Here is a 144,179-nt window from a genome sequence, read left to right as displayed (position 1 = left end):
GAGAAGTGAATGGACAGTTGGGAGAATTCAATTTATTGTCCACTTCATGTTCAAAAATATCACTCAATTCAAGGCGTTTCTCATTAAACCGGGGTTTTGTGGATTCAAACGAGATGACCCGGGATTCATCTCGTTTCCTTTCTGGTTTCCCAAATGCTTGTTGGGACAGTTTGGTGTAACTACACCCTTGTTTCCACATTTATAGCAAAAAATATTCCTCACTTCGTCTGGACAATATATATAAGAATGTCCATATGAGGAACAATTCCAACACTGGATCCTAGTATAATCTGGTCGTGACGAACGTTTGGAAAATTGGACAGCCTCTATTTGAGGATCACTGTACTCCTCATCAACCGGTTCACCCTCTTCCACCGTCAATTCATTTACATGCCTACTGAAAGTGTGCATGGGGTAGTGCTTGCCGTCACGTAATATCACCTCAGCCCTACGGGCCATATCTCGCAATTCATCAAGAGTACCCGGTTGGGAATTGAATAACATGAATTTAAGATCAGTATTCACGTTCCGTTTAATAATATCTATCAAAGAACTATCCGGTATCGGATTTGAAAGCCGGTAGTTCATTTCGATAACACTAGAGTGAAAATCATCGTAAGTCTCCTTGGAGTGTTGCTTACGAGATGAAATTCTGATCATAACGTCATGATCACTTTCAAGACTTCCAAACTCTTTCGTCAACGCATGCCTAAGCATTGAAAAACTGGCACTTCTATTCCGTCTAATAAACTGCCAAAAGAACTTTTCTGCCTTACCACTGAGAAGGACCTGAAAGTTCGACATTAAATGTTCCTCTGAACATCTCGTACGTTGCTGTAGTGTCTCAACCTTGAAAAGAAAATCTGACACCGGAGTTGTGCCATCGTATAAAATTTTCCATTCCTGCAAACGTACAAGATTTTCGCCAAGACCGGAAAAAGATTGACCAGATTGTCTGTTACCGGTGAAAACATGACTGTTCGATCCGCCATGAATAGAACCCCTAAGCTGGCTTAGTTCACGGCGGAATTCATCATGAGTATTCCGAAGTGACTCCTGAAACATTCTCACTAATTCATTAAAATCACTTCGATCATTTCCCTGTCGTGAGTTTTGATAATTCGGCGGAGTAGCCCCAATTTCCCCCGCAGCTTGTAAATCCCCTCCATCTTTATCAAACTGTTCGTCTAAATTATTATTCTGAGCCTGATGCTCATTAATTTGTGAGGCATCATGTCCGTGAGAACTACTATTTTTATCCAAAGCCGAATCCCGTGGAACGAACGGGGGCACGTTTACATTAAGCCTCTCCGCGGATTGTCTATATTGTACGTGAGAACTAACAGGTGGACTGTGGACCACTCTTGGGGGCGGTGGGAATGCATACTCCTCGGCAAAATTGAACGAAAGATTGTTGGCCGAAGAATTGTCCCGATTTTTGGACTTGTCTTTCTTTGACGTAGATCTGGTGTTCATTTTCACATAAATTGACATATAGTCCAATGTTAAGTATTTAATTATATATTCAATTATCTCTATGCCAAGGTTTAATTAATAAAGGTCATACAATTTCACAGGGAATGCCGTATAATTCAGTAATAAAATTAGGTAAACGAGCTACTAAGAATGATGTCTAGAATCTCGCACGACAGCAATAATTCGGATCTCTCATTCGGATGACAGATTTCCTATTTGTTCTGTTTTCCATATCAATCGCAACATTGGTATTTAATAAAATACACAAAACAATGGACAAATTGAATTTAGAAAAGAATATATCTCAATTAAAATATTATTACAACACAAATTCAGTAATGTCGGTGTTCCAAATTTGGGACTAATAGATTTCAATCAAGACTGTATAGAATTTTTTTTTTGTTTACTCCAAATTCTCAAGCGCATCTAATGGAAAAATAAATTCTTCTCATATAGGACTTCTTGAGTAATGTCATTATTAGCTGGTATCGTTCGTCAAATTATTATTCTACACGTAAGGAAATTTCTTGTCATTAATTATGAGTAGTTAAAATTCATTTGATTTAAAGGTTAAAATTTAAAGGACACGTATAAGTAGACGAATCTACAAGATAACAAAAAAAAAATACGTTTGTTGGCCTTTATTTCGTTGGGCGCCATCTATGTTACACGTTCTTTTGCAAACAACCTCCCCAAAAGTACACGGGCATGTATAAAGGTGGTACGACCAGCTCAGACGGTCAATTGGTGTTCTGTACCCCGTGAGGATACGTGCAATCATAGCAAAATTACATGCCATTTCGTCGAGAGCAAAAACCTTCATTACAAATAAATCCAGAGTTACTGAGGGTATGATATTATCCCTTGGGGTGCAATTGTTCCCTACCCTACCTATATATAGTACGCCTATGGCAATCGTAACACCCTTAGTTTTCTCGAATTGCCCCTTTTTATGAATTTAGCACCGTTTACTTCATTTTATCAAAAAATTACATGCATTCCCTTTATTTGGAATATTTAGAAATTCATTACAAAATATTTAAACAAAATAATTTTGGTATGTATGTGAAAAGATAATAGTCGTTTTTCATACCGTCTACTAAATATTTTAATAAAAAAAAATAATGTACAAATATTGATGGCAAATTACAAATAAAAATTAAGTTTAAATTTTATTGGTCAAAGGGTCAAGTTATGAGTAAAGTTTTGTGTCAGTTTGGGAAGAAGATAATTAGTTACCTGTTAATGATGTTTATTCTAGGGTAGTTGTTGATAAATTTCATTGATGATAAATTCCATATTCATTGAATTAGTCGCATGACATAAAAATATATGGGTAAACTCGAGATGAATGGCCATCCAGCGCGAAGAATGATGATGATTGCAATAGGCTGTAATTCAATGAATAAAAACAACACAATTCATACAATTATAGGCAGTGAGCTGTTTATCCCTCCTTGCCTCCTCTACTATTATTTTCTTCCCCTCTTGTATGATGTACTTACAGTCTGTCGATTAAGTTGTATAAGCATAAAAGAACAAACAAACAAAAATAATAATACTCTCGGAGGAGTAAACCAGCATAGACAGCAACAATGTATCGAGAAGAGTTTTTTCCTTTTTTTCTACCACCACGTCCCCTGCGTTGCCCTCGCACTGCGCTTGGGACAATAACTCTCTGCTTCTCTTGATCCAATGTTAAAAATTGAACACCGCTATAGTAATTCATTAATGATCATTAAGCACGTGGAATTTATGAATGACTTGGATTTACGCGTACCCAGTTGGAAATCTATATTATGGTAATAATCATAAAACACTTCATCAAAATTATGGTTTCTCATAATTAAGTGCATGAAATTTTTACCTGTATTATAAACAAGAAGGCTTGGAATTCAGGTGAAGATTTATGAAATATAAAGTAGCTCTGAAAATAGCCTCATTCCACTAGGCCGCTAATATTTATACTAGCACTTATATCGTAATTTGCTACAATTCAAATATATCTTAAAATTCTTGTTTCAACATTCGTAGGCAAATTCCACGATTCTAACCTTTTCCAAGTCTGCTCCACATAAAAATTTCCCATATAAAGAGTTCGTAGGAATAACACTCTAATTGTTATATTAATTAAAACGTTGTATAGACGCGTGTAGGCTCAATTAAATAGCACACCGTACACAGATTAAATTATTTTAATTTTACACACAATGTGAGATGTTATCGAATTGACTTCAACGAAATTTAATCTTCACGATCTTAATACGCTTGGGTTTCTATGATACCCACAGGAAAACGCGGTAGTTCAATGTCTCTCAATTCCTTCATTAAGCGAACACAAGAGCGAGAATATAACGACATTGCCATTCATTACATTATATGTGTCAGCTGATGAGGATAGCATGGTCATATCAAAAATAAATGGACTGTTAAAACGCTGAACAGAAATCAGAATTCAAATCTTGGAAAGAAATTGTTACAGCTGTATATGTGGAAGACAGCAATTCGTGGGTTCAATCCCATATGGGTAAAATGTGGGTGATAGGGGTATTTATGTGAATATTTGACGGTTCATTCATATTTTGTTATTATTATTATTTATTATTTGTTATTAAATTAAAAATTTTGTTTCCTTTTCACAATACCACAAAAATAATAACTTTTCCGGTTTTTATATATATTTTTTTTTCAGACCTTTTAGCGCATGGTCATTTGTTGTTGCACATTCCATTTGTTTAAACCCTTTCAATGACCGCTCCATCATAGGATGGTGAATAAATACACATTCTCTTGTTCTCTATTCACTCTTCCTCTCTAGCGCTCAAAAATATTCATTTTTAATCAAAAAGGTTATTGAATTAATTAAATGTTTATGTAAACGGAAAATTTTTTCAATCACGTTTATAATTGGAGATTGCTTCCGAATTGATAACAAATTAATTGAAACAATTAATTTTTATTAAATATTTAGTTTAATCAATAAACATATTAATTGAAATCGTTTCCATTCAATCCAGTGTTTAATTGAAAAATTTCATTGATATTTTTCAGACAGTGATTGAAATCAAAAATTTTTTTTTTGATTTCAATCACGAAAATTGCGGATTCAATCATTTTTTTAATTGAAATATCTTCAATCACGAAAATGATAGTATCAATCACCCATTTTGATTGAAAACAAACACGATTTTTAATTAAAAATTTAATTGACTTTTGTCACGGAATCAATTAATTGTGTGATTGAATCAATTAAAAACGTGATTGATTTTTAACATAAAATTCAATCACAGTTTTAATTGAATCAATTAAAATTTTAATTAATTTCGCGACAAAAATCAATCAATTATTTGATTCATTCAATTAAATAATTAATTGAAATTGGCTATAAATTTCGATCAAAAAATTTATATATTGCGACCCCAAAATCGTAGTTTGTTTCCTTTTGAAATAAAAGAAAATATGTGTTTCTTATAAAACATATTTAATATATTATTATTTTTGAATTATGCAATAGACAGATAAATTTGGTTCTTGTCATTTGTGTTTTGTTCTAACATAACTTACAAATACAACTACTATCAATAACAACTATAGGGTGAAAAAATAAATTATATAAATCATTATCTTCCTTATAATAATAACCATGTTAGCATGTTCCTTCTAATATGTAGATGCGCCTAGATTTCCAATAAATCAGCAGCCTGTAAGCTAAATTAGTTTTTCTGAAAGTAAACAGAATAATTCAAATTTCATTTTTTCAATTAAAAGTTAATTTTGTTAAACATTACCTGCATAGAATATCAAGTTCAATTCTTAGTTCCAGGTTGCAGATTTATAATCTTCTTTTGCAGTTGTAGTCTTTTAGCATAAAAAGGTGTATTAAGGAGCTCGGTAATTTAATTTTAGTAACAATTCCTTTCCAAAATTTCCACACATTAAAATCGTCTATTAAAATCTGAACCAATCAAAGACAAAAATAATGGGAAAGCAATGCAATATATGGTATTATATTGATGATACTTTGCAAATTCTGGAAATAGAAAAAAATATAAATGGAAAATAGATATTTTTATTATTTTCGGATATTTTTCATATTTTTAAATCCAAAAGAAAGAACTTTTTTACCATTACATAATTCAGCTCATTAGTTTATATACCAGATATACTGCTCTCTACTTGGGTTCAAACTGAAAAAGGCAGGTAAAACAAAAATGCAAATTAATGCCAACGCTACTTCGCAACTTCAAGGTGAATCTTCCACCAAACCCATACCGCTCTTGGTTTTAAGAAAACTAGGAGTGAAAAAAAATTATAATTTTAAAAGATCAATACGGTACCCACTTTTTTATTGCAAACATATTATTATATATTTGATAAAATGATGGAGTTGATGGGATTGATTGGTCAATTTCACGAAATAAAATTGGTCACTAAAAGAAATATATAAAAAATATATTATTTTAGTCCGTTTAATGTAAACAGGCTTCAATGAAAAACGGTATTCACATTTCACAATTTCTTACCTTCAATAAACGTAGATTGTTTTCCATTTTTTACAATGCCACAAAACACAAACACAGGTAATTTCAAATGCGTTCTGTCATATATTTTTTTCAAACCTTTACCACGTGGCCGTTTGTTGTTGCACACCTTATTTATTTCAACCCTTTGCTATGATTTGTTGTTGCGTTCAAAATATTTATGCACACATTTTTAATGCAGCAGACAGAATGTCGCCAATCATGTTTTTCAATTTACGCGAAAAACAAAAACCCAACCGTTCGTATCGAGTTACTTCCACAGAATGATCTCTCTTTCCATTGCTCTCTTTTCGCTCTTTCCATTGCTCAAAATTATTCAGTTTCAATCACAAAGGTGATTGGATCAATCACATGTGTAATTGGAAACGGAAAAAATTTCAATCACGTTTGTAATTGAAAATTATTTCCGAATTGATTAAGAAATTGATTGAATCAATTAATATTTTAATTGGAAACGTAACAAATATCAATAATTTTTTAATTGGTTTTTATTCGGATTTGATTAAATAATTAATTGAATCAATTAACATATTAATTGAATCCGTTTCCAAATTCAATTAAGTGTTTAATTGAAAAAATGTTGGTGATAATTTTTTGTGTGTAGATCTTATTATCGTGCCCATTGACCAATCTATCTTCTTCTTCAAACCTGTTTTTTAAAGAATTACTTGTTTTTCAGAGCAGCAGCATAAGAACATCTCTGTCTTTTGAATTATAAGGAATTTTCATCTCTTTTTAACTGCTTTCTCCAAAAAAAAAAAACACCAACATTTCCTCCCAAATGATTCTACCATCGGACATATTGAATCATTTTTAGACTTCTTATAGTTAATTGGTAATTTTCCATGTGCTTACATTTCAATCATAGGTATTTAATATTGTGGATTCATTTGCATTAAATAAATACGTACGGATATCCCACTGTGTAAATGTTGGTTGGCTGGCCACAAACATATGAATGCGGTTGCTGGAACCTGTGTTAATTTGAGTCCAATTTACTTGACATATAATGACTATAATTTTATTAATGGAATTTCGTGTTGTCGGTAATTGAATTTAGTTTCATAAACGGTGCAGCTCCATCTTCGCGATATGACCACTCAGTCACTCGATGTGACCATGGAGACACTCGAAATGGAAGTTTAACATGCTTGAGACACATGTGATACCCATTCATTCGGTTGGCGTGAATGGAAAGTGTTGCCACTAATGATCATTCATTTTGAACTTGGATATTATTATGGCAGCCATAAACGAGAAAACATTATTTTTGTGGTGATGAAGTTTATTACCCTTGTTCAATCAAATTATGATTGGATCCCATCAATAGTAATTCAAAGACGCTAAATATTGAAGTTCAAAATTCATAAAATTGCCATTGTCTCCATATCTCCATAATAAAAAATCCGGGAATGTAAAATCATTCGCTTCGAGAACAACATATTTCAATATCAACAGATATTCTACACAGTGGCATAAAGGAAGTAAATTACATACGAGGTAAGTTGGCTGTAGAATATTTCGTTGATCACATAAATATCAGGAGACTAAATTACTACAAAGATACCATAATTTTGGATTCTGACCCCAGATGGGTCTAGTGTCTAATTTTCTAGAAATATACCTATACATACATCGTCAATAATAATTATTTTCGTATTTGACGACTAATTGCCATAGAAACATTGTATATTCCCCTTTCGGTTTTGCATCATATTCAAATCGGATAAGTACGAGTATACGTTTTTTGAAGCTTGGACATAAACGGAGCAAAATTCCAACAACTCAAATCTGGCGCCAATATGTCATTTTGGCGTAATCTTAACAAGTAAAACTAAATGGCAAACAAAACAAACAGCAAACATTTCCATACCACTCAACACCGAGCAATATTGATGCGCCTCTATTCGCATATTCACTCCGAGGTCCAATGCATAAAATAAGACTTCATTAATTTACCAAAAGGACAGCATGGTCACGGGGACAATACCAACTCTCTAGTATATTCATTCTGAAATGGAAGAGCAAATGTTCCCTCAAATGTATATTCGTTATCAGTGGCAGACAACCCAGCAGAGGTATAAAATATAAAAATTAACAACATGATGGCAAGGGGCAGCACATAATTTTTCACCACGTCGTATGATTGTGGAGCAGTGCACCACCTCCGATCGGTGAGTGTGGCTGTTATAATGCCCACACTTTTGTGTTAACATAAACATTTATGAGAAATTTGTTTCGTTGGATGTTGTTTTATTTGTTGTTGGTTTAGACCGAGTGAACATTCAATTGACAAAAGACTTGGAAACAAACTTGCCGTATCAGTAAACCATACCATGTGGCTGCTGACTGTTGAGGTGATGTTGCTGCCGTTTTGAAAACATGCATTACTGTATCCAGCAATGGACATAGAATATGGAATGTTTATGTCCCTACTGTCTCGTCTGCTGCTGATTACGATGACCAAACTGAAGAACCTCAAAAAGTGAATATTATACTAAACACATGATTTCACATTCATTTATGTGCTCATGGAAAAAATACGTAGATTGCAAATATTTTCGAATGCACTAAACAAAATTATTTATAAATCAGTGGTTTTGAATGAAGAAATTCGAATGATTTTGCCATAAAATAAAGAAAGCATCTCTTGTGAAAATGAAAACAAATAAAAAAATAATTGTTACTATCTTTGAGAATGTTTTCTTCTATTTCTTAGGCTGTAGTTAGTATTGAACTTATTTTTGTGGTCATTTAAATGTATGCTTAAGTTTAGCTCAAAAAATGTTGGACACATACTACGACACGATTTTCAATTAAAAAATTAATTGACTTTTGTCACGGAATTAATTAATTGTGTGTTTGAATCAATTAAAAACGTGATTGATTTTTAACATAAAATTCAATCACAGTTTTAATTGAATTAATTAAAATTTTAATTAATTTTGCGACAAAAATAAAATCAACTATTTGATTCATTCAATTAAATAATTAATTGAAATTGGCTATAAATTTCAATCAAAAAATTTATATATTGCGCCCCCAAAACGTAATTAGTTTTATTTGAAATAAAAGAAAATGTGTGTTTCTTATAAAACATATTTATTAATATATTATTATTTTTGAATTATGCAATAGACAAATAAATTTGGTTCTTGTCATTTGTGTTTTATTCTAACATAACTTACACATACAATTACTATCAATAACAACTATAGGGTGAAAAAATAAACTATATACATCATTATCTTCCTTATAATAATAACCATGTCAGCATGTTCCTTCTAATATGTAGATGCACCTAGATTTCCAATAAATCAGCAGCCTGTAAGCTAAATTAGTTTTTCTGAAAGTAAACAGAACAATTCGAATTTAATTTTGTTCAATTAAAATTTAATTTTGTTAAACATTACCTGCATAGAATATCGAGTTCAATTCTTAGTTCCAGGTTGCAGACTTATAATCTTATTTTGCAGTTGTAGTGTTTTAGCATAAAAAGGTGTATTAAGGAGCTCGGTAATTTAATTTTAGTAACAATTAGAGGTCTGCACAATTCCATTAGTAAATGCAGAGTACACGTGTACTTGCTAAATGAGTACATCTATTTGAGAGAGTCGCAAAACAATTGGTACACATTTTAATGAACACCAAAAGTCACGAGTAACTTCTTGTTGCTACTCTGATGTCTTCACTACCAACAAACACATATTCCTCTTTCTCTCTTATTGAAGTGTACTCAGAGTGATCACGTCGAGTATGTTGCTAGAACAAAACTTCATAGAGTACTCCATGCAGTGTTGCCAATTTGGTGCTTTTAGCACCAAATTTAGTGCTTTTTGATTTCTAAAAAGCACCAAATTGCCTTTTTGGTGCCTTTTCAAAAAAGCACCAACTTGGTGCTTTCTGGCATTTTCATTTAGTGCTTTTGGTGCTTTTTTATTTTGAACAGTATTAAGTTTAATTGATACAAAAATTTTGATTAGACTTTCAAGAGCCGAAGAAACTCAAATTTATTGTCAAATATAGAATTTGATTGTTATGACGTTGGTATTGATTATTTTTTAATTAATATTGTTATTTAGGGTATTCTGTAGGAAAGTCCAGCGATGAGTGCCGAATTTTTGAATTTGGTAAAGATGTCATTAAAAACCTTTGTATTAAATTCACAAAAGCACGCACAACTGAAATAAGCACACAGAAGAAAAAGTGTCTCGTAAATTTAAGAAGATTTTTACAATAATTTATTACAAGAATTTTCCGGAATTTTAGTTCATTTTTCGTATCTTCAACGAAAATTAACTACTCGAAAGGAAATTTTACAAATTCTAAGTAGCAATCGTTTAGTTCATGGCCTACAAAATACGATGGAAATTTCCTTAAAAAATTTCTTAACTGGTAGTTAAAAATTCGTTTGTCATGCTATAAAACTACTTGTGAAATGTAAAGTATTTTCTAAATAATAAGTGCAATTTACTATAAGATTTTTTTGTATGAGAAAATATTTTTTTACGAAATATGAACTTGAAAGTGGATAGGAATTTCTTACTGACAATTCCTATAGTTAATAATTGTTGGTAAAAAATTACCCAATGAAATATTTTTAGTTCACATGTAATTAAATTTATAGACATTTTCGTCAAAAATGGTAGATAACATTTCATGAAAATTTTGCAAATTTTAAGTTAAACGTTTCATCGTTCATAAACTGGTGTGCCTTTACGAATATTATTCTTAGAGTAAATTGTCAGCAGATGCTATGAACTAATGCATAGTACAGAGATCTTTATCGGCATAGTGGAATGTGATTAATGTAAAGATGATGTTACTTGAGTTTTGTTGTGTATACATGAGCGTGGGGTTGTTTTTATTTTTGTCCATTTAGTGGTTTGTGTGTGTGTGTGTTTGTTATTCGCGGATGGTTTATTTGGCTGGATGAGGTGTTTTTTTTCAATAAAGGCACATGTGTTTTTGTTGTTGTAGGAATGTTTTGGCTTTGCTTGGTTTTGTTTGGCATGCTTCAGTTGTATAGTTGGCGTTGGCGTGGGCTGTTGCATCTTTTTAGCTGGTATGCAACAAGGGAATATAAAGACATGGAATATTTTGGATTTTTGAGACATATATTGGTGTTTGTTAATTAAACCTTTTAAATGAAAGTTATTAATATTTTATCAGTAGTTTAGAAAAAAGTTATTAAGAATATTTAGGAAAATATGTTGAAAGTGTATTGAAATTTTTATTATTCTATGTAAAAAAATAATATTCAATTCCAGATGAATTTGGAAAATTTTTGTTATATCTCAGCGTATAGTTTATTCATAAATTGGTAAGTATTTTTTTAATATGACTTTCTTTTAAAAAGAATATTTTTTATGTATATTATTATTTGTTAATTAATTTTTTTGGAAACCAGTTTAATGTTTTTCTTTGTTGTAAAAACAATAAATTTCAGAGCAACTCCAGATGGATTCGAACAAATTTAAAAAATAGAGAATTGGTAAGTTTTCTTTTAAAAATTGTCTTTTTTTCGACTAGAATATTTACGTTTTTATGACCTTTTTATCATCAAAATTACAGGTTTTTAATACCTTATTTTAGTATTCCTTTAATCAAATTTTTTGGAAACCAATGTAATATTTTTAATGTAAAAACAAATATTTAATTTCAGAATAACCCCTTGAAAATTTGGACAAATTTTTAGTACTCATTTGCCTGTAATTTAATAGTGAATTGGTAAGGATTCTTTAACTTTCTTTTAACCCTGGACAGTCATCCTTATTTTTTGTACATTAACGTCATCCTTCGTCATGTTGACTACGGCTGATTTCAAGACGCTATAATTTTCATCGTGAGCGAAAAAGTGAACCAAACTTGAATTTATTTTCTTATTCAATTTGGTTTTAAGTAGTATAAAACAAAAATTCGTAAAACGGTCGAATTAGTATAACTTAAATTTACCATTTCCCAATAGACTAAAATGCATTTTAAATCGAAAATGAAATTACGTGTCGTCATTTTCACGAATGATGACTGTCTAGGGATATCAAGAATATTTGGTTTTTTATGCATTTTATTATTTTTTTTGTCATTAAATTTTTTGAAAACCTATTTAATAATGTTATTTAATGTAAAAAATAAATATTTAATTTCAGAGTAACCCAAATAAATTTGGACAACTTTTTATATTTCCCCTCAGCGTACAATTTAATAGAGAATTGGTAAGTTTTATATTAAATCTTTGGCTTTCTTTCAACTAGAATATTTATTTTATTATATTCTTCACATCGATAACAACACAGTTTTATGAGTTTATTTAGAATACTTCATTATTTCTCTAATTGTTTCAGGTACAAATTTTATGAGATACGTTTTCCAAAGAAAAGTTGAATTCCTTACACCATTTGATAAAATGCCTTAAAATATGGTAAGTTACAAGCTAAAATGAAGAATTAAAAATTATATCTCATTACATGGTGCTAATTTTTAACAATTTTCATTATTGTTTCCATTTTTTTCCAGCAATATATGTGAAAAAATTACTCACGATGAATAAAAAAAGGATAAGTCAAAATGTCCAAACAGCGGGTTCAAATGAACTACTCTCTTTCTACGTGGTCATCATTTTTATTCACAAACAACATTGTATTATGATCTTTCATCATAAGTTTTTATAATAAAGTACTTTTGATTAAAGAAAGTTTAATTTTAGTGTATGAAAATTTTCATAATAGGAAAACGGTTTGTTGTTCCTTTAATTATTTAATTTCTCTGTATTGTGGAATGATTGATTTAAAAATAGTTTAGTCGTCGACATTTTAAAGAGACTGTTAACCAATTTTTATTATCAGGTTTCCCACAAAATAAGCAAGTAAACCAAAATAATACTGACTTTTTAACTTGGTAGGGGTATATAAATCTTATGGTGTTGTAAAAATGAACTAAAATACAATGTTATAGATGAACTAAAATTTAAGAGAATTATAAACTAGACAAGTTGAAAAAAATCTTAAGGGCTAAATCATGGTCAATATTACTACAGTTTAGTTCATTTTGCAATGGAATAGGGTTCACTGTTTTTTCAGTGCAGTAGACTCCTTCCATATATTAATATTTTGAAAGTTGAAAAACATCACTGATCAAAATGAATTGGACGAAAGCATTAAAACTGATCAAAATGTATACTTGAATAGCGGTTCATAATGGTGAGTACTAAGTTCGTGTTTTGTCGCTAAAGTGAAAACTATATCAGTAAAAAAGACATAAAATTATGCATATTTGTTGCAAATTTTATTATAACTTGATGGGGAATAGCCAAAACCAAATTTTCACAAAGTTTGTATTCCTTAAAATTAATTATTAAAGAAGTTGTAATTGTGAAAAAATGACTATTTTAGCAGCTAAACTCGATCTTAATACCCACCTTAACTTCTTAAAATTCAATTCACAAAAGTTCTATAAAACATCTTTGGAAGCTTTTTTTTTTTTTTTTTTTTTAGTACACCCAGAAAAAAGTGACCCATTCTTTAAGTTAAAATGAACTCATTGTGAAGAAAGTTGAACTTCGTATAGCGCCAAAGACATTTTTATTTGTTTGAACGATGTGATTTTCGTAGAAATTAGGTATAATGCATTCCATATATTAGTTAACATTTTCCTATATTTATGTACCACAATACTACAGAATGAAAAAATTTAGCTGATTTGAATTCATATATGGAATGATTTTATTGAAATTTTTTCATTCATTTGGACAAATCTTACATATTTGTGGTAAAACTTTTACTTCATAATTAGAACTGCTTACCTTCGTTTTTAAATACAATTTTATTTATTTATATAAGCAATTTCATCTTCAATAAAAGACATGATTTATTAATATATTGAATATATTTATTAAGAATCAACAGCATCGACTGTCCTTGAAATATTAGTTTATTATTCAACTATTTCCAATTTCCATGTGATATTATCAACTGTAAAACGCACTTTTTCTTCTCCTTGTACTTTTCACTTTTAATAAGTTGCTGCCTAATGATTTCAATACCTACAAATATAAAAAATCATAAACCATTTTTGTTACAAAAGGTTAGCGTCACTGAATATTACCTGATAATTGAAGATTCCAAAATGAAGACAAATGAAAGGGTTGTTATTCTGCTGGTGTTTTCTTTCTTTATACACCATGACGAACATTGATAGATTTATTTTCAAAAAACGAACATTTTTCTCACTAATTTAAAATAACAAATATTTTATATATTTTATTTGTTATTTATTATATTATTTTACCATATTATTTTTTAACAATCTCTCTGTATACCACAACAACGCGATTCCAACTAAAAAAACAACCCACGCGCAATCATATCGATACACCCACGCGCAAACACATCGATTACGATGACAGGTATCGATTACAGGTAACAATAGAAATATAGGAAAATTTCCTATATTCTAACAAGTGTGTTTCCTTAAGTTTTGAAAGGATTGCATACTTCTTAGTACGAATGAACTAAAATATTTTTCTATGCCAAGTGTTGTTCGTATGTATGAAAAACTTTCTATTATAAAGGAAGTCGCAATTATCATTTTATAAGAAATTTTACTAATTTTGAGGAAACTTGGTTTTAGTTCGGATTTTGTTTATTTTTACGAATGCTTTGTTATCGGTGAATAAAATTTTCTTGTTCAGTAGTAAATTCTTATACCCAGCGAAGAAAACAGTATGAGTAAAATTCCATGTCTTATTCTAGTTAATGAACTATTCCTAACTGCTTACAGTTTAGGAGTTTTTTACTGAAACGAGTAAATTTTATTATTTCTCACAAAAATTTACATTAATGGTAATAAAATGGATAAACCATATTGGTGAAAATTTTTTCCTTTAGTTTCGAAGGCACTTTTTTCTGGGTGTAGAGCATTTAATTTTCGATTTTGTGGTGGAAGGTGGTATGTTAGAATTTATAATATATTTTTGGTGCTTTTTGGCCTTGGGGAGTTGGCAACACTGACTCCATGTACCACGTGCAGTTTCAGAAATACAAGAAAACAGTTACTCTCCATAATACATGTTTTCGGATTGATATAAAGAACGGCAAACGTTAAGGTAAGTGTGTGACATACATAAATATATGAAATATGTGACATACATACATATCTATGATTAATAATAATGGAAAGTTTTGCTTCGCACATAACTGAGAAATACTTGTGGTACCACGTGAAGTGAAGAGAATCCATGTTGTACTTTCTCTCAAGTACTTACATTTTTATTGTTCCTTTTTTTCGGAACATATATTGTTTCGGATAAGTACTTGGTGGTATTTGACAAGCAAGTGTTGTCTTCACTTCACTACTTGCGCTCTGAGAGAAAGACAGTGTATGCAGAGATGGTCTGTATCAAACTTTTTTAGGTTTGCGACTGTCGCAAAGTTGTAAACGTCACATACGCGTCGTAAATGTAGAAAAAGTAACAAAAGTCGCAAACTGAAAATACTTTAGTCGCGTCGGCTAGGCAACGAATTCGATGATATCCAAGACGATGGTAGGTGCGAAGAAGTTTCAATTCTTAGGAATGTTCACAATTTTCGGTTTTATTCCCCACATTTTCCCTATTGCCTTTTGCACGAGTACAGGGTAACCGTGGATTTTCTCGTCCTTTCTTAGCTTTAAGTTCAGTCTCCTGTCCAATAAAACCCCAAGGTATTTTGCACACTCACCAACGGGAATTTCGATACCACCTAAGAAAATAGGCTTGGCCATGGGAAAACTTTCACAAATTTCTGCAGAAACTCACAGCGAATGCTTTCAAACTAAATTAAAAAATGTTCAGGATTTCTTCTATTCAAAATTTGGTTTTCTACAGTAGGTTTACGACTTTTGCGACATACGTATTATACCGTCGCAAATGTATGTCGCAAAAGTCACAGTTTGTGACAGGTCAACCCTGAGTGTATGTACTATATTCGACAGCGAATTGCATACATGTAGTGAAAAGTTATTTGATGCAGACCTCTAGTAACAATTCCTTTGCAAAATTTCCACACATTCAAATCGTGTATTAAAATTTGAACCAATCAAAGACAAAAATAATTGAAAAGCAATGTAATATTTGGTATTATATTGATGATACTTTGCAAATTCTGGAAATAGAAAAAAATATAAATGGAAAATACACATTTTTATTATTTTCAGATATTTTTCATATTTTTAAATCCAAAAGAAATAACTTTTTTACCATTACATAATTCAGCTCATTAGTTTATATATCAGATATACTGCTCTCTACTTGGGTTCAAACTGAAAAAGGCATGTAACACAAAAAGGCAATTGAATCCCAACGCTACTTCGCAACTTCAAGGTGAATCTTCCAACAAACCCATACCGCTCTTGGTTTTAAGAAATCTAGAAGTGAAAAAAATTTATAATTTTAAAAGATCAATACGGTACCCACCTTTTGATTGCAAACACATTCTTATATATTTGATAAAATAATGGGATTAATGGTCAATTTCACGATACAAAATTGGTCACTAAAAGAAATGAAAAAAAAATATATATATTATTTTAGTCCGTTTAATGTAAACAGGCTTCAATGGGAAACGGTATTCACATTTCATAATTTGTTACCTTCAATTTTTACAATACCACAAAACACAAATATCAAATAAATAATATCAAATGCGTTCTCTTATATATTTTTTACAACTTTACCACGTGGCCATTTGTTGTTGCACATTTTATTTATTTCAACCCTTTGCTATGATTTGTTGTTGCGTTCAAAATATTTATGCATACGTTTTGAATGCAGCAGACAGAATGTCGCCAATCATGTTTTTCCATTTTTCGCGAAAAACAAAAACCCAACCGTTCGTTACGAGTTACTTCCACAGACTGAACTCTCCATCATACATTGTTGAATAGAAACCCATTCTCTTGTTCTCTTTACAGTCTTTCCATTGATCAAAATTATTCAATTTCAATCACAAAGGTGATTGGATCAATCACATGTGTAATTGGAAACGGAAAAATTTTCAATCACGTTTGTAATTGAAAATTATTTCCGAATTGATTAACAAACTGATTGAATCAATTAATATTTTAATTGGAAACGTAACAAATATCAATCATTTTTTTAATTGGTTTTTATTCGGATTTAATTAAATTATTAATTGAATCACTTAACATATTAATTGAATGCGTTTCCAAATTCAATTAAGTGTTTAATTGAAAAAATTTTGGTGATAATTTTTTGTGTGTAGACTGCTTATTTACGTCTGAGAGACGTATAAGTTTTTTAGTTTTTCGCTCACGTTGACCTCTCCCGAACTGAATGATAAGAAATCTGAGTGGCAAGTTGTGAGGGAACATAGCTTCTCAGATCATCGCTACATCAGTTTCAGATTGGCTGTTCGTACTTCAAAGACCATATTTCCGCCAAATGTTAGGAAAGCTGATTGGAATAGGTATAGGAAATCGTTCAATTTGATGATACCGGAAATGCCAGAGACAAATATGAGCACTGTGCAAGATATCGAACACGCAGTGGAGCGGATTACTAAGGCCTTCAACATGTCACTGAAAGCTGCTTGCCCTAGAGGAAAGCCAAGGAGAAAAAATTGGCCGCCATGGTGGACTACGGAGTTAAGTAATATGAGGAAATCATGCAGGAAGCTCTTTAACAAAGCAAAGTCCACAAGAGCTCCGGAGGATTGGGACACTTACAAGATGAATCTGAGAGCATATAAACGAGAACTGAGAAGGTCTCAACAAAACTCTTGGGATGATTACTGTAGCAGTATTGAGAATACGTCAGATGCTTCCAGACTACGGAAGGTACTAGCATCCACTAACACCGCTCCAGGTTTCATTACAACATCGGAGGGAAATTGGACAACGTCTAGTGAGGAGACGTTGGAGGTACTTTCGGACACACACTTCCCTGGAAATCAGACGGTTGAACCATGTTCTGGCGGTGTAACAGAGGCTCAACGCTCATTTCCTATCGTGGAAATTGTGTCGGAATCTAGAATAAAATGGGCTTTAAATAGCTTTGGACCATTAAAATCCCCCGGACCTGATGGAATTACTCCGGCGGAATTACAAGCAGTGGCTGAAAGAATTATCCCCTGGTTGACGGTGATATATAAACGATGTGTAAACTTAGCATATATTCCAGAAAAGTGGAGAGAAACAAAAGTCGTCTTCATACCTAAAGCGGGAAAAGCTTCTCACTCGAGTGCGAAGGATTTCCGACCAATCAGCTTATCCTCATTCCTACTTAAGACCCTGGAGAGGATGATAGACATGTATCTTAGAACTAGCGTGCATTCAAGTTTGCTCTCGAAACGACAGCATGCATACTCGAAGGGCAGGTCTACTGAGACCGCATTGCATGAACTAGTCAGCTTTATTGAAAGCTCACTAACTGTCAAAGAATACACAATCGTGGCGTTTCTAGATATCGAAGGGGCGTTCAATAATGTCCATCCGAGCTCGATATTAAATGGCACTCCCCAAGGAGGAGTTCTAATACCTCTTCTTTGGAATGTTGCTATAAACAATAAGTGGTGGCATACGCAAATGATGTGGCGCTATCCGTCAGGGGAAAATTCCCATCCACAATCAGAGATATTATACAGAGAGCTCTTAGGATGACTGAGAAATTGGCGAAAGATAATGGTCTTGCGGTAAATCCATCAAAGACAGAACAAGTCATGCACTGCAATGATCGCAAAACTCCCACGGTTAGGCCCATTTCTTTAGGGGTATTGAAATGCCCTTTGGTGAGTGTGCAAAATACCTTGGCGGTATTTTGGACAGGAAGCTATATTTTAGGCTTAATATTGAAGAAAGGGCGAGAAAAGCCACGATAGCTTTGTTTTCGTGCAAAAAGGCAATTGCACGGGCGAAAAAGACTGTTTTTCATATGTTTGGGTGTTAAAATTATATGTTTGGAACTCAAATTTTTAAACACAATATTTTTAAGTGCAAGCATATAATGTTCATAAACTAGCATAACATGTTTGGGACATATATGTTAATATGTTAGAACATATTATGTTTGGGACATAAAATGTTTTTAAATATAATATGCTTGGATGCAAACATATAATAATTTAGATATAGACTATAAACATATATGTGTTTATATAGAGAGAGAGACATAAAGTAAAATAATGAAAGTAACCAATTGGCGCCTTAAAAATACTCGTATATATACACAAAGAAAATTTCATTAAAGATTGGAAAAATACTATGTGTGAATATAAAGAACCCAGCAAAAAAATTTGGAAGTTCTTCCAAAGGCACAACTTTAAAAGCCCTTCCAGATGATGCACTCCCAATGATGTTCTTTATTTTAATTACCCAGGAAGTTCTTTTAATCCAATATTTTATAACTTGGTTTTTTCATGGGTGATTTAATGGGTGATTTTAATTTTTTTTTTGTTTCAAATAGGTTAAGAACTGAGTAAGAATTCATAAAATGGTACAAATTATTTAAATTTTGTCGACAAAAATGCAAAATCCAATCTGAAAAAAATTTGAATTTCTGAAAATATTTGAGGTCAAACGTTTCCGACAAGCGTTAGAATCCATTAAAAATTTTAAAAGATTATAAAAATTATTTATTTTTATAATCACAGATTTTTTTAATTTACATCCAAAACTTTGAATTTGGATCACACCCAACGAAGTGATGCAAATTCAGTGCAACGGCTGTTGAAATGGAGAACTTCTGTCCTATGACAAGCCCATGCTAAATTTACGCTTCTGCGTCAATTTTGCTCCACTTCCGGATTCAAAAAGAACATTTTCATTGCTTTTTTGACGACGCTTTTTTTGCTGGGAAGTATCAATTTACAAAATAAGGATGCTTTTATGACACAATTCGTCTTTAAAATAGAGTGTTGAAAAACATGTCCTATTTTTTAACGATTTTTGCTTTGTAGTCAAGATGCAAAAATGCAACAAATTTAAAGACAATTTCATTAATTTTAAAGAATTTGTCTGAATTATTAAAGTCAAGTTGACCTTAGTCCAAAAATGTTTTCTTTCATGCTATGATACCCATTTTCAAGTCAAATCACTTAATTATAAGAACAACACGACTTCATTGAAAAGTTTATATTAGAGAAATGCGTCTTCTAAGCTAAGCAAAATTTGTATTCTTATTTTAGGGACATGAACTCTTTGGCCTCACGACAATATTTTTTTTTTTAGTGTACTCTTTTTAGAGTTATGACAGTAAAATGAAAACAGGGGGAAAATGTGACAAATTAAACAGTAAGATCTATAAAAACAAAGATTAGGTCCTCTTTATTAATGAGTAGTCCAAGAGGAGTTGATGGATTCTTTCGAAAATAAAAGCGGGCATTGAGTTCGAGTTTTGCCGCTAAAATTATTTCTCATTTTAGTGGCAAAACTCGAATTGGTAAAACCAAAATAACATTATAACTTTTTTCGGTAAATAGTTTTATAACATGGTGGGGATCCAAAGCAACAATTGAATAAGTTTATTTTCTTTAAAATAAATTATTAAAGAAAAGTAAAAGGGTAAACATGGTCATTTTAACGCGATAATGTCAACTTTATACCGGCCTTAAGAATTAAATTAAGTACAAAATTATTCGTTAATAAAAATTCATATTGATTTGTATTTCCAAATAATGGTGCTACATGCTAGCAAACAATTGTGCACACCAAAATAAATTTATGTGCTGGTTGTAAAATTACTGTTTAGAATTTAAATATAATGTGCTTTTGAATGGTTATCGTTAACCTTAGGATTCGATGGAAAAATATTTATATATATACTCGACTTCACGTTCTTCTTTTGTAAGAGTTTTTGAATTTCAAACATGTATACAAAAACCTTTTTTTGTTACAAAATTTTTATTTTTGCAATAAAAAAATAATATATGATTTGAACTCAGTCCATTTCGTTTATATCAAGAACTTTTTTTTCGGACTTTAAGTCTTTTATAAGACACACTTTACAGTTTCATAGTAAACAAGTAAGTGAAGTAGAAAGTCGGGCGGGGCCGACTATATCATACCCTAAACCACCCTAACTGAATTAGTAATCATAAGCATTTGTGGGGTAACATTGATATAGGCATGGGAGATAAAACGCAGTTGCATATTTAAGAAAATTAAGGGGTACATGTTTATGGGTGCTTTGTGTCAATCTGACTATAGCTCAAAGTCAATGTTGCCAGGGAAAATTTTCGGTTTACCCTACAAGGACAAAAAAAGTTCCCTACTTTCCCATACATTCCCGAACAATTTTCCCTACTATATTTTGCGTTAAATTTAAAAAATTTTACAAAACTTTTGTTGGTTCTAAGTACTTTATTATCTTAAAACATGAATACGCAACGTATATAACTTAGAATATATATTTGTATTACCACCACGGTTGCCACAGTTGGTAGAATTCTACCCAAATTAGTAATCTTTTTTGTTAAATCTCTAAAAAAAAAAAATAAAATTTTGGAAAAAGTTTCTATAAACAAAGTTTCGTGAGAAATTTTTCTATAGAAATAAAATTTTGACAATAAATTGTATAGAAATAAAATTTTGAGAAAAACTTCCACAGAAATAAAATTTTGAGAAAATTTTGTTAAATCTCTACAAAAATAAAATTTTGGAAAAAGTTTCTATAAACAAATTTTTGTGAGAAATTTTTCTACAGAAATAAAATTTTGAGAAAAAATTCCACAGAAATAAAATTTTGAGAAAATTTTTTATAGAAATAATATTTTGAAAAAAAATTCTATAGAAGTACAATTTTGACAAAATTCTCTACAGGAATAAAGTTTACCACACATTGTTAAAGATCGAGCCTTGCCGGCTTCTACTTTCCTCCTCTAGAGCCACCAAAATGTAAAAATTATTACAAATTGTGTTGAGTGAAAATGTCCCACATTATGGCCCTACGTCCCTACAAGACGCTAAATATTAGAAAAACCATACATATAGGGAATTTCCCCTACTTCTAGCAACACTGGCTGTGTTGATATTGCGCCTACGGAGTTAGTATGCCACAAATATTGAGCCCATTATTAAAAAAGAGAAAATCGTTAAATTAGTATGGGTTATAAAGACAAATTTATAAAAATCGAGCAATATTCTTATGTAAGACCTAAAAGTACGTATAAGTACGATCGGCTAGTACATCAAAATTTGAAATTTGAGTAACATTGGTTAATAAATAAGAGTACTATGGCCAAATTTGGGAAAATCGAGCGATGCATATATATGGAAGCTATATCTAAATCTCAACCAATTTGCATAATATTTTGCGGGTTTGATTAATACCACAAAAGGTTATCTTGTGCAAGATTTGAGTAAGATCAGTTAAGATCGGTTAATAAATAAGGGCTCTATGGCCAAATTTGGGAAAATCGGGCTATACATATATTTATATGGGAGCTATATCTAAATCTGAACCGGTTTCGATGATTTTTTGCACATATAGTTAGTGCTATAGAAGATTATATTTAGCCACTCTTGAGTAAGATCGGTTGATAAATAAAGGTTTTGTGGCCAAATTTGGGAAAATCGGGCTATACATATATATGGAAGCTATATCTAAATCTGAACCGATTTCGATGATTTTTTGCACATATAGTTAATGCTTTAGAAGATTATATTTAGCCAAATTTGAGTAAGATCGGTTGATAAATAAAGGTTTTGTGGCCAAATTTGGGAAAATCGGGCGATACATTTTTATGAGAGCTATATCTAAATCTGAACCGATTTGGATGAAATTATGCAGACTTGAAGGGCGATGGAAAAGATTACCTTTTGCCAAATTTGGTGACGATCCGTTTGAAAAAAGCGCAACGTGACCCCATTTGTCGAAATCGGGTGATACATATATATGGGAGCTATATCTAAATTTGATCCGATTTCTTCCAAATTCAATAGCGTTCGTCCTTGTGCCCAAAAAACTGCCTGTACCAAATTTCATCAAAATCGGTTAATAATTGCGACCGGAATCCTGTGAACAACAAATACATGGACAGACGGACGGACACCAAGCGCTAGATCGACTCAGGAGGTGATTCTGAGTCGATCGGTATATATTTTATGGGGTCTAAAATCAATATTTCTCGTAGGCACATTTTTTGGCCGATCAAACTTATTATACCCTGACCACTATGTGGTTTAGGGTATAAAAAAACGAATGGAGTAAGAGGAAGTACGCTCAAAATAAAACCAGCCAACTGCACTCAAATTGATTATTTGACATTGCCAAAGGAAAAGAGAGATGTTTGTACAAAGATTTATTTCGGCAAAAACCGACTATCATAAACCTTTTTTCGGAAGGTTCAAGTGTGGTTCACTTTGGATTTAGTGAACTACCAGAATTTATTCTGATAATTGGTTGATAGTTTTGCTGCAAGTAGAGGATGTTGATGCGAAATGTAGTAATCCCGAAACGTGCGTCAATCCAAGGTTAGGTTAGGTTAGGTTAAAGTGGCAGCCCGATTAAATTTCAGGCTCACTTAGACTTTTCAGTCCATTGTGATACAACATTTAACTAAAAGTACCTATTACATATGGGCACTTCTAGTCTTAACCAGTGAACCTTCTCTATTATTTACTTTTGTGGAACCAACCAGATTGCTCCAAAGCCATTAGCAAACTGCTTAAGTTAACGTTTTCCAGGTCAGCCAGTAATCTAAAGCTATATGCTCCTAAAATTCGCTTACGCCTTACACAAAAAGCAGGACACTCACACAAGAGGTGTTTAATTGATTCCTTTTCCTCCACATCATGACAGCTTATACAATAGTCATTATACTTCGCACCAATAGCTTTTTCAAAATCGCCTGTCAGGCAGCGACCCGTTATAGCAGATATCAGGAGTGCTATTTGACGCCTTGAGAATACTAGCATATCTAGTGTGCGGTTTAAGTTTAAATGGGGCCATATTTGCTTGGTGTCGTTACAACCCTTGCAATTCTCCCATCGAATATTGGCCATCATAACAGCCTTCTCACGCAGTAAGAGCTTGCAGGTGGCCAGAGGCATACCAACAGATTCTAGTTCCCCTGGAATATGTAAGGTAGTTCCTAGCCTTGCTAACAAATCTGCTTCGCAGTTCTCCGGTATGGTCCTATGGCCAGGCACCCATATTAGGTGAATATTGTACTGCTCAGCCATCTCGTTGAGAGATTTGCGGCAGTCTATGGCCGTTTTCGAGTTAAGGAACACAGATCCAAGTATTTTATTGCAGGTTGACTGTCTGAGTATATATTAATGCCAATATTTGTTGGAACATTACTTCTCAGCCAATTCACCACCTCTCTTATTGCCAATATTTAAGCCTGAAAAACATTACAGTGATTAGGTAATCTTTTCGCTATTCGAATTTCCAGACCTTTAGAATATACTCCGAACCCCACATGTCCATTCAATTTGGAGCCATCAGTATAGAAGTCTATATATCTTTTATTCCCCGGGCTATGTGTACACCACGCCTCACTGTTGGGAATTAGAGTTTCAAACTTTTTGTCCAAAAGTGGTTTTGCCAGGGTGTAATCCACTACGTTAGGCACATCTGGCATTACGTTGAGGACTGAACTATGACCGTATATTTTTTCCGACCACAGCGATAGCTCGAGCAACCGCACAGCCGTTGTTGCACCTGACTGTTTGGCCAAAATGTCTAAAGGCAATAGATGTAGCATGCCATTAAGGGAGTATGTTCCTGTCTTACTAAATGCGCCTGAGATACATAAGCTCGCCATACGCTGAACTTTATCTAAACAAGTCAGTTTCTGAAGTGCCGGCCACCAGACTACAACACCATACAGCATTATAGGTCTAACTACTGCCGTGTATAGCCAATGCACAATTTTTGGCCTTAGTCCCCACTTTTTCCCTATTGCCTTTTTGCACGAGTACAAAGCTACCGTGGCTTTTCTCGCCCTCTCTTCAATATTAAGCCTAAAATTCAGCTTCCTGTCCAAAATAACGCCAAGGTATTTTGCACACTCACCAAAGGGAATTTCACTACCCCCTAAGGAAATGGGCCTAACCGTGGGAGTTTTGCGATCTTTGCAGTACATGACTAGTTCTGTCTTTGCTGGATATATACACCAAGACCATTATCTTTCGCCCATTTCTCAGTCATCCGGAGAGCTCTCTGTATAATATCTCTGATTGTGGATGGGAATTTTCCCCTGACTGCTAGCGCCACATCATCTGCGTATGCCACCACTTTTATCCTTTCTTTTTCTAGGGAAACCAGAAGGTTGTTTATAGCAACATTCCAAAGAAGAGGTGATAGAACTCCTCCTTGGGGAGTGCCTCTGTTCACATACCTTTGTATGTTTGCCTGCCCTACACAGATAAAAATAAGTTTGAGAACCAATAACTTTTGTTGGAAAACCAATAACAAAATTTGTTAATTTTCCTGCAACAAACTAATATGTATTTTTAATAACCATTATTACAATAGAGTTGTTAGCAATCGTTACCATCAGAAGGTAACAAACAATTTGTGTTCTCAATAACATAATTTGTAAGTAATTTGTTGAGTACAAAATATTAGTTGTTGAACGTTACGTTTAATCCTCAACAAATATTTTTGAATTTGTACGAAAAAATTTGTATGTGGTTTGTTGGAGTCTATCAATGACCTGTAACAAATTTATTGACCGAATTATGCTATGAATTGCACCAAATTTGCAAAATTGCCGGAACAATTTTGGATATATTTTGTTAAGTACACACAGAGAAGAAATATGACCAAAATGTTATTTTTGGACGGGGAACATGTAACATTTTTGCGTCGAAAATGCTATACTCACTTTTGTAAATGTATGACGATTTTAAATTTGAGAAGTCCAGCATTTTGACAACTTCATGCCCAGTGCCATATATTCTAGTTAATTAGAATTGTAATAACTCCAATCCCGATATTAATATGTGTTTATCAATTATCTTACACAACAAACAAATTTAAGAAACTACCAAACTTAAAAATATACATTTTTCACAGACATTTATAAATGCTTTTCTGTATTTTCTGATGAGTGAGTGAGCTCTTTGCTTGCTATCATACACGTTCATGTACTCATACTCATTTTGTTCTAACGGTATTCTTCGCATACTTCTTTTAGCTTTCGTACATATTCTCAGCGATGTGCGCGTAACCAGTCTTGTATTTTTGTTTTTGTTTTCATATCGAAGCAGTCAACTATTTTCGCAACAAAACAATTTGTTGAAAATTCAGAATATTTCTATTATTTCCTCTGTCAAGCATCTACAAACACATTTCAACAACAAATGCCTCATATTCAATAGACAAATTTGTTGAGCATCAGCAGATTTTACATACAAATAAAGTTGTTAATATTTATTTGCAGTTATTTTTTTGTGTGTAGTGTGGCTTAAATACGTCTCTTTATTAGAAGTTCGTCTAACAGCCTAAGTATATCTGGATCAACATTCAGAGTTGTCAGTCCATTTAATATCGAGCTCGGATGGACATTATTGAACGCCCCTTCGATGTCTAGAAACGCCACGATTGTGTATTCTTTGGCAGATAGTGAGCTTTCAATAAAGCTGACTAGTTCATGCAATGCGGTCTCAGTAGACCTGCCCTTCGAGTATGCATGCTGTCGTTTCGAGAGCAAACTTGAATCCACGCTAGTTCTAAGGTACATGTCTATCATCCTCTCCAGGGTCTTAAGTAGGAATGAGGATAAGCTGATTGGTCGGAAATCCTTCGCACTCGAGTGAGAAGCTTTTCCCACTTTAGGTATGAAGACGACTTTTGTTTCTCTCCATATATGCTAAGTTTACACATCGTTTATATATCACCGTCAACCAGGGGATTATTCTTTCAGCCACTGCTTGTAATTCCGCCGGAGTAATTCCATCAGGTCCGGGGGATTTTAATGGTCCAAAGCTATTTAAAGCCCATTTTATTCTAGATTCCGACACAATTTCCACGATAGGAAATGAGCGCTGAGCCTCTGTTACACCGCCAGAACATGGTTCAACCGTCTGATTTCCAGGGAAGTGTGTGTCCAAAAGTACCTACAACGTCTCCTCACTGGACGTTGTCCAATTTCCCTCCGATGTTGTAATGAAACCTGGAGCGGTGGTAGTGGATGCTACACACAAAAAAAAATTTTTTGATTTCAATCACGAAAATCGCGGATTCAATCATTTTTTTAATTGAAATGTCTTCAATCACGAAAATGATAGTATCAATCACCCATTTTGATTGAAAACCAACACGATTTTTAATTAAAAATTTAATTGACTTTTGTCACGGAATCAATTAATTGTGTGATTGAATCAATTCAATCACAGTTTTAATTGAATCAATTAAAATTTTAATTAATTTCGCGACAAAAATCAATCAAGTATTTGATTCATTCAATTAAATAATTAATTGAAATTGGCTATAAATTTCGATCAAAAAATTTATATATTGCGAACCCAAAATCGTATTTAGTTTTTTCTTTTGAAATAAAAGAAAATATGTGTTTCTTATAAAACATATTTAATATTTTATTATTTTTTGAATTATGCAATAGACAAATAAATTTGGTTCTTGTCATTTGTGTTTTGTTCTAACATAACTTACAAATACAACTACTATCAATAACAACTATAGGGTGAAAAAATAAATTATATAAATCATTATCTTCCTTATAATAATAACCATGTTAGCATGTTCCTTCTAATATGTAGATGCGCCTAGATTTCCAATAATTCAGCAGCCTGTAAGCTAAATTAGTTTTTCTGAAAGTAAACAGAATAATTCGAATTTAATTTTGTTCAATTAAAAGTTAATTTTGTTAAACATTGCCTGCATAGAATATCAAGTTCAATTCTTCGTTCCAGGTTGCAGATTTATAATCTTCTTTTGCAGTTGTAGTCTTTTAGCATAAAAAGGTGTATTAAGGAGCTCGGTAATTTAATTTTAGTAACAATTCCTTTCCAAAATTTCCACACATTAAAATCGTCTATTAAAATTTGAACCAATCAAAGACAAAAATAATTGGAAAGCAATGTAATATTTGGTATTATATTGATGATACTTTGCAAATTCTGGAAATAGAAAAAAATATAAATGGAAAATACATATTTTTATTATTATCGGATATTTTTCATATTTTTACATCCAAAAGAAAGGACTTTTCTACCATTACATAATTCAGCTCATTAGTTTATATACCAGATATACTGCTTTACTTGGGTTCAAACTGAAAAAGGTAGGTAAAACAAAAATGCAATTTAATGCCAACGCCACTTCGCAACTTCAAGGTGAATCTTCCAACAAACCCATACCGCTCTTGGTTTTAAGAAAACTAGGAGTGAAAAAAATTATAATTTTAAAAGATCAATACGGTACCCACTTTTTTATTGCAAACATATTCTTATATATTTGATAAAATGATGGAGTTGATGGGATTGATTGGTCAATTTCACGAAATAAAATTGGTCACTAAAAGAAATGAATAAAAAATATATTATTTTAGTCCGTTTAATGTAAACAGGCTTCAATGAAAAACGGTATTCACATTTCACAATTTCTTACCTTTAATAAACGTAGATTGTTTTCCATTTTTACAATACCACAAAACACAGGTAATTTCAAATGCGTTCTGTCATATATTTTTTTCAAACCTTTACCACGTGTCCGTTTGTTGTTGCACACTTTATTTATTTCAACCCTTTGCTATGATTTGTTGTTGCGTTCAAAATATTTATGCACACATTTTGAATGCAATTTACGCGAAAAACAAAAACCCAACCGTTCGTTACGAGTTACTTCCACAGACTGATCTCTTCATCATACATTGTTGAATAGATACCCATTCTCTTGTTCTCTTTTCGCTCTTTCCATTGCTCAAAATTATTCAGTTTCAATCACAAAGGTGATTGGATCAATCACATATGTAATTGGAAACGGAAAAAAATTCAATCACGTTTGTAATTGAAAATTATTTCCGAATTGATTAACAAATTGATTGAATCAATTAATATTTTAATTGGAAACGTAACAAATATCAATCATTTTTTAATTGGATTTTATTCGGATTTGATTAAATAATTAATTGAATCAATTAACATATTAATTGAATCCGTTTCCAAATTCAATTAAGTGTTTAATTGAAAAAAATTTGGTGATAAGTTTTTGTGTGTAGTACCTTCCGTAGTCTGGAAGCCTCTGACGTATTCTCAATACTGCTACACTAATCATCCCAAGAGTTTTGTTGAGACCTTCTCAGTTCTCGTTTATATGCTCTCAGATTCATCTTGTAAGTGTCCCAATCCTCCGGAGCTCTTGTGGACTTTGCTTTGTTAAAGAGCTTCCTGCATGATTTCCTCATATTACTTAACTCCGTAGTCCACCATGGCGGCCAATTTTTTCCCCTTGGCTTTCCTCTAGGGCAAGCAGCTTTCAGTGACATGTTGAGGGCCTTAGTAATCCGCTCCACTGCGTGTTCGATATCTTGCACAGTGCTCATATTTGTCTCTGGCATTTCCGGTATCATCAAATTGAACGATTCCCTATACCTATTCCAATCAGCTTTCCTAACATTTGGCGGAAATATGGTCTTTGAAGTACGAACAGCCAATCTGAAACTGATGTAGCGATGATCTGAGATGCTATGTTCCCTCAAAACTTGCCACTCAGATATCTTATCATTCAGTTCCGGAGAGGTCAACGTGACGTCCAAAACCTCTTGCCTGTTTCTGGTGACGAAGGTTGGTGCATCATCCTTATTGCAAACTACCAGGTTAGTACGCAAAATAAACTCTATTAGCGACTCTCCCCTTGCATTAGTATCACTACTTCCCCAAATACTATGATGTGCATTTGCATCGCATCCCATAATGAGTTTTGTCTTTGTTTTTAGTGACTCCTCAACTAAGGTCTTTACGGTACAGGGTGGCATCTCCCTATCATGTCCCATGTAGACCGAAGATACCCAATATTTGCATTTGGATATCTCTAGACTGGCTACAACAATATCTGCATTGCTCAATGTAGGAAGCAGAAACAAGTTTTTCACTGCTGACTCTACCGGAGGCTTGTCCGTTTCGGAATCCTTTGGCTGATCGCTTTTGTATACCTTCATATGGATATCATGAAAGCCATAACTTACACGTCCTTGGGTCTGGGCTAGATGTGGCAGCGACTCTATGTTTAATATAAACACCGCATGTCGTCTTGGTCCATCCACCTCATCCACCTCATCCAAACGACCAACCTTCCAATCGGCGGTTGGAAGATCTGGGTTACATTCTTCTAGTCTCTCTAGTATTGACTCAGGATCAGGAGGGTTTGCCGGTATCCATGCATGTGCTCTAGGTTTAGCCGGTATGTCTTTTTTATCGATGCGGCTCCTTCCCAAACTTCACCAATTAGCATCAATGCAGCTTTAAAGCAATCCATAGACCTCTGGTCCGCAAAAGCTATTAACTTATATCGTCCTTGATACCATCCAGCATCTTGCCGTCGAGGACTTGGTCCGGGAAACTTTTTTCGCACCTCTGAGTAGACACCAGACATCGCATTCTCAATTTCCCCCCATTTTTGCCTTGGAATCATACCTTCCAATGCTTTTTTTATTAATAATAGCCATCACAAGGCTGTCTTTTGCAACTGAGGCAAACGACCTTTGATCCCGTTTAGAGGATGGCGCTCATCCGGTGATCGTTCCCTTTTTCCAGCTTCAAGAATTCCTTGAGCCCATTTGAAGGAATCGCTTTGCTTAGCCGACAACGTGTTGGGTCGACTGATCCTAATTTCTTTAGGATAAACAAAGCATTTCTTCGTCCCTTGAATCTCTTCCGAGAGGGATTGCCTCCTTTTGATGTCGTCACCTTAGGTTAGGTTAGGTTAGGTTATGTGGCAGCCCGATGTATCAAGCTCACTTAGACTATTCAGTCCATTGTGATACCACAGTGGTGAACTTCTCTCTTACCACTGAGTGCTGCCCGATTCCATGTTAAGCTCAATGACAAGGGACCTCCTTTTTATAGCCGAGTCCGAACGGCGTTCCACATTCCAGTGAAACCACTTAGAAAAGCTTTGAAACCCTCAGAAATGTCACCAGCATTACTGAGGTGGGATAATCCACCGCTGAAAAACTTTTTGGTGTTCGGTCGTAGCAGGAATCGAACCCACGACCTTGTGTATGCAAGGCGGGCATGCTAACCATTGCACCACGGTGGCTCCCTCGCCTTAGAAAAGGTTCGACTTGCCAAAGTGTCACCGCCAGTCGACCCGTCTACAGGTCGACTAATTGGGCTTGACTCTTGGTCGCTGCCGAAATTTATAACTTCAACTTTATAACATCCAAACATCTTGCAATCAAAAGGGCTTTGCCCAAATAAATTTGACAAACATTCTTTTCCTCTTTTGTAGTTTAGTCAATGCATGGTTTTAAGCTGAAATCAAACAAAACAATAATGGTTTAATTTTTACGCTAAACAATGTTCTTCGAATCGACATCGTATGTCGCAAGTATAGGGTTTTGTTCTTAACAAAATACTTTATGCTAAATGAGTACTTTGGTTTTCTAAAATTTCAGTCCAGAGACAAGTATATTTTCTTATTAGAAACAACTTCAGATTTTCTTTATATCAAGTAAAAATTATTCTCGTAATGTAGGTCGTTACTGTGAAGTGGAGGTGTGCACATGAGTAATATTTTACGCACGATATTGTTTGGTAGGACTCACACTCACGCACACTCAAGAAAATAAAATTTGTACTCACGCACGAAAATGTCATGACTCACCGAAAATACCGTGACTCACGAATAATTTTATGTCGTTATTCGTTACTCACGCACACTCACGAAAAAATCATTTTCGTGACTCACGCACGACATTTGGTTTGTTAATTACGCACACCCACACCGTTTCGTGACTCAACAATTTCGTGTTTCTTGCACACCTCTACTGTGAAGTTTTCCTCATGCGGGAGTGTTATGTATATTGGCTTAATAAGTGTATGATAACCCACCTATGTTACGATAAAGTCGAATTCAGATAGATCAAATCTAATTATAGGAAGCATGTCTGACTCTGTATAAAACCTACTGAAAATTGATCAACCCACACAAACAATTCTTTTAAGAGCATCCCAGGATCCTCCATCAATTTTTGCGAACCTGTGTTAGTTAACTTTTTCAGAAGATTTGGAAATTTAGAGAATTTTAAATTTTTTGGTACACACAAACAATTGTCACCAAAAAATTTTCAATTAAACTCTTAATTGAATTTGAAACACATTCAATTAATATGTTAATTGATTTCATTAATTATTTATCAAATCCCAAATAAAACCATTTTACAAAATTATTGATATTTGTTACGTTTCCAATTAAAATATTAATTTATTCAATTAATTTTTTAATCATTTCGGAAATAATTTTCAATTTTCCGTTCCCAATTAAACATGTGATTGGTTCAATCACCTTTGTGACTGAAATTGAATTGTTTTGAGTGATGGAGAAAAAGAGAATGTGTATTATTCGACAACAGGGATCAGTCTGTGGAAGTAACTCGTAACGAATGGTTGGGTTTTTGTTTCCACGTAAATACCCAGCAAAAAAGCGTCGCCAAAAAAGTAGTGAAAATGTTTTTTTTTTTGATCCGGAAGTGGTGCACAATTGACGCAGAAGCGATGAATTGAACATGGGCTTCTCATAGGATGGATGTCCACCATTTCAACATCCGTTGCACTGAATATGCATCAGTTCTTTAGGGGTGATCCGAATCCAGTGTTTTGGATATGAATTGAAAAATTTTGTGATATTTCGATAAATAAATAACTTTTTTATGCATTATAAAGCTTGACCTCAAATATTTTCAAAATTCACAATTTTTCTAGAATGGGATTACGGTTTTTTCAACAAAATTTAAATAATTTGTACCATTTTATAGAGGTGTGTACGTGAGTAATATGTTGCTCACTCACACTCACGCATGATGTTTTTGGTAGGACTCACGCTCACGAAAAAAGAATTTGTACTCACGCACGAAAATCATTTAAATGTCGTGACTCACCGAAAATATCGTGACTCACGAAAAATCTCGTGACTCACGAATAATTTTATGAGTAATTTACCTATAGAACCCGACTGAAAACATGAGTATGATTAAAATCGAGAGCGTTATAAAACTCTTAACACCTAGGATGTCACTAAGATTAGTATAAATGAATTCAACTCCTAAGAATTTTATGTTCGTAAGCGGGATTATTTTCGTGATCGTGTTTTTCCGAATTTCGTTACTCACCCACGCTCACGAAGATATTATTTTCATGAATCACGCTCACGCACGACATTGGTTTGGTTAATCACGCACACTCACGCCGTTGTCCTCAGCGTGACTCACGCGTGAGTCACGACAATTTCGTGTCACGTGCACACCTCTACCATTTTATTAACACTTTGTCGGTTTTTAAACTATTTGAAACAAAAAGAGTTAAAATTACCCTTTAAACATATGGAAAAAGCGAGATATAAAAAATTGAATTAAAATATCTTCCTGAGTAGTTAAAATAAAGAAAATCTTTGTGAGGATATTTTTGGAAGTTTTAGAAACAATAACAAGTCATACAAAAGGATTGAAATAAATAAAGTGTGCAACAACAAATGGCCATGCGGTAAAGGAGTGAAAAACTATATGACAGAATGCATTTGGAATTACCTGCGTTTGTGTTTTGCGGTATTGTAAAAATGGAACACAATCAACATTTATTGAAGGCAAGCAATTGTGAAATGTGAATACAGTTTTCCAAAAAAATTTTTTTTGATTTCAATCACGAAAATCGCAGATTCAATCATTTTTTTAATTGAAATGTCTTCAATCACGAAAATGATAGTATCAATCACCCATTTTTTTTTTGATAGTATCAATCACCCATTTTGATTGAAAACCAACACGATTTTTAATTAAAAATTTAATTGACTTTTGTCACGGAATCAATTAATTGTGTGATTGAATCAATTAAAAACGTGATTGATTTTTAACATAAAATTCAATCACAGTTTAATTGAATCAATTAAAATTTTAATTAATTTCGCGACAAAAATCATTCAACTATTTGATTCATTCAATTAAATAATGAGTTGAAATTGGCTATAAATTTCGATCAAAAAATTTATATATTGCGACACCAAAATCGTAGTTTGTTTTCTTTTGAAATAAAAGAAAATATGTGTTTCTTATAAAACATATTTAATATTTTATTATTTTTGAATTATGCAATAGACAGATAAATTTGGTTCTTGTCATTTCTGTTTGGTTCTAACATAACTTAAAAATACAACTACTATCAATAACAACTATAGGGTAAAAAATAAACTATATAAATCATTATCTTCCTTATAACAATAACCATGTTAGCATGTTCCTTCTAATATGTAGATGCGCCTAGATTTCCAATAAATCAGCAGCCTGTAAGCTAAGTTAGTTTTTCTGAAAGTAAACAGAATAATTCAAATTTCATTTTTTCAATTAAAAGTTAATTTTGTTAAACATTACCTGTATAGAATATCAAGTTCAATTCTTAGTTCCAGGTTGCAGATTTATAATCTTCTTTTGCAGTTGTAGTCTTTTAGCATAAAAAGGTGTATTAAGGAGCTCGGTAATTTAATTTTAGTAACAATTCCTTTCCAAAATTTCCACACATTAAAATCGTCTATTAAAATCTGAACCAATCAAAGACAAAAATAATGGGAAAGCAATGCAATATATGGTATTATATTGATGATATTTTGCAAATTCTGGAAATAGAAAAAAATATAAATGGAAAATAGATATTTTTATTATTTTCGGATATTTTTCATATTTTTAAATCCAAAAGAAAGAACTTTTTTACCATTACATAATTCAGCTCATTAGTTTATATACCAGATATACTGCTCTCTACTTGGGTTCAAACTGAAAAAGACAGGTAAACAAAAATGCAATTTAATGCCTACGCTACTTCGCAACTTCAAGGTGAATCTTCCACCAAACCCATACCGCTCTTGGTTTGAAGAAAACTAGGAGTGAAAAAAAAATTATAATTTTAAAAGATCAATACGGTACCCACTTTTTTATTGCAATCATATTATTATATATTTGATCAAATGATGGAGTTGATGGGATTGATTGGTCAATTTCACGAAATAAAATTGGTCACTAAAAGAAATGAATAAAAAATATATTATTTTAGTCCGTTTAATGTAAACAGGCTTCAATGAAAAATTCACATTTCACAATTTCTTACCTTCAATAAACGTAGATTGTTTTCCATTTTTTACAATGCCACAAAACACAAACACAGGTACTTTCAAATGCGTTCTGTCATATATTTTTTTCAAACCTTTACCACGTGGCCGTTTGTTGTTGCACACCTTATTTATTTCAACCCTTTGCTATGATTTGTTGTTGCGTTCAAAACAGTGCTGCCGCTAGTGAAAAATTGAGTGAAGTAGATTTTGGAAAAAAGTGGAGTAGATTGAATAAAATTGAAGTAGCATACATTTTTGAAAGCAAAACAATAGAATTCATTTTATTATACCCTCCACCATAGGATGGGATGGATATTAACTTTGTCATTCCGTTTGTAACACATCGAAATATTGCTCTAAGACCCCATAAAGTATATATATTCTGGGTCGTGGTGAAATTCTGAGTCGATCTAAGCATGTCCGTCCGTCTGTTAAAATCACGCTAACTTCCCAACGAAACAAGCTATCGACTTGAAACTTGGCACAAGTAGTTGTTATTGATGTAGGTCTGATGGTATTGCAAACGGGCCATATCGGTCCACTTTTACGTATAGCCCCCATATAAACGGATCCCCAAATTTCGCTTGCGGGGACTCTAAGAGAAGCAAATTTCATCCGATCCAGCTGAAATTTGGTACATGGCTTCAGCATATGATCTCTAATAACCATGCAAAAATTGGTCCACATCGGTCCATAATTATATATAGCCCCCATATAAACTGATCCCCCGATTTGGCTTGCGGAGCCTCTAAGAGAACCAAAATTCATCCGATCCGGCTGAAATTTGGTACATGGTGTAAGTATATGGTCTCTAACAACTGTGCAAAAATTGGTCCACATCGGTTAATAATTCAATGATTAAAACCGCTATGTTCATCGTAATTAAAGGAATAGGAAAAACAATTAGATAATATGGGGAAAATTTTTAAAATTTTAAGCAGAACAAAAAGTGAAGCAGATTTTTGGAAGAAGGAGTGACGAAGTAAATTTTGTGAAAATGAAGCAAAATACTTCGATTGAAGTAGTAGCGGCAGCACTGGTTCAAAATATTTATGCACACATTTTTAATGCAGCAGACAGAATGTCGCCAATCATGTTTTTCAATTTACGCGAAAAACAAAAACCCAACCGTTCGTATCGAGTTACTTCCACAGACTGATCTCTCCATCATACATTGTTGAATAAAAACCCATTCTCTTGTTCTCTTTTCGCTCTTTCCATTGCTCAAAATTATTCAGTTTCAATCACAAAGGTGATTGGATCAATCACATGTGTAATTGGAAACGGAAAAAATTTCAATCACGTTTGTAATTGACAATTATTTCCGAATTGATTAAGAAATTGATTGAATCAATTAATATTTTAATTGGAAACGTAACAAATATCAATAATTTTTTAATTGGTTTTTATTCGGATTTGATTAAATAATTAATTGAATCAATTAACATATTAATTGAATCCGTTTCCAAATTCAATTAAGTGTTTAATTGAAAAAATGTTGGTGATAATTTTTGTGTGTATTTATATTAAACGGTCAAAAATAATACATTTTTTATAGATGCGTTGGAAGATTTACTTCCAAGTTGCGTAGAAGCGTTGGTAAACTAAGTTCTATTTTTGTTTTTCTCAGTTGCACCCAAAATATGAAAATCGCAATAAATGCGTATAATCAAAATACACATTTTCCATTTATATATTTTTATACCCTGCGCCATTTTTACTGGTGACCGTCGAATGGAACGGACGTGTGTTTTAATAGCGGATAAACTCATCGTAATAAGTACCTACTACGAATTTCAAGTGTGGTGGGATATTAGGCCACCATGCAGAGAAATTCAAAGACATCCACTGGGTTGCTAAGTTCAAGGACCAGTGGACGGGTATCGACTGGAGTTATAAATTTGGGCAATGACCAAGAGTTTGGCCCAATTAGTCGACAGGTGGCGACAATTTGACAAGTCGAACCTTTTCCAAGGTAATGGCATCAAACGCAGAAATGCTTTGTTTATCCTAAAGAAACTAGGATCAGTCGACCCAAGAACGTTGTCGGCTAAACAAAGCGATTCCTTAAAATGGGCTCAAGGAATTTTTGAGGCTGGAAACAGGGAACGATCACCGGATGAGCTGCCATCCTCCAAAAGGGATCAACGATCGTTTGCCTCAGTTTCTAAAGACAGCCTTGTGATGGCTATCATAAATAAAGGAGCATTGGACGGTATGGTTCCAAAGCAAAAATGGGGGGAAATTAAGAATGCTTTGTCTGACGTCTACTCACAGGTGCTGGAAAAGTTTCCCGGCCCTGATCCTCGGCACCAAGAGGCTGGTTGGTATCAAGGACGATTTAAGCTAGTCGCATTTGAGGACCAGAGGTCTATAGAATGTTTTAAAGCTGCTCTGATACTAATTGGTGAAGTTTGGGAAGGAGCTGCTCTAGAGTTAGTCGAGAAGAAAGACATACCGGCTAGACCTAGAGCACATGCGTGGATACCTGCAAACTCTTCTGACCCTGAATCTATTTTAAATAGACTGAAACGATGCAATCCAGATCTTCCAACAGCTGATTGGAAGGTTGGCCGTTTGGATGAAGTGGATGGACCAAGACGGCATGCAGTGTTTATATTGAACACTCAGTCTTTGCCACATCTAGCAAAGTCCCAGGGCCGTGTATGTTATGGCTTTCATTATATCCAAATGAAGGTATATAAAAACGATCAGCTAAAGGATTCAGAAATGGACAATCCTCTGTCTGAATCAGAAGTAAGCGGATCCTCTTGCGAAGTCGAGGGAGATACCAAAGTTGAAGACATGGATAGACACCGTATGCGAGAGGAGGTTTCTATTGCCTCAGAACTCACCAAAGTTGAACCTATGGTTATTGCGAGAGTCACCGAGATCTCTGAAGAGAACATTCTTGATGACTCGATTGAAGCGGCTGATGTGACGGTTGTTGAAAATCTCTACGGATCCTCCAGATAAATCTTCATCATTGTAAGGCTGCATGTGCTGCCTTAAAAGTTCTCCTGATGAAAGGGGACATAGATATAGTTCTTATTCAAGAACCATATGTTTATAGAAACAAAATATGTGAATTAAGTACTCCGGGGTTCAAACTATTGCAGTATCCTGCAATGATGTAATTGCTAAAAACGAGCTCAACTTGTTTCTGCTTCCTTCAATGTGCAATACAGACACTGTCGTTGCCAGTTTAGAAATAGCCAAATGCAAATATTGGGTATCTTCGGTCTACATGGGACATGACAGGGAGATGCCTCCAAATGCCTTTAAGACCTTAGTGGAGGAGTCACTGAAAACAAAGACGAAACTCATTAATGGATGCGATGCGAATGCACATCATAGTATATGGGGAAGTAGTGATACTAATGCAAGGGGAGAGTCGCTAATAGAGTTTATTTTGCGTACTAATCTGGTAGTCTGCAACAAGGGAGATGTCCCACCTTTGTCACTAAAAACAGGCAAGAGGTTTTGGACATCACCTTGGCCTCGCAAGAACTGAATGAAATGATATCTGAGTGGCAGGTTTTAAGTGAACACAGCTTCTCAGATCATCGCTACATCAGTTTCAAATTTGATATTCATATCACCAAGACCATATTTCCGCCAAATGTTAGGAAAGCTGACTGGAATAGGTATAGGGAATCGTTCAATATGATGATACCGGAAATAACAGAGACAAATATGAGAAATTTGCAAAAGATATGGATGTATCAACTTATCATATATCCCAGGAAAGTGGAGGGAAACAAAAGTCGTTTTCATACCTAAAGCGGGAAAAGCCTCTCACTCGAGGGCGAAGGATTTCCGACCAATCTGCTTATCCTCATTCCTACTTAAGACTCTGGAGAGGATGATAGATATCTACCTTAGAACTAGCATCGATTCAAGTTTGTTCTCGAAACGACAGCATGCATACTCGAAGGGCAGGTCTACTGAGACCGCATTACATGAACTAGTCAACTTTAGTGAAAGCTCACTATCTGTCAAAGAATACACAATCGTGGCGTTTCTACACATCGAAGGGGCGTTCAATAATGTCCATCCGAGCTCGATATTAAATGGACTGACAACTCTGAATGTTGATCCATGTATACTCAGGCTGTTAGACGAACTGCTAATGAAGAGACGTATTTCAGCCACACTAGGACAAGCAAACATACAAAGGTATGTGAACAGAGGCACTCCCCAAGGAGGAGTTCTATCACCTCTTCTTTGGAATGTTGCTATAAATAGCCTTCTGGTTACTCTAGAAAAAGAAAGGATAAAAGTGGTAGCATACGCAGATGATGTGGCTCTGACAGTCAGGGGAAAATTCCCATCCACAATCAGAGATATTTTTCAGAGGGCCCTCCGGATGACTGAGAAATGGGCGAAAGACAATGGTCTTGGGGTAAATCCTGCAAAGACAGAATTAGTCATGTACTGCAAAGATCGCAAAACTCCCACGGTTAGGCCTATCACCTTAGGGGGTATTGAAATTCCCTTTGGTGATTGTGCAAAATACCTTGGCGTTATTTTGGACAGGAAGCTGAACTTTGAGCTTAATATTGAAGAAAGGGCGAGAAAGACAACTGTAGCTTTGTACTCGTGCAAAAAGGCAATAGGAAAAAAGTGGGGACTAAAACCATAAATTGTGCATTGGCTATACACGGCAGTGGTTAGACCTATAATGCTATATGGTGTTGTAGTCTGGTGGCCGGCATTTCAGAAACCGGCTTGTTTAGATAAAGTTCAGCGTATGGCGTGTTTGTGTATTTCAGGCGCATTCAGCAAGACAGGAACAAATTCCCTTAATGTCATGCTGCATCTATTGCCTTTAGACATTTTGGCCAAACAGTCAGCTGCAACAACAGCTGTGCGGTTGCGCGAGCTATCGCTGTGGTCGGAAAAAGGTTACGGTCACAGTTCGGTCCTCAAAATAATGCCAAATGTGCCTAACGTAGTGGATTACACTTTGGCGAGTCCACTTTTCGACAAAAAGTTTGAGACTCTAATCCCCAACAGTGAGGCGTGGTGCACACAGACCCCGGGGAATAAAGAATATATAGATTTCTACACTGATGGCTCCAAATTGGATGGACAAGTGGGGTTCGGAGTATATTCTAATGATCTGGAACTTCGAATAGCGAAAAGATTACCTAATCACTGTAGTGTTTTTCAGGCTGAAATATTAGCAATAAGAGAGGTGGCGTATTGGCTGAGAAGTAATGTTCCAAAAAATGTGGGCATTAATATATACGCAGACAGTCAACCTGCAATAAAATCCTTGGATTCTGTGTTCCTCAACTCGAAAACGGCCATCGACTGCCGCAAATCTCTCAATGAGATGGCTGAGCAGTACAATATTCACCTAATATGGGTGCCTGACCATAGGAACATACCGGGGAACTGCGAAGCGGATGAGTTGGCAAGGCTAGGGACTACCTTACATATTCCAGGGGAACTAGAATTTGTTGGCATGGCCCTAGCTACCTGTAAGCTCATGCTGCGTGAGAAGGCTGTTATGATGGCAAATGTTCGATGGGAGAATTGCAAGGGTTGTAACGACACCAAGCAAATGTGGCCCCATTTCAACTTAAACCGCACACTAGATATGCTAATGTTCTCGAGACGTCAGATATCATTCCTGATATCTGCTATAACGGGTCGCTGCTTGATAGGCGATTTTGCAAAAACTATTGGCGCGAAGTATAATGACTATTGTATGAGCTGTCATGATGCGGAGGAAAAAGAATCAATCAAACACCTCTTGTGTGAGTGTCCTGCATTTTGTGTAAAGCGCAAGCAACTTTTTTGAGCATATACCTTCAGATTACTGGCGGATCTGCAAAACGTTAACTTAAGAAGTCTGGTATTGTTTTTGGAACAATCTGGTTGGTTCAACAAAGAAATATAATCAAGAAGGTTCAGCGGTTAAAACTAGAAGTGCCCATATGTAATAGGTACTTTTAGTTAATGTGGTATCACAATGGACTGAATAGTCTAAGTGAGCCTGAATCTTAATCGGGCTGCCACTTTAACCTAACCTATCCTAACCATATCCAAATGAAGGTGTATAAAAACGATCAGCTAAAGGATTCAGAAATGGACAAGCCTCTGTCTGAATCAGAAGTAAGCGGATCCTCTTGCGAAGTCGAGGGAGATACCAAAGTTGAAGACATGGATAGATACCGTATGCGTGAGGAGGCTTCTACTGCCTCAGAACTCACCAAAGTTGAACCTATGGTTATTGCGAGAGTCACCGAGATATCTGAAGAGGATGACTCGATTGAAGCGGCGGATGTGACAGTTGTTGAAAATCTCGATGGTCCTACGGATCCTCCAGATAAATCTTCATCATTGTAAGGCTGCATGTGCTGCCTTAAAAGTTCTCCTGATGAAAGGGGACATAGATATAGTTCTTATTCAAGAACCATATGTTTATAGAAACAAAATATGTGACTTAAGTACTCCGGGGTTCAAACTATTGCAGTATACTGGTAATGATGTAAATCGAGCCTGTATAATTGCTAAAAACGAACTGAACTTGTTTCTGCTTCCTTTAATGTGCCAGTTTAGAAATAGCCAAATGCAAATATTGGGTATCTTCGGTATACATGGGACATGACAGGGAGATGCCTCCATGTGCCGTTAAAACCTGAAAACAAAGACGAAACTCATTATGGGATGCGATGCGAATGCGCATCATAGTATATGGGGAAGTAGTGATACTAATGCAAGAGGAGAGTCGCTAATAGAGTTTATTTTGCGTACTAATCTGGTAGTCTGCAACAAGGGAGATGTCCCACCTTTGTCACTAAAAACAAGCAAGAGGTTTTGGACATCACCTTGGCCTCGCAACAACTGAATGAAATGATATCTGAGTGGCAGGTTTTAAGTGAACACAGCTTCTCAGATCATTGCTACATCAGTTTCAAATTTGATGTTCATATCACCAAGACCATATTTCCGCCAAATGTTAGGAAAGTTTACTGGAATAGGTATAGGGAATCGTTCAATATGATGATACCGGAAATAACAGAGACAAATATGAGAAATGTGCAAGATATCGAACACGCAGTGGGGCGGATTACTAAGGCCTTCAACATCTCACTGAAAGCTGCATGCCCTAGATGGAAGCCAAGGGGGAAAAATCGACCACCATGGTGGTCTACGGAATTAAGTAATATGAGGAAATCCTGCAGGAAGCTCTTTAACAAGGCAAAGTCCACCAGAGCCCCTGAGGACTGGGACGCTTACAAGAAGAATCTGAGAGGATACAAGCGAGAACTGAGAAAGACTCAGCATAACTCTTGGAATGATTACTGTAGCAGTATTGAGAATACATCCGAGGCTTCCAGACTACGGAAGGTTCTAGCATCCACCAACTCCGCTCCAGGTTTCATTAAAACATCGGAGGGCAATTGGACAACGTCCAGTGAGGAGACGCTGGAGGTACTATTGGACACACATTTTCCTGGAAATCAGACGGTTGAACCATGTACTGGCGGTGCCATAGTTGCTCAGCGGTCGTTTCCTGTCGAGGAAATTGTATCGGAAACTAGAATAAGATGGGCGCTAAATAGCTTTGAACCATTCAAATCCCCCGGACCTGATGGAATTACTCCGGCGGAGTTACAAGCAGTAACTGACAAAATTATCCCCTGGTTGTCGGCGATATATAAAGGATGTATCAACTTATCATATATCCCAGGAAAGTGGAGGGAAACAAAAGTCGTTTTCATACCTAAAGCGGGAAAAGCCTCTCACTCGAGGGCGAAGGATTTCCGACCAATCAGCTTATCCTCATTCCTACTTAAGACTCTGGAGAGGATGATAGATACTCGAAGGGCAGGTCTACTGAGACCGCACAACATGAACTAGTCAGCTTTATTGAAAGCTCACTATCTGTCAAAGAATACACAATCGTGGCGTTTCTAGACATCGAAGGGGCGTTCAATAATGTCTATCCGAGCTCGATATTAAATGGACTGACAACTCTGAATGTTGATCCATGTATACCCAGGCTGTTAGACGAACTGCTAATGAAGAGACGTATTTCAGCCACACTAGGACAAACAAACATACAAAGGTATGTCAACAGAGGCACTCCCCAAGGAGGAGTTCTATCACCTCTTCTTTGGAATGTTGCTATAAATAACCTTCTGGTTACTCTAGAAAAAGAAAGGATAAAAGTGGTGGCATACGCAGATGATGTGGCTCTTGCAGTCAGGGGAAAATTCCCATCCACAATCAGAGATATTATTCAGAGGGCCCTCCGGATGACTGAGAAATGGGCGAAAGACATTGGTCTTGGGGTAAATCCTGCAAAGACAGAATTAGTCATGTACTGCAAAGATCGCAAAACTCCCACGGTTAGGCCTATTACCTTAGGGGGTATTGAAATTTCCTTTGGTGAGTGTGCAAAATACCTTGGCGTTATTTTGGACAGGAAGCTGAACTTTAAGCTTAATATTGAAGAAAGGGCGAGAAAAGCAAGCAGCTTTGTACTCGTGCAAAATTGCAATAGGAAAAAAGTGGGGACTAAAACCAAGTGCAACAAACGAATATCGACCAATCTCGGTGTTACCGTTCTTATCTAAAGCATTCGAACGTATAACTCACAACCAAATATCTGAATACTTAAGGCAGAATTCTTTATTATCTGCATATCAATCTGCATTCAGACCCAAACACAGCTGTATTACTGCACTTTTGGACGTAACTGAAAACATTAGAAAGAGTATAGATAACGGCCTACTAACCCTTTTAGTTTTATTAGACCACTAAAAGGCCTTTGATTGCGTCAATAATGATATACTTTGTCTCAAGCTAGAGCGATATTTCAATTTCTCAAACTCAGCTGTACGATTAATTTCAAATTATTTAAAACATCGCATTCAATCTGTGTATTTAAAAAACATGTCATACAGCCCTAAGAACCTCGTTGCTGGAGTGCCACAAGGATCAATTCTCGGTCCGCTGTTATTCAGCATTTACATAAATGACTTGCCAAATGTTCTTGAACATTCCAAAATACACATTTACGCGGACGATGTTCAAATTTATTTAAGTTGCCCCAAAACCAATCTCTCTGATGGCGTATCCAAATTGAATAAAGATTTAGAGAATATACATTCATGGGCAACTGCAAATAGTCTTCAAATAAATCCAAAAAAAATCGAATTTCATACTAGTAAATGGGCGAACACAATGCATAGAATGTGAATACATGGTAAAGATTGGTGGAGTGAAAATTGAACAGAAGGAGAAAGTGAAAAATCTTGGAATAATCTTCAATAAGTCTTTCAGCTGGAATGATCAAATAATTTCTGCCACTGGAAAAACGTTCGAACGTTTGCTACGAACATTATACCAAACCCAGCACTACACACCTCTTCATACTCGTATGCTCCTGGCAAAGACGTATCTAATCCCTATATTGCTATATGGCAGTAAACTTTTTACAAAAACGGATATAAGAAGCAAAAATCGTTTAGAGGCAGCTCATAAATCTATCCTGCGATATGCCTTCGGTTTAAAACGATACGATAGCTGTTCGCTGTTTAGTAGAGGCTTATTCGGGGTTGAATTTATGGACTACATGAAAATTAAGGCACTTACATAGATGCACAAAATTATTTACACAAAAAATCCACCGTACCTCCACAGTAAATTAAACTTTGGCAGATCTAACAGACGTATACTCGTTATACCTTCCCGCCATCAACTTCTGATCTCTGAATGACAATTTTTCACAAATACAACCCGTCTTTGGAACTCCCTTTTTTCAATCCCTATTTTCAATCATTTACAAAATTAGTTAATTATTGCTGCATTACTATTGTTTTATTATATATATAATAAAATAATTATACTATTGTTTTAATTTTTTTTTTTGTTTGTACTTTTGTATTTCTACTTTTATTTTTAAATTTATTGTTAATCTATTTGTGATTTTTATTTAATGTACTTAATGTTTATTATACTCTTGTCTGTTCTACTACCAATTTGTGGACAATTGCTATAGAAACTTGTCTAATCACATACATTTTTAATTTCATTTCATTTCATTTTATTGAGTACCTACACAACAAGATTAAAATCTTATAATTACAGTGCAGGATTATAAATGTTAAAACATCTCCGATTTATAATAAGTATATACAATAATTAAATTTAAAGATAAAAAGAAAATAAATTAAAATAAATAAAAAATTGTGTTAATAATAATAGAAAAAAATATATATATATATATAGAAATTACTTTTAATATTCAATTGCATTGTATTATTGATGATTGAAATTGTGATACTATATTATATCTACAATTATTATTTATGATAATAACAATTATTATTTATTAATGATAAATATTCTAATTTTGAAATAAATTTTGAATACTCTTCTTAAAAGATGATGCGTCGGGTGGTAGAGTGTTCCAGAGACGTATTGTGCCAATAAAGAACTGCCATTCGGATAGAAGACTTTTCCTTATAAACCTAATTTTATCATAGAGATAGCTGGGTTTCCGTTTGTAAATCAATTTATGTAGAAATACTAACGACTTGACATTAAGCAGGGTATTATAACTAAAGCCAAAGAGGGAGTTTGTAACATACAAAACATGATCGGTCCTGCGTATCCCATACACATAACGAACTATACTATTGAATGCCACGTTAAGTCTATTTTTGTTCACGGAGTCACAATTCGCGAAGAGTTCAGATCCGTAAATTAAACCCGTTAACAAAAGACTTTTCGCCAGAATTGTGTTAAATAAGTAGGTGAAAAGAGGGAGCAGTATTCATATAAACCTGGGGTCCATTCCATCCAGGCCAATAGCATTCGACATAACCATAAAAAACTCTCTATGACCTCATCTTGGGTAACGCACCTGAACTCGAAATCGTTCCTCTCAGATAAGTTTCCTCCTATACCGTCATCCGTGTCATAGAAGGATGCGTCCGTCGGAGGGGCAGGGATATTAGTAAACATCTCGTTCAAGTCATTTGGATCACCTTGATAACCGCCCGATGACCTATGACTTCCCAACGCCAATATCATGTATAATTCTCCATTTTTCCCTGGAACCTACAGCAGAATTGAAACGCATAGAGTAATATTCAGTCTTCGTCGCATTGATATTTCTGTTCGCTATTCTCCGTGCCGATCGATACTCCTCTAGAAGATGTGGTAATCTAAAGCGCTTCCATCGTGAGTATGCAATATCCCTTTCCCTAATAGCAGTCTTAATCGTGTCGTTAAACCATGGTTTAGTACCTGATTTCACTTTGATCCTCTTAATACACACAAAAATTTTTTTTTTTTATTTCAATCACGAAAATCGCGGATTCAATCATTTTTTTAATTGAAATGTCTTCAATCACGAAAATGATAGTATTATTCACCCATTTTGATTGAAAACCAACACGATTTTCAATTAAAAATTTAATTGACTTTTGTCACGGAATCAATTAATTGTGTGATTGAATCAATTAAAAACGTGATTGATTTTTAACATAAAATTCAATCACAGTTTTAATTGAATCAATTAAAATTTTAATTAATTTCGCGACAAAAATCAATCAACTATTTGATTCATTCAATTAAATAATTAATTGAAATTGGCTATAAATTTCAATCAAAAAATTTATATATTGCGACCCCAAAATCGTATTTAGTTTTATTTGAAATAAAAGAAAATATGTGTTTCTTATAAAACATATTTAATATATTATTATTTTTTGAATTATGCAATAGACAAGTTGATTTGGTTCTTGTCATTTGTGTTTTGTTCATAACATAACTTACAAATACAATTATTATCAATAACAACTATAGGGTGAAAAAATAAATTATATAAATCATTATCTTCCTTATAATAATAACCATGTCAGCATGTTCCTTCTAATATGTAGAAGCGCCTAGATTTCTAATAAATCAGCAGCCTGTAAGCTAAATTAGGTTTTCTGAAAGTAAACAGAATAATTCGAATTTAATTTTGTTCAATTAAAAGTTAATTTTGTTAAACATCACCTGCATAGAATATCAAGTTCAATTCTTAGTTCCAGGTTGCAGATTTATAATCTTCTTTTGCAGTTGTAGTCTTTTAGCATAAAAAGGTGTATTAAGGAGCTCAGTAATTTAATTTTAGTAACAATTCCTTTCCAAAATATCCACACATTGAAATCGTCTATTAAAATTTGAACCAATCAAAGACAAAAATAATGGGAAAGCAATGTTATATTTGATATTATATTGATGATACTTTGCAAATTCTGGAAATAGAAAAAAATATAAATGGAAAATACATATTTTTATTATTTTCGTATATTTTTCATATTTTTAAATCCAAAAGAAAGAACTTTTTTAACCATTACATAATTTAGCTCATTAGTTTATATACCAGATATACTGCTTTACTTGGGTTCAAACTGAAAAAGGTAGGTAAAACAAAAATGCAATTTAATGCCAACGCCACTTCGCAACTTCAAGGTGAATCTTCCAACAAACCCATACCGCTCTTGGTTTTAAGAAAACTAGGAGTGAAAAAAATTATAATTTTAAAAGATCAATACGGTACCCACTTTTTTATTGCAAACATATTCTTATATATTTGATAAAATGATGGAGTTGATGGGATTGATTGGTCAATTTCACGAAATAAAATTGGTCACTAAAAGAAATGAATAAAAAATATATTATTTTAGTCCGTTTAATGTAAACAGGCTTCAATGGAAAACGGTATTCACATTTCACAATTTCTTACCTTTAATAAACGTAGATTATTTCCATTTTTACAATACCACAAAACACAAACACAGGTAATTTCAAATGCGTTCTCTCATATATTTTTTTCAAACCTTTACCACGTGGCCGTTTGTTGTTGCACACTTTATTTATTTCAACCCTTTGCTATGATTTGTTGTTGCGTTCAAAATATTTATGCACACATTTTGAATGCAGCAGACAGAATGTCGCCAGTCATGCTTTTCAATTTACGCGAAAAACAAAAACCCAACCGTTCGTTACGAGTTACTTCCACAGACTGATCTCTCCATCATACATTGTTGAATAAAAACCCATTCTCTTGTTCTCTTTTCGCTCTTTCCATTGCTCAAAATTATTCAGTTTCAATCACAAAGGTGATTGGATCAATCACATGTGTAATTGGAAACGGAAAAAATTTCAATCACGTTTGTAATTAAAAATTATTTCCGAATTGATTGAATCAATTAATATTTTAATTGGAAACGTAACAAATATTATTAATTTTTTTAATTGGTTTTTATTCAGATTTGATTATATAATTAATTGAATCAATTAACATATTAATTGATTCCGTTTCCAAATTCAATTAAGTGTTTAATTGAAAAAATTTGGTGATAATTTTTTGTGTGTATACAATACTTCCAAAGAGAGTTTGCAAATAATGATTCCCTTCGCCACTTATGTGATGATTTTAATAGGTATTATCACATCTGAAGAATTCTGGTGTATGGGTCCCAGAATTCAGGGTGTTTAAAGATGATGTCCCAAAGAAATAAAACACTTTCAAATGTTTCCTTGCGAAGAACAATTTAAAGCTTCTTGCTTTATTGAGTACTATATTAGAACTAAATTAAATATGGCGGTTACCAACGCTGCAAGCGTTAAATACTTTTCTTCAAGAAATACATATATATGACATTTATGATGTGTAAATGCACAGAAAAAAATTTCACAAAAATTTTTCCCATTAAAATCTTAATTGAGTTTTAAAAAATATTAAATTAAAAATTAAATTGATTCAACAAATTTTTTAATTGAAACAAAAATCAATCACACAAATTAATAGTATCAATTAATTTTTTAATTGGATCAATTAATTTTTTAATTGAGTGGCAGTGCAGCAAGAAGCAACATACCGTTCTTGAAGTCGTTAGCTCCCCTTGTGCGTCGAAAAGATGACCTCTCTTTGGAAGTATTGTATACACACAAAAACTTATCACCAAATTTTTTCAATTAAACACTTAATTGAATTTGGAAACGGATTCAATTAATATGTTAATTGATTCAATTAATTATTTAATCAAATCCGAATAAAAACCAATTAAAAAATTATTGATATTTGTTACGTTTCCAATTAAAATATTAATTGATTCAATCAATTTCTTAATCAATTCGGAAATAATTTTCAATTACTAACGTGATTGAAATTTTTTCCGTTTCCAATTACACATGTGATTGATCCAATCACCTTTGTGATTGAAACTGAATAATTTTGAGCAATGGAAAGAGCGAAAAGAGAACAAGAGAATGGGTTTTTATTCAACAATGTATGATGGAGAGATCAGTCTGTGGAAGTAACTCGTAACGAACGGTTGGGTTTTTGTTTTTCGCGTAAATTGAAAAGCATGACTGGCGACATTCTGTCTGCTGCATTCAAAATGTGTGCATAAATATTTTGAACGCAACAACAAATCATAGCAAAGGGTTGAAATAAATAAAGTGTGCAACAACAAACGGCCACGTGGTAAAGGTTTGAAAAAAATATATGAGAGAACGCATTTGAAATTACCTGTGTTTGTGTTTTGTGGTATTGTAAAAATGGAAAACAATCTACGTTTATTAAAGGTAAGAAATTGTGAAATGTGAATACCGTTTTCCATTGAAGCCTGTTTACATTAAACGGACTAAAATAATATATTTTTTATTCATTTCTTTTAGTGACCAATTTTATTTCGTGAAATTGACCAATCAATCCCATCAACTCCATCATTTTATCAAATATATAAGAATATGTTTGCAATAAAAAAGTGGGTACCGTATTGATCTTTTAAAATTATAATTTTTTTCACTCCTAGTTTTCTTAAAACCAAGAGCGGTATGGGTTTGTTGGAAGATTCACCTTGAAGTTGCGAAGTGGCGTTGGCATTAAATTGCATTTTTGTTTTACCTACCTTTTTCAGTTTGAACCCAAGTAAAGCAGTATATCTGGTATATAAACTAATGAGCTAAATTATGTAATGGTTAAAAAAGTTCTTTCTTTTGGATTTAAAAATATGAAAAATATACGAAAATAATAAAAATATGTATTTTCCATTTATATTTTTTTCTATTTCCAGAATTTGCAAAGTATCATCAATATAATATCAAATATAACATTGCTTTCCCATTATTTTTGTCTTTGATTGGTTCAAATTTTAATAGACGATTTCAATGTGTGGATATTTTGGAAAGGAATTGTTACTAAAATTAAATTACTGAGCTCCTTAATACACCTTTTTATGCTAAAAGACTACAACTGCAAAAGAAGATTATAAATCTGCAACCTGGAACTAAGAATTGAACTTGATATTCTATGCAGGTGATGTTTAACAAAATTAACTTTTAATTGAACAAAATTAAATTCGAATTATTCTGTTTACTTTCAGAAAACCTAATTTAGCTTACAGGCTGCTGATTTATTAGAAATCTAGGCGCTTCTACATATTAGAAGGAACATGCTGACATGGTTATTATTATAAGGAAGATAATGATTTATATAATTTATTTTTTCACCCTATAGTTGTTATTGATAATAATTGTATTTGTAAGTTATGTTATGAACAAAACACAAATGACAAGAACCAAATCAACTTGTCTATTGCATAATTCAAAAAATAATAATATATTAAATATGTTTTATAAGAAACACATATTTTCTTTTATTTCAAATAAAACTAAATACGATTTTGGGGTCGCAATATATAAATTTTTTGATTGAAATTTATAGCCAATTTCAATTAATTATTTAATTGAATGAATCAAATAGTTGATTGATTTTTGTCGCGAAATTAATTAAAATTTTAATTGATTCAATTAAAACTGTGATTGAATTTTATGTTAAAAATCAATCACGTTTTTAATTGATTCAATCACACAATTAATTGATTCCGTGACAAAAGTCAATTAAATTTTTAATTGAAAATCGTGTTGGTTTTCAATCAAAATGGGTGAATAATACTATCATTTTCGTGATTGAAGACATTTCAATTAAAAAAATGATTGAATCCGCGATTTTCGTGATTGAAATAAAAAAAAAAATTTTTTGTGTGTATTAAGAGGATCAAAGTGAAATCAGGTACTAAACCATGGTTTAACGACACGATTAAGACTGCTATTAGGGAAAGGGATATTGCATACTCACGATGGAAGCGCTTTAGATTACCACATCTTCTAGAGGAGTATCGATCGGCACGGAGAATAGCGAACAGAAATATCAATGCGACGAAGACTGAATATTACTCTATGCGTTTCAATTCTGCTGTAGGTTCCAGGGAAAAATGGAGAATTATACATGATATTGGCGTTGGGAAGTCATAGGTCATCGGGCGGTTATCAAGGTGATCCAAATGACTTGAACGAGATGTTTACTAATATCCCTGCCCCTCCGACGGACGCATCCTTCTATGACACGGATGACGGTATAGGAGGAAACTTATCTGAGAGGAACGATTTCGAGTTCAGGTGCGTTACCCAAGATGAGGTCATAGAGAGTTTTTTATGGTTATGTCGAATGCTATTGGCCTGGATGGAATGGACCCCAGGTTTATATGAATACTGCTCCCTCTTTTCACCTACTTATTTAACACAATTCTGGCGAAAAGTCTTTTGTTAACGGGTTTAATTTACGGATCTGAACTCTTCGCGAATTGTGACTCCGTGAACAAAAATAGACTTAACGTGGCATTCAATAGTATAGTTCGTTATGTGTATGGGATACGCAGGACCGATCATGTTTTGTATGTTACAAACTCCCTCTTTGGCTTTAGTTATAATACCCTGCTTAATGTCAAGTCGTTAGTATTTCTACATAAATTGATTTACAAACGGAAACCCAGCTATCTCTATGATAAAATTAGGTTTATAAGGAAAAGTCTTCTATCCGAATGGCAGTTCTTTATTGGCACAATACGTCTCTGGAACACTCTACCACCCGACGCATCATCTTTTAAGAAGAGTATTCAAAATTTATTTCAAAATTAGAATATTTATCATTAATAAATAATAATTGTTATTATCATAAATAATAATTGTAGATATAATATAGTATCACAATTTCAATCATCAATAATACAATGCAATTGAATATTAAAAGTAATTTCTATATATATATATATATATTTTTTTCTATTATTATTAACACAATTTTTTATTTATTTTAATTTATTTTCTTTTTATCTTTAAATTTAATTATTGTATATACTTATTATAAATCGGAGATGTTTTAACATTTATAATCCTGCACTGTAATTATAAGATTTTAATCTTGTTGTGTAGGTACTCAATAAAATGAAATGAAATGAAATTAAAAATGTATGTGATTAGACAAGTTTCTATAGCAATTGTCCACAAATTGGTAGTAGAACAGACAAGAGTATAATAAACATTAAGTACATTAAATAAAAATCACAAATAGATTAACAATAAATTTAAAAATAAAAGTAGAAATACAAAAGTACAAACAAAAAAAAAAATTAAAACAATAGTATAATTATTTTATTATATATATAATAAAACAATAGTAATGCAGCAATAATTAACTAATTTTGTAAATGATTGAAAATAGGGATTGAAAAAAGGGAGTTCCAAAGACGGGTTGTATTTGTGAAAAATTGTCATTCAGAGATCAGAAGTTGATGGCGGGAAGGTATAACGAGTATACGTCTGTTAGATCTGCCAAAGTTTAATTTACTGTGGAGGTACGGTGGATTTTTTGTGTAAATAATTTTGTGCATCTATGTAAGTGCCTTAATTTTCATGTAGTCCATAAATTCAACCCCGAATAAGCCTCTACTAAACAGCGAACAGCTATCGTATCGTTTTAAACCGAAGGCATATCGCAGGATAGATTTATGAGCTGCCTCTAAACGATTTTTGCTTCTTATATCCGTTTTTGTAAAAAGTTTACTGCCATATAGCAATATAGGGATTAGATACGTCTTTGCCAGGAGCATACGAGTATGAAGAGGTGTGTAGTGCTGGGTTTGGTATAATGTTCGTAGCAAACGTTCGAACGTTTTTCCAGTGGCAGAAATTATTTGATCATTCCAGCTGAAAGACTTATTGAAGATTATTCCAAGATTTTTCACTTTCTCCTTCTGTTCAATTTTCACTCCACCAATCTTTACCATGTATTCACATTCTATGCATTGTGTTCGCCCATTTACTAGTATGAAATTCGATTTTTTTTGGATTTATTTGAAGACTATTTGCAGTTGCCCATGAATGTATATTCTCTAAATCTTTATTCAATTTGGATACGCCATCAGAGAGATTGGTTTTGGGGCAACTTAAATAAATTTGAACATCGTCCGCGTAAATGTGTATTTTGGAATGTTCAAGAACATTTGGCAAGTCATTTATGTAAATGCTGAATAACAGCGGACCGAGAATTGATCCTTGTGGCACTCCAGCAACGAGGTTCTTAGGGCTGTATGACATGTTTTTTAAATACACAGATTGAATGCGATGTTTTAAATAATTTGAAATTAATCGTACAGCTGAGTTTGAGAAATTGAAATATCGCTCTAGCTTGAGACAAAGTATATCATTATTGACGCAATCAAAGGCCTTTTAGTGGTCTAATAAAACTAAAAGGGTTAGTAGGCCGTTATCTATACTCTTTCTAATGTTTTCAGTTACGTCCAAAAGTGCAGTAATACAGCTGTGTTTGGGTCTGAATGCAGATTGATATGCAGATAATAAAGAATTCTGCCTTAAGTATTCAGATATTTGGTTGTGAGTTATACGTTCGAATGCTTTAGATAAGAACGGTAACACCGAGATTGGTCGATATTCGTTTGTTGCATTTGGTTTTTGTATCGGTATCATTTTGGCGTGCTTCCATCCCATTGGATATTGGCCTGTGGTTATAATTGTGTTAGTTTTTTTTTTCGAACGGTCCCATCGCCCACTTTCCCGCCCCTTCCGACCGTGAGGGCCCCGTCCCCATGACGTAGAGACAGCGTACTCACCATGATCCGGACCATGGCGGGGTGGAGGCAGAGGGATTTGACCAGCTACAGAGAAGGACTCATCAGCCGGGTATATTAAAACACAAGATCAAATATTAGGTTATTCAATAAAACTAATGTATTAGTTATCCAAATATGCTAAAATTCTAGACTTCATCATATCAATACTAAGGTTAGTGTCAACTAGATGATAGATTGAATTAAAAATAATGCACATCCTACGAATAGGCTCCACAGAAGCATAATTCGAACGTTGAAAATCAATGTAAAAAAACTGGTAATTCTTAGATGCCCTAAAAGGAACCTTTATCCTAATCCTATATATCAATTCCTCACTAACTAACCTATACATCATCATGGAGCTCAACATCGTCCGTCGGCTCCTAAGAGTAGGCAAATTAATCAGACTCAATCTAGAAGTGTATGAAGGAAGAACAAAGTCACTGTTCCAATGAAGCCTCTTTGTAACATAAGGGTCCGAAAACTCCTTCGCCCAACGCTTTATGAACCCTAGATCCCCATACGCCTTACTCACCATCAAATCAATATGACCATTAAAATTAAGCCTACGATCCATAACAATGCCAAGATCAACAAAAGAATAGATGTGTTATATAAGCGGAAATCTTTTGTAAAATAGTTTTTAAGAATCTTGCACAGAAAAAAATATCACCAAAATATTTCCAATTAAAAAGTTAATTGAAGTTGAAAATTTTTTCAATTAATAAATTAATTGATACAATTAACTTTTTAATCATGATAGAAACATTAAGTTAATTAAGTCAATGATTGAAATTTTTTAAATTTTTAATTAAAAAATTAATTGATACAATTAACTTTTTAATCAAATTCAGAAGACTAATTCCCTTTCACTACACAGAAAAAAATATCACCAAAATATTTCCAATTAAAAAGTTAATTGAAGTTGAAAATTTTTTCAATTAATAAATTAATTGATACAATTAACTTTTTAATCATGATAGAAAAATAAGTTAATTAAGTCAATGATTGAACATTTTAAAATTTTTAATCAAAAAATTAATTGATACAATTTATAAAGAGTGTAAAAAGGATAGGTCCAAGATGACTACCTTGAGGAACTCCAGATATTACATCAAATTGATTAGAAAGAACATTCCCAAACCTTACTCTCTGAACACGCCCTGTTATATAAGAACTGATCCACTTTAACAAGGAAGTAGAGAAGCCAAGTTGTTGTAGTTTTCGTAAGAGAAGCTTATGATTAACTTTGTCAAACGCCTTGCTAAAATTTGTGTATATTACATCAGTTTGTTTACCCATCCTAGTGTCGTTAATTCTAAAATATTCGTAATAGTTGACCTTGACTTTCGGAATCCATGTTGGCATTCATTTAATGCCGAGGAAACCTGATGCGATATAAATTCAGTTATCATCTTTTCCAGCAACTTAGGAACAGCACTTAGCTTCGCAATACCTCTGTAGTTAGACACAATAAATCTATTTCCAGACTTAAAGAATGGAGTAACATATGATTCCTTCCAACATTGTGGAACGTAACCCGATGATATAGAAATATTAAAAATTTTCGTTAGAGGTACTTTAAGAGAATCAGCACAATGTTTCAATATGTTTGGTGGTACCCCGTCAGGGCCAGGTTTATACGATTTTTGTTGTTGTTTAGGCTAGTGTTTTATTCAAATTAATTAACTATTGGTATGAACAAACGTCATTAATTATTACTGACATAGCAGTGGGACGTTTTAATATCTTTAATTATGGATTTTTATTAAGTTTTTTTTTTTTATTTTTTTTTTATAGCATTTCTTGTTTTGCAGCAACAACATGCGAACTATAACTCCGTACATGGAACAAGAGCCATTGTTTATGTTATTAGGTGCACATACATACACACATCCATATTTGTTTCTAGCAAATCATCTTCAGTCCAATAAATATTAATTGGTACAATGGATTGTGCACAGTTTTATTGCAAAACCAAGGAAACCACCATAAATCGATCACAATCAGTGATAGATTTTTCAGTGTGTTTTAGCAGCAGTATTAATCCAATGCAGCATCTCAATGATTAAAATGTTAAGAGCCATTGTTTATGTTATTAGGTGCACATACATACACACATCCATATTTGTTTCTAGCAAATCATCTTCAGTCCAATAAATATTAATTGGTACAATGGATTGTGCACAGTTTTATTGCAAAACCAAGGAAACCACCATAAATCGATCACAATCAGTGATAGATTTTTCAGTGTGTTTTAGCAGCAGTATTAATCCAATGCAGCATCAGTTCAGCTTCCGAAAATTAGCGAAACACGTCCATAATTTATCAAGGTGGTTACTTTATTCATAATTAGCTAAAATGTATAAATATATGTGCAAAAATTGTTTCATTTCTCACTTGGAAATAACGGTACTTAACTTTTTACTTTTTAACGTTGTTTATCACCCTCTATGCTATAATTATCATTAGCGATTTTGTCGCTAGACACTAATTCGAAGTACCGTTATATGAAAATTGTAATGAAAGTTAGAAGTTCAATAGCAAATAGTTATATGTGCATTGTACATCATTTACATTTTTTCAGTGCACAGGCTCATTACAGTTTCGTTGTGAATAATAAATATGGATTGTGGGTGAGTTACATTTATGTTCTTTCATGTATTCAGAAGAAATTTAGTGCAAATTTTTAATCTTTAGTTAAAAATGCCTCGAAGAAGTGAACTTTCAGAGGAAGACGCAGAAAAATTATCGGAATGGACCTAGCTGGTAAAAACAATTGGAGAAATTGCATCGGCGATAAATCGACACCGCAATACGATTAGCAATTAAAAAAAAAAATCCCACAAATGCGCAGTGGACGCATTCCAACCGTTGACCAAAGGACAAAGCGACATATTCGTCAACTTGCTGCCAATAAAAATATGATCTTCAGAGAAATAAAAAGAGAATTGGGTCTGAATGTGACTAGACAATGAATACAGCAAATTATCAAGTACGATATAAGACTAAAATACGGAAATAAAATTCCTAAACCGCGGTTAACACAACACCATAAAAATGCTCGTATTTCTTTTGCTGAAAAATACAAGTTTTGGGACGAAGAGTTCCAAACGGTTATATTTAGCGACGAAAAGAAATTCAATTTGAATGGTCCTGATGACCAACACAAATATTGGCGACTTTCTCGGTACCCTCGTCAAACTTGCTATAAACGCATCCACGGGGGTGGATCTCTTATGGTATGGTCAGCTTTTGGAGCACGAGGAAAATCTAAAATATGTTTTTTTTTTCCCTGAAATGAACGCAGAGATATATCTCGATTTATTGGAGAACAACTTACTCCTAGACCTCGCTTTGCGTCGCAGATACGTTCAAAAAAAAAAAAAAAATAACACGACGCAAACTGAAATGACGCAAAGCGAATTATGAGTTTCTATGGCAAACCATGCAAAGATTGGAGACAGATAACAACGCAACTTCGAAAATCTAATGACGCAAAGTGAAAACTAGTACTAATTCATCAGCGACGCAACTTCGAAATAACGAAAAGCAAGGTCTAGGTGTAATAGATTTTGCAGATGAGTCATATGGTGAAGTTTGGACTTTCCAACAACACGCAAAAAATAATTCTTTCCTCCCAAACGAAATTTTAGACAAACAAAGTTCGTTTCTCATTTGCTTTTCGCTGTAAGGAAGTGTATTTGGAAGAAAAGTATATACTTTTTGTGATAAACGTTTATTCTTTTCCAGGATGTAAAAACAATTTCATAAAGACTAGCTCAAAAAAAAAAAAAAAAAAAAAACATTATTTTCTTGCTAATTGCATTGTCCCTCACATCTTTCTCACATCCACGAGGATTTTTAGTTCGTAACACCTTTTCCTGTAATACCAACAATGTAGAAGAAATTATACGATTTTATAAATTTTTAAAATTTTTTTACCTTTCGCCTGGACGGAGAATCGAACCGCGGACCATGCACATTGTAAGCCAACACACTAACCACTGAGCTATGTACCTGTTATGGTCATCAATAGATAAATATCCATATAAGTTATATTTATATAGCATAGCTTGCGGCGCCCACGAACCGAATAAACAAAGTTTATTTAACAGAAACAAACATTTAGTTTGGCACCGTGGAGCAGTGGTAGCTACGTCCGACTCTCACGCCAAGGGTCGTGGGTTCGATCCCTGCTTCGGCCAAAGTTCTTTTTTTTTTTTTGCTTTTGTTTTTTTTTACATATATTCCAGATATATTCGGAAGATTCCGAAAAAATATTCAACATTACATTGTACTATATTAAATACTATATTAATTAAACTGTAAAATGTGTCTTATTAAAGACCTAAAGTCAGAAAAGAACAGTGTTTGATATAAACGAAATGGACTGTGTTGTTATTTCAAAAATAACTTTTTTTATTGAAAAAATAAAAGATTTGTAACAAACGAATTTTTTTGGTGATAAAAGTTTAAAATTTTCGAAGCAATTCAAAAAACTCTAACAAAAGAAAAACGTTTTCGGTACACGTTTTCCAAACGTTTTTTTTCTTTGCGTGAAGATAATGCACCCATCTATGTTGCATGCCTCACAAAAAACTTTTTTAAGTCTCGTGATATACCTTTACTGGACTGGCCAGCGCTACGCCCCGATCTAAATCCTATAGAAGATCTCTGGGGCATATTATCCGCTAAGGTATTTGCGATGTCCAAGTAATATACAACACCCAAAGAACTGAAGTCTGCAATTAAAAACTTGGTATGTTCTATGCCTCACCGAATACAGCAAGTTCTAATAAACAAGGGCAAGACTATATCGTATTAGTTAATCAATCGATCTTAATTTTATTTTGACATATATAAATATTTTCTATGACTAAAAGTTTAAGTATGGATTTTCTATAAAAGCAAACGTTAAGTAAAGATTTAATCTATGTATTTTAGTAACGTACAAAAGTGTAAATAAAATAAGAAAAATGTTTTCAATAAAAGTTCTTTATAAGACTATAACATAAATTTACACGTTGCATATATAATTTTTTACAGGGGTTAAGGACATGACAACATGTATTTTTAAGAAAGGGGCCAAATAAAGTTATTTTTCTGTTAATCTTCTTTACATCATACACTCAAAACAAAGTGAAGCCTATATTACACTAAAATCAATTTAATTCTATTTTAGTTTTAACAAAGTTTCCATGACTCTAATAATTTTTGCGGATTAAATTACCTAAAACAGAGGAAAACATCCGCGTTTTAATAGAGAGTAATTTACTAAAATTAATCTATTTTTTTCTAAAATTAACTAAAATGTTCTTTTCTGGTAGGCGCGCAAAACTATGCTCTCTAAATATAACTGCTTGAATGCATGTCTTATTTGTGCTTTGAATGGTCCGCTGATCGATTCTCGGTCCAAGCATAAGGTAAAATTTAAAAAGAAGGCAAAAATATAAAGAGATTAAGACCTTAGTTGTCATAGCTATTTAACTTTTTAACTTAACAATGAAATAAATAAAAATCAAAAAATTATAAAATCGAATAATTTCTTCTACATTATTTCTATTTTTTGGCAGAGCAAAAATAAAAAGATCTTTTTAGTTTGAACAATGATGAACAAGTATTTTATTGACATACACTGGTAGAAACAAGCCGGTATGTGGCCATTACCGTTTGGTATTAATAAATTGATTCACGTTACCTTTTAATTTTGATACCACCTTGTATCAAATCATTTACATCCGGTATTATTGTGGTATTAACCATCACATCGTCGTAACATATGATATGTAGACGTTGCGACCAATTGTAATTGGACGCAAAATTTACACGTTGCATATATAATTTTTTTACAGGGGTATATAAAATCTTCAATAATTTAAGGACATGACAATATGTATTTTTAAGAAAGGGGCCAAATAAAGTTATTTTTCTGTTAATGTTCTTTACATCATACACTCAAAACAAAGTGAAGCCTATATTACACTAAAATCAATTTAATTCTATTTTAGTTTTAACAAAGTTTCCATGACTCTAATAATTTTTGCGGATTAAATTACCTAAAACAGAGGAAAACATCCGCGTTTTAATAGAGAGTAATTTACTAAAATTAATCTATTTTTTTCTAAAATTAACTAAAATGTTCTTTTCTGGTAGGCGCGCAAAACTATGCTCTCTAAATATAACTGCTTGAATGCATGTCTTATTTGTGCTTTGAATGGTCCGCTGATCGATTCTCGGTCCAAGCATAAGGTAAAATTTAAAAAGAAGGCAAAAATATAAAGAGATTAAGACCTTAGTTGTCATAGCTATTTAACTTTTTAACTTAACAATGAAATAAATAAAAATCAAAAAATTATAAAATCGAATAATTTCTTCTACATTATTTCTATTTTTTGGCAGAGCAAAAATAAAAAGATCTTTTTAGTTTGAACAATGATGAACAAGTATTTTATTGACATACACTGGTAGAAACAAGCCGGTATGTGGCCATTACCGTTTGGTATTAATAAATTGATTCACGTTACCTTTTAATTTTGATACCACCTTGTATCAAATCATTTACATCCGGTATTATTGTGGTATTAACCATCACATCGTCGTAACATATGATATGTAGACGTTGCGACCAATTGTAATTGGTCGCCTTCGTAGTTTAGCTTTTTTCATGTGGCTTGTACACCCAGAAAAAAGTGACCACTTCTTTAAGTTAAAATTAACTCATTGTGAAGAAAGTTGAACTTCGTATAGCGCCAAAGACATTTTTATTTGTTTGAACGATGTGATTTTCGTAGAAATTAGGTAGAATGCATTCCATATATTATTTAACATTTTCCTATATTTATGTACCACTATACTACAGAATGAAAAAATTTAACTGAATTGAATTCATATATGGAATGATTTTATTGAACTTTTTCATTCATTTGGATAAATCTTACATATTTATTTGTGGTAAACCTTTTACTTCAAAATTAGAACTGCTTACCTTCGTTTTTAAATACAGTTTTATTTATTTATATAGGCGTTTTCTGCAATAACAGACATTTTTATTAATATATTAAATATATTTATTAAGAATTAACAGCATCGACTGGCCTTGAAATATTAGTTTATTATTCCACTATTTCCAATTTCCATGTAAAATTACCAACTGTAAAACGTAATGATTTTCTTATTCTTGTTCCTTTCACTTTTAATAAGATGCTGCGTAACGATTTTGTCCTCCTTTTACAATATCAATACTTACAAATATAAAAAATCATAAACCAATTTTTTCACAAAAGGTTAGCGTCTCTGTATGAATGTTACCTGATAATTGAAAATTCCAAAATGAAGACGAATGAAGGGGTTGTTATTCTGTTGCAGTTTTCTTTCTTTATACACCACCACGAACATTGATAGACTTATTGTTTGATATTTATGTTCAATAATTTTCTCACTAATTTAAAATTTAATTTAATATTATTTTACTATATTATTTTTTTAACAATCCTCCGTATACCATAACAACGCGATTCCAGCTAAAAAACAACCACGCGCAAAAATATCGATTACATCGGTGACAGGTATATAAAAGAAATATAGGAACATTTCCTATATTCTAACAAGTGTGTTTCCTTAAGTTTTCAAAGGATTGAATACTTCTTAGTACGAATGAACTAAAATATTTTTCTATGCCAAGTGTTATTCGTATGTATGATAAGCTTTCTATAATAAAGGAAGTCTGTGTTATGGGTTTATAAGAAATTTTACTAAATTTGAGGAAACTTGGTTTTAGTTCGGTTTTTGTTTAGTTTTACGAATGCTTTGTTATCAGTGAATAAAATGTTCTTGTTCAGTAGTAAATTCTTATACCCAGCGAAGAAAACAGTATTAGTAAAATTCCATGCCTTATTCTAGTTAATGAACTATTCCTAACCGGGATGGAAAATAAAATTTTTACGAAAGTATTAAAAAGGTATTTTTTTGGGCGAAAAAATACTTTTCACTAAATTTCAACAAAAATTCCATTGGAAGATTATTGTCAAGAGCTCCCTTGGACTGAATTTTAAAAAAATAAAATTTTGTTTGTCACTCCTCAATTTTAAATATTTTTGTAGTTTTATATCCGCTTACAAAGACTACTGTAGTATTGTAATCACGGTTGCCACAGTTAATAGAATTCTACTGTTTGGTAGATTAGTAGAAATCACGTTACTTCATAAATTTTCTGTGAATACGAGTATATAAATAAAAAAATCTATTGAAATAAAATTTTGACGAAATTTTCTATAGAAATAACATTTTGCCAAAATTTTCCATAGAAATAACATTTTGACGAAATATTCTATGGAAATAAAATTTTGACAATTTTTTTCTAAAGAAATAAACTTTTGACAAAATTTTCTATAGAAATAACATTTTGACAAAATATTCTATGGATATAAAATTTTGACAAATTTTTCTTTAGAAATAATTTTCTATAGATATAACATTTTTACCAAATTTTCCATAAAAATAAAATTTTGACCAAATTTCCCATAAAAATCAAATTTTGACCAAATTTCTCATAAAAATAAAATTTTGACAAAATTTTCTATAAAAATAAAATTTTTACAAAATTTTCGTCAGAAATAAAATTTTGATTAAATTTTCGTCAGAAATAAAATTTTGAAAATATTTTTTATAAAAATAAAATTTGAAAAAATTTCCTATAGAAATAAAATTTTGATAAAAATTTCTATACAAATAAAATTTTTCTGAAGAAATAAATTTTTGCAAAATAATATTTTTTGGTAGTTTTTGGTAAGATTTGCTCCCAATGTTGGTAGAATTTTTTTTCTCAAGTTTCGACCGTGACTGTAATGGTTCGCATTATTTTTTTTCAACTAAAACATTCTTTAAATTCAATAAAATCGTATTTTTGACTATGGCTTTTACAAAATCGAGATTTTGTTACCGCATGAACTTGTCTGTTTTGCCAAATTTGTAAAAGACTATTAGCAAATTTTGTTAAAGACTTTCACAAAATATTAAAATATTTTGTCAAAACTATTGTACCATAAATCTGATATCGGCTAAAAAATTTCTACACAAAAGGTACTAAATCATTCGCGGGGGCATTTTCCATCCCTGATTCCTAACTGCTTTCAGTTTAGGATTTTCTTACTGAAACAAGTAAATTTTATTATTTCACACAAAAATTTAACTTAATGGAAATAAAATGGCTAAACTAAATTGATAAACATTTTTCCTTTAGTTTCGAAGGGACTTTTTTGTGGGTGTAAATAACAATAGTTTGGGATAAGATGACGAAAAAATGAATTCTGTTAATAATTGCTGGAGAGGATGATAGTGGCCTTTCTAGACATCGAAGGGCATTTCTAGACATCGAAGGGACATTCAACAAAGTCCATCCGAGCTCGATATTAAATGGATTAACAACTCTGAATGTTGACCAAGGAGTACTTAGGCTGTTAGGTTAGTTTAGGTATAGTGGCAACCCGATATTACAGCCTCACTTAGGCTATTCAGTCCAATGTGATATCACAGTGGTGAACTTCTCTCTTATCACTGAGTGCTGCCCGATTCTACGTTAAGCTCAATGACGAGCAGTGTTGCCGTTGTGCGACTTTAGTCGCATTTTGCAACCTTTCTGACGTTATGCGACTTTTGTAAAATATGCAAAATGTGCGCATGCGACTAAAGTCGCACAAAAGGGAAGAGCTTCAATTTGAAGCAATTTTTTTATAAATGGGAATTCATCACCGCTCGCCTTAACTCTTTCCGGTCCGGTGGTATGAATTAGAGGAATTAGAGGAGAACTATCGATAGTCGGCGCCATCGATAGTCGACGATAGTAATTTCACAACCATCGATAGTTGACGATAGTACTATCGATATTCGACGATAGTATCGTCCACAATAATATACATATTTGGTTCATATTTAAAATTTGTTTAATATTTTAATATGAATATTTTACGATATTAATGTTATTTGATCCAAAAGGTTTGGTTTAAAAATAAAATAATGTTAACATTTTTCGCCTCTCGAAAACAATTTGTCCCGCTTTGTTGCAGGGATGTTAGTGTCGTACAAAACGGCTCTTTTAAAGTAAGAGGCTACTGAATGTATTGACGATCTAAAACTTCTGCTTGTCAGTGCAATATTGGCAGTATCAGCCGAAATAGCTGGAATCAGGGGCTAGAATTTCCAAGCCAGAATGGTATCTTTTTAGATGGTCGTGAAAATTCGATGTGTTTCTGCTCGTTTTATCTCCTTTCCGCAATTAAGGCACTTTTAAAATTGTTTGTCCTCTGACCTTTTAAAATATTTCCAATCTTGAAAGATTTTTTTCTTTTTTTCTCTCGGTAGCCAAATCTTTCTCTGAGTCTGTGCTGTTGTAATCACATGCCTGACATGGTCGACTCACTGACTGTCATGGAGCTCCGAAGTTTAGCTGAAATTCAACACATAGTCAAAACTCAGAACTACTTTAAGAGTAAATATTACACCTCTTTGGAGAAAGCGATCCATTCCTTTTAATGCTGCAGCAGACGTCACAAAAAAGGAAAATATTTGGTGATGTGAAAGCCAAACTATCGACTAACTATCGATAGTACTATCGAAAATGCCTGGCTGCTATCGATAGTAGCTCGATAGTGCCCAACAATCGATAGTGCCGATAGTGCTATCGATAGTTCTCCACCTCTAGTATGAATACTATACCACTCATCTAATTAATTTTCCTACATTCTGTGTGCAATTGTATATTCTAAATATCACTTTTATATGTAGATTTAAGCTAATTATTTCAAGAAAAAAATATACCAAATGTTCGAAAGCGCTAGATATATATATATTTTGAACTAAACTTGAGTACCATCTGTCAAGTGTTGACAGTGTTTTCCATTATTTAGCAAATTTCTGCTAAACACGTGCGTTAGACTTTATACTTGTATATTTTTGATCAATAAGATAGTAAATAACGTGCTTGAAAATAGTAACATCAAAAATAAATAAAAAAATTTGAAGTAGTGAGGGTTAAAGTTGATGGTATAAAAATAATACCACTGCGCATTATATACATGGCTAAAAACAATACTAAAAACTCAAAGACAGTGATATATATAGAAAATTTTTGCAAAATTTTATTTATATAGAAAATTTTGTCAAAATTATATTTTCTTTAAAATTCAGTCTCTTGACAATAATATTCAAGTGAAATTTTTGTTGAAATTTAGTAACAAGTACCTTTCCGATAAAAAATACCTTTTTTGTACTTTCTTAAAAATTGTATTTTCCATCCCTGAGTAACTGGCAAAGTGACCAAAATTTTTAAAATATGCACGTTTGAAAATATCTCTTTATTGCTTCCATTGCTAAATTAGGCAGGTTCTTTTCGCAGGGTTTGCTCCATTTCATTTACACACGTGTGTAAAAATATTCATTCATTTCGGGGGGGTTTGATTCCCCTCATCCCCCCCCCCCTGAATACGGCCTTGTACGTGATAGTCCGATATTAGGTCGGAGTGGAGCGAAGGTTCGTTATTTTTTCTTAAATTGAAAGTAGAGGGTTGTCCGTAAATGGGAACTTGGTACATAATTGTATGATGTTTCACAGGCTTCTGCCAGACTTCTTCTTAGTAAAGAACTTAAATTTACATGAAATTGGCAACGTAGAGGGTGCATCATTTTAGCAAATGTTAATGTGGTAAAATTTTTTACTACTTTTGCTTTTTCCGATTTATTGGATGGGAAACAGTAATACTTTGTATGTTATTATAATATAGTGCTTAATATTCAGATATGTTGAGGAGAAGGATACCTTTCCTTGACAAACCACACTTAAAATTCACAAGAAATATAAAAGATTGTCCAACTACTTAAATACAGAACATTATTTAAAAAATTTGGAGGAAAGGATACACCCTCTCGCCGACATTTTGTTAAAACGAACCGTTTTACATATGCATATCCGCCGTATTTGTACCTATAAACGAAAAAGCAAGTAGTCCGATTTGTTTGAAAGAATTCAAATCTTTTCGAATTTGTTTTCAGCACGAAGGATATGGTTGACTAAGTTAACGCAAAATGTTCCTACAAATACGCTTCGGAAGGCGCATCGAAGCGGGCCGGGTTACGCTATTTCCTATATATTGGAAACAATCGAGGATGAAGTTGTTGTGGAAGAGATTCTATCAGACGCAAAGTCAATTGTCGATGATGTTGAGGACCACGATGATCAGAACCAAATCCAGGAACTTTTTGATAACATCCTTGTAGTCGACAATGAAGATAAACGCTTTGATGAAGGTGAAAACTAGGGATGTAGTGGAGTTTTAAATTCGGGTGAACAATTTGATACCGACGACGATATGCCCATATCTAATTTATTTAGCAGCCTCGTAGAAGTCACCCCACCAAATTGGAGTAAGCAAAATTCAATGGAGATACCAATTGCATTTACTGGCATGAAACGAGGACCTACACGCAAAGAAAAAAAAACGTTTGGAAAACGTGTACCGAAAACGTTTTTCTTTTGTTAGAGTTTTTTGAATTGCTTCGAAAATTTTAAACTTTTATCACCAACAAAATTCGTTTGTTACAAAATTTTTATTTTTTCAATAAAAAAGTTATTTTTGAAACAACAACACAGTCCATTTCGTTTATATCAAACACCTTTCTTTTCTGACTTTAGTTCTTTAATAAGACACATTTTACAGTTCACAATTTAATATAGTACAATGTAATGTTGAACATTTTTTCGGAATCTTCCGAACATATCTGGAATATATGTAAAAAAAACTGGTCGAAGCAGGGATCGAACCCACGACCCTTGGCATGCAAGTCGGACGTAGCAACCACTGCTCCACGGTGCCAAACTAAATGTTTGTTTCTGTTAAATAAACTTTGTTTATTCGGGTCGTGAGCGCCGCAATTGATGACCATAACAGGTACATAGCTCAGTGGTTAGTGTGTTGGCTTACAATGTGCATGGTCCGCGGTTCGATTCTCCGTCCAGACGAAAGGTAAAAAAAAAATTATAAAATCGTATAGTTTCATCTACATTGTTGGTATTACAGGAAAAGGTGTTAAAAACTAAAAAAAAAACTCGTGGATGTGACAAAGATGTGAGGGAAAATGCAATTAGCAAGAAAACAATGTTTTTTGAGTTAGTCTTTATGAAATTGTTTTTACATCCTGGAAAAGAATAAACGTTTATCACAAAAAGTATATACTTTTCTTCCAAATACACTTCCTTACAGCGAAAAGCAAATGAGAAACGAACTTTGTTTGTCTAAAATTTCGTTTGGGAGGAAAGAATTATTTTTTTGCGTGCACAGAAGTTGTGGAAAACGAGGCATCCTTGATAATTTTAATATTTTTAGTAAAATTATAACAAAAGAAATTATTGAACATACGAGTATTGTATTTCAAATGAACCTGTATGTTCAACAATGTGGCAAACGCTACACTGCAACAAATTCCTTACACACGGATGAAAAAGACTGTTTTTCATATGTTTGGCTATAAACATTATATGTTTGGAACACACATTTTTAAACACAATATTTTTGAGTGCAAGCATATACTGTTCATAAACTAGCATAACATGTTTGGGACATATATGTTAATATGTTAGAACATATTATGTTTGGGACATAAAATGTTTGTAAATATAATATGCTTGGATGCAAACATATATTAATTTAGAAATAGCCTATAAACATATATGTGTTTAGTAGCTTGGAGCGCTATTTAACAGGGAGCGATATTGAATTAAGTTGGTGGTTGTTGCTTGTTATTACAAAATTAACATTTTATTTTTCCTTGGGCGATTGATCAGCTACTTCTTTGATCCTTACAAACTGTGTGGTCCGCTGTTCGAATCCCCGTCCGGCAAAAGGTAAAATTAAAATAAAAAAAATCATAAAATTGAATAATTTCTTCTACAATGTTTGTATTACAGAAAAAGGTGCTAAGAACTAAAAATTCTCGTGGAAGTGAGAAAGATGTCGGGGAATATACAATTGGGCAGAAACAAAATTTTGAGCATTCAGGTCGAAAACCTATGTTGTTAGCACCTATATTACCTGTTTATTTTCATAATTCATTATGATTGTAAATATATAAATAAATAAAAAAAATTTTGAGCACAATATTGTTTGGGAGAATTTTTTTAAGCATATAATATTTTTGGGTGCAAAATGCTTCCAAACATATTATATGGTCACATAATAACATATTGTTTTTTGGAAGACAACATTATTGAATTTGGATGCAAAAATACAAAATGTTTGGAACTTAGACTACCCAAACATATATTGTTTAGACCAATATGCTTTCAAACATATTATATATTGGTAGAGATCAAACATATAAATGTTTGGGCAATACCCAAAAATGTATATGCTTGAAGCAAAATATGTTTGGGAGTATATGTTACAGAAACGATTTTTTGTAAGGGTGCAAATACTAGCTTTTATAGGAATTAACTTTCTAATGGGAATAAAACCCCTGGCCAGTTACAAAGACTATTGGTCATCTCGTCCGGAATTAAATGACGGCTATAAATCGAAAATAATGCCTATAAGAAGATTTATCTAATATACATTTGAATGATTCTACCTTAATGCCTAAAAAAGGATCACCTAAGTTCAACAAGCTGAATAAAGTTCAACCGTTTCTGGATATGTTGCTAGAGAGATTTAAATTGTGTTTTAACCTGGGTGAATATCTAGCGGTAGATGAATCCATGATTAGATTTATGGATTTATTTTGTTTAGAGTTTACTCCACTTTGTTAAAGTAAAACGAAATCGTGTTTTAATGAATTTCATAAATAAAGCTATCACATAAGCGCGGTGGTATAAAAATCATACCACATCCTTGCGCGAAATCCTGAAAGGGTTTTTTGTATTTTTTTTTTTTTTTTTCAATAAATTACTTCTGTAAATAAAAGCAAATAAAAATTTTCTTTAATTTTTGCCGATTTTATATAGTGCGCCGGAAAGGGTTAAATGGGAGCCACCGTTGTGCAATGGCCCTCCTTGGTCATGGATTCAACCCAGTTTCGACTAAACAACAAAATGTGTGTAATATGAAACGCCGTTTGAACTCGGCTATAAAAAGGAGTCCACTTGTCATTGAGCTACCCATAGAAGCACTCCTTAATAAATCACAATATTATGAAAATAGACATGCGACCTACGTACCTAACCTACACGTTGTTCTGGTTTGTTCAGTCGTTGTTTTATTGCATACCATTTCAACCACTAGATCCGTTACTAATTTTTGATAATTATGACAAATTTTTATTGGAAGTCGTTCGTTTACTCCAAACCCCAGCAAAAGAGAGCCAGAGAGATCAAATGTGACATTTGAGAAATAGCGAAGTTGCAAGTTTTTGTTAGAGATTTTTTTGTCAGTAAAAACTTGTAAGAGTTTGTCATAAACATAACAACATAACATATATTTCACAGAGTCAATTATAAGTGTAGTATACAAAATATATATTTTTATTATTTTAATTCATTTAAAGGCTTTAAGTTGCATTTCTGCTAATTTTAGCAAAAAAAAATCCATTTTTACTCTCTTGAAAGTTTACTTTTTAGTGGATTTTTGTTACAATAAGTTCCTTTATTGTTTTTGTGTTGTTTTATAGAACATTTTTTGTAATAAAAAGACCTCACAAACAGAAGCAACGTTTTTTCATTATGCGACTTTTTTTTTTGAATATGCGACTTTTTCAAAATTTCCAACGGTAACGCTGATGACAAGCGACCTCTTTTCTATAGCCGAGTCCGAACGGCGTTCCTCATTGCAGTGAAACCACTTAGAGAAGTTTTGAAAAACTCAGAAAAGTCACCAGCATTACTGAGGTGGGAAAATCCGCCGCTGAAAACACTGTTGGTGTTTGGTTGAAACTGCTTACATGCTTACCACTGCACCACGGCGACTCCCGTGGTAGACGAACTTCTAACGAATCGACGTATTGCAGCCACACTAAGCCAAGCAAACATACAAAGGTATGTGAACAGAGGCACACCCCAAGGATGTGTTCTTCACCTCTTCTATTTCATGTTGCTATAAACAACCATCTGGTTTCCCTAGAAAAAGAAAGAATAAAAGTGGTGGAATATGCAGATGATGTGGCACTAGTAGTCAGGGGAAAATTCCCATCCACAATTAGAAATATTATACAGGGAGCCCTCCGGATGACTGGGAAATGAGCGAAAGAGAATGGTCTTGGGGTAAATCCTTCAAAGACAGAACTAAACATGTACTGCAAAGATCTCAAAATTCCGACGGTTAACCACATATCCTTAGGTGGTATGGAAATTCCCTTTGGTGAGTGTGCTAAATATCTTGGCATTATTTTGGACAGGAAGTTGAGCTTTAAGCTTACTATTGATGAAAGGGGATGAAAATCCACGGTTGCTTTGTACTCGTGCCAAAAAGAAAAAAGTGGGGACTAAATAATGCTATATGGTGTTGTAGTCTGGTGGCCGGCACTTCAGCAGCCGACAAGTTTAGACAAAGTTTAGCGTATGGCGTGCTTGTATATCTCAGGCGCATTCAATAAGACAGGAACAAATTCCCTTAATGTCATGCTGCATCTATTGCCTTTAGACATTTTGTCCCAACAGTCAGCTGCAACTGCCAGATGTGCCAAACGTAGTGGATTACACTCTGGCGACACCACTTTTCGACAAAAAGTTTGAAACTCTAATTCCCAACAGTGAGGCGTGGTACACATAGACCCCAGGGAATAAACTTTATATAGATTTATACACTGATGGCTCAAAATTGGATGGACAAGTGGGTTTCGGAGTATATTCTAAAGATAATGGATCTTCGAATAGCGAAAAGATTACCTAGTCACTGTAGTTTTTTCAGGCTGAAATATTAGCAATAATAGGGTAGCGAATTGGCTAAGAAGCAATGTTCCAACAAATGTTGGCATTAATATATACTCAGACAGTCAACCAGCAATAAAATTCTTTGATTCTGTGTTCCTTACCTGGAAAACGGTCATCGTAAGCCGCAAATCACTCAACGAGATGGGTTCCTGGCCATAGGAACATACCGGGGAACTGCAAAGCGGGTGAGTTAGCAAGGCTAAGAGCTACCTTACATATTCCAGGGAAACTAGAATCTGTTGGTATGCCTCTGGCTACCATCACGCTCTTACTGCGTGAGAAGGCTGTTATGATGGCAAATATTTGATGGGAGAATTGCAAGGGTTGTAACGACACCAAGCAAATATGGCCCCATTTAAACTTAAACCGCACACTATATATGCTAGTTTTCTCACTCATGATATCTGCTATAACGGGTCGCTGCCTAATAGGCAAAAACTATTGGCGCGAAGTATAATGACTACTGTATGAGCTGTAATGATGCGGAAGAAAAGGAATCAATTAAACACCTCTTGTGTGAGTGTCCTGCGTTTAACTTAAGCAGCGTTAACTTAAAACGTTAACTTAAGCAGTCTGCTAATGTTTTGGAACAATATAGTTGATTCAACAGAAGAAAATAATCGAGAAAGTTCAGCGGTTAAAACTAGAAGTACCCATATGTAATAGGAACTTTTAGTTAATGTCCTGAAACTTAATCGGGTTGCCACTTTAACCTAACCTAACCATTATCTTTTCGCAACATTTTAATGGTGGTGCCCATGTTCATGGTCCATGGTTCTCAACGTCAGCTCTCATCGAAACAATTCAATGGAATTCATGGAAACAATCCAGTACTTCAGCTTTACTTTTGATAAAATAAATCCTTACTTTGCGAATGAAGTCATCTATGAACGTGACGAAGTAAAGACTACCTCTGATGAATTTCACCTCCATGGGTCCGCAAACGTCTGAGTGTATAATTTCCAATACTTTCGGTGCCCTTGACCCATCTATGGGAAAACTATTCCGATGTTGCCCTTCTTCTGCACACGCAGTACAAGGAGTCAACGAATTTTCTCGGAATTGAATTCCTTTTACCAAACCGTTTGAAAAGAATTTAAAATTTTCAAATCCCAGATGAGCGTAACGACGATGCCAAACATAAACTGAATTGTCCTTTGCAATACAGGCGGTTTTGAAGAGAATGGTTTGCATATCAAGTTTATGCAAACCATTCCCTTCATTTCCTTTTGCAATAATATCTTTCGATGAATGCAAAATTTGACAACCCTTTCTATCGAAAACTACGCTGTTCTTATGGTCGAATATGTTCTTAATAGATAACAAATTCATCTCCAAAGAAGGATCATGAAGAACTTCGTGTACTGTAACGACTTCATTTCCCTTAGGAGTCGAGACTATCAACGATATATTACATTTTCCCACAGCTTGCATGGTTGCATTTTTGGCAGTTTTTATTTCACCGGAGAATTCACAAAGGCTCTCGAAGCATTCTTGGTGTGCGGTCATGTGGTTTGTCGCGCGACTGTCTATGTACCACTCGTTATATGAAGATTTTGTGTCTAAAGGCCGGTACTATGTTAATTCTTGCAAAAAAATTTTATAGAAATCATTATTTCGCACATGGAAAGCGGTGTTTACTTAGGTAGAAGGGAGCGCTATTTAACAGGGCGCGATATTGAATTAAGTTAATACACCCAAACACACACATACTCCTAGCCCTTTATTTGAAAAAAAAAGAAGAAGAATGTGCATTTATTTATTTTAGAAAATAATTTTGTTATAGAAAAATACAATACAAATCTAACAAATAAGCTTCACTATATCAAACAAATATTTTCTTTATATTCAATACATATAATTTCAATACATATTTTATTTCACATACATAATTCACATTAAAATATACATATGTGTGTGCCTGTGTATGTGGTTGGTGGTTGCTATTACAAAATTAACATTTTATTTTTCCGTTGGCAATTGATCCTTTGCATATTTTCGGAACTAAAATATGATCCGTGTTTGCGTTATAAACCCACACAAATAGTTTTAATAAATAAATTATTTCTTAATTAACATTGCAAATGGCGCTATGCTATAATCGTCAATTTTTCAACTAAAAAAAAAAAACAAAGTACCACAAATGAAAAAAATTCGTTAGTTTTTCGCATTTTGTGGTTTTGTACTCACTCAGATGCGTAATGGTCCATGCCATCACAATTAAAACACCATGACTTACCCTTTTGATCTTGTTTGGATGTTTTTTTTTTTGACCTCTTGCGATGTCACCATCGAATTTTTCGGTTTTCTTGGAGTACAATGCGTTATTCGAAGTTGATGGCTCACATTTTACATCTTGCAAATGTTTCACCTTGACTAAATCAGCTGTTAACGGCTTCCCGGTACTATCAATTGTCCTTATCATCGGTTGATACTCAGTAGGCAATCCTTTCAGCAGTAAACTTCCAATCCATTCATCATTTACACTGAAACCAATGTCATTCAATTTCTATGCTGTTGAAATTACTTGATTGACGTCATCTTCCATCGATGAACATTCAACTAAAGGTCTGCACAAGCTTATTTGAATTTTCAAATTTCAAAATGTTCTGAAACATGAATAGAACTTTCAAAACAGATACGAGTATAAGCAAAACTTTCAAACATCAAATAAAACAAATATCAGAACATAACCTACGCATACTTGGTTGCAAACGAACGTTTTGTAAAGGGTGATTTGTTAAGAGCTTGATAACTTTTTTTTTTTAAAAAAACGCATAAAATTTGCAAAATCTCATCGGTTCTTTATTTGAAACGTTAGATTGGTCCATGACATTTACTTTTTGAAGATAATTTCATTTAAATGTTGACCGCGGCTGCGTCTTAGGTGGTCCATTCGGAAAGTCCAATTTTGGGCAACTTTTTCGAGCATTTCGGCCGGAATAGCCCGAATTTCTTCGGAAATGTTGTCTTCCAAAGCTGGAATAGTTGCTGGCTTATTTCTGTAGACTTTAGACTTGACGTAGCCCCACAAAAAATAGTCTAAAGGCGTCAAATCGCATGATCTTGGTGGCCAACTTACCGGTCCATTTCTTGAGATGAATTGTTCTCCGAAGTTTTCCCTCAAAATGGCCATAGAATCGCGAGCTGTGTGGCATGTAGCGCCATCTTGTTGAAACCACATGTCAACCAAGTTCAGTTCTTCCATTTTTGGCAACAAAAAGTTTGTTAGCATCGAACGATAGCGATCGCCATTCACCGTAACGTTGCGTCCAACAGCATCTTTGAAAAAATACGGTCCAATGATTCCACCAGCGTACAAACCACACCAAACAGTGCATTTTTCGGGATGCATGGGCAGTTCTTGAACGGCTTCTGGTTGCTCTTCACTCCAAATGCGGCAATTTTGCTTATTTACGTAGCCATTCAACCAGAAATGAGCCTCATCGCTGAACAAAATTTGTCGATAAAAAAGCGGATTTTCTGCCAACTTTTCTAGGGCCCATTCACTGAAAATTCGACGTTGTGGCTCGTTAGTAAGTCTATTCATGATGAAATGTCAAAGCATACTGAGCATCTTTCTCTTTGACACCATGTCTGAAATCCCACGTGATCTGTCAAATACTAATGCATGAAAATCCTAACCTCAAAAGAATCACCCTTTAGGTTCTTATGCTTGCAACATCTTCTGAACAGAGCTGAAAGCAAAAAATAAAATGGTTGGACAGTTGGTGCGTAGTTATTGAACTGTGTGTATGTGTGCAAGGAAAGTTTGTAAGCCATGGAATCCCCGAACGAAAGTTTTTTTTTGCATTTAAGTGTGTAAATATAACCATAGCGATAGGCGGTAGGCGAACACTTATTTACGTGTATTTCTTATGGGAAGCCCAAAATCCGCGACGGAATACCGTGACGGCTAGCGGCGTGTCGCTAAATTAAAACTTATTCTAACTCCTTGGCGAAAACTGGTATAGTGTTGCCATCGCTTATCAATTTTTTTAACTCACCACTAGGAATTGCTGTTGCCTGGACACGTGTAGATTATTTTTTCTTGAAATAACTCAACGAATAACAAGCGATTGTATGTTTTTATTCAACTTCATTGTTTAATATTGTCAAAGCATGCTGTATTGACAACAAAAGCGCTAGGAAACGTGAAAAAGGGAATTATTCGCCGTCAAGCTTATTGTATTTGCCGTTGCGGCAAAAATGTTTCGCCTACCGCTTATCGCTATGGTTATATTTACACACTAACCCCCATATTCATAAAAGTTAACATGAACTTTAAACCTACTATTACCATACAAATTCTTTCGATAAACTGTCAGTAAATTATTATGAATATGGACATAAGGCGGTAATAAGTTTACCATTAATTTTGTGATGCCATTTTCTTTCAAGCAATTTTAGATTTTGCAAATAATTTCGTAAGTTTATTTTATTTTTGTACTTTTATTTTTGGTTTTCTCTTGTGAAACATATGCTTAGTACCGCCCGTTTATACATACTATGAGCGTCAAAAGTGTGTCAACACCCAAAATCATTTTGCTTTTCGTATGTTAAGATTATTGAAAAAAAAAAACATAAAACATATATAGATTTTATTCCACCAAATATAAAGTTTTATTCAGCCTTATGAAAAGAAAAGTGAAAAAAACAACAATAACTTTGCAAAATTCTCCAATCGATGATGATTTTCTTGGTTTCTAAGGAGATTTCAGTTCTCATGGTTCTGACTACGGTTTCTCTATTAAATCGATCTTTCCACTTCAAATAACAATTACGAATGACTAAAGGTAATATAAATAATCATTTTCTAGCATTATTTTGTGCAAAAATAACGGTACGCCAAGTGAGTCAATACTAAATGAGTTGTGATCCAAGTGTTGACTCACTTTTGACTCGTAAAATGTTGAGTTTTTTTGAGTTTGTTTCTGGCTTGAATGATTTTTGTGTAAATTTCATATTCTATGATTATTACGTGGAAAAGCACATTTGATGAAATAGAATAGGAGATCGTTCAATTAGTGTGGTAAATATAGCCAAATTCGTGAAAACGGGTAAAATATTAATTTGGGAGTAGGGGTTTTTAATTATAAAAATCTAAAAAAAAATCTTTTACGTTAAAATTTAAAGTCAATGTAATTTATTTTCAATCCCAAAAGTTCGACTCTAGAAATAAACAAAAAACAATATGAAATAAAAAAAACAATACGCAAAGCTAAACCAAGCTTCATAGTTACTATATTGTACAAAAATTTTTGAAATAATTGAGCTTAAGGCTTCTATATTTTTTTCACAAAATTAAATCACACCACTGTGCTGTGCAAAGACAATACACGTAGAAAGATGGAAAATTTGCATGCGCCACACCAAATGTTGCATTGACGGTGTTAGTTCCATACATGTTTGTAATTTTTTTTTATTTGTTTTTCGTTTTTATTTTTTAAATGAAAAACTTAATTTTTGTTTTTTTTGGTGCTTTATTGACATTTATTGAAAAACTTAATTTTCTTAATGAAACAATGTTAAATTTTAGGCAACAACAAAAAATTACATTTTCCCCTTTATGGAAATTTATTTCCTGTACTTAATTTCTTTTTATTTGCAATTTAATGCTATGTCAATACTTGTCGTATACGCGTTTGGTTCGATAAGCGAAAAGTATGGACCTAACACCGTAAATGGTTTGATGTGCTCAGTTGCCAATTTCCCTGCTAGCTATAGCCCCCCAGCTAAATTAATAGACTGAAGTTATAGGTACAATTAATGTTTTATTTTATAAAAATTATTCGAATTTTGCCGCAAAAAAGTTAAATCCATTCTAGAAAAATCAAACGTTTCAGCGTTAGAAAGCATTAAAAATCTAAAAAAATCGTTTTGTTTGTTATTATTGGTTTACTCTTCAATCATTATTGTTGTTTTTGATTTAAGCTTAAAACCATAAATAAAACATTTGAAGGATAATATTTTTCTTGTCGGATAAGATTTAATGCATTCCCCCATTACCAAATTCTATACTTTTTCGCCATTTCTTTAAAAATTCAAGGTTTTTTACCGCATAAATAAAATAAGTAAAGGATTTTGCATATATAAAGTTATTTACATTATAGTAAAGTTAAAAATTCGTCAATGGCTCTCTTAGACTATACAGTCTATACAAAATCGAAAAAGAATCCGTCGCCACAGCCAAACCAGCAAACACTTTGAGCTCATACTGAATATATAACATCATGGTAGAGTTATTTTCCAAAAATCGTATCCAGATATTTGGAAAATGGTTCTGGAAAAATGTTTGACACTCATTTTGGTCAAATATTTGCCTAGTGTGACCATAGCCTTATGTCCGTATTCATAATAATTTACTGACAGTTTATCGAACGAATTTGTATGGTAATAGTAGGTTTAAAGTTCATGTTAACTTTTATGAATATGGGGGTTAGTCTATTCGGTATATTGTGTTACCACAGTAACGTACTTCTCTCTTATCACTGAGTGCTGCCCAATTCCATGTTTATCTCAATGCAAGGAGGTAGAACCATTGCACCACGGTTTTAAACAAGCAAAGTTTTCTTTGGACGCTAATTTTTTTTTTCAAATTTAAAGGCATTCGTTGAATCGCTTATCATAAGTTGGAATTAATTACCTCAAAACGAAAATACTTCATACGAAAACGGAGTTTCGATTGTCTAAATTTTCTTTCCGCAGGAAAGTATTTTTTCCTTGGGTGTAAAAGTTGTTTTCTATTGGTATCGTTGTACATTTAAGCCCAAAAAACATAAACTTTGCTCTACTCCTTGCAAGACTTTGCTGTAAGAATAAAACACGAAGAGACCTAATATATAACAGTATTCTGTTAAAAACTGAAAGTTTTCCATTGCTTAATTCTCCACAGAGATTAATCGGGTTCCTAATCAACCTGATTTACGAACATAAACGATATTTATCAAATAAACAAAGCTTGTAACTTATCATATTATAGTTGTCGATATGGATAACAGATAGTAGACATTTTCGTCTTGCACACTTGTATCTTCATAAATATTTATGCGAATGGGCATTCGCACACTAACCAATGTCCGTGTAATTAAAGAGTGGTGCCGATGATGTCTTCGTAATGAATTAATTATGATAATCTGATGAAGCAACCAAAAAATAGCGATTCTACGTAGGCGTTTGAATATAAATTCAAATCTAATAGCATACCAAAAATGTTCCCATACTGGGATCTACATGCGGACTTTGAGTAAATCAACAAAATCACTTTCCATACATTTGTGGTGATTTGTGAACTGACTACTAAATATAATCATATATATTGACGAATTTAATTTTATACTAAACTAGCTGACCCGGTGTGCTTCGACACATCATTCTCTCAAGAATGTAGATTGTGAATGTCAACTTATAAGTGTCAAAGTGCGCAACGAAAAAAGTAAACAGCAAGGAATAAACTACCTCGTGAAAAAATTTAAATGAATTATATTCCATTTTTATTTTTAGATGTGGTGTTAAAACAAGGAAAATGTAATATATTGGTATTCTTGTAAAAGAAAATATTAAATGTACACTGGTAGCAAAATGTTTCGTACTATTAACGAACGGGCATCGTTGATTATTTTTCGTTAATATTACGAAATTTTTCGTTATAAGAACGAAAGTGATGGTTAATACAATGAAATCAATCGTTAAAAGACAATTTTGTGTTTTGATTTTTCGTTATATTAATGAACCACGTTTCGTTACTATTACGAATATTAACTTTGTAATTTTTTCAAGAATTAGAATAAAAATTTTTTCCAAGATGAAATTATTATAATCATTTGCACATAGAGAGTAACTTTTGTAAGCCCTTAGCCCTTAAAACAGTCGTTTTATATACTCCGAAACTGGAATTGAAAATTTCATTTATAAAACGAAAGCGATCGTTAATATAATGATATGGACGTTAAAAAATAACTTTTAAATTGTTATATTTCGTCATATTGAGTATGTCTGCCTCTCCTTACTCTCTTTAAAACGTCTCTCCATTCTCTCTCTAATATTTCGGTTGTAGCGTCTATGTAATTTGTACATACACATGGGAGCCACCGTGGTGCAATGGTTAGCATGCCCGCCTTGTATACACAAGGTCGTGGGTTCGATTCCTGCTTCGACCGAACACCAAAAAGTTTTTCAGCGGTGGATTATCCCACCCCAGTAATGCTGGTGACATTTCTGAGGGTTTCAAAGCTTCTCTAAGTGGTTTCACTGCAATGTTGAACGCCGTTCGGACTCGGCTATAAAAAAGAGGTCCCTTGTCATTGAGCTTAACATGAAATCGGGCAGCACTCAATGATAAGAGAGAAGTTCACCAATGTGGTATCACAATGAACTGAATAGTCTAAGTGAGCCTGATACATCGGGCTGCCACCTAACCTAACCTAACCTACACATGTAAACGTGGCAATAAGCAGATGTTTGCGTGTGCATCTTGAAAAACAAACGGTAAAAAGTTCAACTGAAAACTTGTCTGATGGGCAAACCTTAACAACATTTACGTTCTTTTCGCTGAAGAGTGAACAGGCTCATTACAGCTTCCTTGTGAATAATAAACATATATGATGGGTGAGTTAAATTGGCGTTTTTTTATATTCACAAGAAATTTAGTGTTAATTTTTAATATTTAGTGAAAAGGCCTCGGAGAAGTGAACTTTCAGATGAAGAAGGCGGAACAATGAACCTTGGTTGCAAGAACATTGGATAAATGGACACGGAGATACGATTATCATTTTTTGGTTAAGTGAAAGTCACAATATATGATTATTAAAACACTTAATTTATCAATAAATATTATTTTCTACTGTATATAAATCATATTTCAAAGATCTTAACAAAAAATAATACACTACCAATGACTACACTCAAATGCAATAATTGGTTGGGTTTCATTAATATAACGTTTGTGTTCAATTATACAACGTTCGCCTTTCATTCATACAATGAAAAAACTGGGTTAATACAATGAATGATTTTAATTCATACAACGTATATGCAGCATCCATACAATGAATAAATTTCATTCATACTACGAATAATATTCGTTAATACAACGAAAAGGCTACGTAATTATTATCAAAAAATATTCAATTAAAAATTTAATTGATTCAACAAATTTTTTAATTGAAACAAAAATCAATCGCAAACATTTATAGCATCAATTAATATTTTAATTGGATCAATTAATTTTTAATTAACTTTCAATACATTTTTTAATTGATGCTATCATTTCTGTGATTGAAGATATTTCAATTAAAAAATTAATTGTTTTTATAAAACTGTTTCAAGTTGCAGATTTTATTACCACTCGACCATAAGATCTTTTAAAAGGCTTACATAAATCTCTAATTTCTATTCTCCCCATTCCTGTTTTCGTATTGCACCTACTACGAAACATGAATCGAAAAGCATGAGTTTAAAACGCACTCGGAATAGTTGGCGTCGCTAAACGAAATTTTCTTATAGGAAAAATGGAAGTTGTTCTCAGGGTTTCAATTGCTGACAAAAAAATAGCAATAGCAGATAAAAATTAACTAAAGCATACCGAACGCATAAACACATTTTGCCAAAAGACTACTGCTACAGCTTCAACCATGGATATGGCTTCACAGAAAAAAATTTCACGAAAATTTTTCCAATTAAAGTCTTAATTGAATTTTAAAAAATATTCAATTAAAAATTTAATTGATTCAACAAATTTTTTATTTGAAACAAAAATCAATCACAAACATTAATATTTTAATTGGATCAAGTAATTTTTAATTGACTTTCAATTAATTGGATGGTGATTACACACACTGAAAAAACAGTGAACCCTTTTCCATTGCAAAATGAACTAAACTGTAGTAATATTGACCATGATTTAGCCCTTAAGATTTTTTCAACTTGTATAGTTTATAATTTTCTTAAATTTTAGTTCATCTATAACATTGTAGTTTAGTTCATTTTTACAACACCATAAGATTTATATACCCCTACCAAGTTAAAAAGTCAGTATTATTTTGGTTTACTTGCTTATTTTGTGGGAAACCCGATAATAAAAATTGGTTAATAGTCTCTTTAAAATGTCGACGACTAAACTATAAATAAATCAATCATTCCACAGTACAGAGAAATTAAATAATTAAAGGAACAACAAACCGTTTTACTATTATGAAAATTTTCATACATTAAAATTAAACTTTCTTTAAGCAAAAGTACTTTATTATAAAAACTTATGATGAAAGTTCTTAATACAATGTTTTTTGTGAATAAAAATTATGACCACGTGGAACAGAGAGTAGTTCATTTGAACCCGCTGTTTGGACATTTTGACTTATCCTTTTTTTATTCATCGTAGGTAGTTTTTTCACATATCTTGCTGGAAAAAATGGAAACAAAAATGAAAATTGTTAAAAATTAACACCATATAATGAAATATAATTTTTAATTCTTCATTTTAGCTTGTGACTTACCATATTTGGGGCATTTTATCAAATGGTGTAAAGAATTCAACTTTTCTTTGGAAAGCGTATCTCATAAAATTTGTACCTGAAACAATTACAGAAATAACGAAGTATTCTAAATAAACCCATAAAACTGTGTTGTTATCGATGTGAAGGATATAATAAAATAAATATTCTAGTTGAAAGAAAGCCAAAGTTTTAATATAAAACTTACCAATTCTCTATTAAATTGTACGCTGAGGGGAAATATAAAAAGTTGTCCAAATTTATTTGGGTTACTCTGAAATTAAATATTAAATAAAATTATTAAATAAGTTTTCAACAAAATCTAATGAAAACAAGTATATACGGCCGTAAGTTCGGCCAGGCCGAATCTTATGTACCCTCCACCATGGATTGCGTAGGAACTTCTACTAAAGGCAGTCATCCACAATCGAATTACTTGGGTTGCGATAACACTTGCCGATGGCAAGGTATCGTAAAACTTTTTAACACTGTCTTCTAAATTGTATTTAAGTTAGCCCATACGGGGTACATATTAAACAAAAAAAGGCCGATTAAATACGTATATAATCTAGTTTGACAAAATTTTCTATAGAAATAAAATTTTGACAAAATTTTCTATAGAAATGAAACCTTGACAAAATTTTCTATAGAAATAAAATTTTGACAAAATTTTCTATAGAAATAAAAATTTGACAAATTTTTCTATAGAAATAAAAACTTGACAAAATTTTCTATAGAAATAAAATGTTGACAAAATTTTCTATGGAAGTAAAATGTTGACAAAATTTTCTATAGCAATACAATTTTGACAAAAATTTCTTAGAAATAAAATGTTGACAAAATTTTGTATAGAAATAAAATTTTGACAAAATTTTGTATAGAAATAAAATGTTGACAAAATTTTCTACAGAAATAAATTTTTTACAAAATTTTCTATAGAAATAAAATTTTGACAAACATTTCTATAGAAATAAACTTTTGACAAAACTTTCTATAGAAATGAAATTTTAACAAAACTTTCTATAGTAATAAAATTTGACAAAATTTTCTATGGAAATAAAATTTTGACAAACATTTGTATAGAAATAAACTTTTGACAAAACTTTCTATAGAAATGAAATTTTGACAAAACTTTCTATAGTAATAAAATTTGACAAAATTTTCTATGGAAATAAAGTTTTGGTAGATTATTTTTGGCGATATGGACCAATTTTTGTGTAATAAGTCATCGGCTATATATAACTAAAGACCGATATGGACCAATTTTTACATGGCTGTTAGAGGCCATATATTGACAAAATGTACCAAATTTCAACCGTATCGGATGACTTTTGCTCCTCCAAGAGGTTCCGGACGTCAAATCTGGGGACGGTTTATATGGGAACTATATATAATTATGGATCGATATGGACCAATTTTTGCATGGTTGTTAGAGACCATATACTAACACCATGTACCAAATTTCAACTGGATCGGATGAATTTTGCTCTTCCAAGAGGCTCCGGAGGTCAAATCTGGGGATCGGTTTATATGGGGGCTATATATAATTATGGAACGATATGGACCAATTTTTGCATGGTTATTAGAGGCCGTAAACTAACATCAGGTACCAAATTTCAACCGGATCGGATGAATTTTGCCCCTCCAAGAGGCTCCGGAGGTGAAATCTGGGGATCGGTTTATATGGGGGCTATATATAATTATGGACCGATATGGAGCAATTTTTGCATGGTTGTTGGAGGCCGTATACTAACATCAGGTACCAAATTTCAACCGTATCGGATGAATTTTGCCCCTCCAAAAGTTTCCGGAGGTCAAATCTGGGGATCGGTTTATATGGGGGCTATATATAATTATGGACCGATATGGACCAATTTTTGCATGGTTGTTAGAGACCATATACTAACATCAGGTACCAAATTTCAATCGGATCGGATGAATTTTGCCCCTCCAAGAGGCTCCGGAGGTCAAATCTGGGGATCGGTTTATATGGGGGCTATATATAATTATGGACCGATATGGACCAATTTTTGCATGGTTGTTAGAGACCGTATACTAAGACCACGTACCAAATTTCAACCGGAACGGATGAATTTTGCTGCTCCGGGAGGCTCCCCAAGCCAAATTTGTGGATCGGTTTATATGGGGGCTATACGTAAACGTGGTCCGATATGGCCCATTTTCAATACCATCCGACCTACATCAATAACAACTACTTGTGCCAAGTTTCAAGTCGATAGCTTGTTTCGTTCGGAAGTTAGCGTGATTTCCACAGACGGACGGACAGCCGGACAGACGGACGGACATGCTTAGATCGACTCAGAATTTCACCACGACCCAGAATATATATACTTTATGGGGTCTTAGAGCAATATTTCGATGTGTTACAAACGGAATGACAAAGTTAATATACCCCCATCCTATGGTGGAGGGTATAAAAATAATAATATGCATTAAAAACCAAATATTCTTTATAACCCTAGACAGTCATCATTCGTCAAAATGACGACACGTAATTTCATTTTCGATTTAAAATGCATTTTAGTCTATTGGGAAATGGTGAATGTAAGTTATACTAATTCGACCGTTATATGAATTTTTGTTTTATTTTTGTTAAAACCAAATTGAGTAAGAAAATAAACTCAAGTTTGGTTCACTTTTTCGCTCACGATGAAAATTTTAGCGTCTTGAAATGAGCCGTAGTCAAAATGACGAAGGCTGACGTTAATGTACAAAAAATAAGGATGACTGTCCAGGACTAAAAGAAAGTTAAAGAATCCTTACCAATTCACTATTAAATTGCAGGCAAAGGAGTACTAAAAATTTGTCCAAATGTTTAAGGGGTTATTCTGAAATTAAATATTTGTTTTTACATTAAAAATATTACATTGGTTTCCAAAAAATTTGATTAAAGAAATACTAAAATAAGGCATTAAAAACCTGTAATTTTAATGATAAAAAGGTCACAAAAACGTAAATATTCTAGTTAAAATAAAGCCAATTTTTAAAAGAAAACTTACCAATTCTCTATTTTTTAAATTTGTTCGAATCCATCTGGAATTGCTCTGAAATTAAATATTGTTTTTACAACAAAGAAAAACATTAAACTGGTTTCCAAAAAAATTAATTAACAAATAATAATACATATAAAAAATTTTCTTTTTAAAAGAAAGTCATATTAAAAAAATACTTACCAATTTATGAATAAACTATACGCTGAGATATAACAAAAATTTTCCAAATTCATCTGGAATTGAATATTAATTTTTTAAATTGAATAATAAAAATTTCAATACACTTTCAATTTCAACATATTTTCCTAAATATTCTTAATAACTTTTCTCGAAACTACCGATAAAATATTAATAACTTTCATTTAAAAGGTTTAATAAACAAACACCAATATATGTCTCAAAAATCCAAAATATTCCATGCCTTTATATTGCCTTGTTGCATACCTACCTAAAAGATGCAACAGCCCACGCCAACGCCAACTATACAACTGAAGCATGCCAAACAAAACCAAGCAAAGCCAAAACATTCCTACAACAACAAAAACACATGTGCCTTTATTGAAAACAACACCTCATTCAGCCAAATAAACCATCCACGAATAACAAACACACACACACACAAACCACTAAATGAACAAAAATAAAAACAACCCCACGCTCATGTATACACAACAAAAATCAAGTAACATCGTCTTTACATTAATCACATTCCACTATGCCGATAAAGATCTCTCAACTATGCATTAGTTCATCGCATCTGCTGACAATTTACTCTAAGAATAATATTCGTAAAGGCACACCAGTTTATGAACGATGAAACGTTTAACTTAAAATTTGCAAAATGTTCATGAAATGTTATCTACCATTTCTGACGAAAATGTCTATAAATTTAATTACATGTGAACTAAAAATATTTCATTGGGCAATTTTTTACCAACAATTATTAACTATAGGAATTGTCAGTAAGAAATTGCTATCCACTTTCAAGTTCATTTTTCGTAAAAAAATATTTTCTCATACAAAAAAATCTTATAGTAAATTGCACTTATTATTTAGAAAATACTTTACATTTCACAAGTAGTTTTATAGCATGACAAACGAATTTTTAACTTCCAGTTAAGAAATTTTTTAAGGAAATTTCCATCGTATTTTGTAGGCCATGAACTAAACGATTGCTACTTAGAATTTGTAAAATTTCCTTTCGTGTAGTTAATTTTCGTTCAAGATACGAAAAATGAACTAAAATTCTGGAAAATTCTTGTAATAAATTATTGTAAAAATCTTCTTAAATTTACGAGACACTTTTTTTTCTGTGCAGAAAGTGATAAGACGTGTTTTATAAAGCTCCAATTTTTTGTTAAAACTTTGCTTAAACAATTTTGTGTTTCACAATAAATATTGTCATAAACTTATCACTATAATAGTCGCCAAATAGTGGTAGTAAACACACCACCAACCCGCCAATAAATTGAAGTGAACAAACTTTTTCTATAATATTTCTCAGTACATATTAGAAGAAAATCATGGAAAAGAGTAACTTACAACAACATAAAGCAGTGTCAACACCAACACCGCTGGGAGTGAGAAACATCAACGTGCAAACGACACCACTGGGAGTACGAAACGTCAATTTGCATACGCCAACATCAACCAACAACAACTCTTCAAAGATTCTTCAACTAATTGACGTTAATTTGCAAAACAAAACAACCTGATTATGCTGTGTTGCCAGGTTTCCCCCCCCCCAAATTTAGGGGTTTTTATCACGTTTAGGGGGATTTTTAAGGGTAACATTTATTTGGGGGGATTTTTGGGGGTAAACAAGTATCTTAGACCTTATAAAGGGTGATTCTTTTGAGGTTAGGATTTTCATGCATTAGTATTTGACAGATCACGTGGGATTTCAGACATGGTGTCAAAGAGAAAGATGCTCAGTATGCTTTGACATTTCATCATGAATAGACTTACTAACGAGCCACAACGTCGAATTTTCAGTGAATGGGCCCTAGAAAAGTTGGCAGAAAATCCGCTTTTTTATCGACAAATTTTGTTCAGCGATGAGGCTCATTTCTGGTTGAATGGCTACGTAAATAAGCAAAATTGCCGCATTTGGAGTGAAGAGCAACCAGAAGCCGTTCAAGAACTGCCCATGCATCCCGAAAAATGCACTGTTTGGTGTGGTCTGTACGCTGGTGGAATCATTGGACCGTATTTTTTCAAAGATGCTGTTGGACGCAACGTTACGGTGAATGGCGATCGCTATCGTTCGATGCTAACAAACTTTTTGTTGCCAAAAATGGAAGAACTGAACTTGGTTGACATGTGGTTTCAACAAGATGGCGCTACATGCCACACAGCTCGCGATTCTATGGCCATTTTGAGGGAAAACTTCGGAGAACAATTCATCTCAAGAAATGGACCGGTAAGTTGGCCACCAAGATCATGCGATTTGACGCCTTTAGACTATTTTTTGTGGGGCTACGTCAAGTCTAAAGTCTACAGAAATAAGCCAGCAACTATTCCAGCTTTGGAAGACAACATTTCCGAAGAAATTCGGGCTATTCCGGCCGAAATGCTCGAAAAAGTTGCCCAAAATTGGACTTTCCGAATGGACCACCTAAGACGCAGCCGCGGTCAACATTTAAATGAAATTATCTTCAAAAAGTAAATGTCATGGACCAATCTAACGTTTCAAATAAAGAACCGATGAGATTTTGCAAATTTTATGCGTTTTTTTTTTTTAAAAAGTTATCAAGTTCTTAACAAATCACCCTTTATTACAAGCAGCAATTAACATAAAAAAGAAAAAATATATATCGAGTGCCTACACATTCCGGGGTTCGTATATGTTCGGGGTTTTAACTCCGATCGTGCTGTGCGTATCGAAACGATTGATGAACTCAATTACACATTCAAGCCCATAGAACCACACAATAATCAATATAATCAAATGTCGCTTAATGCAAACATAATAAACCACCAATCCTTTCGTCAGCTGTCTATGGAGACGTCAAACAATGAGATTGAAAATGGAATTGCCAACTAACTTGTATACGCTAAACAATATATATATACACACAGAAAAAATATCACCAAAATATTTCCAATTAAAAAGTTAATTGAAGTTGAAAATTTTTCCAATTAATAAATTAATTGATACAATTACATTTTTATTCAAATTCGGAAGACTAATTCAGTTAAAAAAGCGCTGATTTTTTTTTAATTTTTAATTAAAAATGTATTTCAAACAATCATTTGTTAATCCAAATAAACACTCTAAGCCAATTCAGAAAGTAATTAAAAATAGTTACCTTTTTTAATTAATAAATTAATTGAGTTTGCAATCAACATCAATTAAATTTTTAATTGAATCAATTAAAAAATGAATTGAAATTTGCTGAAAAAAATTAATTAATTTTTTAATCAAGAATTTTTTCTATGCCCAATTAAAACTGTGATTGATACTATCATTTTCGTGATTGAAGACATTTCAATTAAAAAATTAATTGGATCAATTAATTTGGTGATTGAATCAGAAAAAAAAAAATTTGTGTGCACTGAGAGAATCATTTCTTATTTGCTTTATTATTGTTATTCCTCTTAATAATATAACCTGTATATTTTTATTACTCCCATGTCTATTTTTATACAAATATACCCTTCTATTAATATATATAATAGGAATTAAAGATAATATAGTTATACATTACACAAAAAAATATAACTTCCAATGTTCATGCGTTACCAACAGATCTGTGATATTTGAATCGTGATATTAGACTAAGTTCCAAAGACAATATTTTCAACATGCACAGAAAAAAATATCACCAAAATATTTCCAATTAAAAAGTTAATTGAAGTTGAAATTTTTTTCAATTAATAAATTAATTGGTACAATTAACTTTTTAATCAAGATAGAAACATTAAGTTAATTAAGTCAATGATTGAACATTTTAAAATTTTTAATTAAAAAGTTAATTGATACAATTAACTTTTAATCAAATTCGGAAGACTAAGTCAGTTTATGATGATGATGAACATTTTTTTTAAATTTTTAGTTAAAATTTTTTTTCAAACAATCAATTGTTAATCCAAATAAAAATTCTAAGCCAATTCAGAATGTAATTGAAAATAGTTACCTTTTTTAATTAATAAATTAATTGAGTTTTGCAATCAACATCAATTAAATTTTTAATTGAATCAATTAAAAAATTAATTGAAATTTGGAAATGAAATCAATTAATTTTTTAATCAAGAATTTTTTCTATGCCCAATTAAAACTGTGATTGATACTATCATTTTCGTGATTGAAGACATTTCAATTAAAAAATTAATTGGATCAATTAATTTCGTGATTGAATCAGAAAAAAATTTTTTGTGTGTGGTGAGAATCTTATCGAAGCAAAACGAGGGTCTACACATAGTGCACCTAAATGCCCAAAGTCTAAATAACAAAATGGACGAATTACGATACATATTTACGGCTGCCACGATCGACATTATTTGCGTATCAGAAACTTGGTTCCATAAGGAAATTTCATTATACAATCGTTATACAATATACCAGGATTCTCATTATTACGTGCAGATAGAGAAAGCAATGCTGGAGGTGTATTAGTGTTGTAAATTTTGATTACTTTTGACTACTCGTTACTACTCGTTACTTTTGAATTGAGTACCCGTTACTACACACAAAAAATTTTTTCTCTGATTCAATCACCAAATTAATTGATCCAATTAATTTTTTAATTGAAATGTCTTCAATCACGAAAATGATAGTATCAATCACAGTTTTAATTGGGCATAGAAAAAATTCTTGATTAAAAAATTAATCGATTTTTTCAGCAAAATTCAATTAATTTTTTAATTGATTCAATTAAAAATTTAATTGATGTTGATTGCAAAACGCAATTAATTTATTAATTGAAAAAGGTAACTATTTTTAATTACTTAGTTAGATTGGCTCAGAGATTTTATTTGGATTAACAAATGATTGTTTGAAATACATTTTTAATTAAAAAAGTAAAAAAAATCAGCACTTTTTTTAACTGAATTAGTCTTCCGAATTTGATTAAAAAGTTAATTGTATCAATTAATTTTTTAATTAAACATTTTAAAAATTTCAATCATTGACTTAATTAACTCAATGTTTCTATCATGATTAAAAAGTTAATTGTATCAATTAATTTATTAATTGAAAAAATTTTCAACTTCAATTAACTTTTTAATTGGAAATATTTTGGTGATATTTTTTTCTGTGTACTCGTTACTTTTATAAAAAAAATTAAAAAATACATTGTGGGCAATTTTTAATAATATCTTCCTCTTTTTTTATTTAAAAACAGTATAGAAAAGCAAATTACATTATCCAGGTTTATTCTAGTGTTATAAAATGTGGTGTTGTAGATATATGGGTCTCGTTAGAAAAAGATTTTCACCAATCATTCAAATTTTTAGAGCCAATTTCGTATTCACTATTTGGTATTTTTTCGTCAGGGTATATCTAAATGGCATTGTGTATTACTGATGCTTGCAATTTGCAAACTTTTTAAATCCACCATTTTCCACCATTGACAGTGGATGAAAATATTTAGCGATCATTTTTATCGTGAGACCCAATGTTGAAATTATCCAAGGGTTTTTGAATAAGCTTGGGTACCTTCTCTGAAAACAATTGGATTGAACCAGCTGAAGTCAACGACATTATTATTCATACTATTCGCATGAGACGTGATCCATGTGATGCTTTAAATTATAGCTCCCACCTAAACCCAATGCAAATTTTTTCAAATGCAACCGTTTTTAAGAAATCAGATAAATTTTTCACTTTGTTCAAAGGTGAAGCCATATATCCTTTTCGTGTTATTTTAACTGATAAAACGATTTTCGAAAACTTCAATTAATATTTTCCAAGAAGTCAAGAAGTTTACTTCCAAACCGCCAACTTACTTACCGTCAGAAGAAAAAAAACTGGCATTGAAGATATTGAGTACTCTTTTACTAGTAACGAGTACTCAAAAAATTAGTCAGTAACGAGTACTTGTAATCAAATACTCGTTACTTTCCCAACACTAAGGTGTATGTATTTACGTCCGTAATGGAACGTGTATTTACTGTAATGGAAACGTTCTGATGGTCAAACTTAATCTCTCATATATCGACAGTGCTAAAAAACATTTTTTTCAATAAAATTTTTGAATTTACTTTTTTATTATTTTTTATTTACAAAATCAAAAATTAACAAACAAATTGTTGCCTGCATATAAATATTAATAAATCACTGAATTAATTGACAGCAATGATTTCACTTCAATTTACATTAATAGCAAAACAAAAACAACTCGAAGTGTGAACAAAATAGAAAAAAAACATTCTTTTTTCTTAATAGTCAAAATATTTTTACCGTTGTCATTTTAGTGGATTCATTGACTGTTCATTTTACTGTCAATAAATTTGCTACGGATATTTTAGTCGTTTTACTTCGTGTGCTTGTGACAGTCGACCATGGATGATAAATGATGTTGACGAAAAACCACTAAAAATCTTTTAAAAAGGTACTTTTCGAAGCCAAAAGATGCTAAAATTACATAATATCAAATTTCAAGACTATTGTAAAAGTATACGTATACTTAAATCTAGACCGATTAGGACATTTTTTTGTTTTTTCTAAAAAAAAATGGAAACATTTTATTTCTATAGAAAATGTTGTCAAAATTTTATTTCTATAGGAAATTTTGTCAACACTTTATTTCTAAGAAAATGATTCCCAAATTATTTCTATAGAATTTTTTGTCAAAATTGTATTTCTATAGAAAATTTTGTCAAAATTGTATTTCTATAGAAAATTTTGTCAATATTGTATTTCTATAGAAAATTTTGTCAAAATTTTATTTCTATAGAAAATTTTGTCAAAATTTTATTTCTATAGAAAATTTTGTCAAGATTTTATTTCCATAGAAAATTGTGTCCATTTTTTATTCTAATGGAAATTTTGTCAACATTTTATTTCTTTGGGTTGAGCGAATTACCCCAATTTATTCTGATAATTGGTTGATATGTTAGTTTTGCTGCAAGTAGAGGATGCTGATGGGGAATGTGGTAATTCCGAAACAGCTGTACATCCAACCATCTTGCAGTCTATAGGGATTTGCCCATATAAATTTGACAAGCATACTTTTCCTCTGTTGGTTAAGCTACACTTGTAGTTTAGTCAATGCATGGTTTTAAACTGAAATCAAAAACAACAATAACGATTGAAGAGTATACCAACAATAACAAACAAAACGAAATTTTATTTCTATGAAAATTTTGTCAAAATTTTATTTCTATAGAAAATTCTGTCAAAATTTTATTTCCATAGAAAATTTTGTCCAATTTTTATTCTAATGGAAATTTTTTCAAAACTTTATTTCTATATGAAAAATTTTATTCTTATAGAAAATTTTGTCAACAATTTGTTTCTATACCAAACTTTGTCAAAATTTTATTTCTATAGAAAATCTTGTCAAAATTTTATTACTATAGAAAATTTTGTCTAAATTTTATTTCTGTAGAAAATTTTGTCAAAATTTTATTCCCATAGAAAATTTTGTCAAAATTTTGTTTCCATAGAAAATTTTGTCCAATTTTTGTTCTAATGGAAAATTTCTCAAAATTGTATTTCTTTGTGAAAAATTTTATTCTTATAGAAAATTTTGTCAACAATTTTTTTCTATACCAAATTTTGTCAACATTTTATTTCTATAGAAAATTTTGTCAAAATTTGATTTCTATAGAAATTTTTGTCAAAATTTTATTTCTATAGAAAATTTTGTCAAAATTTTTATTCCCATAGAAAATTTTGTCCAATTTTTATTCTAATGGAAATTTTGTCAAAATTTTATTTCTATATGAAAAGTTCTATTCTTATAAAAAATTTTGTCAAAATTTTATTTCTATAGAAAATTTAGACAAAATTTTATTTCTATAGAAAATTTTGTCAAAAGATTATTTCAATAGAAAATTTATGAAGAAGTACCTCTTTGCAAAATCTACCAAACGAATGTGGTATAGACAATATTCCTCTCAAAAATTTTGACTTAAATAAAAACTAAAATATCCTCATTTGGGAATATGTTTATTTCTTCAATGTCCGCTATTTACAATTTTTAGTGTTGAGTTGATATCTGAGAAACGTTCACATTTAGGGCAAAATAACTCTATGTAGAGTAGTTGTGATGAAAAAGTACCAAATGGCTCGCGTTCGTGCCACGGTGAATTTGGCAGTCGAAATGTATCAAAAAAAAGCACAAAAGTGTATGCATATGTGTGTGTCGAAGTCGTTGGTTTTGCAAACGCGCTAATTTTGTGCCCACTCGTTTCATTTCATTGTTTTTCTCGAATCACAGTCGTAGTCACCAACGCATATTGGAAATGAATATTAGTCAGCAATTTTAAACCCTGGTTGTTCTAAATGTGTATTAATATAGGCATTTTAATTGTTCATTTTCACTCCTTTTTTTGGCGGCGCTTTTTATTTTTTTTTTTATTTTGATCTATGGAGAAACCTTACAGACTAACACTAATATATACATATGGTGTGTTAATATCTTAAGTATTTTATAATAATGTTATCTTTCTCTTCATATTATATTTCTCTTCTGACAAATCCAGATATTTATAGAATTTATTGAATTCATTATAAAGTCAGCGAAGAGGGTCGTTGTTTTCAAAGTTCGTTCGGAAGTATTCTATGCACGCAGAGAAGAAACATGATTGTCACATTCATATTCGAAGAGCAAAATAATATGATAGGAGCTATTTTTGCGGCGACCATGTAACATTTTCACCTGCAAAAATAAAATTTTACTCAAAATGTTATTATATTGATAAAAAGAATTTTGTTTTAATCAAAAGACAATGGTCACGAACTAAAATGTTATGGTATTCGTCAAAAATGGGTTTCTTCCAGTTAAAAGAACATGGTCAAAACCTAAAATGTTTTGATCTTTATGAAAAAACTTTTTTCGTCGTCGAAAAAAGAACGCCACTTGAGAAAAGAAACATACAAAATTAACTTGATTTATTGGGTTTTTATTTATTTATAAATTAAATCATTTTTTATTTGAATTTATAATGTCGTGCCCGCCTTGCATACACAAGGTCGTGGGTTCGATTCCTGTTTCGACCGAACACCAAAAAGTTTTTCAGCGGTGGATTATCCCACATCAGTAATGCTGGTGACATTTCTGAGAGTCTCAAAACTTCTCTAAGTGGTTTCACTGCAATGTGGAATGCCGTTTGGACCCGGCTATAAAAATGAGGTCCCTTGTCATTGAGCTTAACATGGAATCGGGCAGCACTCAGTGATAAGAGAGAAGTTCACACGCACAGAAAAGCCATGTTTGGACATGGTTGCCGCATCCATTTAATGCTTATCTATAGCATGTAATTGTCGCGAAAACCAATATTTTGTCTTTGTAAAAATAGTTTTCGAGCGGAGAAAAATGTATGGTGGCAATAAGCATTTGAATGGTTCTCAAATACCGCAAACATGTTCTATCATTTAAATGATAGAATTTGAGACCATTAAATGGTCGGGAAAATCATGTACCTGACCATTCAATTTTTTTACTTTTTTACAGGGAAAAAAGTATTTTTATAGGTTAAGTATAGACATGTCTAGAACCATTACATGACCATAAAGACCATGTACATTGTTTTCGTGACCATTTAATTTTTTAACTTTTTTGCAGCGAAAAGAATTTTATAAAAACATTGAGCAGGTACACAATTTTCATTTTGCGCGTCAGTCGTGTGTTGATTGTTTCTTGGAATGGACGGAGAATACGGATTTACTGTGTGTTGTGTTAATTTATTTATTCAGAAGTGGCAAGTGGTTTTATGTGAAAACAAAAAAGGTAATTGAAAAAATGTACCTGTTTTTTGTTCTGTATTTTGCTATATGGATCATTTATTTTTATTTGCAGTTACATGATGTCTGCATTGGTACATATGGAATAATTACTTATTGTTGAAATTGAAAAAAAGAGTGTGTAAAAATATATGATGTTTGCTTGAACGACAATGAATTAGTTTATAAATAAATAAATACAAACAAATAAATTGAATTTAGTGTTTTCTTTTCTCAAGTGGCGTCCATTTTTCGACGATGAAAAAAGTTTTTTCATAAAGATCAAAACATTTTAGGTTGTGACTATGTTCTTTTAACTAGGAGAAAAACATTTTTAATGAATACCATAACATTTTAAATCGTGACCATTGTCTTTTCATTCAAACAAAATTCTTTTTATCAATATAATAACATTTTAGATGAGGACAATTATATTTTTCTTAGAACCCTGTTCACTGAGCCAACATGGTTGCAGGTTAAAATGTTACATGGTCGCCGCAAAAATAGCTCGTATCATATTATTTTGCTCTTCGAATATGATTGTGACAATCATGTTTCTCTGCGTGCACCAATGTGGTATCACAATGGACTGAATAGTCTAAGTGAGCCTGATACATCGGGCTGCCACCTAACCTAACCTAACCTATAATGTCGTGCAAGCAAACATCATATATTTTTACACAATCTATTTTGGTTCAATTTCAACAATAAGTAATCATTCCACATTTACTTCGTGCCCACCAAATGTACAAACGCAGACACCATGTAACTGCAAATAAAAATAAATTATATGCAGAACAAAAACCTTTTTTTTTACTTTTTTTTACAATTACACTGTCCTTTTTATGTTCATACACGCTCACAAAAAATCGCTTCTGTAACATATACTCCCAAACATATTTTGCTTCAAGCATATACATTTTTGGGTATTGCCCAAACATTTATATGTTTGATCTCTTCCAATATATAATATGTTTGAAAGCATATTAGTCTAAACAATATATGTTTGGGTAGTCTAAGTTTCAAACATTTTGTATTTTTGCATCCAAATTCAATAATGTTGTCTTCCAAAAAAACAATATGTTATTATGTGAACATATAACATGTTTGGAAGCATTTTGCACCCAAAAATATTATATGCTTAAAAAAAATTCTCCCAAACAATATTGTGCTCAAAATTTTATTTATTTATATATTTACAATCATAACGAATTATGAAAATAAACAGGTAATATAGGTTCTAACAACATAGGTTTTCGACCTGAATGCTCAAAATTTTGTTTCTGCCCAATTGTATATTCCCCCACATCTTTCTCACTTCCACGAGATTTTTTAGTTCTTAGCTCCTTTTTCTGTAATACAAACATTGTAGAAGAAATTATTCAATTGTATGATTTTTTTTTTATTTTAATTTTACCTTTTGCCGGACGGGGATTTGAACAACGGACCACACAGTTTGTAAGGATCAAAGAAGTAGCTGATCAATTGCCCAAGGAAAAATAAAATGTTAATTTTGTAATAACAAGCAACAACCACCAACTTAATTCAATATCGCTCCCTGTTAAATAGCGCTCCAAGTTACTAAACACATATATGTTTATAGGCTATTTTTAAATTAATATATGTTTGCATCCAAGCATATTATATTTACAAACATTTTATGTCCCAAACATAATATGTTCTAACATATTAACATATATGTCCCAAACATGTTATGCTAGTTTATGAACATTATATGCTTGCACACAAAAATATTGTGTTTAACAATTTGTGTTCCAAACATATAATGTTTATAGCCAAACATATGAAAAACAGCCTTTTTCATCCGTGTATAAAACCACGTGCCACTTCTGAGTAAATAAATGAACACAAAACACAGTAATTCCGTATTCTAATTCCATTCCAAGCAACAATGAACACACGACTGACGCGCAAAACGGAAATCGTGTGTACCTGCTCAATGTTTTTATAAAATTATTTTCACTACAAAAAAGTTAAACAATGTAGACCATGTACATGGCCATGTAATGGTTCTAGACATGTCTATACGTAACTTATAAGAATACTTTTCCCTGCAAAAAAATCGAAAAATTGAATGGTCAGGTACATGGTTCTCCAGACCATGTAATGGTCTCAAATTCTATTTTAAATAATAGAACATGTTTGCGGCAGAACCATTTAAATGCTTATTGCCAACATATATTTTTCTCCGCTCGAAAATTATTTTTACAAAGACAAAATACATGGTTTTCAGGCCACAATTACATACTCTAGATGAGCATTAAATGGATGAGGCAACCATGTCCACGTTTTTTCTGTGCGTGTGTGAAGCAATTCAAAGTTGCGGGTAGGTCTTAACGGTGCATATAACGATATTCTGTTAAGAAGGAAATTGGATTTAAATCTTCCGTTTATTACATCAACCATAAACAAATATTCAGCATGGTACGTCTACTTTTCAGTGTAGGTAATTTGACAAGTGACAGTCTCTCTTTGTAAGACGGCAAGGTTTGAGGTGTACAGTTATTCTGTACAGATTCAATGCGATTGCAATGAATTTGGTACTGTGGGTCCCAAATTACAGATCCATATTCCAGGATAGGACGCACAAGTGAAGTATATAAATTCCTTGTAACAAATGGGTTAGAAAATTCCCTACACCAGCGCTTGACAAATCCAAGTGATCCATATGCCTCATATATATGTGAGATCCAAAAGTATTCCGAGATCTTTAAAGGATTCAACAATTTCAAGCATTGTGTCATTCAAGTAGTAATTTGTGTCGACTTAGTTTAATTTGTAAAAAGAGATATGCTATTAAGATTAGATTGGAGTAAGAATTTGTCTTCACTATTCCGAATAATCTTTATAATTTTAACATCGTCAGCATACATGAAGGTAATTCATACATGAAGGTAATTTATATGGAAGGTAATTTATAAATAATCAGAAAAATAAAGGGCAAAGATGACTGCCTTGTGGAACACCAGAAGGCACATGTATTGATTTCAAAATAATGTTATCAAATACTATACATTGAGTGCGATTTTTTTGATATCTTTCAAAGCAGGATACCATTAAGTCACTGAAGCCCATGCGATGTAGTTTGTACAGTAGAATTGAGTGGTTTACTTTGTGAAACGCCTTACTAAAATCAGTATAAATGACATCAGCTTGTAAACGATCTCTAATGCCTTCATTAATCATTGTAGTCAATTCCAGGATATTTGTTACGGTTGAACAAGTTTTGCGGGAGCCATGTTGTTTGGGCGATAGAAAAGAGGAAACTTGATGATTCAAAATATCGGAAATAATTTTCTCCATCAGTTTTGGAATAGCACTTAATTTAGTAATGCCTTGTTCCCACTTTTATTTGTTTACACTTTTACATAGCGGAATGATGAATGAATTCTTCCACAGCGTAGGAAAGTAACCAGTACGCAAAGATTCGTTAAACGGAATAGAAAGAGCAGTCGAAAGAGAATGAGAACAATATTTGAGGATGTTACTGGGAATCCCATCAGGCCCCGAGCGATATGAACATTTTATCTTTTCCATATAACTCAGCACAATATCAGAAGAAATAAAAGGAGTAGAGAATGTCCAATATTCCTGTATCTTATATGGGTACACATCAGATTGCCTGAAATTCTTATGGCAGTATGTTGTTGCAAAGAACTTTGAAAACATATTACAAATGCACTTTATATTGAGTTTGGAAAAATTCGGTTAAGATTTAGATATTGCTGTCATATATATTTATCACCGATCTAACTACAGTAGTCTTAATTAGTCGTTCAAATTTAGATTTATATAACGACCTAATTACATTCGCATGACCCCAGACTACGTAGTTTATCTACGATATTCTGGTTAAGTGTGCTAAATTTGGTATAAATCGATTCAAATTTGCACAGAGAGTAGATATGATATTGTATCTATATGAGCTTATTTTAGGTTAGGTTAAAGTGGCAGCCCGATTCAGATTTAGGCTCACTTAGACTATTCAGTCCATTGTGATACCACATTAACTAAAAGTACCTATTACATATGGGCACTTCTAGTTTTAACCGTTGAACCTTCTCGATTAGTTTCTTCGGTTGAACCAACCAGATTGTTCCAAAAACATTAGCAGAATGCTTAAGTTAATGTTTTCCAGGTCCGCCAGTAATCTGAAGCATATGCCCCTAAAATTTGCTTACGCCTTACACAAAATGCAGGACACTCACACAAGAGGTGTTTTATTGATTCTTTTTCCTCCGCATCATGACAGCTCATACAATAGTCATTATACTTCGCACCAATAGTTTTTGCAAAATCGCCTATCAGGCAGCGACCCGTTATAGCAGATATCAGGAGTGATATCTGGCGTCTCGAGAACACTAGCATATCTAGTGTGCGGTTTAAGTTTAAATGGGGCCATATTTGCTTGGTGTCGTTACAACCCTTACAATTCTCCCATCGAACATTTGCCATCATGACAGCCTTCTCACGCAGTAAGAGCTTGCAGGTAGCCAGAGGCACACCAACAGATTCTAGTTCCCCTGGAATATGTAAGGTAGTTCCTAGCCTTGCTAGCTCATCTGCTTCGCAGTTCCCCGGTATGTTCCTGTGGCCAGGCACCCATATTAGGTGAATATTGTGCTGCTCAGCCATCTCATTGAGAGATTTGCGGCAGTCGATGGCCGTTTTCGAGTTGAGGAACACAGAGTCCAAGGATTTTATTGCAGGTTGACTGTCTGAGTATATATTAATGCCAATATTGTTTGGAGCATTACTTCTCAGCCAATTCACCACTTCTTTTATTGCTAATATTTCAGCCTGAAAAACACTACAGTGATCAGGTAATCTTTTCGCTATTCGAAGTTCCAGATCTTTAGAATATACTCCGAACCCCACTTGGCCATCCAATTTGGAGCCATCAGTGTAGAAATCTATATATCTTTTATTCCCCGGGGTCCGTGTACACCACGCCTCACTGTTGGGAATTAGAGTCTCAAACTTTTTGTCGAAAAGTGGACTCGCCAAAGTGTAATCCACTACGTTAGGCACATCTGGCATTATTTTGAGGACCGAACTGTGACCGTAACTTTTTTCCGACCACAGCGATAGCTCGCGCAACCGCACAGCCGTTGTTGCAGCTGACTGTTTGGCCAAAATGTCTAAAGGCAATAGATGCAGTATGACATTAAGGGAGTTTGTTCCTGTCTTGCTGAATGCACCTGAGATGCACAAGCACGCCATACGCTGAACTTTGTCTAAACTTGTCGGCTGGTGAAGTGCCGGCCACCAAACTACAACACCATATAGCATTATAGGTCTAACCACTGCCGTGTATAGCCAATGTACAATTTTTGGTTTTAGTCCCCACTTTTTCCCTATTGCCTTTTTGCACGAGTATAAAGCTACCGTTGCTTTCCTCGCCCTTTCTTCAATATTAAGCTTAAAGTTCAGCTTCCTGTCAAAAATAACGCCAAGGTATTTTGCAAGGAAATGGGCCTAACCGTGGGAGTTTTGCGATCTTTGCAGTACATGACTAGTTCTGTCTTTGCAGGATTTACCCCAAGACCATTATCTTTCGCCCATTTCTCAGTCATCCGGAGGGCTCTCTGTATAATATCTCTAAATGTTGATGGGAATTTTCCCCTGACTGCTAGCTCCACATCATCTGCGTATGCCACCACTTGTATCCTTTCTTTTTCTAGGGAAACCAGAAGGTCGTTTATAGCAACATTCCAAAGAAGAGGTGATAGAACTCCTCCTTGAGGAGTGCCTCTGTTCACATACCTTTGTATGTTTGCTTGTCCTAGTGTGGCTGAAATGCGTCTCTTCCTTAGAAGTTCGTCTAACAGCCTAAGTATACCTGGAGCAACATTCAGAGTTGTCAGTCCATTTAATATCGAGATCGGATGGACGTTATTGAACGCCCCTTCGATGTCTAGAAATGCCACGATTGTGTATTCTTTGACAGATAGTGAGCTTTCAATAAAGCTGACTAGTTCATGTAATGCGGTCTCAGTAGACCTGCCTTTCGAGTATGCATGTTGTCGTTTCGAGAGCAAACTTGAATCGACGCTAGTTCTAAGATAAATATCTATCATCCTCTCCAGAGTCTTAAGTAGGAATGACGATTGACAGGCTTTTCCCGCTTTAGGTATGAAAACGACTTTTGATTCTCTCCACTTTCGTGGAATATATGCTAAGTTGATACATCCTATATATATCGCCGACAACCAGGGGATAATTCTGTCAGCCACCGCTTTTAACTCGGCCGGAGTAATTCCATCAAGTCCGGGGGATTTGAATGATGAGCTTATTTTGGTTCAAATCAATTTCACGATGTTCGTCTGCAAATGAATTTGTAATCAAAGCATACACAGAAAAAAATACGCATTGTTAAATTATGATAAAAGTATTTATCAAGAAAATTATTGAAAATTTTTATAATATACTTTGAAAAATAACCTTCGTTTGATAAAGATATTGTTATGATTTTATCAATTTTTGTTTCTAGCTTTTTTCAAAACTCTCAAAATTTTAGGAATGTAAATAAATAAATAGATAATTTCAAATTTTGAGAAAAAAAACCTGTAGTGATACACCCTCAAAAAATCGCTTCTGTAACATATACTCCCAAACACATTTTGCTTCAAGCATGTAAATTTTTGGGTATTGCCCAAACATTTGTATAATTGATTTCTTCCAATATATAATATGTTTGAAAGCATATTGGTCTAAACAATATAATATGTTTGGGTAGTCTAAGTTCCAAACATTTTGAATTTTTCCATCCAAAGTCAATAATGTTGGCTTCCAAAAAGCAGAAACATACATTTGTTGGCGACGTGGATCAGTGGTTGGTACGTCCTGGGTTCGATCCCTGCTTCGACCGAACACCAAATTTTTTTTTTTTCATATATTCCTCATACGTTCGGAAGATCCCGAAAAGGTGTTCAACATTACATACTACTATATTAAATTTTTACTATGAAACTGCAAAGTGTGTCTTATAAAAGACTTCAAGTCAGAAAAGAACGGTTGATATAAACGAAATGGACTGACTTCAAATCAAATTTTTTTAACAAAAAAAGGTTTTGGTATAAAGTTTGAAATTTACGAAGAAGTTCAAAAACTCTTACAAAAGAAGAACGTGAAGTCGAGTATATATATAAATATTTTCCATCGAATCCTAAAGTTAACGATAACCATTCAAAAGCACATTATATTTAAATTCTAAACAATAATTTTACAACCAACACATACATTTATTTGTTCACATCCAACAATTGTTTGTGGCGGCCCGATTAAGATTCAGGCTCACTTAGACTATTCAGTCCATTGTGATACCACATTAACTAAAAGTACCTATTACATATGGGCACTTCTAGTTTTAACCGCTGAACCTTCTCGATTATTTTCTTCTGTTGAACCAACCAGATTGTTCCAAAAACATTAGCAGAATGCTTAAGTTAACGTTTTCTAGGTCCGCCAGTAATATGAAGCTATATGCCCCTAAAATTTGCTTACGCCTTACACAAAATGCAGGACACTTTCACAAGAGGTGTTTTATTGATTCCTTTTTCTCCGCATACACACATGACAATTCATACAATAGTCATTATACTTCGCGCCTATAGTTTTTGCAAAATCGCTTATCAGGCAGCGACCCGTTATAACAGATATCAGGAGTGATATCTGGCGTCTCGAGAACATTAGCATATCAAGTGTGCGGTTTAATTTTAAATGGGGCCATATTTGCTTGGTGTCGTTACAACCCTTGCAATTCTCCCATCGAACATTTGCCATCATGACAGCCTTCTCACGCAGTAAGAGCTTGCAGGTAGCCAGAGGCATACCGACAGATTCCAGTCCCCCTGGAATATGTAAGGTAGTTCCTAGCCTTGCTAGCTCATCTGCTTCGCAGTTCGCCGGTATGTTCCTACGATCAGGCACCCATATTAGGTGAATATTGTACTGCTCAGCCATCTCATTGAGAGATTTGCGGCAGTCGATGGCCGTTTTCGAGTTGAGGAACACAGAGTCCAGGGTGACTGTCTGAGTATATATTAATGCCTATATTGCTTGAAGCATTACTTCTCAGCCAATTCACCACCTCTCTTATTGCTAATATTTCAGCCTAAAAAACACTACAGTGATCAGGTAATCTTTTCGCTATTCGAAGTTCCAGATCTTTAAAAAAATATACTCCGAAACCCACTTGTCCATCCAATTTGGAGCCATCAGTGTAGAAATCTATATATCTTTTATTCCCCGGGGTCCGTGTACACCACGCCTCACTGTTGGGAATTAGAGTTGCAAACTTTTTGTTGAAAAGTGGTCTCGCCAAAGTGTAATCCACTACGTTAGGCACATCTGGTATTATTTTGAGGACCGAACTGTGATCGTAGCTTTTTTTTTGCAGTATGACATTAAGGGAATTTGTTCCTGTCTTGCTGAGTGCACCTCAGATACACAAGCACGCCATACGCTGAACTTTGTCTAAACTTGTCGGCTTGTGAAGTGCCGGCCACCAGACTACAACACCATATAGCATTATAGGTCTAACCACTGCCGTGTTTTAGTCCCCACTTTTTCCCTATTGCCTTTTTGCACGAGTATAAAGCTACCGTTGCTTTCCTCGCCCTTTCTTCAATATTAAGCTTAAAGTTCAGCTTCCTGTCCAAAATAACGCCAAGGTATTTTGCACACTCACTAAAGGGAATTTCAATACCCTCTAAGGAAATGGGCCTAACCGTGGGAGTTTTGCGATCCTTGCAGTACATGACTAGTTCTGTCTTTGCAGGATTTACCCAAGACCATTATCTTTCGCCCTTTTCTCAGTCATCCGGAGGGCTCTCTGTATAATAACTCTAACTGTTGATGGGATTTTTCCCCTGACTAATAGCAACATTCCAAAGAAGAGGTGATAGAACTCCTCCTTGAGGAGTGCCTCTGTTCACATACCATTGTATGTTTGCTTGTCCTTTCTTGCTGAAATGCGTCTCTTCCTTAGAAGTTCGTCTAACAGCCTATGTATACCTGGATCAACATTCAGAGTTGTCAGTCCATTTAATATTGAGCTCGGATGGACGTTATTGAACGCCCCTTCGATGTCTAGAAACGCCACGATTTTGTTTTCTTTGACAGATAGTGAGCTTTCAATAAAGCTGACTAGTTCATGTAATGCGGTCTCAGTAGACCTGCCCTTCGAGTATGCATGCTGTCGTTTCGAGAGCAAACTTGAATCGACGCTAGTTCTAAGATAAATATCTATCATCCTCTCCAGAGTCTTAAGTAGGAATGAGGATAAGCTGATTGGACGGAAATCCTTCGCCCTCGAGTGAGAGGCTTTTCCCGCTTTAGGTATGAAAACGACTTTTGTTTCCCTCCACTTTCCTGGGATATATGATAAGTTGATACATCCATTATATATCACCGACAACCAGGGGATAATTTTGTCAGTTACAGCTTGTAACTCCGTCGGAGTAATTCCATCAGGTCCGGGGGATTTGAATGATCCAAAGCTATTTAACGCCCAATTTATTCTAGATTCCCATACAATTTCCTCGATAGGAAACGACCGCTGAGCCACTGTGGCACCGCCAGTACATGGTTCAACCGTCTGATATCCGGGAAAATGTGTGTCCAATAGTACCTCTAGCGTCTCCTCATTGGACATTGTCCAATTGCCCTCCGATGTTTTAATGAAACCTAGGGCGGAGTTCGTGGATGCGAGCCCCTTCCGTTGTCTGGAAGCCTCGGACGTATTCTCAATGCTGCTGCAGTAATCATTCCAAGAGTTATGTTGGGCCTTTCTCAGTTCTCGCTTGTATCCTCTCAGACTCTTCTTGTAAGCGTCCCAATCCACAGGAGCTCTGGTGGACTTTACTTTGTTAAAGAGCTTCCTGCACGATTTCCTCATATTACCTAACTCCGTAGACCACCATGGTGGTCGATTTTTCCCCATGAGCTTCCCTCTAGGGCATGCAGCTTTCAGTGAAATGTTAAAGGCCTTAGTAATCCTCTCCACTGCGTGTTCGATAACTTGCACAGTGCTCATACTTGTCTCTGGTATTTCCGGTATCATCATATTGAACGATTACCTATTCCAGTCAGCTTTCCTAACATTTGGCAGAAATATGGTCTTTGTGGTATGAACATCAAATTTGAAACTGATGTAGCGGTGATCTGAGAAGCTATGTTCACTTAAAACCTGCCAATCAGATATCATTTCATTCAGTTCTTGCGAGGCCAAGGTGACGTCCAAAACCTCATGCCTGTTTTTAGTAACATAGGTTGGGGCATTTTCCTTATTGCAAACTACCAAATTGGTACGCAAAATAAACTCTAGGAGTTACTCTCCTCTTGTATTAATGTCACCACTTATATATATACTATGATGTGCATTTGCATCGCATCCCATAATGAGTTTAGTCTTTGTTTTCAAGGACTCCTCAACTAAGTTGTTAACGGCACATGGAGGCATCTCCCTATCATGTCCCATGTAGACCGAAGATACCCAATATTTGCATTTGGCTATTTCTAAACTGGCAACGACAGCGTCTGTATTGCACATTAAAGGAAGAAGAAACAAGTTGAGCTCGTTTTTTGCAATTATACAGGCTCGATTTACGTCATTACCAGTATACTGCAATAGTTTGGACCCCGGAGTACTTAATTCACATATTTTGTTTCTATAAATATATGGTTCTTGAATAAGAACTATATCTATGTCCCTTTCATCAGGAGAACTTTTAAGGCAGCACATGCAGCCTTACAATGGTAAAGATTTATCTGGAGGATCCGTAGGACCATCGAGATTTTCAACAACCGTCATATCAGCCGTTTCAATCGAGTCATCAAGAATGTCCTCTTCAGAGATCTCGGTGACTCTCGCAATAACCATAGGTTCAACTTTGGTGAGTTCTGAGGCAGTAGAAACCTCCTCTCGCATACGGTGTCTATCCATGTCTGCATCTTTGTATCTCCCTCGACTTCCAAGAGGATCCGCTTATTTCTGATTCAGACAGATGCTTGTCGATTTTCGAATCCTTTAGCTGATCGTTTTTATATACCTTCATTTGTATATAATGAAAGCCATAACATACACGGCCCTGAGGCTTTGCTAGATGTGGCAAAGACTGAATGTTCAATATAAACACTGCATGCCGTCTTGGTCAATCCACTTCATCCAAACGGCCAACCTTTCAATCAGCTGTTGGAAGATCTGGATTGCATTGTTTCGTGGGTTCGATACCTGCTTCGACCGAACACCAAAAAGATTTTCAGCGGTGGATTATCCCACCTCAGTAATGCTGGTGACATTTCTGAGCGTTTCAAAGCTTCTCTAAGTGGTTTCACTGCAATGTGGAACGCCGTTCGGACTCGGCTATAAAAAGGAGGTCCCTTGTCATTGAGCCTAACATGGAATCGGGCAGCACTCAGTGATAAGAGAGAAGTTCACCAATGTGGTATCACAATGGACTGAATAGTCTAAGTGAGCCTTAAACATCGGGCTGCCACCTAACCTAACCTAACCTTCAGTCTATTTAAAATAGATTCAGGGTCAGGAGGGTTTGCAGGTATCCACGCATGTGCTCTAGGTCTAGCCGGTATGTCTTTCTTCTCGACTAACTCTAGAGCAGCTCCTTCCCAAACTTCACCAATTAGTATCAGAGCAGCTTTAAAACATTCTATAGACCTCTGGTCCTCAAATGCGACTAGCTTAAATCGTCCTTGATACCAACCAGCCTTTTGGTGTCGAGGATCTGGGCCATGAAACTTTTCCAGCACCTGTGAGTAGACGGCAGACAAAGCATTCTCAATTCCCCCATTTTTGCTTTGGAACCATACCGTCCAATGCTCCTTTATTAATGATAAATAGCCATCACAAGGCTGTCTTTAGCAACTGAGGCAAACGATCGATGATCCCTTTTGGAGGATGGCAGCTCATCCGGTGATCGTTCCCTTTTTCCAGCCTCAAGAATTCCTTGAGCCCATTTTAAGGAATCGCTTTGTTTAGCCGACAACGTGCTTGGGTCGACTGATCCTAATTTCTTTAGGATAAACAAAGCATTTCTGCGTTCCTTGAATCTCTTTCGTGAGGATTGCCTTCTTTTGATGCCGTTACCTTGGAAAAGTTTCGACTTGCCAAAGTGTCGCCACCTGTCGACCCGTCTACAGGTCGACTAATTGGGCCTAACTCTCGGTCATTGCCCAAATTTAGATGAACTTCGGTACATTTTATGCGAAAAAATATTGATATATGTCTCATAAGCGAGACGCATTTTGTAAAAGATTCATTTCCGAAAAGTAAAGACTACGATGTATTTCATGCTCCCCATTAAACATTGGCTTGAGAATACTATATCGGTAAAGGAATTTCAAGTTACAACTGTAACAATTCACATAAACAAAACGTTGGTATCAATTTCATCTGTTTACAGTCCACCACGGCATAATATAAAAGTTGAGCAGTACAAAGACATGCTAAATTCACATAAACATATATTTATTATGGGAGGAGATTTCAATGCAAAGAACACACAATGGGTCTCTAGATTCACCACACCAAAGGGCAGAGAGCTACATCGTGCACTTATGAATACAGGATGTACAGTAATATTTACCGGTAAGCCAACTTACTGGCCAACAGACGTGTCTAAAACTCCTGATCTGATTGACTTTTTTATTACTAGAAAAATCCCGGAAAACAAACTGGTAATTGAAGATGGACATGAACTCAGTTCTGACCATTCCCCTATATATCTTCATTATTTAAGTGAAGCAACTAATAAACAAACTAATTTCAACCTAATAAATAACAGAACCGACTGGGATTATTTTCGTCACTTAATTACCATGTCTATTAGAAATTCGCCAATCTACAATCCAAATGATATTGAGGAGGAAGTCGATGCTTTTACAAAGTTGATGCAACAAGCGGCCTGGGAGAGTACCTCACAACCAAGTATTCAAACAAATACGCCTCAGTATCCCAATACATAGTAAATCAAATAAAGTTTAAAAAAAGGATTAGGAAAAAATGGCAACAAACTCGATCGCCACAGGATAAAAGAGTGTTAAACAATGCTACCAAAAAACTTAGCAGATTAATAAAACAAGTATGTGTCCAATCTAAGTCCCAACAAAAACTCCGACTATTCTCTCTGGAAGGCAGCAAAATTAAAAAATAAACCAATAAACCAGAACGTCGCAATACTTAAAGGTAATGGTCAATGGGCCAAAAGCAGTATCGAAAAGGTGAACGAATTTGCGAATAGTCTTCAGTTGACCTATTCAAATTCTTATGTAACAAGCAATACAGAACCAAATCTTCAACATCAAATAAATAACTATGCAATTAGCGACCAGCCGTTTGATAAAATAATTATTAAAGATGTTTATGATGCAGTGAATCAATTCAAGGTCGATAAAATTAAGGGAGATCTCCTAAGAAATTTACCATACCATGGATTTACGCGTCTAACCACAATAATGAACGCCGTCCTAAAAATTAAATATATTTCAACTTGCTGGAAAGTTGCAGATGTTGTCATGATACAAAAACCGGGGAAAACACCGCACGATCCCAATTCATACAGACCAATATCTCTGCATCCAGTAATTGGTAAGTTATTCGAAAAACTCTTGCAGAAGACTGGAATCATTTATTGTCTCGAAAAATATAATACCGGATCATCAATTTGGATTCCGGAAAAAGCACTCGACAATCGAACAAGTACATACCCAATAAACATGAAAAATGCTAAATTTCAACAATTTTTTTAAAGGATTAGGGTAATATTCAAGTTGAGAAATTGTTGAGAAAATCGCGTTCTCAACCAAAAACAGACATTACACATTAGCAATAACATCTCAAGTGTTAACCTCAAATTGAAATGCATCGCTACTCAATAATTTGTCAAACAATTTTCGATGCGAGTCAAATTCAAAATTAACATCTTTTCAAATACTTTTAAACCTAAATTTGTATGAATGATATCCCCACTTCAAATTGAAAGTCAAAGCCAAAATTCTATGAATTTTGTATAATTTATTCATTATCATCAAAATAAAATATATAATAATACACTACACTACATAATACACTACAATACCAATTGATAAATAATAATCTTATTAAACATATCAACAAATAAGAACAAAAAAAAAAACAAACAAACAACAAAACTTTAAATATCTTAAACAGTATTAGTAAACACTTTTGCATTGATAATTCGATTTCCTTTCTTTTGGTGTCATAAAACAGCATTAAAATTTATTAACATTCGGGCAATTTGAAATTAGGGACGTACTGGACCGTGTGTTAGAATTGATTTCCAGCAGAAGAAATTCACAAAATATCCATTTTAAACTGATAATAGCATATGAAATAAACTGGCGATGTGATGCACATTTTTATCCAGAAGTTGTTGATTTCAACAATTTGTTGTTTTTAACAATTTTAATTGGTTGCACTTGTAATGTTTCTGGAAACTTTTTCTTGTCGATAAGCCACTCATTTTTCATTGGTCAGCTTCTTAATGTTTGCAAGAATGTACACTGAAAAAACAGTGAACCCATTTCCATTGCAAAATGAACTAAACCGTAGTAATATTGACCATGATTTAGCCCTTAAGATTTTTTTCAACTTGTCTAGTTTATAATTCTCTTAAATTTTAGTTCATCTATAGCATTGTATTTTAGTTCATTTTTACAACACCATAAGATTTATATACCCCTACCAAGTTAAAAAGTCAATATTATTTTGGTTTACTTGCTTATTTTGTGGGAAACCCGATAATAAAAATTGGTTTACAGTCTCTTTAAAATGTCGACAACTAAACTATTTTTAAATCAATCTTTCCACAGTACAGAGAAATTAAATAATTAAAGGAACAACAAATCGTTTTATAATTATGAAAATGTTCATACATTAAAATTAAACTTTCTTTAAGCAAAAGTACTTTATTATAAAAACTTATGATGAAAGTTCTTAATACAATGTTTTTTGTGAATAAAAATTATGACCACGTGGAACAGAGAGTAGTTCATTTGAACTCACTGTTTGGACATTTTGACTTATCCTTTTTTATTCATCGTAGGTAATTTTTTCACATATCTTGCTAGAAAAAAATGGAAGCAATAATGAAAATTGTTAAAAATTAACACCATGTAATGAAATATAATTTTTTAATCCTTCATTTTAGCTTGTAACTTACCATATTTAGGGGCATTTTATCAAATGGTGTAAGGAATTCAACTTTTCTTATTAAGTAATACATTAACTCATAAAATTGTGTTGTTATCGATGTGAAGGACAAAATACAATAAATATTCTTGTTAAAAGAAAGCCAAAGTTTTAATATAAAACTTACCAATTCTCTATTACATTGTACGCTGAGGTTAAAAAGTTATCGAAATTCATTTGGGGTTACTCTGAAATTAAATATTTATTTTTTACATTAAATAAAAAACATTAAATTGGTTTCCAAAAATCTAATTAAAGAAATAATATGCATAAAAAAGTAAATAATCTGGTTAAAAGAATGTTAAAGAAAGCTTGCCAATTCATAAAAATGTTGTTATTCTGAAATTAAATATTTGTTTTTACATTAAAAATATTAAATTGGTTTCCAATAATATTTGATTAAAGTAATACTAAAATAAGGTATTAAAAACATGTAATTTTGATAATAAAAAGGTAATAAAATCGTAAATATTCTAGTGAAAAGAAAACCAATTTTTAAAAGAAAACGTACCACTTCTCTATTAAATTATACGTTGAGGAGAAATATAAAAATTTGCCCGAATCCATCTGGGGTTGCTCTTAAATTAAATATTTTTTTACAACAATGAAAAACATGAAACTGGTTAAAAAAAAAATAATAATAATTAGCAAATAATAATATACATAAAGAATATTATTTTTTAAAAGAAAACCACATTGAAAAAAGAACACTTACCTATTTATGATTGAACTATACGCTGAGGTGTAACAAACAATTTTCCAAATTCATCTGGAGTTACTCTGAAATTTAATATTTATTTTTTACATTGAATAATAAAAATTAAATTAGATAGAACAATTTCAATATACTTTCCATTTCAGCATTTTTTCCTAAATATTGAACATTCTTAATAACTTTTTTCTAAGCTACCGATCATCACTTCGCCATTGTACACCTCATCGCTAAAATATTAATAACTTTCATTTAAAAGGTTTAATAAACAAACACCAACATATATGTCTCAAAAAACCAAACTATTCCATACCTTTATATTCCCTTGTTACATACTTGCTAAAAAGATGCAACAGCCCACGCCAAAGCCAACTATACAACTGAAGCATGCCAAACAAAACCAAGCAAAACCAAAACATTTCTACAACAACAAAAACACATGTGCCTTCATTGAAAACAACACCTCATTCCGACAAATAAACCATTCGCGAATAATAAACACACACACACAAACCACTGAAAGAACAAAAACAACCCCACGCTCAGATATACACAACATCCCCATCACTCGCTACCATTTCTCATTATTGTATTGCATGCTCTCACTCTCAAAAAATTTTCAAGTAACATCATCTTTACATTAAACATATTCCACTTTGACGAGAAAGATCTCTGTACTATGCATTAGTTCATCGCATCTGTCCACAATTTACTCTAAAAACAATACTCTTAAATGCATATCAGTATAAGAACGATGAAACGTTTAACTTAAAATTAGCAAAAACTTCATGAAATGATATCTACCCATTTTTGACGAAAATGTCTATAAATTTAATTACATGTGAACTAAAAATATTTCATTGAGAAATGTTGTACCAACTATTATTAACTATAGGAATTGCCAGTAAGAAATTGCTATCCGCTTTCAAGTTCAATTTTCGTAAAAAAATATTTTCTCATACAAAAACTCTTTATAGTAAATTACACTTATTATTTAGAAAGAATTTTACATTTCATAAGTAGTTTTATAGTATGACGAAAGAATTTTTAACTACCAGTTTAGAAAATTTTTAAGGAAATTTCCATCGTATTTTGTAGGGTATGAACTAAACGATTGCTACTTAAAATTTGTAAAATTTCCTTTCGAGTAGTTAATTTTCGTTAAAGATACGAAAAATGAACTAAAAATCTGGAAAATTCTTGTAATAAATTATTGTAAAAATCTTCTTAAATTTACGAGACACTTTTTTTTCTGTGCACATGTTTTTTTCGTTGCATTTTAGGGTAGTGTTTTGTCAAAGTTTTCTCATATTATCTTCAACACCTTTTCAAAGATTTCGTCAACATTTTGGCAAATTGGAAGTAATTCGCAAACAATTTGAAGATGTATTGAAGACGAGCTATTTCAAGTCAACTTGAATTTATGTTGAAAATTATATTTACCCTCAAACTGAAAAGTTGTTACATTTGAAAAACGCTCATCCTGTGTTTATTGGGTAGTCACCGATAATATTGAAAAAGCCTTCGAGAAAAACCAAGTTTGTATGGCATGATGGTCTCCTTCTAAAGCTCAACAGATTACTTCCAAAGAATTATTGTGAGATTCTAAGCTCATACCTGAGTAATCGATTTTATAGAGCATGTCATGATAATGAATTCACTAATATATATCCAATATATGCGGGGTTCCCGCAGGGCAGTATACTTGGACCACTGCTGTATCTACTATACACTCACGATATGCCTGTTAACGAAGATTGTTTCATTGGAACATTTGCTGATGACACAGTTTTAATGTCCTCTGGCAAAAAATACAAATGTATCCGTATAAAAGCTTCAAGGGTCTTTAAACAAGGTACACGAATGGACAAAAGACTGGGGTCTAAAGCTCAACAGTAGCAAATCTGTTCATGTTGACTTTGCGAAAATCGGCTCAAGTAACAAATCCCTAAAAATAGGCAATGAACAAGTTCCTTTTTCGAACTCAGCAAAATATCTTGGTTTTACACTGGATTCAAAATTAAATTGGAAAATTCATATTGATAAAATGTGTGAAGAACTAAATATTAAATACCGCAAGCTAAGTTGGTTGATCGGAAAAAATACAGTCCTCTCCACAGATAATAAACTCTTAATATATAAACAAGCATTAAAGCCAATATGGATTTATGGCATTCAGCTATTGGAATGTGCGGCAAACAGTTCTATCGAAAAAATACAAAGGTTTCAACACAAAGTGATAAGAAGCGCAGTAAACGATCCATGGTATGTCCGAAATAGTGACCTCCACCGAGACTTAAAAATGAACACAATCAAAGAGGAAATCTCTAGATTTGCAGAAAAACATCTTATCCGCCTCCTGAACTATACTAGTCGCGAAGCCCGAAATTTACTCCAAACTTCCCATCAACATAGAAGATTGCGCCGTTTCAAACCACACGATTTATTAACTCGCTTTAATATATGAAAGCCGCAATACCAATGAAAGATTTACAATAATTGTCTTAGTTCGACTATATGAGACTTAGGATATTTTAAATTCAATAAATCTACTGCTGTTAATAAATAAACTATTGGTTAGTCACTTATTCATAATAGAGACTAGTTGTAGTATAAGTTAAGCATCAAATATGTATTTGCTTAAATAAATAAAATAAAAAAAAAAATAACATGAAAGAAAAAATTGTTGGACTAAGGTCAACTTGACTTTAATAATTCAGAAAAATTCTTTAAAATTAATGAAATTGCCTGAAATTTGTTGCATTTTTGCATATTCACTACAAAGCAAAAAATCGTTCAAAAATAAGATATGGTTTTCAACACTTTTACTTGAAACATAGCGTAATTTCTACTGGAAGTCTTGTTTTTAACGGACTTTGATAGCATATGAAAAAAAAAGGTGAAAAAGCGAAAAATTAAAATTTGCTTCGTAGAGTCAAGTAAAAAAACCCCAAATTTAAAAGATATTGTGTCTTAAAAGTATCCTTACTCGAATTCTCCGCTTCTTTGGCTCGGAATCAATATCAAAATTGTTAAAGTAGAGACAAAATCTTTCTAACCGGGCATGCGTTTTTTAGTGTATAGTGCCCTTTCGTTAGTTTTATGAAGACCCCTTTGTAATTTTTATATTTTCCATTGTTTTTTTTTAATTTCCTTTGTTTGAATATTTTGACTTACTCGTCCTACGTTCCGATTCGTTTTGACGAAACAAAAAAAATTATGCCCATAATGCGAAAATGATAAACAAACCTCATGCTCTTTTTTTAAATGTCTTTTTCTCTTGGTTCCGAATGAGTATTATCTCCGAATACTCATTTCAATATTCAAATTAAATATTATTTTCATTTAAGCATATGAAATTTTTGGCGAAGTCTTATATCACAACATATATATGTTTACTCCAAATTTGTAAATTTATATTTGTTTATACACATAATACGTATATCAATTAATAAATTCTTTAAATCAAATTAATTAAAAATATATAAGTGAAAATTCGATTTATAATGTAAAAAAGTAAATAAAATAAAATTCAGTAAATATATGCATTATTCGCCAAAAAATAGTCCAAAATTACAAAATATTCTGCACTGGCAGTGTCCAAATTGTTGGAAGTAAATAATTTAATCATTACACTTGTAGGAGTAAAATTATGACACTATCATTTAAGGAGTATTTAACTCTAAAAAACATTTCACCTATTGAAGATAGATTACGATTTCTTAATTTGTTGTAACTATGTCGAACATTGAAAATGCCCTTTCAACAGAATCATGTGACAAGGGTAGCTACATTAATGCTAATGCATACTTGCTTTTAGTGAGGCACTTGTTTTGACCTCCCGGGTTCTTTCTTCTTCAAATTCATACCCGAATTTGGTTGAGTATTGTTTTACTTTATAAGGTGCTATATATTTTTCACCCCTAAAAACCCCCAAATAAATTTTGCCCCTAAATTTGGGGGAAACCCCATTCTGGTAACATTGATTCCCACATACACAAAGTGAACCACATTCACTTTTCAGTGTTGTCACGCCCAATTTTTTTTTCGTCCAATTTTAGACGCGATGCAACACTACCAGTATCGCGATAAATGGTACGAGAAACAAAAGTTTTATTCACATTTAAATGCTGAAGGACCCTTACAATAGCCACTTGTGGTTTTCCAGCCAAATATAAAGCAATAATGCTTGAATTCCATCTCGAATAACTTTATTTATGAATGCAACAGATCACAATGCTTTTGTAATTGTAAACAATAAAATGAACTGTCAGCTGTCAGACGAGCAGTTAAAACATGGTAGCACCTGATGTTGGTTGCAATATATATCATCTCCTTGTAAATCAAAATGTTTTTAAGTCTGTAAACAATAGAATAAACTGTAGCTTAAACAAATCTGTCAGTTGTCAGACAGAGAGAGATGAATTGCGCTCTTTGATATAAGATAGGGAACATATGGCATTTCACTGCCATTCATCCATATTCATGAGTGCATAATCTCTTAAATAAAATATCAACTTGGGAAAGAAGATATAGTTAGCTGCTGGTAATTTTATAGGCGATTATAATTTCCCTCAATTTGAAATGGTTTATTCATACCTCCTTGTGAGATTAATTGAGGTATATAATTCGTTTTGTAAACTAGCAAACAATATTTCTAGTTCATAGTCTATACTTGAAAAGAGATTGGAAACCTGAATACAATTCTGGATGGCTTTGGAGTGGGAAGTTATACACAAAGTACAATTTTAATTAATGAAATTTGAAGTTTATTTAAAAAATTAAAGCTCGATGGGGAGTATGAACGCCCATATCCGTGATACACTAACACAGATGGTAGTGGAGAGTTAGCCAAGAAACCCAAGCCGAATTAATTCAACCTTCCCTCTTAGATGGCTTGGTAATGCTCTCAAATGATGCCAGTTGAAGTGGAGGAGGAGCAGACAAGATACTCGTTGAGACGGCCAGCAAGTAGGTGTTGTAACAATAAGAAGCTATTGAGCGTATCAGTTTACAAGCTTTACAAGATCACGATTATGATTGCTATCATGCTCTTATGCCAAGAGCATGACAAACTTACTCATTCCCCTGGGTACGACGGAATGGCTGTATGGAATTTTTTAATTAATTCAACAGATCTTCAAGTAGTCCACAAAGCTCCTGTATTGAAATACAACTCCTTCGAATGGAATGGAATCTCCTGACCAGCACTTAGGACTACAAACAAGGGGCGTTATTTTCGTAATAAACCCATTTAATTAAAATGTGGAAGCCTTGTCCCCACCAACGCTTCTACTTGGTTTCAATGGTTAATATCGGCCTGCCCTTGTAGTTTTCCGTATGAAGTTAACATTCAACCAGGGAGTCAAAACAAAATGTTGTGAACTATCGCTTTGAAAAAAATCAAATAATTCGCATAGAATGTATAAGAGCAACTGTGATGTAGTATAAAAATTCAGGTGCTGTCCATCCAAAGCAAAGGAGGTTTTGTTAACATTAATTTAATTTTGGGACTGTATCAAATATGAAATCTTTCATTAATTTATGAATTCTTGCTCTTGACTGTTATTGTTCAAGGCATATTAAAGAGGTAAAGTCATGCAATCAGGTGACTAATATCGACATTCATCTTGTCAAAGGCTTTGTTTACGTTTAGTATGTTTGTTTACATTCTTTGTGTACATAAATATTACAATACAACAACACTACACATACACAAAATGTCAACTTAAGTGACCTGCCATTTTAGTTTGACTTTCTAAATATCATGGGGTGTACACACGTTTGCTCGTGACTTTACCTTTAATTAATATGCCTTGGTTATTGTTCTAGAAATTTTATTAAAAAACTTAACTTTAAACAGTTTCAATTAGAAAAGAGAACTGACGTCTTTATAACCTGATAGACTATGTTAGTGGCAATTTGTTAATACATAAACATAAACTAGAAATTACAATCAAACAATATGCTATACACCCTCAAAAAATTGCCTCTGTAACATATATATCCCAAACATATTCCGCTTCAAGCTTATACCTTTTGATAATTTATTCACACAAAAAATTGTTTGTACTGTACTGTGCAAACATATTATGTTTCACCCTAATATGGTGTTCTCACCAAGCATGTTTTGGGGGTTGAGATGTTTTCCCTTTATAAGCTCTTCAAAACGAGTCGTTTTCGCCATACTAAAAAACAATTTCAAAACACAAGTTTTCCTCCAAAACACGTCAATTTTAGAATGTGAACCCACCTAATTTGGAATATACCCCGAATAACATACCCTATTCAAAATATATGTCAAAATATTGAAATAAGTTTCATAGAAAAAAAAGGCTTTTAAGAACATGGACAATTTCGAGTAAATGTGAATTTCTAGTTTCCATGGTAACTGTCAAACTGAAACATCTCAACCCGGTGTGAACGGTGAAATGTTTTGGAAAAACGAATGAGGAAAACGAGTCGGTGAGAACATAACATAAACATATTTTTTAAAGCCCCAAATAGTTAACTCCTTTCGTTTTTATAAAACCCTTTACGGGTTGTCCGCTATTTTATTATTTCTTCTTGGTCCGAAAATGTCAACTTACCCATAGTCCGACTCGATTTGATGTCACAACAATACACATGTTTAAATCATTCGTTATCCATTGCTATCTTTATATTTTTCCTCTTCCAAGCAAAAAAAGAGCTTCCAATCTGTGATCCAGAAGTAGTGCAAACTTGGATCATTTCCAATGAATTTTACATCGGCTTGTCATGGGACGGAAGTTTTTGGATATTTTCCATTGCTTTAGAAGTAGTGACTTTGAAGTTCATTTGAATGAAAAAAACTGAAAAACAAATTTTTTCACCAATTTCACCTATTCACCTACACCCAGAAAAAAGTGACCCCTTCTTTAAGTTAAAATGAACTCATTGTGAAGAAAGTTGAACTTCGTATAGCGCCAAAGACATTTTTATTTGTTTGAACGATGTGATTTTCGTAGAAATTAGGTATAAGGCACTCCATATATTAGTTAACATTTTCCTATATTTATGTACCACTATACTACAGAATGAAAAAATTTAACTGATTTGAATTCATATATGGAATGATTTTATTGAAATTTTTTCATTCATTTGGACAAATCTTACATATTTGTGGTAAAACTTTTACTTCATAATTAGAACTGCTTACCTTCGTTTTTAAATACAATTTTATTTATTTATATAAGCAATTTTATCTTCAATAAAAGACATGTTTTATTAATATATTGAATATATTTATTAGTAATCAACAGCATCGACTGTCCTTGCAATATTAGTTTATTATTGCACTATTTCCAATTTCCATGTGATATTATCAACTGTAAAACGCACTTTTTCTTCTTCTTCTTCTTGTACTTTTCACTTTTAATAAGTTAACGATTTTGTCCTCCTTTTGCAATTTCAATACCTACAAATATAAAAAATCATAAACCATTTTTGTTACAAAAGGTTAGCGTCACTGAATATTACCTGATAATTGAAGATTCCAAAATGAAGACAAATGAAAGGGTTGTTATTCTGCTGGTGTTTTCTTTCTTTATACACCACCACGAACATTGATAGATTTGTTTTCAAAAAACGAAAATTTTTCTCACTAATTTAAAATAACAAATATTTTATATATTTTATTTGTTATTTATTATATTATTTTACCATATTATTTTTAACAATCTCTCCGTATACCACAACAACGCGATTCCAACTAAAAAAACAACCCACGCGCAAACATATCGATTACACCCACGCGCAAACGCATCGATTACGATGACAGGTATCGATTACAGGTAGACAATAGAAATATAGGAAAATTTCCTATATTCTAACAAGTGTGTTTCCTTAAGTTTTGAAAGGATTGCATACTTCTTAGTACGAATGAACTAAAATATTTTTCTATGCCAAGTGTTGTTCGTATGTATGAAAAACTTTCTATTACAAAGGAAGTCTCAATTATCATTTTATAAGAAATTTTACTAATTTTGAGGAAACTTGGTTTTAGTTCAAGACATATTAATTAAAGGTAAAGTCACGAGCAAACGTGTGTACACCCCATGGTATTTAGAAAGTCAAACTAAAATGGCAGGTCACTTAAGATGACATTTTGTGTATGTGTAGTGTTGTTGTATTGTAATATTTATGTACACAAAGAATGTAAACTAACCTACTAAACGTAAACAAAGCCTTTGACAAGATGAATGTCGATATCAGTCACCTGATTGCATGACTTTACCTCTTCAATATGCCTTGCAACAAATCATAGCAAAGGGTTGAAATAAAGTGTGCAAAAACAAATGGCCACGTGGTAAAGGTTTGAAAAAAAATATGAGAGAACGCATTTGAAATTACCTGTGTTTGTGTTTTGTGGTATTGGAAAAATGGAAAAAAATCTATGTTTATTGAAGGTAAGAAATTGTGAAATGTGAATACCGTTTTCCATTGAAGCCTGTTTACATTATGCGCTTTACAGACTATCAGTTATTCCGGACGACAGTGCTCGTGTCGACCATATCCCATATATTGTGCACATTATAAGTTAAGTCCGAAGGCATAATCGATACTGCTGCATGTTTATGGGATAGATAACACATTTACCGATTATTTAGTCATCGCCGACAAGTCGTATAGATCCGACACACTGTAAGATTCTTTACAAACACCGAGATTCCGTCCGGAATAACTGATAGTCTGTAAAACGCATTAAACGGACTAAATTGTACATTTTTTATTCATTTCTTTTAGTGACCAATTTTATTTCGTGAAATTGACAAATCATTTCGTGAAATTGAATATGTTTGCAATAAAAAGGTGGGTACCGTATTGATCTTTTAAAATTATAAATTTGTTTTCAATCCTGGTTTTAAAACAAAGAGCGGTATGGGTTTGTTGGAAGATTCACCTAGCGTTGGCATTAAATTGCATTTTTGTTTTACGTGCCTTTTTCAGTTTGAACCCAAGTAGAGAGCAATATATCTGATATATAAACTAATGAGCTGAATTTTGTAATGGTAAAAAGTTCTTTTTTATTTAAAAATATGAAAAATATCCGAAAATTATAAAAATATGTATTTTCCATTTATATTTTTTTCTATTTCCAGAATTTGCAAAGTATCATCAATATAATACCAAATATTACATTGTTTTGCCATTGTTTTTGTCTTTGATTGGTTCATATCATATTGCCCATATCAATCAAATAGTTGATTGATATTTGTCGCGAAAATAATTAAAATTTTAATTGATACAATTAAAACTGTGATTGAATTTTATGTCAAAAATCAATCACATTTTTAATTGATTCAATCAAACAATTAATTGATTCCGTGACAGAATTCAATTAAATTTTTAATTGAAAATCGTGTTGGTTTTCAATCAAAATGGGTGATTGATACTATCATTTTCGTGATTGAAGACATTTCAGTTAAAAAAGGATTGAATCCGCGATTTTCGTAATTGAAATCAAAAAAAAAATTGTGTGTACGAAACTTCCAGATGTGTCATATTTGCGGCGTAAAACCATTCATACTTCAGTTAGGAACTGCGATGAACATATTTTTTTGGTGATAAAAATTCGAACTTCGAAGAGACATAAAAAACTGTAAGAAAGGAACAACGCACAGTGGTTCGAAATCGCTCTTTTTGGAAATAATTCTGCAACTTTTGAACGGATGAAGATATCAACATAATTTCTTTGTTTGAAAGCTGAGGTGTTTTCCTCTACGTTTGCAGGTTTGTGAGCCCCTAGTGGGTCAACGGGCTGACCTGTTGGCGTTGAAAGTTAGTCACCTCGGGGGTATCAAATTTTGTTTTAGCTGTCAAATCCGAAATTATGAACCGATTTCGGTTCGAATATATTTTATAGTTTGCGAATATGGGTCCCACAATTTATTGTTTTGCAAAATTTAACAAAGTGGGGTCAGTATTTTAAACCGTTATGTTTGCTTTTCTTAACTGGAAACCCTACGAATTTAGGAAGAAAAAATTGTGTGCTTTAGATTAAAAGTTTTAAGCTCCAACAATTTAGAATTTCAAAAAAACTACATAACTGGGAACAATTTTGTGGAAAAAGGCACCTACTTTCTGTCGTAAATTTTTTTATATATCTCCCAATATTTTTTGGTTTGTTTCTTATACAAACAAAAAAAAAATTATTTCAATCATGAAAATCGCGTATTCAATCATTATTTTAATTGAAATGTCTTCAATCACGAAAATGATAGTATCAATCACCCATTTTGATTGAAAACCAACACGATTTTCAATTAAAAATGTAATTGACTTTTGTCACGGAATCAATTAATTGTGTGATTGAATCGATCGTGATTGATTTTTAACATAAAATTCAATCACAGTTTTAAATGAATCAATTAAAATTTTAAAAAATTTCGCGACAAAAATCAATCAACTATTTGATTGATTCAATTAAATAATTAATTGATATTGGCAATAAATTTCAATCAAAAAATGTATATATTGCGCCCCCAAAATCGTATTTAGTTTTATTTGAAATAAAAGAAAATATGCGTTTCTTATAAAACATATTCAATATTTTATAATTTTTGAATTATGCAATGGAAAAATAAATTTGGTTCTTGTCATTTGTGTGTTTTGTTCTAACATACACATACAATTACTATCAAAAACAACTAAAGGGTGAAAAAATAAACTATATAAATCATCATCTTCCTTATCATAATAACCATGTCAGCATGTTCCTTCTAATATGTAGATGCGCCTAGATTTCCAATAAATCAGCAGGCTCTAAGCTCAATTAGTTTTTCTGAAAGTAAACAGAATAATTCGAATTTAAATTTGTTCAATTAAAAGTTAATTTTGTTAAACATTACCTCCATAGAATATCAATTTCAATTCTTAGTTCCAGGTTGCAGATTTATAATCTTCTTTTACAGTTGTAGTCTTTTAGCATAAAAAGGTGTATTAAGGATCTCGGTAATTTAATTTTAGTAACAAAATTTGCACACATTGAAATTGTCTACTATACCCCTTTCCGACCTATAGCCGATCCACGTGATAGATTTTCCTAAATTTTTGAATTCTGTTATTTATGTGTACATAGAACATTTTAAATTATTAAGTTTGTTCAGTTTAATCCTGTATCCTGTTTTTTCAGGATACGCACAATTGTTTCAGTCCGCTAAATTCCGGTAAAATTCCGGACGTAAAAATATCAAAAAACACAAAATAATCACGAAGTTACTGTTTGCATACAATATTTAATATGTTTTTTTTATTGAAAACACTTGTTTGATGAAATATTCCACAATTTAAATAATTTTAATTTATTTGCAAAGATACTTCTTCCACTCATTTTTACAAATGCGCAAAGTACACTGCTGAAACTACAAAATTAATAGGAAAAGCAAATATTTATAACGGTTCTTCACATTCTTAGACAAAGAGAGAGCATATACAATTATTGTTTTGCCGCTCTTATCGCAGTACGTCATATATTAAAGAAATTATAGAGCCTTAAACTTACCCGCAAAATTCTGCGTACACGGTCGGAAAGGGATACTTTGCAAATTCTGGAAATAGAAAAAATATAAATGGAAAATACATATTTTTATTATTTTCGGATATTTTTCATATTTTTAAATCCAAAAGAAAGACTTTTTTACTATTACATAATTTAGCTCATTAGTTTATATATGAGATAGATATACTGCTCTCTACGTGGGAAAAAACTGAAATAGGCAAGTAAAACAAAACTGCAATCTAATGCCAACGCTACTTCGCAACTTCAAGGTGAAGCTTCCAACAAATCCATACCGCTCTTGGTTTTAAGAAAATCAATACGGTAAAATTCAAGAAAAGTGTCAACGGAAAAGCGGGAAAATCTGTTTTTACATACAGCGCACATTACAAACAATTATAACTTGAATTCATCTCAGTTGCTTTTTATTTTTAATTTTTTTAATTTTATTTTTTCACATGAATTGTCATTCAATAAAATATATTTTTATATTGCGAAAGATTTGAGGAGTTGCAAAAGTGATGTGACAAACCGGCGTTGTGTACACTGTGAAATTGTGAAAAAATAACTTATTAGTTTCCTAACATTTCAATTGAATATCATCAAATCAATTATGTGTATTGTGCAAATTTTTAGTATGCAAAAGTGATGTGACAAATTTTCATGTGACAAACCGGCATTGTGTACACTGTGAAATTGTGAAAAAAAAAATTAACAAAAATAACTTAATCGTTTCCTAACATTTCAATTCGAAGTCATCAAATCAATTACGTGTATTGTGCAAAATTTTAGTGAATTTAAACAGCAGACTTTTGTCTTTAAGGTAGTAAGTTGAACTGTGTAAATTATGTGGATCGTGCATTTGAAGTTAACTTGACCATTCTGTCCATAGACCAAAATGTCTTTAGGGCGACGTGCGAACATCGGCCGCCGCACAAGACATACAAGCCAGCAACCAGTGTATTCACAGAATTTAAAGGAAGAAAGACAAAATATAATAAGAGAAAATGCCCGATTGAGACAACGCGTGAGCACACGAAGATCATTGGCACCATACAATCACTTGGCATTCCAATATGATTCTACTGCGAACTACAGTGATGACGAAAATTTAGATATTGGACCAATGACGACTATATGCCGATATTGCAATGCGTTAAAGTTCAAAAGAAAAACGGCTGGATTGTGCTGCGCAAGTGGAAAAGTCAAACTGGATCCATTACTTACACCACCACAGCCACTGAAATCATTGTTCTATGGAAGTGAACTAAATTGTTGGCAGGCGATTTCAGGCAGACGTTGTCAGTAATTCTCCGTGGAACGCCTACAGATGAATTTAATGGAATGACGTAAAACATTATCGCTAACCACTAATATGAGAGTTCAACTTCAGAATGATAAATTTTCCAAACAATTGTTAGCTGTTGGAAATGGAAAATTCCCAGTTGATGCAACTGGTTTAATTACTCTTACCAACGACTTTTGCCAATTTGTAGACTCTTAATTAGTTCTTATTGACAACGTTTTCCCAAATTATTATAATTATATTTTTCACATATCTTGTTGAAAGAAATGAAAGAAGTAATGAAAATTGTTAAAAAAATAACACCATGTAATAAAATATAATTTTTTAATTCTTTATATGAGCTTGTAACTTACTATATTTGGGGGCATTTTATAAAATTGTGTAAGAAATTCAACTTTTCTTAGGTAAACGTATCTCATAAAATTTGTAACTGAAACAATTAGAGAAATAATGAAGTAAGCTATATTGGGTCATAAAACTGTGTTGTTATTGATGTGAAGGACATAATAAAATAAATATTTTACACAGAAAAACATTTCCGTAGTTAAACTAACGCCAAATTTAACATATTTTTATTGAAAAAAAAAAATTGTTTGTAGTTCAATTTTATTATTTTTTGCGAAATTTTCCACAGTCCAATGAAATTTTCGTTTTTTAAGTATGTCTCAAACATTTTATGAACTAAACGCGAGTATAAAGTTCAATGACCGTACACACAAGTTCATTTTTAACTAAAACGAAAATTTTCGTACAATTCCCAAAAATAGTAAGAATGAACTATGGTTAAAATGGTCATGATTTGACGCCAATGATTTTCTTATTTACTTTTAGTTAATTTTTTCTTCAATGAGAGGGAGTAATTTCGAGAACAACAGTTAAAAAGTACAACAGGTACTAAATTTTCCTGGTTTTAACAACACTTCGTGGAAATCTCAAAATATGGAGTACAAAATAGTTCAATTTTCGGGCGAGGTAGTTCATTCTTCCTATAAAAAAGTTTACTTTTTTTCGGTGTAGTTAAAAAAGCCAAAGTTTTAATATATTAATTTGTACTCTGAGGGGAAATATAAAAAGTTGTCCAAATTCATTTTGGGTTACTCTGAAATTAAATATTTATTTATTACATTAAATTGGCTTCCAAAAAATAATAACATGCATAAAAACATATTCTGGTTAAAAGAAAGTTGAGAAACCTTACATAACATATTCTCTATCAAATTATAAAAAGAGGAGTAAAAACAATTTCCAAATTGTTAAGGGATTATTCTGAAATTAAATATTATTATATTTATATTATTATAAATATTAAATTGGTTTCCAAAATTTTTGTTTAAAGAAATACTAAAATAAGGTATTTAAAACCTGTAATTTTGATTGTGAAAAGGTCATAAAAACGTAAATATTCTAGCTAAAAGAAAACCAATTTTTAAAAGAAAACTTACCAATTCCCTATTAAATTATACGCTGATTCAAATATATGATGAGGTGTAACAAAAAATTTTTCAAATTCATCTGGGGTTATTCTGAAATTGAATATTTATTTTTTACATTGAATAATAAAAATTAAATTAGATATTTTCCATTTCAGCATTTTTCCTAAATATTGAACATTCTTAATAACTTTTTTGTAAGCTACCGATCATCACAAAAAACCAAAATATTTCATACCTTTATAGTCCATTGTTACATACCTGCTAAAACAATGCAAAACCAAAATATTCCTACAACAACAAAAAACCACATGTGCCTTCATTGAAAACAACACATCATCCAGACAAATTAACCATTCGCGAATAACAAACACACCCACAAAAACCACTGAAAGAACACAAATAAAAACAACCCCACGCACAGACATATTGGAACTACAAAAAATAAATTAAAAACAAGTAAGGAAAGTCTAAAGTCGGGCGGGGCCGACTATATTATACCCTGCACCACTTTGTAGATCTAAATTTTCGATACCATATCACATCCGTGTGTTGGGGGCTATATATAAAGGTTTGTCCCAAATACATACATTTAAATATCATTCGATCTGGACAGAATTTGATAGTCTTCTACAAAATATACAGACTCAAAATTTAAGTCGGCTAATGCACTAGGGTGGAACACAATGTTAGTAAAAAACAAGTAAGGAAAGTCTAAAGTCTGGCGGGGCCGACTATATTATACCCTAAAATATAAAATCTATAGACTCATGCCTATATTCATAATAATTTACTGTAGGTTTATCGAAGGAATTCGTATGGTAATAGTAGGTTTAAAGTTTATGTTAACTTTTATGAATATGGGGGTCAAAATTTAAGTTGGCTAATGCACTAGGGTGGAACACAATTTTAGTAAAAAAATATGGGAAACGTTAAAATCTGAAGCAATTTTAAGGAAACATCTCAAAAGTTTATTTATGATCTATCGCTCCATATATATATGTTTTAGAAGTTTAGGAAAATTAGAGTCATTTTTACAACTTTTCGACTAAGCAGTGGCGATTTTACAAGGAAAATGTTGGTATTTTGACCATTTTTGTCGAAATCAGAAAATCATATATATGGGAGCTATATCTAAATCTGAACCGATTTCAATCAAATTTGGCACACATGACTATATTACTAATTGTACTCCTAGTGCAAAATTTCAACCAAATTGGGCCAAAACTCTGGCTTCTGGGGCCATATAAGTCCATATCGGGCGAAAAATATATATGGAAGCTATATCTAAATCTGAACCGATTTCAATCAAATTTGGCACACATGACTATACTACTAATTGTACTCCTTGTGCAAAATTTCAAGCTAATCGGGATAAAACTCTGGCTTCTGGGTTTATATAAGTGCATATCGGGCGAAATATATATATGGAGCTATATCTAAATTTGAATCGATTTCAATAAAATTTTGCACACTTGTCTATACTACTAATTGTACTTTTAGTGCAAAATTTCAACCAAATTCGGCCAAAAATCTGGCTTCTGGGGCCATATAAGTCCATATCGGGCGAAAGATATATATGGGAGCTATATCTAAATCTGAACTGATATCAATCAAATTTTGCACACTTGACTATACGACTAAGTGTTATGTTTGTACAAAATTTCAAGCAAATCGGTATAAAACTCTGGCTGCTGGGTCCATATTATCGGGCGAAAGATATATATGGGAGCTATATCTAAATCTGAACCGATTTCTTTCAAAATCAATAGGGTTCTATTCTGACCCAAATGAGGAACATGTGCCAAATTTGAAGGCGATTGGACTTAAATTGCGACCTAGACTTTGATCACAAAAATGTGTTCACAGACAGACGGTTTTTTGTACTTCTACGAAATCGCTGGAATTAAATCGGCTAACACCCTGGGATGAAACACACTGTTAGTAAAAAAATATGGGAAATATAAAGCTAGGGCAATTTTGATGCAATTGTATAAAAGAGCATATGTTATTTATCGTGCGATACATATGTATTCGAGATATAGGACAATTTGAGTAATATTTACAATTTTTGCTACTCAGAAGTGGCAAATCGCCACAAGGATATTGGTTAAATCTCGCCAAGATATGTGTGTTGTGATATATTATTTGGCCAATTCGGGCTATATTTCCATAAGCCGGAGCTTTATTTAAAATTCGACCATTCTGTGTAAAGTTTGGCATTACAGTGTGTAGAATATAACTACGATATGGGGAAATCATCACAGAATTTTGTGTAAAATGTGGGTATTTTGGCCATATAAGATCAAGATGACACACTTAAATAGCATATTATGTTAAATGTATTCTCTGTGGAAACTATCGAGTCAATTGGATTAAACCCTATTGAAAATGGGTCTAAAATATGAGACATTCTACCATATTTCCCCTACTCTGGCGTACATATATATGGGAGCTATATCTAAATATGAACCGATTTTGACCAAATTTGACATACATAGTTAGAATAATAATCCTGCTATCTCAGCAAAAAACGTTAATTGGAGAATAATTTTGGCCTACGTGGTCATATGGGTGTAACATAAATCGGGCGAAAGATATATATGGGAGCTATATCTAAATCTGAACCGATTTCAACCAAATTTGGCACACTTAACGATACTATTAAACGTACTCCTTATGCAAAATTTGAAGAAACTCAGGGCAAAAGCCATATAAGTGCAAATCGGACGAAAGATCTATATGGGAGCTATATCAAAATCTGAACCGATTTGGCACGGTTAACGATACTATTGAACGTACTCCTTGTGCAAAATTTGAAGCAAATCAGGGCAAACCTCTGGCTTTTGAGGCCATATGAGTCTAAATCGGGCGAAAGATATATATGGGAGCTATATCTAAATCTGAAATGATTTTAACCAAATTTAGCACACTGAATCATACTCTTAAACGTACTCCTTGTGCAAAATTTGAAGCAAATCAGGGTAAAACTCTGGCTTTTGAGGCCATATTAGTCGAAATCGGACGAATGATATATATGGGAGCTATATCTAAATCGGAACCGATTTCAACCCAATTTAGCACAATTAACAATACTGTTAAACGAACTTCTTGTGCAAAATTTTAAGAAAATCAGGACAAAACTCTGGCTTTTTTGGCCCGAAATTTTGAGAAAATACGTCAATTATGACCAGATCGGTGATAAATATATATGGCAGCTATATCTAAATCTGAACCGATTTTTTTTTTCAAAATCAATAGCGATTGTCTTTGATCCAATATAAAGCTCTGTGCCAAATTTGAGGACGATCGGACTTAAACTGCGAGCTGTACTTTGAACACAAAATTACATATACAGACAGACGGACGGACAAACAGACATCGCTATATCGACTCAGAATTTAATTCTAAGACGGGTCTTAGACTTTTCCTTCTTGGCGTTACATACAAATGCACAAACTTATTATACCCTGTACCACAGTAGTGGTGAATGGTATAAATATTGGAACAAATTCAATAGCACAACGCCGTAGAGTATTTTTACTACTGTTGAGAATTGTACGCAAATTATTTTTGTGTGTTTACACGGACGAAAAAGACTGTTTTTCATATGTTTGGGTGTAAAAATATGCTTGGAACTCAAATTTTTTAACACAATATTTTTAAGTCCAATCATATAATGTTCATAAACTAGAATAACATGTTTGGGACATATATGTTAATATATTAGAATATATTATATTTGGGACATAAAATTATTGTAAATATAATATGATTAGATGCAAACATATTTTAATTTACAAATAGCCTATAAACATATATGCGTTTAGAAAATGAGACCTAGAGAGTATGCTGCAAGTAAAAGAATGGTTACTTCCATTGGCGCTTTAAAAATATATACGAGGGAAGTTCGGAGACTGTGTTTGGGAAACTTCCATCTCTGTTATGATTATGTTAAATTTTGTTTCGATCTGGCAACTCCTTCATATAGAAACAGGTGTTCAAAAAAGACGCATCCACAATTATTATTTTTACAATGGAAAAATTAGAAATGCGTGCTGTCATTAAATATTTACATAAAAAAGGTTTATCGGGACAAGAAATTCAAATTGATATGGTGAATGTGTTAGGTGAAAGTGCTCCTTCATATGCAACAGTAAAAAATTGGGTTGCTAAATTTAAACGTGGTCGTACAAGCATTGAAGATGAACCACGTAGTGGACGTCCAAAAACAGCAACAACAACAGAAATTGTAGCCAAAGTGCATGATATGGTATTAAATGATCGACGAATAAAAGTGCGTGAAATTGCTAATATCATGGGCATCTCAAATGATCGAGTCCATTTAATTTTGCATGAAGAACCACAGATGAAAAGGCTTTCTGCAAGATGGCTGCCGCATTTGTTACCAGTCGATCAAAAACGCGTAAGAATGAAAATTTCTCAAGCTTATTTGGATCGTTTTAAGCGAAATAAAATGGATTTTAAGCGTCGTTTCATAACTGTTGATGAGACATGGATCCACCACTATACTCCAGAGACAAAAGAACAATCCAAACAATGGACTGAAGCTGGAGGAAGTGCCCCAAAGAAGGCAAAAGTAATTCAATCGGCTAGTAAGGTTATGTCAACGGTTTTTTGGGACTTCAAAGGTATTTTATTGATTGACTATCTGCAAAAGGGTAAAACAATAAATTCAGAGTACTATTGCAACGTTTTGGATCAATTAAATGTACAAATTCGATAAAAAAGTCCTGGCTTACAACATAAAAAATAATTTTTCATCAAGACAACGCACCAGCGCACAAGAGTGTTTTAATAATGGCTAAAATCGACGAATTAAAGTACGAGTTGCTTGACCACCCACCTTATTCTCCTGATGTAGCTCCCAGTGATTTTTACTTGTTCCCAAATCTAAAAAAAAATCCTTGCTGGCAAATGTTTTACCTCAAATGAAGATGCAATCACAGTTGTAAACCACTATATTGAAGACCTTGAGGAAAACTATTTTAATCAAGGGATAGAATTGCTAGAAAAGCGTTGGACTAAGTGTACTGAAGTTTCAGAAGATTATACTGAAAAATAAAAATATTTTTGAAAAACTAACTATTCTCTTTCATTGATAGGCTAAGAAGTTTCCGAACCGCCCTCGTTTACGCAAAGAAAATTTCATTAAATTTTTTAAATGCATTTAAAATGGTGTTAAATACTAGTAAAAAATTGTTCTCGCATAAATAAATTGATGTGTATATTATAAAATTAGTTATGTATGTTTATACTCGACTCCACGTTCTTCTTTTGTTAGAGTTTTTGAATTCCTTCCAAAATTTCAAACTTTTATACCAAAAACTTTTTTTTTGTATTTCAGCTTAAAACCATACATTAACTAAACTACAAGTGTAGCTTAACCAACAGAGGAAAAGAATGTTTGTCAAATTTATTTGGCCAAAGCCCTATAGACTGCAAGATGGTTGGATGGACGCACGTACCACATTCCTCATCAGCATCCTTGCAGCAAAACTATCAACCAATTATCAGAATAAATTCAGGCAGCTCATTAAACCCAACAATGAACCACACTTGAACCCTCCGAAAAAAGGTTTTGCATGATAGCCGGCTTATGCCGAAATAAATTCGAAACAAACATATCTCTTTTCCTATGCCACTGCTAAAAAAACAACAACAATGCTTAAAGAACAATGGCAAAACAAAACGAATGGAAAAACAGTTTTTGTTACAAAATTGTTATTTTTGCAATAAAAAATAATATTTTATCAAAAAGCTCAGTCCATTTCGTTTACATCAAGCCCTGTTTCTGACTGTAAATCTTTAATAACCCACATTTCGAAGTTTCATTATAAAAATTTAATATAGTATATATAAATGTTTAATTTAAAAAAATTGGTGTTCGGTCAGAGCAGGGATTGAACCCACGACACTTTGCATGCAAGGCAGACATGCGAACCACTGCTCCACGTGGCCAACAAATGTATGTTTCTGTTAAATAATGTTATGTTTGCATGGGCTCGTGGGCGCTGCAAACTATGCTATATGTTATAACGATAATTGTCTACTGGTAAATATAACAGCTACGTAGTCCAGTGGATAGTGTGTTGACTTACAAACTGTATGGTTCTCTGTTCGCTTCTCCGTCCAGGCGAAAGGTAAAATTTAAAAAAATTTATAAAATTGAATAATTTCTTCAACATTATTTGTAAAAATTTCGTGGAAGTGAAAATTATGTGAGGGAATGAGCACAATCTTCTTTGGTGAAAATTCTTCGAAGCATATAATATTTTTGGGCTCAAAATGCTTCCAAACATATAATATGTTCACATAATCATATTAATGTTTCGGCAGTATCCAATAATATATATGCTTCCTGCAAAATATATTTGGAACATATGTTAGAGAAGCGATTTGTTTTGAGGGTGTGGGGTCTATATCTAAATCCGAACCGATTTCAAGCTCAGCATGCGCAGCTAGAATGTTAATTATGCTATCTGTGCTAGTCTTGTGTCGTTCCGGAACGAACTATTTCCAATGAACGGTTCACCAAATGGAACGACCGGTACTAATCCCGTCACTTTCGTTTCCTTTTATTATTTAATGTCTCATTCTACTTTGGTCAGGCGTTTGATACCATCATATGCAGACACTCTCTGAGAGAAAACAAATGTGAAAATTGAATTGCAACGATGCTAATAAAACGGACCATTTAAGATGCATTTATTTAAAAAAAAAACTAATTCGCTTTACAAAAAAAATCGAATACGGAATATTAATCCAAACTTTTGTATTTGTTCGTACAAACGAGCTTCTTGTTCTTCCAGTACTTGCTTGTGAAAGAGCAAAAAAAGAAGCAACAAAAAAACTAAATGGAACGAATGAACGATATAAAGTCTCTAGTTGGCAGTACAGCGGCTTTTGATAATATATCAAGAAGTTTATTGATATTTAAATTGCATTCGATGGGAATGTCCACAAAAATGGTTAAAATGATACAGGAATTGTACAAAAATACCAAATCAGTTGTATGGACAGGAAATGAATTGTCTGAGTCCTTTGATACATACTCAGGAGTAAGACAGGGTTGCTTATTGTCGCCGCTATTATTCGCTTTATATATATAAACGATCTCCATGACTGGCTGGAAGGAGGGCTGATGGTAGATGTCATAAATGTTCGTATATTGTTATATGCGGACGATATAGTGATTATCGCTGAGGACAGCGCAGTTCTGCAAAACATGATTGTTAAACTGGAAGACTATTACATGCGTTGGAACATGACAGTTAATTTAGAAAAGTCAAAAATAATGGTCTTCAGAAAAGGGGGCAGATTGCCACGAACTGAAAAATGGGTTTTCCTAAATCAACGAATCAAAGTGGTTGATGAATACAGCTATCTTGGAGTCATACTACCCGTTACTACAGACTACTGAACTACGATGTCGGTGTCGAAAAAATGAAAGATATTTGGAATATAAATAAAAATTTTCAAAACTAGAGCAGACATACTCCCTTTGAACGCCAACTCATTCAATTCAAATAGTAATAAACAGTGTACGCTATGCAACACTAGACAAACTGAAAATCTACATCATTTTCTGGCCATATGTCCAATATTGAGACACATACGTGTTAAACATTTTGGTAATCATCATTTGGAGGAAAACGAATTAAAAGGGCTCTTAAATAAATGGGGATACAGAAAATGCTTGGGACAAACTATATGAATATGTGAATCTCTATTCAACCGTCGAACGGAACGGACGTGTTTTTCAATAGCGGATAAACTCATCGTACCAGGTACCTACTAAGAATTTCAAGCGTGGTGGGATATTAAGCCACCATGCAGCGAAATTCCAAGTCATCCACTGGGTTGCTAACTTCAGGGCCCAGTGGACGGGTATCGACTGGGCAATGACCAAGAGTTAGGCCCAATTAGCCGACCTGTAAACGGGTCGACAGGTGGCGACACTCTGACAAGTCGAACTTTTTCTAAGGTAACGTGGTAATCCCTCACGAAATAGATTCAAGGAACGCAGAAATGCTTTGTTTATCCTAAAGAAATTAGGATCAGTCGACCCAAGCACGTTGTCGGCTAAACAAAGCGATTCCTTAAAATGGGCTCAAGGAATTCTTGAGGCTGGAAAAAGGGAACGATCACCGGATGAGCTGCCATCCTCCAAAAGGGATCAACGATCGTTTGCCTCAGTTGCTAAAGACAGCCTTGTGATGGCTATCATAAATAAAGGAGCATTGGACGGTATGGTTCCAAAGCAAAAATGGGGGGAAATTGAGAATGCTTTGTCTGGCGTCTACTCACAGGTGCTGGAAAAGTTTCCCGGCCCAGATCCTCGACACCAAGAGGCTGGTTGGTATCAAGGACGATTTAAGCTAGTCGCATTTGAGGACCAGAGGTCTATAGAATGTTTTAAAGCTGCTCTGATACTAATTGGTGAAGTTTGGGAAGGAGCTGCTCTAGAGTTAGTCGAGAAGAAAGACATACCGGCTAGACCAAGAGCACATGCGTGGATACCTGCAAACCCTCCTGACCCTGAATCTATTTTAAATAGACTGAAACAATGCAATCCAGATCTTCCAACAGCTGATTGGAAGGTTGGCCGTTTGGATGAAGTGGATGGGCCAAGACGGCATGCAGTGTTTATATTGAACACTCAGTCTTTGCCACATCTAGCAAAGTCCCAGGGCCGTGTATGTTATGGCTTTCATTATATCCAAATGAAGGTGTATAAAAACGATCAGCTAAAGGATTCAGAAGTGGACAAGCCTCTGTCTGAATCAGAAGTAAGCGGATCCTCTTGCGAAGTCGAGGGAGATACCAAAGTTGAAGACATGGATAGATACCGTATGCGTGAGGAGGCTTCTACTGCCTCAGAGCTCACCAAAGTTGAACCTATGGTTATTGCGAGAGTCACCGATATCTCTGAAGAGGACATTCTTGATGACTCGATTGAAGCGGCTGATGTGACGGTTGTTGAAAATCTCGATGGTCCTACGGATCCTCCAGATAAATCTTCATCATTGTACGGCTGCATGTGCTGCCTTAAAAGTTCTCCTGATGAAAGGGGACATAGACATAGTTCTTATTCAAGAACCATATGTTTATAGAAACAAAATATGTGAATTAAGTACTCCGGGGTTCAAACTATTGCAGTATACTGGTAATGATGTAATTCGAGCATGTATAATTGCTAAAAACGAGCTTAACTTGTTTCTGCTTCCTTCAATGTGCAATGCAGACACTGTCGTTGCCAATTTAGAAATAGCCAAATGCAAATATTGGGTATCTTCGGTCTATATGGGACATGACAGGGAGATGCCTCCATGTGCCGTTAAGACCTTAGTTGAGGAGTCACTGAAAACAAAGACGAAACTCATAATGGGATGCGATGCGAATGCGCATCATAGTATATGGGGAAGTAGTGATACTAATGTGATACTAACCTTTGTCACTAAAAACAGGCAAGAGGTTTTGGACATCACCTTGGCCTCGCAAGAACTGAATGAAATGATATCTGAGTGGCAGGTTTTAAGTGAACACAGCTTCTCAGATCATCGCTACATCAGTTTCAAATTTGATGTTCATATCATTCAAGACCATACTTCCGCCAAATGTTAAGAAAGCTGACTGGAATAGGTATAGGGAATCGTTCAATAGGATGATACCGGAAATAACAGAGACAAATATGAGCAATGTGCAAGATATTGAACACGCAGTGGAGCGGATTACTAAGGCCTTCAACATCTCACTGAAAGCTGCATGCCCTAGAGTAAAGCCAAGGGGGAAACATCGACCACCATGGTGGTCTACGGAATTAAGTAATATGAGGAAATCCTGCAGGAAGCTCTTTAAAAAGGCAAAGTTCGCCAGAGCCCCTGAGGACTGGGACGCTTACAAGAAGAATCTGAGAGGATACAAGCGAGAACTGAGAAGGGCTCAGTATAACTCTTGGAATGATTACTGCAGCAGTATTGAGAATACGTCCTAGGCTTCCAGACTTCGGAAGGTTCTAGCATCCACCAACTCCGCTCCAGGTTTCATTAAAACATCGGAGGGCCATTGGACAACGTCCAGTGAGGAGACGCTGGAGGTACTATTAGACACACATTTTCCTGGAAATCAGACGTTTGAACCATGTACTGGCGGTGCCACAGTTGCTCAGCAGTCGTTTCCTGTCGAGGAAATTGTATCGGAAACTAGAATAAGATGGGCGCTAAATAGCTTTGGACCATTCAAATCCCCCGGACCTGATGGAATTACTCCGGCGGAGTTACAAGCTGTAACTGACAAAATTATCCCCTGGTTGTCGGTGATATATAAAGGATGTATCAACTTATCATATATCCCAGGAAAGTGGAGGGAAACAAAAGTCGTTTTCATACCTAAAGCGGGAAAAGCCTCTCACTCGAGGGCGAAGGATTTCCGTCCAATCAGCTTATCCTCATTCCTACTTAAGACTCTGGAGAGGATGATAGATATTTATCTTAGAACTAGCATCGATTCAAGTTTGTTCTCGAAACGACAGCATGCATACTCGAAGGGCAGGTCTACTGAGACCGCACTACATGAACTAGTCAGCTTTATTGAAAGCTCACTATCTGTCAAAGAGTACACAATCGTGGCGTTTCTAGACATCGAAGGGGCGTTCAATAATGTCCATCCGAGCTCGATATTAAATGGACTGACAACTCTGAATGTTGATCCATGTATACTCAGGCTGTTAGACGAACTGCTAATGAAGAGACGTATTTCAGTCACACTAGGACAAGCAAACATACAAAGGTATGTGAACAGAGGCACTCCCCAAGGAGGAGTTCTATCACCTCTTCTTTGGAATGTTGCTATAAATAGCCTTCTGGTTACTCTAGAAAAAGAAAGGATAAAAGTGGTAGCATACGCAGATGATGTGGCTCTGGCAGTCAGGGTAAAAATCCCATCCACAATCAGAGATATTATTCAGAGGGCCCTCCGGATGACTGAGAAATGGGCGAAAGACAATGGACTTGGGGTAAATCCTGCAAAGACAGAATTAGTCATGTACTGCAAAGATCGCAAAACTCCCACGGTTAGGCCTATTTCCTTAGGGGGTATTGAAATTCCCTTTGGTGATTGTGCAAACTACCTTGGCGTTATTTTGGACAGGAAGCTGAACTTTAAGCTTAATATTGAAGAAAGGGCGAGAAAGGCAACTGTAGCTTTGTACTCGTGCAAAAAGGCAATAGGAAAAAATTGTGCATTGGCTATACACGGCAGTGGTTAGACCTATAATGCTATATGGTGTTGTAGTCTGGTGGCCGACACTTCAGAAACCGACTTGTTTAGATAAAGTTCAGCGTATGGCGTGTTTGTGTATTTCAGGCGCATTCAGCAAGACAGGAACAAATTCCCTTAATGTCATGCTGCATCTATTGCCCTTAGACATTTTGGCCAAACAGTCAGCTGCAACAACGGCTGTGCGGTTGCGCGAACTATCGCTGTGGTCGGAAAAAGGTTACGGTCACAGTTCTGTCCTCAAAATAATGCCAGATGTGCCTAGCGTAGTGGATTACACTTTGGCGAGTCCACTTTTCGACAAAAAGTTTGAGACTCTAATCCCCAACAGTGAGGCGTGGTGCACACAAACCCCGGGGAATAAAGAATATATAGATTTCTACACTGATGGCTCCAAATTGGATGGACAAGTGGGGTTCGGAGTATATTCTAATGATCTGGAAATTCGAATAGCGAACAGATTACCTAATCACTGTAGTGTTTTTCAGGCTGAAATATTAGCAATAAGAGAGGTGGCGAATTGGCTGAGAAGTAATGTTCCAAAAAATGTGGGCATTAATATATACTCAGACAGTCAACCTGCAATAAAATCCTTGGACTCTGTGTTCCTCAACTCGAAAACGGCCATCGACTGCCGCAAATCTCTCAATGAGATGGCTGAGCAGTTCAATATTCACCTAATATGGGTGCCTGTCCATAGGAACATACCGGGGAACTGCGAAGCGGATGAGTTGGCAAGGCTAGGGACTACCTTACATATTCCAGGGGAACTAGAATCTGTTGGTATGCCTCTGGCTACCTGCAAGCTCACACTGTTAGAAAAATATGTTTTTCATATGTTCCGATATAAACAAAATGTGTTTCGGGCACGATTTTAAACCACAATATATTTAAGTGCGAACATGTAATGTTTCTAAACTAACACTAAATGTTTGGGACATCTATGTTAATATGTTAGAATATATTATGTTTGGGGTATGAATGTTTCATAAAAATCATATGTGTGAATATAAACATATATAAATTTACAAATTTCGACTAAACATACATATGTTGTGATATTTTATTCAAAGCGACAGAGAGAGAGTATAGAGAGAAATAGAGATGGAAACCGGGAGAGTTGACGAAAGATATCAATATAACACAGCAAAAGAGTCAAAAGAGAACAATTTCTGTGAAACCGCTTGTATGTTGTTTCGGAAAACTGTTTTATGATAAGGCCAAAAATTTGATATGCTTAAGTCTAAATATTATTTAATTTGAATAAAGAGAATAGACATTCGGAACCAAGAGAATAGACATTTGAAAAACAAACAGCATATGTTTTCGCCTTGAGAGCAGCATTTTATGTATGTGTGGACATGTGTTTTGTTTATCATTTTGGCATTATGGGCACAATTTTTTTCTTGGTTCGTTAAAAGAAATCAGGGGTCTTCATAAAAATAGCGAAAGGGCACTATACACTTTTTAGAGTTGGGACAGTAAAATGAAATAAGGAGGAAATAGTGAAAAATTACACAGCAAAATGTAAAAAAACAAACTTTAGTTCCTCTTTAGTAGTCCACGAGGAGTTAACGGACACCATCAAATATAAAAGCGGGCATTAAGTTCGAGTTTTACAGCTAAAACAATTTAAAAAGTTTATTTTCTTTAAAATGAATTATTAAAGAAAAATAAAAGGAATTTTAGAGCGATGGTGTTAAATGCTAGTAAAAAACTGTACACTCCTAAATAAATGTATGTTTATATTATAAAATTATGTATACTCGACTCCACGTTCTTCTTTTGTTAGTTTTTGAATTCCTTCCAAATTTTAAAGTTTTGTCCAAAAACAGTTTTTTATTACAATATTGTTATTTTTGCAATAAAAAATAATATTTTATCCAAAAATCAGTCAATTTCGTTTATATCAAGCACTGTTACTGACTACAAATCTTTAATAACGCACATTTCGAAGTTTCATTTAAAAAAATTTAATATAGTATATATAAATGTGTAAATTAAAAAAAAAAAAAACAAAAAATGTTCGGTCGGAGCAGGGATTGAACCCACGACCCTTTGCATGCAAGGCAGACATGCTAACCACTGCTCCACGTGGCAAACAAATGTATGTTTCTGTTAAATAATGTTATGTTTGCATGGGCTCGTGGGCGCTGCAAACTATGCTATATAAATGTAACTTAAAACGATAATTATCTACTGGTGACTATAACAGCTACGTAGCCCAGTGGATAGTGTGTTGGCTTACAAACTGTATGGTCCTCGGTTCGATTCTCCGTGCAGGCGAAAGGTAAAATTTAAAAAAAATTGTAAAAGTGAATAATTTCTTCAACATTATTTGTATTACAGAAAAAGGTGCCAAGAACTAATAAATTTCGTGGAAGTGAAAATTACGAGTATGTTAGGGAATGAGCACAATCGTGTTTGGGAAAAATTCTTCCAAGCATATAATATTTTTGGCTCAAAATGCTTCCAAACATATATTATGTTCACATAAAACAAACATATTAATGTTTCGGCAGTATGCAATAATATATGTGCTTCCTGCAAAATATGTTTGGAACATATGTTAAAGAAGCGATTTTTTTTGAGGGTGCATGCTGCGTGAGAAGGCTGTTATGATGGCAAATGTTCGATGGGAGAATTGCAAGGGCTGTAACGACACCAAACAAATATGGCCCCATTTAAACTTAAATCGTACACTAGATATGCTAGTGTTCTCGAGACGCCAGATATCACTCCTGATATCTGCTATAACGGGTCGCTGCTTGATAGGCGATTTGGCAAAAACTATTGGTGCGAAGTATAATGACTATTGTATGAGCTGTCATGTTGCGGAGGAAAAGGAATCAATAAAACACCTCTTGTGTGAGTGTCCTGCATTTTGTGTAAGGCGTAAGCAAATTTTAGGGGCATATAGCTTCAGATTACTAGCGGACCTGGAAAACGTTAACTTAAGCAGTCTGCTAATGTTTTTGGAACAATCTGGTTGGTTCAACAGAAGAAAATAATCGAGAAGGTTCAACGGTTAAAACTAGAAGTGCCCATATGTAATAGGTACTTTTAGTTAATGTGGTATCACAATGGACTGAATAGTCTAAGTGAGCCTGAATCTTAATCGGGCTGCCACTTTAACCTAACCTAACCTATCCTCCAGATAAATCTTCACCATTGTAAGGCTGCACGTGCTACCTTAAAAGTTCTCCTGACGAAGGGGGACATAGACATAGTTCTTATGTGAATTAAGTACTCCGGGGTTCAAACTATTGCAGTATACTGGTAATGATGTAATTCGAGCCTGTATAATTGCTAAAAACGAGCTTAACTTGTTTCTGCTTCCTGCAATGTGCAATGCAGACACTGTCGTTGCCAATTTAACAATAGCCAAATGCAAATATTGGGTATCTTCGGTCTACATGGGACATGACAGGGAGATGCCTCCATGTGCCGTTAAGACCTTAGTTGAGGAGTCACTGAAAACAAAGACGAAACTCATTATGGGATGCGATGCGAATGCGCATCATAGTATATGGGGAAGTAGTGATACTAATGCAAGAGGAGAGTCGCTAATAGAGTTTATTTTGCGTACTAATCTGGTAGTCTGCAACAAGGGAGATACCCCAACCTTTGTCACTAAAAACAGGCAAGAGGTTTTGGACATCACCTTTGCCTCGCAAGAACTGAATGAAATGATATCTGAGTGGCAGGTTTTAAGTGAACACAGCTTCTCAGATCATCGCTACATCAGTTTCAAATTTGATGTTCATACCACCAATACCATATTTCCGCCAAATGTTAGGAAAGCTGACTGGAATAGGTATAGGGAATCGTTCAATATGATGATACCGGAAATAACAGAGAAAATATGAGAAATGTGCAAGATATCGAACACGCAGTGGAGCGGAATACTAAGACCTTCAACATCTCACTGAAAGCTGCATGCCCTAGAGGGAAGCCAAGGGGAAAAACTCGACCACCATGGTGGTCTACGGAATTAAGTTATATGAGGAAATCCTGCAGGAAGCTCTTTAACAAGGCAAAGTCCACTAGAGCCCCTGAGGAATAGGGCGCTTACAAGAAGAATCTGAGAGGATACAAGCGAGAACTGAGAAATGCTCAGCATAACTCTTGGAATGACTATCGCAGCAGTATTGTGAATACGTCCGAGGCTTCCAGACTACGGAAGGTTCTAGCATCCACCAACTCCGCTCCAGGTTTCATTAAAGCATCGGAGGGCAATTGGACAACGTCCAGTGAGGAGACGCTGGAGGTACTATTGGACACACATTTTCCTGGAAATAAGACGGTTGAACCAGGTTCTGGCGGTGCCACAGTGGCTCAGCGGTCGCACAGTGGTCGGTGCTATATGGAGTTAGCGGCCAAAAATACTTCCAGTATAGCTATCATCGTGAAACTTCGGTCACGGCTTTATAATTATGTCAGGACTATTTAATGATAAAATGGGATTGATTGATGACGTTTTGGTATAGCCCCCCATATAGACCGAAAATTGAAATCTAACGTTATATTAGTACCAAAAATAGGTGTGCTAAAAATGGTGTATATCGGTCCATGTTTTGGTATAGCCCCCATATAGACCGATCTCCAAATTTTACTTCTTGAGCTTCTGGGAACCATAGTTTCTATCCGATTTCCCTGAAATTGGAAATCTAGAGGTATTTTAGGACCGCAAATAGGAGTGCCACAAATGGTGTCTATCGGTCCATGTATTTATATAGCCCCCATATAGACCGATATCCCGATTTTACTTCTTGGGCTTCTAGAAACCTTATTTTCTATCCGATTTGCCTTAAACATGAAATACAGAGGTATTTTAGGACCACAAATAGGTGTGAAGAAACTGATGGTTATAGGTTCATGTGTTGGTATAGCCCCTATATATACCGGTCTTCCGATTTTATTTTTTGGGCTTCTAGAAAACGTAGTTTCTATCCGATTTTTCTGAAATTGGAAATCTAGAATTATTTTAGGATCACAAGTAGATGTAACGGAAATGAGGTGAATCAGCCCATGTGTTGGTATAGACCACGTATAGACCGATCTCACGATTTTACTCCAAGGGCAGTAGTTTTTATCCGATTTTCCATGTATTCGGTCCATGTATTTATATAGCCCCCATATAGACCGATATCCCGATTTTACTTCTTGGGCTTCTAGAAACCTTATTTTCTATTCGATTTGCCTTAAACTTGAAATACAGAGGTATTTTAGAACCACAAATATGTGTGAAGAAACTGATGGTTATAGGTTCATGTGTTGGTATAGCCCCTATATAAACCGGTCTTCCGATTTTATTTTTTGGGCTTCTAGAAAACGTAGTTTCTATCCGATTTTTCTGAAATTGGAAATCTAGAATTATTTTAGGATCACAAGTAGATGTAACGGAAATGAGGTGAATCAGCCCATGTGTTGGTATAGCCCACTTATAGACCGATCTCACGATTTTACTCCAAGGGCAGTAGTTTTTATCCGATTTTCATGAAAACAAGAAAACAAGATTGTTTTGAAAATTCGCCCTATTTTCATCGATATATTTTGAACCACTTAACTTATCACAGATCTTATTATACACGTTTGTTCGACATCTCAATACCTTGCATTCAAGTACAAACAACGATATAATCGAGCATTTCTAGCTCGAGGTATAATTTGTTTAGAGAAAAAAGTCAGAAAAAAATAAAAATAACGGGATATCTCAAAAACGGTTTCATAAAAATTTTTTAACATTCATTTTCAATTTCAGCAGATCAAAATACATAAAAAAATCATGTACATTTTCAGTGTAACCTAGTGTTAATAAACACCACATAAAAATGCATATTTGGATATAAAGAAACAAGACCACTTCGGTATTAGGGAGATAACACAAAGGGGGGCAAAAGAAAGCAGCTGATTTTTATCAATTTGGAATCTTGAAATATTAACAAATAAACCACAAAAAATCCCATTGGAGACTTCAGGGGGGAACACAACTAAAACTCTACATAAAATTTACATATAAGAACGAACGAACACGAAACAAAGAGACTGACAAAAATTGATTTTATAACAAATTTAAAACTATTTTTACACACTTTTTTTATTTTAAAATATAGTTAATATCATTTAATTCAATATTCATTTCGATTTATTTCGATATAATTTTTTTTTTCTTTTATTTATATTTATTTAAAAGTGCACTTAATTTTATACTTTTTCACACTTCAAAAACCAACTGCTTACTTGCTCTCTCTTTTGAAGCCGTTCTTAAAGAGTACAGATGGAATAAAACAAAAACAAATACAAATTGTAAAACCTTGTTTGCATAAGAAACAGTGATGCCACACTTTTTGACAAATTTCTAACTTTGATTTTTTTATTTTTGGCCAAAGGGATCGACCACTGTGGGTCGTTTCCTATCGAGGAAATTGTATCGGAATCTAGAATAAGATGGGCGTCAAATAGCTTTGGACCATTCAAATCCCCCGGACCTGATGGAATTACTCCGGCGGAGTTACAAGCAGTAACTGACAAAATTATCCCCTGGTTGTCGGCGATATATAAAGGATGTATCAACTTATCATATATCCCAGGAAAGTGGAGGGAAACAAAAGTCGTTTTCATACCTAACTAATAATTAGACGAACTGCTAATGAAGAGACGTATTTCAGCCACACTAGGACAAGCAAACATACAAAGGTATGTGAACAGAGGCACTCCCCAAGGAGAAGTTCTATCACCTCTTCTTTGGAATGTTGCTATAAATAACCTTCTGGTTGCTCTAGAAAAAGAAAGGATAAAAGTGGAGGCATACGCAGATGATGTGGCTCTAGCAGTCAGGGGAAAATTACCATCCACATTCAGAGGGCCCTCCGGATGACTGAGAAATGGGCGAAAGACAATGGACTTGGGGTAAATCCTGCAAAGACAGAACTAGTCATGTACTGCAAAGATCGCAAAACTCCCACGGTTAGGCCCATTTCCTTAGGGGGTATTGAAATTCCCTTTGGTGAGTGTGCAAAATACCTTGGCGTTATTGTGGACAGGAAGCTGAACTTTAAGCTTAATATTGAAGAAAGGGCGAGAAAAGCAACGGTAGCTTTGTACTCGTGCAAAAAGGCAATAGGGAAAAAGTGGGGACTAAAACCAAAAATTGTGCATTGGCTATACACGGCAGTGGTTAGACCTATAATGCTATATGGTGTTGTAGTCTGGTGGTCGGCACTTCACCAGCCAACAAGTTTAGACAAAATTCAGCGTATGGCGTGTTTGTGTATCTCAGCGCATTCAGCAAGACAGGAACAAATTCCCTTAATGTAATGCTGCATCTATTGCCTTTAGACATTTTGGCCAAACAATCAGCTGCAACAACGGCTGTGAGGTTGCGCGAGCTATCGCTGTGGTCGGAAAAAAGTTACGGTCACAGTTCGGTCCTCAAAATAATGCCAGATGTGCCTTACGTAGTGGATAACACTTTGGCGAGTCCACTTTTCGACAAAAAGTTTGAGACTCTAATCCCCAACAGTGAGGCGTGGTGCACACAGACCCCGGGGAATAAAGAATATATAGATTTCTACACTGATGACTCCAAATTGGATGGACAATTGGGTTTCGGAGTCTATTCTAATGATCTGGAACTTTGTAACAGCCAATTTTAGTGGCCATTAAAAAAATGCTTTTATGTATTCTCATATTTCCCCATGAAATAATTGCAATTGCTCGGTGGCAACCCTTTTCATTTCTATGGTCGATGAACATCGATGATCGATTTTCACTCTGCTCTTTGTCATTTGCTTAAGCCTATCAAAAAAATTATTTGACAAATCAACCACATCATTTCCTTTTTTAATCAAGACTCTTGAAGAGAAGAAGCTGAGAGAAAGCAAAAGTGTATTTTACTACCATTTTCTATAAAAAAAAAAACACAATTATATATTCGAATATTTCAAAGAAATCTCTCCTGTTACAATTTGAAAAATTTGGCTAAAATACACCATTTTAGAAGTAAAAGGTAGTAAAGTGGATATTTCGTAAATTATTTTATTTGCTAATTTTGTCAAA

At 33.5% G+C, this 144,179-nt stretch overlaps 1 long non-coding RNA gene across 1 annotated transcript; it reads left to right on the top strand.

The window, feature by feature from the left end:
* The first annotated feature begins 49,609 nt into the window (after positions 1-49,609).
* On the top strand, positions 49,610-130,528 carry LOC142223815 (uncharacterized). The gene is made up of 3 exons (XR_012718910.1): positions 49,610-49,908; positions 119,330-119,395; positions 130,186-130,528. It is a non-coding gene; the product is annotated as an uncharacterized LOC142223815 (long non-coding RNA).
* Positions 130,529-144,179: the final 13,651 nt, after the last annotated feature.

Source organism: Haematobia irritans, chromosome 2 (assembly GCF_050003625.1).
Source record: "Haematobia irritans isolate KBUSLIRL chromosome 2, ASM5000362v1, whole genome shotgun sequence".
NCBI lineage: Eukaryota > Metazoa > Arthropoda > Insecta > Diptera > Muscidae > Haematobia > Haematobia irritans.
This window is presented reverse-complemented; position numbering and strand designations above follow the sequence as displayed.